Source organism: Diceros bicornis, chromosome 2 (genome assembly GCF_020826845.1).
Source record: "Diceros bicornis minor isolate mBicDic1 chromosome 2, mDicBic1.mat.cur, whole genome shotgun sequence".
Lineage (NCBI taxonomy): Eukaryota > Metazoa > Chordata > Mammalia > Perissodactyla > Rhinocerotidae > Diceros > Diceros bicornis.
The window spans coordinates 88,812,795-88,955,079 of NC_080741.1; the positions used below are offsets into that span (position 1 = coordinate 88,812,795).

The 142,285-nt window shown below is 53.3% G+C and overlaps 1 protein-coding gene across 3 annotated transcripts; it reads left to right on the plus strand.

The window, feature by feature from the left end:
- Positions 1 to 20,373: 20,373 nt before the first annotated feature.
- WNT7A (Wnt family member 7A) lies at positions 20,374 to 86,078 on the plus strand. 3 transcript variants are annotated; one of them, XM_058566193.1, is made up of 5 exons: positions 20,374 to 20,686; positions 25,615 to 25,841; positions 44,929 to 45,200; positions 83,613 to 85,594; positions 85,629 to 86,078. In XM_058566193.1, exons 1-4 carry the CDS (start codon positions 20,616 to 20,618, stop codon positions 84,090 to 84,092), a joined length of 1,050 nt encoding a protein of 349 aa, XP_058422176.1. In that variant the 5' UTR covers positions 20,374 to 20,615; the 3' UTR covers positions 84,093 to 85,594; positions 85,629 to 86,078. The 3 variants fall into 3 exon arrangements, with proteins under 3 accessions (XP_058422176.1, XP_058422158.1, XP_058422167.1); XM_058566175.1 differs by having other exon boundaries at positions 83,613 to 85,590; XM_058566184.1 differs by having other exon boundaries at positions 83,613 to 85,586.
- Positions 86,079 to 142,285: the final 56,207 nt, after the last annotated feature.

A 142,285-nucleotide genomic window follows, 5' to 3' on the forward strand; every position in this document is an offset into this window, starting at 1 on the left:
CTTCAGCCTAATCTACAATGATTTTATTTTCACAAGGATTAGGAATATACAGATTTCAGGTATTGATAACAATTAAATTTAAAAGGCAATCCCTACATTCCCCTCCTCTTGCTCCTGGAAAACCCTGTCTATCCCCCAAATGCCCTTCCCTCGCTCACCTCCATGGTTCCCTGGCCTCCAGGCCAGGAAGAGAACTATGAGACATAGTCAGTGAATCAGTCAACAGATATTCACCAGATATTCACTTGGGCCCTGGGCTGATACGAACCAGGCAATGGGAGGAAAATGTGTCATATTCCCTGGCCTTAAGCAGCTCCAGAGTCCAGCAGTTTCTCCTCAGAGTGACCACTCTGTACAGGGCACTGTGCTGCATTAACAAGCTCCCACGAGGAAGTGGACTTGCCCAGGACAGAAGCGAGTCCATTCTCTGGTTCTCAGTGTCTTCGTCTTTGTCCAAAGCTAGCAGAAGAGGCAGAACAGAAAAGATAATTGCATCAGAGCTAGGAGAGGGGTGTGTGCTCAGACGGGGGGAAAGACCACGAAGGTAGAAGTGATCAAATCGGGAAGACTTAAAGAAGACTAACTTAAGGTAGGACTTCCCGAATACGTAGCTCAATGAGATGCCACGAGTAAGGGAAGGGGCACTCAAGGCAGTGGGAGCCACGTGTGCAAGGTCATAGGGGGTGAAGTGATCTTTACTTTCGAGGCACTGATGGCTTCAGTTTGGTAGAAACACAGGGTTTGTGCAAAGGAGAGGCACTCAGGGCAGGCCCTCTGTATGAATTTAGACTCCATCCACAGGGCTGCCACAACCACTGTGTAGACTGCGTCCTTGGGTGTCTGGCCCAGAGGGCAAGTGGAGCTAAAATCCAGTCAAGCTCAACTCACCAAGCCCCGGCCCCGGCACACGTCTGGATCTACCAGGGAAAAGGGGGGCCTGTTTCTAATCTGCCCAAATGTGCTGGCTATTCTAACAGCAGCCTTGTTTATCCTGCCCCCACACCACAACTTTCAAAGCCTTTTCACATGCAGGATCTTACTGAATTCTCACAACTCCATGACCTAGGGATTATGAGCACAATTTCATAGATGAAGAAATGAGGCTGAGAGGTAGAGAAAGACAAAACTCGCCAAAAGACACGACTTGAGTTCCAGCGATTCCAGCCCTGTGCAAAACACAGGCTTGGCGAATACAACTGAGATTTATGATGTATGTTACACAACATGACCAAAAATAGAAATGTTAAAAGGCAAGGTAAAATCATAACTATTTTTATCATTCCAATATTTTCTCCCACTCTACTAGACTGTCTTTCGTGGAAATTCATCTAAAAAAGGATGGCATGTCCCCTCATGACCTGACAGCAGAGAGTCCTAAGATGCAGAGGAGCCCACAATCTCACACATTTGAAATGGAAGAAATTTCCCTGAGAAATCAGTGCAAGTAATATCTGATTTTTACCTAAAACTACCTGGGTGGAAAATAATTGGAACTTTGGGGAAAAATCCTTCTGATTGAATTCTGTTTCCTGGCTTATGAAAAACAGAGCCTGAAAAAGAGAAGGGAACGACCCCAACCTTGGCGAAGGCTCCCAACGCATCCAGGCAGCCGAGGTTGTAGAAAGAGGCTGTGAGTGAATTCAGACCCTGAACCTGCTTGTGAGTACAACTACGCGGCTCGCTCTTTGAGGACTACATGATGGTGCTGAAACACTGGGTAGATAAGCCTCATAATACTCTCATTTCTGTTTATACCTGCAAGATTAATTATATACACCAATTCATTGAGAGCTGTACCAAAAACGTACAGGCTGCTTATAAAACAAGTTCTAAGGGGCTTTCTAAAAGGTCCCATAACCACGGCAGTTTACAGGTAGCCAACACTCAGTGGATTTGAGAAAACCTTGAGTACAGTTCTGGCGCCATCTCGTGTCTAATATTGAGATCAGCACTTCTACACAAGCAAACACACCTGGAGCAGAGGGACGAAGGAGCTGACATACTCTGGGAGGGGTGAGTAGTTAAGTGTTCCTGAAAATGTGGGAGGGATGGGGAGATGCAACTGGAGAAGCAGGCTGGGCCAGTCCTGACGGGGACCTTTGTCTCACAGGCTCTGAGGGGTTGTCAGCACCTAGGTGACAGCATCAGATGTGTGTCTGCGAACAGTTCAGCCGCAGGCATACAGGCACGGACCTCAAGGGATCTGATGCCCATGGGGACAGCGCATCCCCGACTACGCTCACCGCTGGAATTCTCGGGCCAGATCCCAGGAATAGCCGCCTCCTCCTAGAATATAAGCAGGGATGGCTGGCTGTTTCTTCACTCTATATCCACACTGCCTAGAACAGTGCCTGGTTTTTATTAAAAGTTAAAACGGGCGGTATTTTTCCATACAAAAGACTTCATGATAATCCTGTCAAAATGCAGATCCGCTACCCATCCATCCCCGGGGCGTCTTTTTGTGAGTAAGGAATTAGCTCTGGGCTTCACCTGCCTGAGAAGCAGGCACCGTCTCCGCATCCCCCCGATGAAAACAAGGAGGCTCAGCAGGCCCTCCGCCCACCTCGGACTCTCCCCTGCTCGGCCCCAAAGGCCCCTGCCTGTTTCATGTGAGAACGCCCGACTGTGGGGCCAGAGCAGACTAAACTGTCAGCTGTGCCACACACTGACCCTGCTGGACCTCCAGGTTACAGGTCTACCACACGGGGAGCCCGGAAAATGCTCTGAACACGTGAGGGGCAATTACAGCTCCAGAAAAGCCCAGTCTTTCCAGTGACGTCCCCAGGACCCCTCCCAAATTACTGGCCTGGGGGACCCCCGTGGGAGAGGTAACATCCAATCTCACTGGGAAATACAAGTCTCCACAACCCCATGAGGTGAGGGCTTAAGAAAGACCGCGCACACCAGCGTCTTCTGCCTCCCTCCATTGTCCCTGCAGTACAGATGGGGAAACTGAGGTCCTCAGAGGAAAAGATTCTCTCTGAGGTTACTTCCCAGGCTTGGGAAACCGAAGCGCCCTGCTTTCCAGTTGGTGCGGCAAAGGCGGGGTCCAGCGGCGACGTACCACAAGATTTCCAGGGCAGCCTCACCTCCACACTCCCACCGCCTCCGCTGGGCCCACCTGCTCCGGCCCACTCGGCTCCGCTCGGCCCAGCTCGGCCCACCTGCTCGGCCTCTTTCAGCCAGAACAACAGATTGGCACGTTCGCCCCGCCTCGCCCCTTGGCCGTTTGCTGGGTCCGCAGGGCCCCTGTGGCCTGACTCGGGTTGTTTCCGGCACCGCTCGGCTCCACCGGGCCCGCCTCGCTCCTTTCTTCAGTCACCTACCAAGCTCCCCGACACCTGCCAACCCCTCACCCACCGGCCTGCTCTGGGGGAGTCCTTCCCACACGACCATACAGGGGCCTCCCGGGGTTTCCTTCATCGCGGAGGCCGCGCGGGCTGAGGGAGGAACCTCGGCTGTGGAGCATCTGGGGCACTTGGCGTCGCCACCAGGCCCCCACATGGCAACTGGATGACCTTGGGGCAGGCTTCTCACCCCTGAGTCTCAGTCTCTCCATCTGCAAGATGAAGTTGCTGATGATCCCGCTCCCTGGGCTATAGGAGGACGAGGGAGCCGGTGAGCACGTGTTGAGCGCCATCAGTGCGCTAAGCAGAGTGTGGACGCAGAGGAGAGCGCTGGCGCTGCATCCTCCAGGAACTCACAGAGGACCAAACAGGCCTGTTCGTACAAGACCTGGCCCTCTGCTTTTCTCTCGCGGTATGGCTTCGAGCAGGTCGCTTAGATGCCCTGAGCCGTTTCCTCGCCATGAAATGGGCATAGCTCCTTGGCAAGCAAGAACTGTCTGTGTTCGCCCTGCGCTCCAGCTCAAGACATCTCAGAGTGAGGCTGCGCGGGAGTCAGTCCCATTCCCCGTCCTTCAGAAAGCTGGGCTGGGGGGAGATGGCCTCTTACAATGACCCTCAGTGTCACTGAGATTCATCCACAAACCTTTACTAGCCTGGAACTCAACCAGCTCAGGGCAATACTTGGATACTTGAGTTGCAAGCTGCAGAAACTGAATTTACTAATTTAAATAAAAACAGTTGTTGGAAGGATACTGGGGAGATCGTGGATTAAGGAAAACCTGAAGACAAAGGTCAGTAAAGAGGAAGCTGGGATGTCCCAGGTGGTCTTGGTGCCAAAAACCTCTGAACAGATCCCCCTGTACCCCACTGCTGTAGGAAGGCACTCCAGCCCTCTCTACTGTCTCACTGGGCTGTCACTACTCAGACTCTTATGTGTCCAGAAAGAAGGTCTAATTAATGGGGGTAGGTATCAGGAAATTCTTCACATTTGAGTAGGATGTGATTGTATTGATGGATGAATAGAAATTTGCCAAACAGAAGGAAAGGACCTCCCTTCCAGGTAGGGGCAGCATGTACAGGGCATGTCCCTCACAGGGCAGAGATCTTGGGGTCATTTCAGATTTCTGCTTGCCACACTATGCCAGGTGCTTTTCTGGTCGTCTTATTCAATGCTCACAAAAACCCTACAAAAATAGGTGTTATTAACTTTTTGGAAAATGATTTTATTTTCTTTATAAAAATGCTAAATGCTTTTATAAAGAATTCAAGCTATATAGCAAAATGCTGCAAAACTGACAGCGGGGTGGCAGGAAATCACTGTAAATTCTAGTACCCCAAATATCCAGGCAACATCATTCCAGCTATCTTTCTAGTTGTATATATGGCAGGAGGCAAGAAGGGGAGAGGGAAGGGGAAAGGTTGGGTGGAAGGGAAGGAGAGAGGGTAGAAGGAAGGAAGGAAAGAAAGACAGAATTTTATAAAGTGGGATCACACTCTATATGCTAAATTTTAAAATAAAATATATGGGGCTTATTTATACTTGAATTTAACAAAAGAAAAAAGAATTTAAGTGAAATAGAAGCAGTTGCTAACTTTATCTGTTTGTTTTGTTACCACAAGAGATTATTTCCTACAAGACACCCCCCCAAGATTATGAAGAACATTAAGAGGTTGAAAGTCGTTTATTTTCTTAAATTACATGTTTCACTCTTAGCTCTTATTTTTCCCTATTATGAAGGATCAGAAAAAAGTCCTTCACACTCTTCCACGCCCACGCCCAACATTCTGCTGTTGGGCTATTGTTTTTATAATGCCAAGGTCTAGAATATGCACATTTACTCTGCCACCTCCCTTCCCTGGGATGTTTGGTCCTAGTTCTGGGTTTATTTGGAAGCACTGCTCACCTCTAGTCCTGTTACCTTGGCTTTTCCTTCTCTGAGTTCCTTGTTTAGATTTATCTCTTGGTTGGCATAGCCCCCTTTACAAATGTGAATGTTCAGGCTTGTTCAAAGACACTTTGCACATGGCAAATCAGTGCAGGATTCAAGATGCTGATCTATATTTGCCTGACTCCAAAGACAGTGCTCAGGAATTGTGAGCTTTTGGTCTTGGCGGGGGGGTTGGCCTTTGGGGAAGGAGCGGGTTACTCTCTCTTCCTGAACCCTCTGGGGAGGCCACAGGAGCCTGGACAGGACACAGGGCTAACTCTGCCTCAGGGGGATAGATTCAGGGCTGGTCAGGCTTCCTGTGATGCCTCTAACTCCACCCCCAGAGGTCTGAGTAGGGAATTAGTGACAGGCTGTTGGTCTTTTTGTCCCAGATTTATCTGGAGCCTGAGGACTGTGGACAGAAAGTAGGACAATGAGGAAGCCCAAAGTATCTGTTTTCCTTCTACTGGAAACAAAAATTCCCAACCAGGGGCCTAAACAATGAGAAACTTATTTTCCTTTCACCTGGAGAAAAGAAAGGAAAGCCCGGAAGTGGCAGTCTGGGCTGCAATGGCAGCTCACCCAGGCTGGCATGTCCCAGCATCCTTCTTGTCTTCCATTCCGCCATCTTTCTCAAAATGGTGGCCAGAGGATGAGGAAGAAGGGAAAACCTGAGGGACTGAAGGCCCAGTGACTTCCACCTGCGTCTGGTGGGCCAGAACTGAGTCACAGCCACTCCTGGCTGCAAATGATGCTGGCAAATGTAGTTTTTTAAGTCAGTTAAATGACAGGAGCTTCATCCTCATGATAAGTGATAGTTCTTCATCAATTTTTAATCTGCAATAATGATAACAGCTACACTTATTCATTTACAGATATTTGTTGGAAGTGCCAACTAGAAGTTGGGCACAGAGCTAGCTGTTGTGTGTACAGTGGTGAAGTGAATAGACAAGGGTCTGTCCTCACGTGGGTCCTTTGGGGGCTAGTATGTGCAAAGCACCTAACATCTATTACTCCTTTTAATTCTCATAACAGCACTGAGAGGTGGGTATTATATCCCCATCTGATGGACAAGTAAATGGAGGCTCTGAGAGGCTAATAACCTATGCAAGTCTCCATAATTATATAACAGAGCCAGAATTCAAACCCATGTTGGTCTACTCTAAAGCTCCGGCTCCTAATGATGTTTCCATGCCAGTGGTTTCTGTCCCTGGCTGCGCCCAATGCCTGGGACCCACTCCTTAGAGATTCTAATTTAGTTGGTTGGAAGTAGAGTCTGGGCATCAGTGTACGTGCATTATCTTATTTAATCCTCACAACAACTGGAGACGGAGGTATTTTTCTATTTAAAATCAGGAAAATTAAGATCCAGAGAGGTAGATTCACTTGCCCAAAGTCACACAGCAAGTCCACAGTGGAGCTGGGATGTCTGCCCACATCTCTTTACTTTCTCCAAAGAGCTGTCCTTGGCTCCAGGAAAAGGTGGCTTCCATAAAGTTGCGGGGTACACTGGCCAACCCCTCTGCCCCAGCCCAGAAACCTCCCTGAGAATGTGTATGCCTGAGGGATAGGGCACCACGTGGCAGCTGGGTGATAAACGGGCCAGGCCATGCCAGGATGTGCGACGGAAGCCCAGCCCTCTGAAGGCAGAGGTGTGGCTGGGCTGGGGTTGGGGCCGGACGTGGGGATGCACTTTTTCCCCAGCACAACAAGCTGTGGGCTTCCTCCTCCCCAGCTGAGCCCTGCCTGATATGTCAGGCCCAGAATGGGTCACTAGCCAGGGACTGGAGGGCTGGCAGGGGGGCAGGGGCCCAGGGCCAGTCCCCAGAGGAAGTCACATGGCAGGGGTCACAGGCCTGACCCAGGAACGGTGAAGGGAGGGAGATATTTCAGGCCTGAGAGGAAGGACCCAGCCCATGAGATGAATCACCCGGGACAGATTATCCTGAGGAAGACCTTGGGGGTGGAACTGTGATAAGCCCCCTCCTCCCAAGGTGACTAGGAGCCCGTGGTCAGCTTGCCAGTAATCAGCGAGGCCGAGTGTGGCTAGGGCACTCAGATGCGTCTAAGGACGCCTGCTAGCTCCAGGTGCTTTCCAGGAGTTGACCTCTTAGCGACCTTACAGCATGGTGATGAGCACTCCACTTTAAAGGTCAGGAAACGGAGCCTTGAGACAAATCACTTGCTCCAAGTCGCAGGACCAGAGATGGGATTTGAAGTAGGAGTCTGCCCTTCTGTTGCTGCCAGCTTGCCTCCCCAAAGCAGGAGCTAAGACTGCTGCTGCCCTCCCCTCCTCGTGCTCCCTGCGTGGACATGAAGTCTCCCAAATAAAACAACCAGGCTCTAGCCTCATCATGGCAAATCAGGCCTCAGGTCTTATGCTTGCTTCTAGGTGAGTCACTAAACTTGTCCAAACTTGTCAATGTACGAATGGGAAGGATGGAGTCCAGAGAGGGCAAACAGCTTACCCAGGATTCCAGAGGAAGTCTGGCAAAGGCCGACTCAACCTGAGTCCTGCCTCCCAGCCCACGGGTCTATGCACCGCACTATTATTTGGGGTTAAAAGTATTACTGTGGAACATTTTCTGGATCTCTAATTGTGGTCCTGGACTATCAGCATCACCTGGGGACTTGTTTGAAATGCACATTCTTGGGCCCCATTCCAGATGGACTGTATCAGAACCTGGGGGCTGAGCAGCCCTGTGTGTGTTAATAAGCCCCCCCAGAGATTCTGACGCTGCCAAACTCCAAGTACACACGTGCACTATGATTATCTAGTGTAAAATGGCCTTATAAAGATCTTAGCCCAAGTTCAGTAGAAAATCCCATTCACCTGATGGCCCATCCACAGGCTCACACACCATGAGAGTGCACAGGGCCTCAGAAATCAGCAGGACAGTGGTTCTCAAACTGGGGGAATGCGCAGCCCCTTTAAAGGGGAAGGTGGTTTGTGTGCCGCTTCTCACACACAAAATAGTGGTTTGATTAATGTTTATTATACCGTTGCTTCAATAGGTACTATCATAAAACTCAGTATAGGCCCTAATCCAATTCTAAAATCAGCAAGTTCCACATTACATATAGACAACTACAATCAACACTACAAAACCTAACTTTTAAATTAATGATATTGACAGTGTGGCAGAGAATGCTAGTTTGCTGAAGCCTAATGGCAGCTTGCAGGCTGATTGAGGCACCACCCACTACCACATGGAATCAGGCCCCAGGTATTACCTGTGTCAGGAGATGAATCAACTCTCCCACCCTTTCCTCCATCCCAGCTCCTCTAACCCTTCCTCCACACAGCGCAGGGGGTTTCAATGCGTTATCTACATGCCGTCAACCTCTGTTTCCCTCTCAGTAGCTCCAAGTCATGAAAGTGCTTTCAGCTGGCACGCTCATGACTGTAAACACAAAGGCAAACTCAAGCAAGGAAGTCAGTTGGAGGCTAGCTCTCTCCGTTAGAGAGCTGTCATCCTGATAGTCCAAAATATGTGGACGTTAGATTCATGTTGAAGGGAAACAAGATAATTTAAAAATTGTCACTCTTGGAGCCTTGAGCCTGTCTCTGGAAAACTAAGGGTCTGAAGAAGTCCCTTTTGGAGAGACACAGACTTAGAGCTGCCATGACTGGCCCCACTTGTGAGTAGGAGAAATCAAGGCTCAGAGAAGAGTGAGGACCTGCTCTTCCCTTCTCTGATCCCTCTAACATCCATCAGCTGGTTTCCCATGGGTTTGAAGAAGGACCGTTTCCCAGCCACAGTTGTCCCCAAATGCAAGAGGCTCCCCTGGAATAAAGTGAGCTGCCCTCCCTGAGAGAGGTTTGTGCACAGGTGGCATTACTCAGTGTGGCATTACTCAGTGGGGATGGCACCGAGGGGGTATGGGCACTGGGTGGGGATTGTGCCACGGCAGGGATCCTCAAAGGCCTCTGCTCCAATGAAACCAGACTTGGTCGGCACCTAGGGAGCTGCTTTTAAGTAGAGAAGTAACCCCAAGCTCTGCCAGGAAGTCCAGCTTGGGAGGTCTGGAGGGGGACCTGGGCATCTGGATTTGTAACCAAGTCATTCTGATGCACACAGAAGTTTGATAAACACTGGCCTAGGTGACCTTTAAGATTCCTTCTGGTCCTGAAGGGCTGGATTCCGATATACATCATTATCATTGTAGTCATCATCAAATAGTTATCATATGTTGAGTATGTGATATAATGCCAGACACTCTGGTAAATGCTTTACATATATGATTGCATATAACCCATGAAGTAGTATTATTATTTCCTCCCCATTTTACAGATGAGGAACCTGAGACTGAGAGAGGTTAATCATTTTCCTAAGATCAGACAGCAAATGGCTGAGCTGGGACTCAAGGCAGGATCTGCTGCCCCACCGCCCTCGGCATTTCATATCTGACTCTGCCCCTAGCTGGCCGTGTGTCTTGGTAGCCTCTCATACCTGCTTATGGATTCAGTCTCCCCATCTATGGAGTGGACAGTCTCTTTGCACCTTCATGCACCACTATCTCTGCCTAAATTTGCAAACAGGCCTGTTGGGTTTGCTGCCCAACCAGGCAGTGCACTGCTACCCATGTTCCAACTCTTCCCAGTTGGGATGCTTTGGCCTTGCCCATCCTGGCCACCTGTGTTAAGCACTGAGTCACTGACCTAGAGTAAGCAGACCTCATGCATAGCAGTGGAAAGCCTGGGATGTAGATGAAAGCCATGCAGATGAAATCAGTGTGGAGGTCCCCATTCTTTTTTTAAAAAAATATTTTTTTGAGGTCACATTGGTTTATAATGTTGTGTAATTTCAGGTGTACATTATTATATATCAGTTTCTGTATAGATGCATCGTGTTCACCACAAATAATCTAGTTTTTAATCCGTCACCATACATATGTGCCTATTTACCCCTTTCGCCCTCCCCATACCCCTTCTTCTCTGGTAACCACTAATCTGTTCTGCTTATCCATGTGTTTATCTTCCACATATGAGGGAAATCATACAGTGTTTGTCTTTCTCTGTCTGGCTTATTTTGCTTAGCATAATATCCTCAAGATCCATCCATGTTGTCGCAGATGGCATGATTTTGTCTCTTTTTATGACTGAATAGTATTCCATTGTATATATATACACCACATCTTCTTTATCCATTCATCCATTGATGGGCACTTGGGTTGCTTCCAAGTCCTGGCTATTGTGAATAATGCTGCGATGAACATAGGGGTGCATAAATCTCTTTGAATTGTTGATTTCATGTTCTTTGGGTAAATACCCAGTAGTGGGATAGTTGGATCATATGGTATTTCTATTTTTAATTTTTTGAGAAATCTCCATACTGTTTTCCATAGTGCCTGTGGCAGTTCAGCCCATGTGAAGGCACCCAGTGGTCAGTGGCCCCAACCACACTAGTGTGACTTGCCTGCTGAGCAGCTGTGGCCCAGTCCGTATGAATGCAGAGTGGCCAGCTGGCACTACTATGAGCAGATGGGGCAGGAACAGAAAAAAACATCCCCTGCCACCCCCCAACAGTGGCAGGAGGAATCTGTGACCAGAAGCAACAGGAACCACAGCAGAATTGGTGACCCAGCCTCCAGTGGCTAGCAACCCTGACACCAGCTCCACCAGCATCAGGGGCTGTATACAAGTCCCCAAGTCCCCAGGCCCCTGCCAGCAACAATGACACCCATGAACTGAGCACCCTTGGCAGTGGTACAACTAGCACCCCAGAACAAGGTGGGAACCACAGTGCAGGTGGTGCATGGGACAGCAGCATCTGAGCCCATGGAAAGCCGGAGGAGGAACACAAGACCCAAGTGACCAGAACCAAAGGACCAAAGCAGTACCCAAATAAGAAAAGGTGGTTACTACCACAAATGTGCTGGCAGAGGATCAGTTCATCAAACACCATGAAGAACTACAGTAACACAGCAGAACAGAAGGAGAATGACAGCTCTCCAGAAACCAAACCTGAAGTCACAGAAGACTACAATCTAACTGACATAGAATTCAAAATAGCTGTCATAAAGAAACTAAATGAGACCCAACCCTGATGGCCTAGTGGTTAAAGTTCAGTGTGCTCCGCTTTGACAGCCCAGGTTTGGTTCCTGGGCGCAGAACCACACCACTCATCTGTCAGTAGCCATGCTGTGGTGGCAGCTCACATAGAAGAACTAGAATGACTTACAACTAGAATATACAACTATGTATTGGGGCTTTGGGGAGAATAAAAAAGAGAGAGAGGAAGATTGGCAACAGATGTTAGCTCAGGGCAAATCTTTCTCAGCAAAAAAAAAAAAAGTTACAAGAAAACTCATAAAGACAGTTCAATGAGGTCAGGAGTAAAATTAATGAACAGAAGGAATACTTCACCAGAGTTTGAAGCTCTAAAAAAACAAAACAAAACAAACAAAAAAACAAATCCTGGGGATGAAGAGCACAATGAGATTAAAAAAAAATAATGTAGAAAGCATAAAAAATAGAGCAGACCTTATGGAGCAGAGAATTAGTGACCTTGAAGATAGAAATATAGAAATGATTCAGGTAGAGGAGGAGAGAGAACTAAGATTTTTTTAAAAATGAAGAAATTCGTTGAGAAATATCTGACTCAATTAGGAAAAGAAACATAAGGATTATAGGTATCCCAGAGGGAGAAGAGAGAGAGAAAGGAGCAGAGACCTTATTCAAAGAAACAATAGCTGAGAACTTCCCAAACCTGGGGAAGGAACTGGACATGCAAGTATATGAAGCTAATAGAACTCCTAATTACATCAATGCAAAAAGACCTTCTGCAATGCACATAATAGTAAAACTGTCAAAAGTCAATGACAAAGAAAAAATATTAAGAGCAGCAAGACAGAAGAAAATAACCTACAAAGGAACCCCCATCAGGCTTTCAGCAGATTTCTTAGCAGCAACCTTACAGGAGAAAATGGAATGAAGTATCAAAAACTATCAGCCAAGAATGCTCTATCCAGTAAAATTATCCTTCAGATAATGATGGAGAAATAAAAGCTTTCCATATAAACAAAAGCTGCGGGAGTTCATTGCCAGTAGACCTGCCTTACAAGAAATGATGAAGGGAACCCTTCTACCTGAAACAAAAAGGCAAAGGTTTACAAAGCTTGGAACAGGGAGATAAATAGACAGACAAAATCAGAAAATTGCAGCCCTCTATCAAAATAGGTTAGCAAATGCTTAATTACAACGTAAAAGATGAAAGAAAGCATCAAAAATAACTATAAACACTTGAATTTAGTCACAAACTCACAACACAAAAAAGAATACCTTGTGACAACAAAAACATATTAGGGGAAGAGGAAAGGGATGGAACCTGCTTAGGCTAATAGAGATAAGAGGCTATCAGAAAATGGACTAGCTCATCTATAAAATCTTTATATGAACCTCATGGTAAACACAATACAAAAAATCAGAGCAGTGTCACAAATATAAATAAAGAGAAAAATGGAGGCCCCCATTCTTGGCTGGGGTGGGGAGGTGTGGGGGTGGACACAAAGGGAATGAATAGTTAACTTTTATTAAGCACCCATTATGTGCCAGACACTCAGCTGGATGCTGGGCAAGTGACTGAACCTCTGAACATCTCAGCTTTCTCTTCTGGAAAATGAGGATGTTATGAGAGTACATGAGATTAATTCGAGTACTCATTTATCCAACCATCATCCATTGAGGGCTGACTATGTGCCAGCCATCATTCTATGAAATGCAGCAGTGAAGTAACAAATATCTCTACCTCATAGGGCTAACAGTGCAGCAGGGAAAAACATAAAAATAAGTCAACAAACAAATATATCATGTAAAGTCAGAGGGGGTGGCAGTAAGTGCCAGGAAGCTGAATAAAGCCAGAGGAAGAGACGGTCTAGAGAGTTCCGTGAAGGGGCAGTATGGATGCTCAGGGACCACTTGAATGAAGTAAAACTATCTGGGAGAGGAGTGTTTCCAGGGAGCAAAGAAACAAAAAGCATCCATCAGGGACCCCCATATGCTATATGGACATAGCAGGTGCTTAATAAATCCTGCATGCTCCCATAGTTCAGAGAGAGGGGCCATTTCCTTCTTTTACCAGATGCACCATCTCTGTGTCGCTATTGCTCCCCAGCGTGGGAATGTGGCCTACAGCTACTACCTCATCTCGTCCCACTTGCTCCCATCCTGGGAGAGAGGACCTGGAGATCGACAGCCCCAAGCAGGAGGAGGAGGAGGGGAGCTTCCATGGGAGAGGCTGCACAACTCCGATCGGCCTGACATGCACTGGGAAGCTCCCCAAGTGGAGACTGCGGTGCCAGTCACAGGGGGCTGAATGCTGGGCAGCCCCAAAATAATAGAGGCTCACCTCACTTGTGAAAACCCACATGGGACTGTGTCACTGCCTAGCTCAGACACAGGTGACACGGGCGGCTTCCCACATCTACAGGCTTTTGCGATTGACTCCTGAACAGCTTCTGCAACCTTCTTTCCAACTCCTCCTCTTCGTGACTCTTTGCTCTCCACAGGCTGGTTACCCTGGGGTCCTGTGAGCATCAGCTGAGTGTCTCAGCCACGGGCCCTCCTCTGGTAGTGCTCATGTCAGGTGAGGGGGGCAGACCAACACACAGGTAAAGGTGATGCAGCGTGATGGCTGCTGTGACAGGGGCCAGCATGAGGGCTATGGAGATAAATATCCCAGGTGCAGGACTTGGCCAGGGATGGCTTCTGGAGGAGAACTGAATCTTAAAGGGTGTTTTCATTATTCAGTTCTCAGCACATGACTCCTCTTCAGAGAGGCCTTCTCTGTCCACACTAGCCGAGATTCTCCACCAAGCCACTCTCTGTCACAGCTCCTTATTTAAGCTGAGCTGGGATGGTGAGCAGGACACTGCGCTGGCCCCTGACCTCGTGGAGCTCCCCTTCCAGGGCAGGGAGACAGACAAGGAAGAAACGATGTGCAAAGAGATAAAGGCGGGGTTCCCCACAGTGGCTAGTGCTGTAAAAGAGTAAAATGGGTGAAGGGAGAGAAGGCGGCTGGAAATGAGTCTCGTTGAGATTGAGTGGCCTGGGAAGGTGTCTCTGAGGAGGTGACATTTCAGTGACTTTCTCAAAGCCACACAGAGAAGTGATGAAGCTGAGAGAAGAACCTCATTCTGTTGGCTTCCACACAAGAGCTTTGGCCCCATGCCCCGTGTCCCCAGTGCTCCCTCCTGCTAAAAAAGCCCACATTTTTCAGGCAGCCTTCCCCAGATGCAAATCACTGGGCTCCTGGCTCGAGGGAATTTCCACTCCTCCTGGCTGTTTCCAGCAGCTCCAAATACTTGAGTAAAGGAAATCTTTTTCTCTGGTTGGTGTTGCTCAAGTTTCCTTATAGGCACAAATGAAGAAAATGAAAGAAGTGAATACAAATGAGAAGACTCTACAAACTCAACCATGGCACCATCAACGGAGACTGTCTTAAAGACGGACGTCCTATCCTGATCAGTGGTGGCACCATGTGGTGGCTGTGGCCTCCCTGTTAATCTAATGTTACAAATGCGTGCACGGCACTCAGTCTGTTCCAGGCAGCATTCTAAGCACTTGACATGTAGCATCTCAAACCTCACAACAACCCTGGGAGGTAGAAACTGTTACCATCCTGGGTTTACAGATGAGTAACTGAGACAAGGAGAGATTTAGGCCCCAGAGATAACACATGGCAGAGCCAGATTTAAACCCCTCTAGAGCTCTCATTTACAGCAGTGTCTGGTAACTAGCAGAGCTCAGGCATGTGAGTAATCATTGTTAACAAGGGCCCTGGGACCCAAGCAGCCTCTCCTTCTGTATCCAGCAGGGGGAACCAAAGCCCCGGCCCCCTGTGGCCCTGACCCAGGCATGCTTGCTGTGGCGGAAAGTGGAGCAGCACTGAAGAGAGATGCCCTTCTCTTCCCTGGATCCAGGCAGAGGGAGACAAGAGGGGAGAAAGACTCTGGGTTAGCATAGCTCTGCCAAAGAAGAACTTTCTGCAGTGGGTCCCAGTGAGTCATGAAACAGTTATTTGCACCTGGCTCCAGGTCTTGGGATGAATCAGATATGGTTTCCCCTTGGAGGACCTTCCAGTCAACTGAAAGATTAAATGACCTGGAAATTATTAGCCTCAGAGAAAGTCCAACAGTTTTTAAACTGTCCTGGATCATGCAGCTATTAAGTGGCAGAGCTGGGATTCAGACGCAAGCTTATTTGACCCCAAAGTCTATCGTCATTTTATCAAGCCATGGTCCTCAGTTGATGCAAGCCCCATGCTGAGTGCTGGGGATACAGAGATGCAGAAGACAGGGCCCTGTCCGCAAGGAGCTCACATTCTAATGGAGGAGGGAGGGACGTGAGCCCAGACATCATTTGAGATGGGAAGGGCTCTGCTAGGATCAGCTCAGAGGCCATGGAGCACAAAGGAAGACATGTATTAAAATGTGCTCTCTTCAAAGGAGGGGGTCATGTGTGTTCTGTTTATTGCTGTATCCGGTACCTGGCAGAGGGCCTGGCACACTTTAATCCTCAATAAATGTTTGATGAATGAATGAACAAGGAAGAGACCAAGTGCCTAGGACAGAGGCAAGGTTAATCAAGGAAGGCTTTCAATGATTTCGTATTTGGGTGAGACTTGAAGGATGAGGTAGGAGTGTGCCAGGTGGAAAAGAGGGGGAAAGGCATTCCAGGCACATGCAAAGGAATAACAGGGTGGAGAAACGGTCTCTCAACTTTTTAAAAAATTATGACACATAATATACACACATACACAATATACACACAATATATACACACAATTAGAACCTTATTATGTACTATGCCCTCTGTTATTTTCTGGTCTATTTCCACTTTGTAAATGTTAGTGATAACTTTCTAATTTGTTGTGATATGGGCACAGGGGATTTGGGAAAAGTGGAGGCTGGAAGGATAATTTGGAGCCAGACTGTAAAGATCTTCAGATGCTGGGGTGATGAGTTTGGACACTTTTCAGTCCTTGCCTCCCCTGCAAGGTCTGACCTTGCAAACTCTCTGCTCCTTCTCTAGCTCTTTGAGTAACTTCCTGCCTGCGCCAGCTAGTCTTCTTCAGTTGCCTCTAGCTATTCCTTTTCCCGAGCTGGTTCTTTAAAAGGTTCTATGTTCCTGGGGCTCTGTGCTGAGCTCTCCCTACTCGTCCTTCTCAGCCTCTTGTGGCATCCCAGCCTTGGTTTGAATGACTGCCCACCTCTAGCTGTGGAGACCCCAGTCACCCTCAAAAGCCCACACCCTCCCTCCTGAATGCCCGGCACACACATTCAGCTGCCCCTTCAGTGACCTACAGACATCAAACTTGGCACCTCCAAAACCAAGTTCATCCCCCTCAGACCCGCTCCTCCTGTCCCACCTCCATGTTGTCCTCCAGCCACACCATCTCACAAGACAGAACCCTGTCCTCTGGGGCCTCCGCATCCTGTCCATTCTGCCTTCAAATCAGCTCTCACATCCATTCACTTCTCTCCTTGCCGTCTGCCACCATCCTTGTCTGGGCTGGCCCTGGACTGGGCCTTTTCTCCCCTGGATGACTGTTGATACCTCCTGCTGTCAGCTCCTGCCCCCTTCTATTGGTTCCCCATAGCAGCCACCGTGAACCTTTGGAAACATAAATGGAATTGTGTGACACGACTGCTCCCATTTATGATAAAACCTGAACTTATTAATATGCCCTAAAAGTATCCCAGATTCCCTCTTGGGTCTCCTCTCTGCAACTCTCCCCCACCTCCATTCCCTCCAATGCTCCATTCTCCAGGCCCTTCGGACTCCCATGGGCCCTGCTTCCTCTTGCTTCAAAAACTCTACCTGGTTAACCCCAACTTATTCCTTCTGGAGCCCAGTTTAGGAACACCTCCTTCAGGAAGGCTTCCCTGTTCCACTCAGTCTGGATTTGGAGCCCCAGTGCCTGTGTTCTCACAGGCCTCTGCATCCACTATCTTGATGCCTAACAACTTCTTTTCTATTGCAGTGGCCCAAGTCTCTCTTTTCCACTAGATGGGTGGCATAATTGAGGCGATAAGAGCAGATGCTGAAGCCAAAACTCCATAGGTTCAAATCCTAGCTCTGCCATGTGCTGTGAGAGATTGGAACTTTATTTAGTCCCTCCATGACTCACTTTCCCCATACTATAAAATAAAGAGAGCTATGATAATAATAGTAATAATAACAACAACAACAAGAGCATCAATCTTATAGTGTTGTTAGGGAATGAAATGAGTTAATATGCTGAAGTTCTTAATGACAGTGTGTGGCACATAGTAAGCGCTACCCATGTGTTCCATAATGAGATCAGTCCTCAGACTATTTGTTCCAGGGGGCAGATACTGGATTAATTTGATGCGCTGCTGTGTCTCCAGCACCTGTCCCAACATCCTGGTTATGAGTGTCCGCCAACATTTGTGACATGGATGGATCTTTGTTCTAAGAGAATGACAATGCAGATAGAAGAGAAAGGACACATCTGAGTGATGCTTTGGAGGTAGACTGCTCAGGTCTTGGCACTGACTGCATCTGTGGGAGACAGAAGGAGGAGGACGACGAATACAGAGGGAAGAACGTGGCTGAGACAGACCTTGTGACTTTCTCCCAAACCCTTGGCTGCTCCAGTCCCCCCATCCTCCCAACCCCCTGCCTTCATCTTTCATTGACACCTCCTTCCACGCAAGGACTCCAGCCAGCATGGGCTCATTGTTCCTTCCTCTCTTCTCTCTTTCCCCCTCCCCCTCTCCACTGAGTCCTCCCAAGTCCTGTCAGTGCTGCTTGTGTCCCAGGTCCAGCATCCTCCCTCCTCTGTGCACCCCACTTCCACCCTACTGTTCTAGTTACAATTGCTGTGTAACAAGTGACCCCAAAACATAGCAGCATAAAACAATTTCATCATACTCACAAATTATGGGGCTTGGGAATTTGGGCAGGGCACACTGGGGATGACTACAGAAGCCACTGTCTGCAGTGCCTCAGCTGGGAAGACTCAACAGCAGGGATGACTTGATGGCCGGGGGCTGGGATCGTCTGGAGGCTCCTTCACCCACACGTCTGCCACCTGGGCCGGGTATCTCCAATGGTGAACTCAACCGGGACTGTGGACTGGAACACCTACACGTGCCCCTACATGTGCCTGGGCTGCCTCACAGCATGGCAGCCTCCAGACCTCTTCCATAGTGGCTCAGGGCTCCAGCAGGAGTGTTCCAGCCAACAAGGCAGAAGCTGCATTGCCTCTCATGACCTAGCCTTGCAAGCCTTGCTGCATCACTTCTGCCATACCTTATTGGTCGAAGCCCTCACAAGCCCATCCAGATTCAAGCAGGGAAGCACAGACAGCCCACCTCTCAATGGGAGGCTTGGCGAATAATTTTGTGACCATGTTTTAAAACCACCACCTGAGCTGAAACCAGCACTATCTAGTACCTGGACCCATGGTGTAGTCTCCTTTCTGGTCTGCCTGGCTCCACTTTGTCCAGCCCTATCTATCCACCCCAGTGGATTCTCCACAGGGCAGCCAAGGGGAGCTTGAACACACAAGAGAGGAGTCACTGTTTCTTCATATCCCTCCAATGTCTTCCCACCAAACTTTCCACTGAAATCTAAGCTCCTTGACGTGCCCACATAACTCTGTGGGATCTGCACACCCCATCTCCTCCCTCCCACATCACTGGCCCTCTTTCTCTTTCTTGAGCACAGCCCCAGGGCTCATGCCCACCTCTGAGCTTTTCACTGTGGTCCTCCTTCCTGAAGTGCTGGGCCTCCAGGTCCCGTGTCCTTCAGATCTCAGCTGGAATGCCACCTCCTCAGATCTAAAATAAACCCTCCAGCAACCAGTGTTGTCTCTGCCATCACTCTGTTTTATTATCTTCACTTGTCCCTGTGATGTCTGAAATTATGTGTTTGTTTCCTTCTGGTTTGTCTCCCTCACCAGCTCCAAGAGAGAAGGACCCTTGTCTTTCTTGTTCCTTGTCGTGTCCACAGTGCCCCCCATGCTGCCTGGCACAGACATTTGTGGAATGTGAATGAATTCATGACAGTGGCTTTCAGGGAACATGTGTATGATTTAGAAAAACAATTCTGAAGGCTAGGCAGGCCTGGTGTGGGTCGGGGAGGGGGGGGTGGGCGGTGGCTTACTAGAGTCAGACACGTCTTGTTTCCAATCTGGCTCTGCCACTCACTAGCTAGTGACTTTGGGAAAACACCTTCTCGTCCCTGGGCCTCAATTTCTTCAGATGAAACTTGAGTCCAACAGCCCCTAGCTCACTGGACTGGGGTGTATACCACAGAAAGTGTTCAGCTCCTCTGGTCAGCTAGGAAGCTGTCCCCTGGAGTGAGGCCGAGCTGCACCACCGACCTCTCCCGCCAGGTGTCGCCGCGAGAGCGCGCTGAGCGGCCAGCTGCGCACGGCGCTCTCGGGCGGTTGGGGCGCCCCACGTCTTGCTTCCGTGCGAGGCATCCAGGCCTCAGCCCGACTCCGACTGTCCGCTAGGAGCGGGATTCCAGAGGAAGCTGACCCACCTGGGCACCCACCTGCCATCCACCCTCTAATAGACGGGGGTGGGAGAGGAATATACTGAGCCAGTTATCCCCGCTCCGCCAGCAGCCCAGCGGAAGGGGGCGCCCTCCCCGAAGTCGGCCTTGGAAGCCCAGGGGAAGGCGAAAAACCGGGGTGCGACCTAACAACCCCCAGCTCCGAATGCTCGGCCAGGCGCGGCGGAACGGGGAGGCTGACCAGTGCTCATGGCTTCTCGGCCGAGCCCTGAGCGCCCTCAACCCGAGGGCAGTCTCTGGGCGCCCACTCGCCCTGCAACTTTTGAGTTAGCGACGGGAAGGGGTCGAGCGGACTCCCACCACCCCCACCCGGCTCCGCGCCCCGGAGCCGGGAGGGGGCGCCGAGGGAGCGCGAGGGGCAAGGCGCGGGCGCGCGCCTGGAGCAGGCGGCCCGGTCCCACGGGCGCGGGGGCGCAGGGCGGGCGCTCGGGGAAGGCGGGCGGGAGAGGGGGTGGGGGAGGGACAGGAGAAAGACGCGAGGGAGGGGCGGGGGCGGGCGGCTGCAGCGCCCCCGCACTCCCCGCGTCTTGCACACTTGCACCGGCCGCTCGCGCGCAGCCCGGCGTCGCCCCGTGCCGCGCTCGCTCCTCCCTCCCTCCTCCCGCTCCGTGGCTCCCGCGCTCCCGGCGAGGCTCAGGCGCCGACCGCGCGGACGGGCGCACGGGCAGACGGCCCCGGGGAAGCGTCGGCCCGCGCCTCCCGGGCGGGCTATGTTGATTGCCCCGCCGGGGCTGGCCCGCGGGATCAGCACAGCCCGGCCCGCGGCCCCCGCGGCCAGTGGGGACTATGAACCGGAAAGCGCGGCGCTGCCTGGGCCACCTCTTTCTCAGCCTGGGTATGGTCTACCTCCGGATCGGGTAAGGGCCGTACCCCCTACACGCGTGTCCCGGCAAAGTTGACGTGGCCCAGGGAGAGGTCCCACCGCCTGCGGAGCTGCCGCCGGTCACCAACTTACTTGGACCCTCAGAGAGGGCGGGTGGGCGCGGTGCGGGAGCAGTGGGCGCACAAAGGCTCCCCGCAGGCGGGTGCCCCAGGGGCGCGCACAGCTCGAGAGACATGGGCAGGGGAACCGGCCAACCTGAGGACGTCCGATTCTGGAAGCCCGCAGAACCAGAGACAGCCGGTAAGGACGCTCCGGCTTGGGGAACTCTGAAGAGGGCTAGCTGCTGGAAAGGGTCAGCCTCTCCCAGGGGCCCTTCAGACCCGGGCATGGGAATAGCAGGTCCAGCAGGAACATCGAGCCGGGAGCCAGGACCACAACCGCTCCCAGGGAACTCAGCCCCCAGAGCCCGAGAGGAACTCTGTACACAGAGGCGCGGACACAGCCGCTCCTAGAGATAGGGCAGTCCCCGGGTGGCAGGCCGAGCCGCTCCGTGCAGCAGGGAACAGGTACCCCGAGGGAGGGACATTCGCTGGCAAAAACACAAACCGCTGCTCAGAGCCCTGGCACCACCTAAATTCCAAGGACCCTCGGGCTCCCAGAGCCCTTTCCCAGGCCAAGAGCACCGCGCCTCCCACTCCCAGCAAACACACACAATAGGTAGGACGAGAGATGGCCTGAGACACCCAGGGAGACAAGCTCGCAGAGCCAGCGCCAGAAAGAGGCGGGACACCCCGCCCCCTAAGACTGGGCACCCGAGTCCGCCGGCGCGCCCGCGGAGCAGCCCTTCCCGCTTCACCCCGGCATTGCTATGGAGGTGGGGCCCGGGGCGGCGCTCTGGCTGGAAGGTGGGAGGAGGTGGCTCGGGGCGCATCTTGGAGCTGTATTTGCACGGCCAGTCACTCTTTGTAGTTAGGAGATAATGCGCGTGAAGCACGGAGGGGTGGGGAGTGGGGGGTTTTAGGGATTGACAGAGGTTCTGGCGCTAAAGGGCCACCTTGGCACGTTTCACACAACCTGCTGCCCCCTCCCTAGCAGGGAACCTCCCCACCGCTCCGCTCCGGGAGGGGCGGACTGCGGGGGTGCGGCGAGGGGCTGTGCGTGGCACGTCCTTTGTGTTTTGTCACTACCGCTCTCCCCTTTCCCCACCCGCGGCTCTGGAGCCGGGCTTTCGCAAGTTGACCGGCCCTGGCGGCGAGCAGGTGCGCAGGGAGGGGACGAGGCGGCCCGCCAGCCGCGACCGCGGGCCGAGCGGCGAGCGCGGACGCAGCGGCGGCTGCGGGGCTAGCGCGCTGCCTGCCTGCCGGTGTGTTTTAAGTGTTATTGATTCGCCCGCGTCTGGGTGGTTTTTTCCCCCCCCCCGCTTTAATCTTCATCTTGGCCCGCGCCCCGCCGCCTCGCGCGCATCCAGCATCCAGGAAGCCGGCCGGGCTGATTGGCGCTGGCCGCGTGCGGCTTTATCTCCTTTTTAATTAGAAGCGGGGCGGAGGGACCGGGGAGGGGAGAGAAAAAGGGAAAACAACAGAAAATAACCTCCCCTGGCCGCCCCGCCCGCCAGCCCGCCCGACCTCCTGCCGGCGCCGAGACCTCATTGGCCCCGCGGGGGCCCAGCTGCCCCGGGGCGAGGGAGCCACGGAGGGCGCCGGCCTTCCGCCCCGCCGCCGCCGCCCTTCGGGGCGGGGAGAGGTCTAGGCCGGAGGTGGAGTTGCAGGGTGATTTGGGGCCAGGCCCTGCTGCTCCCTGGGCCTCGGGTTATCCATCTGTAAAATGGGCGTGAGAGGTAAAGGCCCAATGTCCCTAAGAGGCCTTCCGGGTCCCCAGATGTGGCTGGTTCCTCCCTGCTCAGGACTGATGGCAGGGCGTCTCTGGTATTCCTATTTTATTTGGATAGTTCCAAGGGACTCCAGTACTAGCCCCTAGTAACAAGCAGATCCAGTAGTAATAATGACAACAACAGCTGCACATTTATGGAGTACTCACCGTGTGCCTGGCACCTACTAGGCACTTGCCATGTTCTAACACATCTCATTTTCACAGCAGCCCTATGCGGGGAGGACTAATAATCAATATCTTCATTTTATCCATGGAAAAGCTGAAGTACAGAGAGGGATGTAACTTGCCCAAGGTCACACAGCTAGTAGGTGAAGGAAGCTTAGATGGCACCCTAGGCCTGACCTCTTAGCTGCTAGACTATTGTTCCTATAAACTTTTGACCCTAATATATCATTACACTCTCTGCTGGTGTAGGAGTTTCCTGGTGGTCAGCTCGCTGTTCAGAGGTTCCTCCTGACTTGTGGCCAGAACATCTCCATTTGACTTAATCTTTCTCTGCCACCTCTTCCTCAAGCATTTCAAACGTTCTAGCTCTCTATCAGCCTCTCCTTTAATGGCTAAGATGAACGGCTGAGAGCTCTCCCCGGGCTCCTGTTTGAGATTGTCACCTGCTCACCTCCAGGGATCAGTCTCTGTGAGCCTTAGTTTTCAGATATGTGAAATGGATATGGTGATTCCCATCCAACAGGGCTGTTTAGAAAGGTCGCATGCGCTACTGTTTGTGCAGTACCCGCCAGGCTGCCTTGACACATAGTCGGGATGCTGCAGAAGCTCACGGAGGCATTCAGCGCCTATTTGGGGGCACTTGCTATGTAACAGGTGCTCACCCCGGGTGACACTTTTGAAGCTCCACAATCCGTTCATTTGGTAGCTGTTTAGTGAACTGGCAGACAGCCTCCCTGCCTTCAAAGAGCTCATGGTCTAATGAGAAAGGCACTAAACAAGTGAGCAAGCAAATTAAAAACAAATGCATACATTAAAATATTGTAGAGGACTGTGAGTCAGCAAGAACATTAAGTACACAAAACAGAGATTGTGATGGAAAGAGGAGGGGTGGGGTGGGAGACAGGTTCCCTTAGCTGGGGCGGTCAGGGAGGTGACCCTTGAGGTCACGTGAATAATGGCAAGAAGCCAAGCATGTGCAGCTCAGGGGGAGAGAGAGCTTCCAGGGAGAGGGACCAGCAAGGACCAAGGGCCCGAGTCAGGAAGAGGGCTGGTGTGAGGCAGCAGCAGAGGGAAAGAGGGCAGGAGTGGTCAGTTATGTGCTTGGAGAGGAGCAGGGTCCCCTCATCTCTGGTGCTGTTGGTACCGGGGAGTCTCACTTTAAGAAATCTCAATTCCAAAACAACTTCCCATAGCTGAGCCCAGGATGGAAAGCATGAGGCACTCAGCCCAGTGGCTGGCGTGGCCCTTAATAAATGGAAGCTCTTATTATTACAACCAGAGTGAAGCATCAGGAGTGAGGTCTTCTCTTTAAAGGTACTCTCGATGACATTTAAAGGCTTATATAAAAGAAAGCTCTAGACAAGGGGCCCATCTTTCTGTGAAGTGAGGGTTACCTGCATCATCAGGGTTACCAGTGGAGCCTGTTTGGGGTTGTCTTGATATTAGGAAATGGCCGCACCCTCAGGCCAGATACCCACGAGTCACACTGATGCCTCTCTTTCCCTTAAACCCTTCCTCATCCCTCCCCTCAGCTCCACGCTGTCTATCAGCCCATCAGCAAGTTTGGTCAGCTCCATCTGCAGCCACCTCCCCCCGCCACTGCCACCAAGGCCAAGCCACCACCACCTCTGGCCTGCCCACTCTCCCTGCTCCCGCTCTGGCACCCCATAGGCCTTTCCACCCTTGGGGCTGAAGCATGGGACCATGTCAGTATCCTTCTGATAGCCCTTCAGTGCTTCCTGATGCGCCTGAGAAAATTCTAGCCCTCAGCCAGCTCTTCTTCTGAGACTCTCCACTCCTCAAGCATTGGTTCTGTGTCAGCTTCTGTGGATTCCTTCTGTTCCTTGGTGATCCCAAACTTGTTCCCCTCCCAGGACTTTGCACTTTCTGTTCCCTCTGCCCAGAATACTGTTCCCCAGACCTTCCAACAGCTGGATCCTGCCATTCAGGTCTCCGCTGCACTGTTGCTTCCTCAGGGAGGCCCTCCTTGGCCACCTCAACTAAATTGGCCCCTCTCCCTTCCCTCCCAAACCAACCTACCCCTAGCTGCCATCACAGCATCTTCGTTTACTTTTTTCATAGTGCACTGTCTGAAATGTCACTGTCTGAAATGGCCTGTTGTATTCATGTGTGACACGTGCATTGTCTCCCTCAAGGGCAGGGCCTGACCCATCTCCCAGCAGGGTGCCTGGCACGTGCTAGGTGTCCAGGATGCATCTGTGCAGCGAATGAGTTAAGGAGATAGGAACTCTCGCCTGAAAAGTCAGAAGCATCCTCTAGGCCAATCATGTCCAGAGTGGGTTATATATACCCCATTGGCACACAGGAAGACAATGCTAGAACGTCTTTTTACAATTGCTTTTTAAAGATTTTTTTTTGGTAGTAAATCATTTACTTACATTCCAGAGAATATATATAACATGTATGAACAGTTGTTTTTTTTTTAATGGACGTCTGTGCACCCACCACCCTTTCAGAGGCAACTGCTCTGTGACACTGGGTGGTTTTCATTCCCTTGCTTGCCTTTGCAATTTTACCACACAGAGGTGATTCCTAGACAATATCTCATTTTGCATGATTTTAAACCTCATCTCAGTTGAATCCTACCATAAATACGAAGGCAACTTGCTTAGTTCTTTCACCATTGTTTGTGACATACATCATCATTTTTTTGTATCCCAAAAGGAGATCAAGCCTCACTAATGTTGAATATACACATTGCACAAGTACTGATGTGGAATTATAAATGAATAAACATGGGTTGGGGGTGCAGTATCAAAAAGTTGGGAGACCTCTGCTGGGAGCAACAGGCTGGGGTGGCCAGGGCCAGATACCCAGGGACGGCCTGTAGGCCGTGCTGCCACCTTGCTGGGCTAATGCTCCATCTCTCTGTGTCCCCTGCTCCAGTGGCTTCTCCTCGGTGGTAGCTCTGGGTGCCAGCATCATCTGTAACAAGATCCCAGGCCTGGCTCCCAGACAGCGGGCGATCTGCCAGAGCCGGCCCGACGCCATCATCGTCATAGGAGAAGGCTCCCAAATGGGCCTCGACGAGTGTCAGTTTCAGTTCCGCAACGGCCGCTGGAACTGCTCGGCGCTGGGGGAGCGCACCGTCTTCGGGAAGGAGCTCAAAGTGGGTATGTGCTCACCCAGACACCCCGTGCAGGGTCTTACAGGCCTGTAAGACACCCTTGGGAGCCCTCTGGGACCCCTTCACCTGCCCCATGCTAGAATGCCCCCGATATGGGATCCTGAAGGTGCCAGACTTGAATTCTTGTCTCCTGATGAGGATCAGCTCTCTGGTTTGAATCCGTACCCCCAGCCGTTTATGGCAAAATTGAAAACCAGTGCCCAAATGCCAACTGGCTGATACAGTGCTGATGTTGTTTTTTTAAATTGAAGCCAAAATTTCAAAATCAGCTGTTTCACCTAAAAATATGAATTTCTGGCTTCTTTTGAAAAATTGGCAGATCTACCAATATCTTTCACATGTGCCCACATAGTTATAATGGGGCAGAGCTAAGAACACAGCTTCCTTTAGGTGGAGCCTGGGCAGCCCATTCACTGCCACAGTCCCCACCACTCCCTATTATCCACCTTTATATGACTCCTCTGGCCCCTGTGGGCATTTGAATTTGCACCTCGTGTTTTATGGGAATTGTGTGTTGCTTGGACGTGCATGCACACACATACACACACAGACATGCACGAAGTGTTGGGCCGCACATTTGGTTTCCAGAGCTATCGTGAGAAAAGCCTGGTGGAAAGAGAGTTGGTCGCCGGGAAGCCCCGATTAGCGTGGGGAAGGCCATGTTGTTTGTCTTGCTTGTGTGCATCTGGACGGGGCTCAGGAACTCTGCAGGCTTGCTTCTGAGCTGTGAACTTCCGTGCAAGTCAGGTGGGCCTCAGGTCTCTGGGGCTGGAGTGGTTCCCGGCCTGCTGGGCTGCTCTAAGTTCATCCCCGAGTTCCCTCTCTCAGCCCCAACATCAGCAAATCCAATGGACACTGAAAAGATCCACCCAAAATCCAGTCACTTCTGCGTGTCCCTCCTTCCTCCCCTCAGGTCACGCAGCTGGCACGTCTGGGCCCCCAGGTTCTCCTCATTGCTCTGCTGGCCCCTGGCCATCCTACAGACCCTCTTGCAGGCAGGGTCGGCCTTTGTAAATGCACATCAGATTACGCAGTTTCCCCGCTTAAAACCCTTCGGAGGCTTCCCCTCCTATCAGAATGAAATCCCAACTCACTGGGCCACTGCTGCCCTCTGCCCCCATCTGCTCCCATCTTCCCTCTCGCCTTGCCCACCCAGCCTTGTTCTGTTTCCCAAACACGCCACACTGGGTCCTGTTCTAGGGCCTCGGCACCATGCCTTTCTTCTCCCTCATATCCGTACCCCCAGGTTCCTGTTCTGTGTGCGCATGGCTCCCTCCCAGCCTTTAGGTCCCTGGAGCCTTCCCTGATCCCCTGTCTAAAGTCCCCTCTCACCACAAAGCTCCATCCCATCAGCCAAGCACTTGGCACTGTCTGAATCTGTCCTCACCCACTGGGAATGCCAGCTCTGTGAGGGCCGGAGCTCCCCTGCCACATTCACCACTGAATGTTTTCTTCCCCTTTCTTCTTGGAAGGAAGAACAGCATCATCTCAGTCCTGCAGCAGATCTTGTTTTGTCACCATCTTCTGTAGTCACCTTCTTCCTCACACCTGAGGGGACTGCAGAACAGGATCCCGGGGTCGGGGCGAAGTGGCACGGTGCGTGGTGGCCTCCTCCCGCAGGGCCCTGTCCAACATCTTTGTGGTTAGAACTTGCACCACCTGCCCTTCTTCTCCCTCTCCTCAGCCTCAGGGCTCGCATTCCAGGTGGAGAACTGAGGCCCAGAGAGAGGATGGGACTGCCCCACCTCACACCGGAAGGTGGCATCAACACTGGGACTCCAATTCAGGTCACTGAAGTCCCCGTCTTGTGAGCCCTCCCTGTTGTCACCTGTGGTTTTCCTGCCTTCTGCTCACAACCCCCCGGCCCCCCATTTCTGGGACCCAGGCCTGGGCTCTGGCATTATTTTAAACATGTACCTTTGCTGACATATAAGATGTTGCAGATGAGGAAACAGAAGGCCTTGCCCAAGGTCAACAAAAGTGGGTGGCAGGGTCTCCAGGACTGGGTTGATCCCGGCACAGCTTGCAGTCTCGGAATAGCCAGCCCACTGGCTGCACTGTAATGGTGCCTGCTGGGGTGCGGCAGGAGGGCCACAGCACAAGGGAGTCCCAGGACGAAGGGCCCCTGCTGTCGAGCAGCCCCCCAGTAGGTCAGAGTTGTAGAACTGGGGCATCCACTGCAGGTGAGGTGGAGGAATACTGCCAGTAGACACCGCCGGTATCCCCCGGGGGAGGAGCAGAGGCTGGGGCGAGAGGAGGGCTTGGGTAGGCAGAGGTGGCCTCAGGAAATTCCAGCAAAGTGGGGAGCCAAGAAAATCCCGTGGGGTAGTGATGCTAGGGCAACAGGCACAGGGCCTGGAAGGGAGTGGGGGCCAGAGCCAGGAGATACGTGGGGTCAGCCTTGGCAGTTTCGGTTTCTAGGGTAGGAGCAATTGGAGAATTTTGTGCATGGGCATCACTGACAAAGTAAAATCACATCGTATGAAATTGCCACTATTCAATGATCTTTAGCCCTCACAAAGAGCAACATCATATGATTCAACCTAATAGGAATTCTGGAAGGTTCATTAAAGGGTGGATACACCCTTGTATTATCAATATAGTCATCCATTGATTCACTCACGCATTCACCAAATATTTATTGAGGGTTCACTGTGGCTGGAGGCTGCTGTTCCAGCCCGTGTGGTCAGGGAAGGCCTCTGGATTTGTGAGGGAGGTGAGCCACGGGCATGTCTCAGGGAAGAGCATGCCAGGCAAAGGGAATGGCATGTGCGAAGGCCCTGAGGCAGTAATGTATTTGGCGGTTTGAGGAACCGCGAGGAGGCCAGTATGGCTGGAGTACAGCAAGAGAGGAGGAAGAGGGAGGCTCAGAGGTCAGAGAAGGAGCCAGGAGCTGGACAGTGTGACATCTGTCAGGCCAGGTCAGGGGTTTGGATTTTCTTCTGTGGGAACAGAGAGCAGAGGAGTGACAGGATTCGACTTCAGATTTAGTAGCATTGCTCTGGCTGCTGGGAATAGAGTGAACCGCAGAGGGGCCAGGGTGGGAGTCAGGAGTCTGGTCTGGTCTGGTCTTCCAGGCAGGAGGTGACGGTGGCTGGGACCTGAGTGACAGCAGTGGAGATCTGCTTTGGAATTCAGCTGCCAGGATAGAGGGAGACGCACAGCCTGAAAGCCACTTAGGAAGGAGTTACCTTACCCTGGGGCTCTTAGGGTGGTGGCGGTGGGAGCAGAGGAAGACGAGGTCAAGATGAGACCCCCGTGAGTCTGAGAAGCCACTTCACCCCTGAGCCTCGATTTCCTCACATGTAAACAGATATCCTGCTCAAAGACACCAAAAAGCAAGCCTCAAATTTAGGCTTTCTGGACTCTTCATTAGTGCTCTCCTGGCCATGGGGTGGTCTCTTGCTGGGAATAACCAGCCAAGAAGGGCCACCTTGTAGGGGTGAGGGATCAGGAGCATAGTGTTTGACTTTTGGAACTCTGGCCATCAAGTCCACACTCTGGACAGTGGGACACATCACCTACCTTTGAAGAGACTTCCCAGAAGCTCCAACCACACTTCTGCTTACATCTCATTGGCTAGAACTTAGTCACATGGCCACAGCTAGCTGCAAAGGAAGCTGGGAAATGTAGTCTTTTATTCATAGTGGCCATGAGACCAGCTAAGGATCTGTGATTGAAGAGGAAGGGCAGTTGGGGTGGACAGGTAGCCCCTGGCATAGGTTCTCCATCCCATGCTGAGACCTGGAGGCTCATCTTTCACCCTCTCCTCAACCTCCACTCTGGTCCCCAGCTCTCCTTGTGCTTCGTGGCTCTGTCTCTCCTTCTGAGTGTGCCGGATTTTACTGCCTAGATCTGAGGAGAAGGCCATGGGCATGTACCAGGCAAGGCCCTCTGAGATGCTAGAAACTGAAACCCAATTTAAGCCAACTCCAGCAAAAAGGGGAATTTATGTATGCCTGAGTAACTGGAAAGTCAGGGATGGAGCTGACTTTCAGAATTTGGTCCTTTGGCCTGGACCAAAGGTGGTGTTGACTTCTGCCAACTCCAGAGCCACCTCTTGGGGCAGCAAGATGGCTGTTGCAGCTCCATTGCCACAACTTCCAGGTTCATGTCCAGCAGGAAAGAGCCTTAGCCCTTCTCTGGCAGCACCTGCAAAAGTCCTAAGGTTCACCCTGATTGGACCAGCTAACACAGCTTGACTTTGGTCCTGTGTCCTTCCCAAACCAACCACAGTGGCCAAGGGCAACAGTGGTTTTTTTGGCCAGGCCTGCGAGCCCCACCCAGACCATCTCCCAGGGGAGAGGGACTGCTCACGAGTCTATTAATCTGCTAGGGCTGACATAACAAAGTACCACATTCTGGGCGGCTTAGACAGACATTTATACTCTCCCAGTTCTGGAGGCTGGAAGTCCAAGATCAAGGTGGCAGCAGGGCTGGTTTCTGTTGAGGCCTCTCTCCTTGCCTTGTAGACGGCCACCTTCTCCCTGTGTCCTCACAGGGTCCTCCCTCTGTGTGTGTGTGTGTCCTCATCTCCTCTTCTTATAAGGACACTCAGATTGGTTTAGGACCCACCCACCCTAAAGGCCTCATTTTAACTTAATTACCACTTTAAAGACCCTATCTCCAAATACAGTCACACTCTGAGGTACTGGGGATTGGGACTTCAACATATGAATTTGGGAGGACGCAGTTCAACCCATAACAACAGCCATAACAACTGAGGAGCATGGTCTGTGCTTTCGGGAAAGGCACGTGGGACGTGGTGGGTGCTCAGAGGTGCGAATCCCAGGTGGGAGGAGTGGCCTGAACAGTGGACATGGCCTTGATCTGGGTCTTGAAGTGTGGAAGAATTTCACCAGCCAGTGAAGGGGATCCCAGGCAGAGGGACCAGCGGGGCAAAGACATGGTTGCTAAGGGGATGGAGCACAGGGGTCTGCAGCCTCGGGAGGCAGAGGGTGGGCAGCTTCAGGAGAGATGACAGGTTGGCTATCAAGGATCTTAAAAGCCAGGGATCACTTGGGCGTGGTGTGGAGTCCCACATCAGCTTCATCAAGTGCTACCCAGGCCCAGTGTGGCCCTTGGGACCTAAGAGAGCATCACCCCCCTCCAGGCTCTTCCTTTTCTTAAATAATACAATGAACCCCCTTGAATCCACCACCCAACACACCAGCTAGAACAAGGAAGGGTAGTTTACATGCACGCCTGTGAGCAACCCTCTCGCACCCCTGCCCCTCCCAAGCCAAGCTTTCTCTGTACGACTCTTGGGTTTCCCATTTTTTGCTTGTTTATGTCTAATTTATTGATATATTTCCCAGAAATAAATTCTTTGGTTTTAGTTGTATTTAATTTTATAAAGAAGAGGCATCATGCTATTTGCAATCTTTTGGAGTTTAGTTTTTATCATTCACTATTAATAAAACTCATCCAGGTTGTTCCTTGTAGCTATTGTTGATTCATTTCAGCTGTGGTAAATAGATCCCAATCTGTGCACCCACAGTTTTGGTTGTGGGGCCTCTGGGTTGTCTCTAAGCATTTGCTGTCACTCACAGTGCCACCATGGGCCTCCTTGTGCACCTGGCGTCCACGTGCATGTGTTTCTCGTGGGTGTATACGAAAAGGAATGGCTGGTAGCCGGGTCTGAATCAACCTGACTTCCATAGTGATTGTGCCGGGTGCCATTCCCAGCAGCCTGCAGTGTAGCTCCACGGCCTGTCAACACTGCGATTGTCCAGACTTCTTCATTTCTGCTTAGGGGATGGGTGTAAAATGCTTTTTCACCGTCATCTTGATTTGCATTTCCCTGAGAAGTGATGGGGTGAAGTCTCTTCCTGTATCTACCAGCCCAGCCTGTTTACTCATCTATGAGTTGCCTGTTCCTGCTTTTTGCTCATTTTTCTATTGGGTCTTGTATTCTCCCCTCAGGTCTGGCCATCGTGGTTGCATGGCGTCATGGTGCCGAGGCAAGAGGGCTGCTTCAGGCAGCACCCGGGGTGGGGGAGCGGTCATGTGGGCTTCACTCTCCTGTCACTCATCTTTTCATTGAGGATCTGTTGGTAGGGCCAGGATCCAAGACAGCCCTCCCTCATACATTGCCTCCGTTGGTCTCATCCAACCGATAAAGGAGACGTATCCACCCACTTCACTGCTGGAGCCCGGATCGGAGCGAGGTGGAGGCTGGCCAGTCATGTGGCTGTTTTGTGGCAGGGCTGAGATCAGTAGTGAGCTCCTTGGTGCTGGAGAGATTGTTCTGTTTGTGTGAGCCTGCGCATTTGAGATCCTCAAGGTTACTGTGTACTTGAGAACCTTGTCTTATTGTGGGGCCATGGGGCAGCCAGGTGAGCACTGGCGTCATTCGCATGGCCAGGTCTCCATGCCGCCCCACCACTACCTTGCTGATGACTCTGCGTGAGAACATCACCCTTCTGACCTCAGTCTGCTCATCTGCAGAATGGGGGAGTCACACGGCCTATCTAATGGTATGCTGGGTTAGGGCCATCAGAGGATATCCCTTCACCCTCTCCGGAGGCCCACATGCCTGCCTCATATGAAGACGAGCTTAAGGAATTGCGGATGCGTGCTCTAGATTTCATTCTTGATGCAGTAGAAGCTGTTGGTCCAATTACTAATCTAAACTCACTATTTTGACTCTACCTCCAAAATGTATCCCCCAGTCTGTCCACTTCCCACCACCTCCACCACCACCTCCTGGTTCAAACCACCATCTTCAGCGAGTTGTCCCCCAGGCAATTGCATCAGCCTCCTAGTGTACACCCGCCTCGTCAGTCCATGCAGCCATGCAGCATGGCATCTTCCCAGTGTCGCTCTGATTGTGGTGTCCCCTGGTGTAAAACCCGATAGTGGCTTCCCTTGCTCTGAGAATAAAATACCGACAGGTCTCTTGGTCCTTTACAGACTCTGTGACCTGCCTCCCGACACTCTCTCCACCCCAACCCCGCTGGACTCCGACCCTCGAGCATGCCCAAGTCCGTCCCACCTCAGGGCCTGTGCCCTGGCTGTTCCCTCTGCCTGATCCTCTTCTATCCTTCCATCCTTGGGTCACATGCCACCCACCACAGAAGCCTTCAGGACCCCCTGTGTGGTGTGGACCACTCATCCCTCTCAGCCCCTCACCTGGCTGTGTTTTTTCTTTGTGTCACTTTACTGCTCCAGGGTGTAGTCTCTGTTTGCTCTTTGGTGCAGTGCTGGGTAACGGTTCAGCCCTGAAGCCCCCTGCTCAGTTCTTTTCTCGGCTTCCCCATTGCCTAGCTGTGGACCTGGACCAAATGGCAATGACAGTAGTACCTATCTCGTGGGTTGCGGGAGGACGAGGGTACTTATTCCCGTGAGCTCTCAGAACCGTGTCTGGCACACAGCACGTGCTCCATAAATCATAGTTGTCTTGTTGCTGTTATCATCTGTCTCTTGGGCCAAAAGGACTCAGTGGTTGTGGGGTCGCCCCCAGATAACTTGTGCAGACCCCTGCCCCAATTCCTTCTACAGCAGGAGGCAGAGCAGAAGGGCAACAGGGAGAAGCTGCAGAGCGGTGACGGGTAACCTGCCCGCCCCAGCGTTATGCAGGTCTCCACTCAAATGCCACCTCCTCCAGGAGGCCTTCCTTGACCATCCGGCCTGAGACAGCCTCCCCACAGGTCACCCTGTGCTGTTGTCTTTACAGCACTTACTACTTTCAGAAGTGACTTGGCTTACTTTTGCAAGGCTGTGTCTGACATTGATATTCTCCCGAACCATTGAGAAGTGCATGGAGCCCAGACCTGTCACTCATCTTCTCCCAGGACCCCCAGTGCCTGGCCCAGGGCCTGGCATTCAGTAGGTGCTCAGGAAACATGAAGACATGCTTGAGGCTGGGTCAGGCCAGCTCCTCTCCACCCTGCACGTCAGCGGTTGCTCTGAGCCCTGGAGGGTCTCCTTTGTCTTCTGACCCTGGGTCCAGTGGCACCCCACACACAGGGAGTGCTCTGTTCTCTCTTCTGTGAGTGAATGCTTTTCGTTTCTGACCCAAAATACGGAACTGAACATTCATTCCTGCTCAGGTTCATTTTGATCCATCTTAGCCCAGCATTTTGTTAGCTCTCCCTTCCATGTTCGCACTGGCTTCAGATGCGATAAAAACGTTGACTAGGTCAAGGGCTATGGAAGACCCTCCCCACCCCCCATGGCATGACTCAAAAGGCCCCTTTCCCAGGATCTGTTCAGCAGAACATTGGTCTCCACTCCCTCCCCACCCCCTCCAGCTGCTCTGGGGAAAAAAGAAGGGTTCCTCAGATGATAAATTTGGGAACTCAGCATGCTGTGCTCCCTGCTCAAGAGAGAGTCAGAGTGCCCACCAGCATATTAAAGGCTCTGAAAAGTCCTGCAGACAAGAGAGCAGCTTAAGCAGGCTTCCCCTGGAGGGTCTACACTTCTCTGACCTTGGACCCACTGACTGTCTGGCGGAGCTGCTCCTCAGAGACACCCACACCAGGAAACACCACTCTGGACACCCTTACAGGTTGACCATGGTTTTTGGTAGCGTGGCTTTTGGATTAACCAGGAATCCACCAAAAGTATATTCACCCACCCCCAAGTCCGACGTCTTTCTCCAAGGGCACAGCAGAGGCCCATCCTAGCACTGAAATGGACATGGATGGGGAAATGTGTTTTAGTCAACATTACCCTTGAAAGTCAGCCGGGATGGGGAAAGGCGGGGTGGAAAACAGCCCAGAATCGCTCTCCTAATAAAGCCACGTGGCTCTCCCAAGTCCACAAATTCAAAACACCTGATTTTCTATACAAGTGCAGTAAAATATTCACATGAGTGTATAATATATATATACAATAATGAACCATATAGAATGAAGAGTACATATCCAAAATATGAGTATACATACAATATTTTTTTGAGTTTTTTTTTTATGTTTTAGATTCCACATTTATGTGAGATCATATGGTATTTGTCTTTCTCGATCTGGGTTATCTCATTTAGCATAAAGCACTCAAGGTCCATCCATGTTGTTGCAAATGGCAAGATTTCCTTCTTTTTGTGGCTGAATAATATTCCTGTGTGTGTGTGTGTGTGTGTGCGCGCGTGTATGTATGCGTATGTCACATTTTCTTTATCCATTCATCCGTCGCTGGACACTTAGGTTGTTTCCATGTCTTAGCTATTATAAATAGTGCTGCAATGAACATGGGGGTGCAGAAATCTTTTCAGGATAGTGATTTCATTTTCTTCAGATAAATACCCAGAAGTGAAATTACCGGATCATATGGTAGTTCTATTTTTAATTTTTTGAGGAACCTCCATTCTCTTTTCCATAGTGGCTGTACCAATTTACAGTCCCACACATATAGTATTTTAATTTATTTTTCCCTGGGTGCATTTGGTTGAATTCACATAAGTTAAATGCTCATGGGATCGCACACCAGCCCCCATGTGTCTACTCGGTTATTCATTTATTCCTCCCGCAGATATTTACTAGAATCTTCTTTGTGGTAAATGGCTGATGAATCGACCACAGGCTCTGGCCTCGGGGCGCTCACTGTCTGGCAGGGAGAGGCAGCAAAGTGGGGGCTGAAGTGTGCTCCGGGCTCTGGTAGAAGAGGGGAGGGCACTGGGCGGATGCGCGGGTGCACTGCGTGGTGACGTGCAGGAAGGCTGCCTGCAGGGCTCACCTGAAGTGGGCTGGTCCACACCCCGGGAGAGGAGGGGTGTGGCAGGGGAGGAGCAGCCAAGAAGGGCTTGCAGGTGTGACCCAGCCAGGAGCCAGGGGATCCAGAGTGATCCGGGCCCCTGGACTCTAGGCTGTAGGGCAGAGAGGGCAGAAGGAGGCTGGAGAGAGAGCTGGGAGCGAGTCAGTTCCACAGGGTTTTGTGTACCAGACTAGAGGTTTGCCTGGGAGGGGAGCTGTCAGAAGAATTTCTCTCCCCTGTCTCAGGGGAGGGACAGGATGTGGGAAGATAATCAAATTCTTAGCACGTATAGAAGTTTGCTATGTCTCCGGCATTATTGTCAACAGAGAAATGGTGATTTCCCGACGCGTGCTCCTGGGGACGGCTGCATTCTTTTCCAAATACTCACGACCTCCTGTTTGGTACTCCCCTGCCGGAATTTTTCCAGGGATGGGCACAGATGACCTAGGATTCAGCCCTGGGGTCCACCCTCCTCTGTCTACAAACTGAGTCACTTTGGTGCATTTCTGGCCTTCTGCTCCTGGAGCCTTTGTCACCCCTTCTCCTCTTGAGCAGGCCCTCCAGCAGCTCATCTCCCTCCTGGGGGTGACCGGCTGGGCCCAGGCTCCCTCGCCTGGGAATGGCCGCCTCGCACAAATGGCCCTGTCTTTTTACCCATCTCGGCTGGGAGAGTGGAGCACATGCTTGGTGAGCTAATGACGGCTGGGAGGGATGGATTTGAAGACCTTTCTAGTGAGACAGACAGAAGCAAGGGGCGGGCCAGCTCCACTTTCTCTCTGCCGTTTCTTAACAATACGCCATCTTGCCAGAGCAAAAGACCTATTCTTGCTTAGAACGCAGCTAACAAAGGACTTTTTGTCTCGTTTGCATTTTTTTTGCAAGCCTCAGTTCATCCTGGGTTTTAGCTCTCCTGACACTATTCTTTGAGATGAGTCTTTTGTTATAATGTTCTCTTTCCAGCTTTCATATGGTAGACAGACACACACAAACCCTCACACACTCACTCTCACACGCTTTTACACACACAGTCACTCATTCATTCAACTGTTGAGGCTCCACAGATAAATAATCCAGGTCCCCACAACCTCGTGGGGAGAGACGGATAATTCAGTTCAACACAAACTAAGGATGAGTAAGGTGCTAGGCCATAAGCAGAGGGAGGGGATGTCAGCAAGGCCTCTCAGAGAGGGGACAGCATCGCTGCGTCTTGATGGATACAGTTAACCAATGATGCACGGAGTGAGAGCTCCTGCTTGTTGATCCCTTACCAGGTGTGCACCGAGCCTGTCATTGCCTTGGTTTATTTAATACTCCTAGTGACCTTCGGAGGCGGGTACCTCATTATTGCCATTTTACAAATTTTAACTCACCCAAGGTCCTGCCACTGGGAAGCGGAGCCAGGATGTGAACCCAGGTTTATCGGCCTCCAGGGCCCTGCTCTGAAACCACTTGGCTGCATTGCCTCTCACCAGGTGGATGGGAAAGGAAGGGCATTTCCAAGCTGAGGGAACAGCATGTGCAAGGGTGTGGAGGCAGGAAGGGGCAGATGTTGACTCTTGACGAGTGGTCAGCAGTGTGCTCTGGCCTTGCTCGGTGGGAAAAGAGACCCTTGGATGGAACCGAGGCAGGAGAGAAGGGCGAAGGCTGGGGGCCTGCACATGTGCTTCCCCCAAATTCCATCTCTATGGGTCTGTTACCTTAGCCAGGCTCAGCCTAGACACATGCTCCCTGCACCCCCAATTCTCCCAGTTGTTCATCAGGAGGCTCCCTAGTTCCTCCGGATGGAGACAGCCAGATGTGGCATTCTGAGCCCAGAAGGGCTTTGAACTGCGATGCCATGGGGCTGGCAAAGGCAACCTTTTTCCATCTGTATATTTTCCAAATCATCATATATTTCAGCTTGTGTCACTGCAGATTGCTCACTCTCTGACCCATTGGCTTTAAATAGCAAAAGAAAAAAAATACAATGCACTTTGTGGTTTCCAGTAAGATACCGTAAATACACCCAGATAATATTCCGGTGCAAACCATTTACAGCGGCTGCACAGGGCGGTGGAATGGAATCTTTCGGGCAGGCTCCGACATCAGTTTATTTCCTCTGTACCCGCCGGGATCGTTATGGAGCTGGAATGCGTGGAGGGCGTCAGCCGGGCTCCCCATTTTCATCTCGGTGATAATACCGTTCTTTACTAAGCACCTTCCAGGGACCTGGGCCTCTATCCACACAGAGGTTTCGTTTAATCTTCATGGTAGCTCTGCAGTGTCCTCCTTATGGTTCCCATTTCACAGATGGGGAAGCTGAGACTCAGGGAGCCAGAGTCCTTGCTCAGGGTCACCCAGCTGAATAAGGAGGAAGGACGAGGGACTGGCACCTGGGCTGCTGGATGGAAAATTTACCTGGAGATGCAGGTAGATTGAGAGTTAAGGAGCATGTGGTAGAGGTGAGGGTGAGGCCTCCACTCTGGGAGCCAGGAGACAGTAGTTCTAACTCCCCTGGTGTCACTGAGTCACTGGTGACCTTGAGTAAGTCTCCCAGCCTCCATGAACATATCATTTCAGGAGGAACCCACAGGCTTTATGTCTGTGGCTGTGGAAGACTTTTCTCTGATTCTGGGGACAGGAGGGGCCTCTGCCCGGGGCAGGGTGGTGGGGGCCAGCAGGACCTGCCGCTGCCCTCTACAGTCCCACCTCCTTCCAGGCCCCCGGCTCACCCGCTCCCACGCTGGCGACAGCACGTCAGGGCTATTGCACGGGCTGCCTCTTAGCCTGGAGCCCTCTCTCCCCACAGAGAGCCTCAAGGCTGGCTCCTCCTTGCTCAGAAGTCACCACCCCAGATGCCCTCCGCTCCCCTTACTGCCCTGTTCTACCTTCTTCCGAGTCCTCAGCCACTGGGTGACGTGATCTTGCTCTCCGCTAAGGCAAGGCCATGTCTGAATCCCTCCTCTCAGCTTCCCCAGCCCCTAGCATGGTGCCTGGCACATAGTAGGTGCTCAAGAAATACCTTTTGAGTGAAGGAACAGGGCACATGTCTCAGTCAAGGAGGCCGAGGGAAGGGCGGGGTTTGATGGAGGTTCTTCCTCAGCTCGTGGGCAGGAGGGAGAGGTGGACAGTCAGGGCAGAGAGGGGGTGGGTCTGTTCCTGGTGGGTGCACAGCCAGTGATGGCCAAGCCCACTGTCTGCTGCTCATTGGCCCCACGTGGAAGATCCGGGAAAGAGCCTGGGCGGGGCGGGCAGTAGGACTACAGTGGGCATCATGACCTTGAGGCAAAAGAGTGTGTCAGACTCTGGAACTAGGCTGACCAGATTTGAATCCTTGGCAGGTTACATCACTTCCCTGGGCCTCAGTTTCCACACCTGTGAAATGGAGAGACTAATGGTTCACACCTCACAGGGTTGTTGCCAAGATTGAGTGAGTTGATCTATACTGAGTGCTTAGGAAAGAGAATGGCAAATAGTAAGCATTTTGTGACTTTGCTCTTCTTATTATAAACTATGTGCCATTGGGCATATCCTCTCACTCCACTTCTGCAGCATTAAAACAGACATCTTAGAACCACCCTTGCAGATATGTCGTGAGAGACAAATGAGGTGGCTTTTGGGAAATCCTCCAACTGGAGGGGCTCCCCCGGGCTGAGAGAGGGGCCTCTCTGGGAGCACTGAGCATGGGCAGGGTCCAGGGGAGTCCTCAGGCTGGGGTAGTTGGAGTCAGCGTGTGACCTCCAGGTTTGCACCCTGCCTGTGCCTGGGCAAGTCACCTCTCTGAGCCTCAGGTCCTCATGGATAAAGGGAGGAGTTTTATTCCCCTGGGCTGGGTGAAGGAGGTGTGGATGGAGGGCGTTGAACATGGCCTTTCACCCTGAGAGTCTGAGATTTTAAGATTCCAGGATCCTTTTCAACCTTCTTTCTGCCATCAAATCCTGTTCTCAGCTTAGCAAGCTTAGCTCATTCGATTTGAATGGATCTTATAAATTATCGATGTTTTAACTGATAACAAACGAAAGGCATCTCTTGACAGAAAAAAGGGCATTTTAATAAGGGTGGATGGCTTAAGCCAAAGGAACGTCCCTTAACCGTGGGCTTCCAGACGCAGGGAGGTGGGGAGTGGGGGGTGGGGCTGAGGAAGGACACTGCCCAGCTTGGGCCTGGAATCCCAGTTCTGGCCAGTTTCTAGGTGCATGGCGTCAGTGAATTATTTTACTTCTCAGAGCCTCAGTTTCCTCCTCTGTAAAATTGTGGAGAATGGTGTCTCCCCAGCGGGACTGTTGGGAAATTCCACACTGAGAGCCAAGTGTGGGTCTGGCACACAGTGGGTGCCCAACGAATGTTACTTTCTTTCTATCCTTCTCTCCCCACCACCCCCCCAAAAACCCCAAGCCTCTGGCCACCTCTGTGCTAATACCCTGGGAGAAGTTGTGCAGAAGGGCTGGAGTCCGTCACTGCCCCACTCCCACCTCGTGGGGGCCTCCCTGCAACCGGTGGGATTGTCTTCCTGAGGGCTAAGTGAGGACGCTTTTCCACAGCACCTAGCATGGAGTCTGGCAAACAGTAAGCACTAAATAAAGGTAACGTGGTTGCCCGGCCACTGCTTGGAGCTTTCTTCCATCCATTCCTTTATTCATCCAACAGATACCTACTACATGTACCTATGGAGTGCCTACCACATATCAGGCCTGGGGACACGGAGGGAACATGACAAACGGGTGCCTTCAAGGAAATTCTAGTGTAGAGGGGCGGGAGGTGGGTGTGGTCCAGGAACAGACAAGAGACAAGTAAGTCTGAAATGGCAGGAGAGCTACGGAGAAAACTAAGATGGGGAGGCTCTGCTCCTCCTGGCGGGGCCTATATAACAAATTATAATCGTTCTAGTACTCACTGCCGTTTATGTAAGCACCAACTCCGTGCCAGGTGATTCTGCTTCCTCTGACAGAGTGGGTGGCATTAACAGATATGGAAATGGAGGCAGAGAGGTTAAGTGACTTGCCCCAGGTCATGCAGCTCCTGGCAGGGTGGAAATTGGAACTCAGGTCTGCTCATTCATTCATCCCTCACACATCATGGTGGGGGTTGTAAACAGTGGGAGCAAGACAGACATGGTCCCTGTCCCCTTGTGAACCTGAAATTTGGCTGGGCAGACAGGTGCTGGATTGGCCCCACACGCTTGCCTCTGCGTGAGGCTGTCTTGTCCCTCAGGGCATCATGGAGCACGATGAGGTGACATAGGACTTGGTGGAAATAATAACAAGAGCAGCGACAACGGCTAATGTTTACTAACGCTTACCACATGCCCGGAGCTGTGCTCAGCACCTCCCCCTGGTTCTGTGATTTCGTCCACTCAGAAGCCCATGATGCACAGGTGCTGTTATCATGCCCATTTCACAGAGGAAACAACAGAGGCTTAGGTTAACAGGCCTGACATTAGTTACACAGCCAGCCTGATGCCCAGCGCAGTGTCAGTGTTGCGGGGAACAGAGGGGGTGAGACTGGGCAGTCCCAGTCTAATGTTGGTGGGCAAGGCAGAGGTCAAGGTCAACGGCAGGAGCGACAATGACCCTTTAGTATCCAGAAGCGTTGGACTTCTGCAGCCAGTACCTGGGTCCCTGGGTGCTCTGAAGCTAACAATAATGGTCCCTTGCTATTTCTCAGGGGCAGTGGGTGCAGAGGGTCAGCTTGGCGGGAAGGGGAAGGCCACGGCCTATGATAGACTTCACTCTGGTCTGGGGGTCCACCTTGAACTTAGGAGAGTTCAAATGTGGACCAGGGTGCAGCTGTGCTTCCCCCACCTCAGAGTATGTGATGGGGAATCCTGTGTGGGCACAGAAGCCATCGTCATTGCTGTCGTGTTTAGTTACTTGTCGGTCCTCCATCATCTGCATCGTCATGCACTGCTCAGGGGGCTCAGAGAGACCTGGGGACTGTCACCCGTGCTGGGTGGTAGCTCGGCTGCACACAAAATTACCACAAAGGGTGTTGGGCTGGCAGCCCCGCCATCCTGCGCTGGCCCCACCCTCAAGGAGGAGCCTGACACAGGGGTAAGCCTCTGATGACCGGCCAGGCTCCCCAGCCCCTCCTCAATTTGCGTACTCCATTCTTGGTCTGATAAAGGGGACACAGTTTCCTGTCAGATGCTGGAGCCCGCTGCACCTTGGAGTCATTTAATCCCTGGGGACAGTTCCCACTGGTCAGTATGGGGTGTCTGGAGGCCGAATCTGCAGCTCAGCTCTGCTGCCCACCAGTTGGGTGGCCTGGGCAAGCCAGTTCTTTCTCTTGGCCTCAGTTTCTTCAACTGTAAATGAAGATAAATGAAGACTTCTACTCCTTACCTCACAGCCCTCTTACAAGGAACTGTTACGATTGTCATCAATAGAAATTGTAATAAATCTAGTATTTGGGGCCACTTTCTCGTGTAAGGCTCTCTGCTAAATGCTTTACCTTTGTTAATTTTTTCTAGTCCTTTCAACCACCCTAAATAAAGAGGGTGGTTGTCATCCCGATTTTATAATGGAGGAACTGGAGCACAGAGAAGTTAGGTGACTCAGTCAAGGTCACACAGCTAGAAAGTGGTGGAACAGGGTTCCCTATCACCCATCCTGTTCTCTTTAGACTCTCTGTCTGACTATTCTCTTCTCTGATGTCCTGAAGAGTCCAAGCTCACTGTTTGGCTGGCTGCCTCCTCCAGGATGTTATTTTCTTGTGCATTTGATGTGAGCTGGGGCTTGGGGGCTCCATCTCTGCACCCCTAGGTGTTTTGGGGAATCACTGGCCTGGGCCCAGTTTTCTCCCTTGGCTTGGGAGCCCTTGGAACATGCAGGGGGATAAAATTTGAGCCTTAAATCTGTGCAAAGACGGGAATGAGGCTCCTAGTTCCCGGGAGATCCCCGCTTCCCCACCCCTCACTCTCCCGCCCCCTGTTCACGCTGAGTCAGACCAGCTTACTTGTTGGCTAGCTTTGCTGGGGGCAGGGGCCGATATTCCAGCCTGCCCTCTCCCTGGGAGACTGTCTATCTAGTGCTATCTCTTTTCCAGTGTCCCACCTCAGCAGGGCTCGGGGCCTGGGCTCCTGCCCTCAAGGCCTTAATTCGAAAGCTCCCTCCTTTGCAGATCCCAGCAACAGGAGATGGCCGCATTCCTTCCGTTCCTACTTGCCCCTGCCCTGCTGGCGGTCAGCTCTGTCTTCAGGACGTGGCCCCAACGGGTTCCCTTCCTTCCTGTGAGCCCAGACAAGCATTAGTAAATATTAGGCAAAATTAGTAAATCTTAGTGAAAATTAGTCAGCATTTCTTAATTTCACAGAACAGAGCTGTTGTCGGGTATCCAGCCTGCCAAATTGCCAGCCTGTGTGCTTGTCTACCCTGTGGCTGCCCCCATCAGTGCTGCTCTGTGCAAGCCCTCTGTCAGGCACCTGCTACGTACGTGGGTTCTAATACCAATACAGTAACGTGTGCAGAGCCAGGACCCCAGGAGGTGCTCGGATAATGCTGTTTGCAAGTCCCCAAGGTTGAGGTATACTGAGGGGAGGGAGCAGAGCCTCCACTGCGGAGTGCCCAGAGCAGGGCTGTTTGTGGAGTGAGACCCGGGGCTAAGCATTGTGCACACACCCTCTGCTTTCAGTGCTTGGCAGCTCCTGCCAGGTGGGCACTGGCGTGCTCCACATTTCACCGATGAGGAGACTCAGGCTCAGAGAGGAGAAGGAACTTGCCCAAGTCACAGTCAGTAAGTGGCAGAACTGGGATTTGAGCCCCCGTGTTAACAGGGACACCGTGGATGGGCTGGCACGGAATGTCAGAGCAAAGGGGCCCTGGCACAGTGAAGCCGTCCGGTCCAGCAGGTGGCCAGGCCGACGTGTCTGCAGGGCAGGAGAGCAGTGATTGCGACAAGGGGTTGGGGGCATAGGTTGTTTGTGTCTTAGCAGCCTGGGTGAGGGAGGCCATGAGGTGGGTGGGCTGGGAGGAAAAGGTCTGTCTGAGTGGGGTCTGAGTGAGCTGGGACTTGAAGCCACTTGCAGGTTACCTCGTCCACTTCCTCCCTCTGCTTCAGCCATCCCCATCCCAACATCCTGGAACACCTCTTCCCGCCTCATCCTGCTTGGTCCGATGCGCCTCTTCTGCCTACTCTGGGTTCAGGGGCCTCTTCCTCCAGGGTGCCCTCCCTGAACCCCACCCCACCATGGCTCTGTGAGTGAACTTGCTGAGCACTCCCGCGGGGCTCACACCATACAGGGCGTCCCACAGAGTGCGCTGGGTTCATCTTCATCCTGGACAGTGGACTCTGCTCCCGAACCCGTTTTGCAGATGGGGAGACTGAGGCCCAGAGAGGCTAAGAGACTGGGTGGCAGCACTCCTGCACCCTGGCTACTCGGGACCCTTCCACCCCCACTTAAAACCCAGCACCATCCTGCAGGGCCCTTGGAAATCCTAATACATAGCTCCCAGCCTCCTGCCAAGGCCGTCTCCAAACAGCTAGGAAGAACCTGTGGGTCCCCAGACCCCCCGCTGAGCCTTCCTGTGGCTGCACCTGCTGCCCTTTCCCCTGACCGTGGGTGGTGCCCTCCCCGCTTCCCCAGCCCTTGCCTTCTGCATCAGACTGAGGCCTGGGGACACAGATGTGAAGGGGCCGGGTCCCAGGCTTCTCTGGAGATGCTCACAGTCTCGGAGGGGGCCACAGAGAAGAGGAGGGAGTGGACCTATAAATGGCAGGTGACACACAGCAGTAATAACATAATAACAGGGGCCACGAGAACGAGAGCTGCTGTGTCAGGCAGGTGCCATAAGCCAGGTGGAGCTGAGAGCTTTTCACAGACAAACTCTCACCGTTTTCTGTCATCGCCACGAGAAAGGTGCTATTGCAAAGTCCCCATTTTCCAGCCAAGGAGACTGAGACACAGGGAGGGGTCGTCGCTGGATGAAAGCCACAGAGCCAGAGATTGACATTCTTGGCATTTATCCCAGCTCTGGCTCCAGAGCCTGTGCACACTCTAGGTGTCCAAGAAATGCTGCTTCACTTTGTGTCGCCAGATACTGTGAGCGTCGTGCACGTGCACAGTCCACACCACCCTGTCGAGGGGGGTCGGGAGTGGGTGTAATTGACAAAGGTCCGCTCATCTGGCCTTCCAGAGCCTGGACAACCAGCATACATGCCTTTCTCCTCCACCGCCCAATCAACTCCCCAAGGACACTCAGTGATTGGGGATTGAATGGGTGTGTGCATGATGTGGGGTGCTCAGGCATGTCATCACAAGACAGAGCTGTCCTGGAGGGAAGGAATGGGAGCTCAGTAGATCTTTGTGGAGCCGTTACAGTGAGCTAGACTGCCTGCTTACCCAGGCTCGCCTGCTCCCAGGCTGCCCTGGGCCTGACCCAGTCTTTCCGCTCTTCTCCTCACAGGGAGCCGGGAGGCTGCCTTCACGTACGCCATCATTGCTGCTGGAGTGGCCCACGCCATCACAGCTGCCTGTACCCAGGGCAACCTGAGCGACTGTGGCTGTGACAAAGAGAAGCAAGGCCAGTACCACCGGGACGAGGGCTGGAAGTGGGGTGGCTGCTCTGCCGACATCCGCTACGGCATCGGCTTCGCCAAGGTCTTTGTGGACGCCCGGGAGATCAAGCAGAATGCCCGGACTCTCATGAACTTGCACAATAACGAGGCAGGCCGAAAGGTAGGCAGCCAGGGCGGGGAACTGGGCGGCTCTTGCAAACATGCTGCAAAGCAGCTTATTCATGACGGCTGGTGTTGGGTCCTCTGTGATGAGCCACAGGGCGCTGCCCTTAGCCTCATTCTGCGTGACTGTGTTGTTGATTTGCTGCTGCTCGGGATTTGTGTATGGCCTGACGCTTGTCGGTTGCTGAAGAGGTTGAACAATTGAATCTCTCTTAAAACAGTTTGGGTGTAACTCAGCAAGATGGAAAGAGGGACGGATGTGAACTCTTTTCCTTGGGTCCACGAAATCAGCTGCACAAAACTGTGTGTGGAGGGGTTGGGGTAAGTTCAGTAGGAGTCATTCCTATGGAGCAGCTGCCAGGGCCACTAACATGTCCTTGGTCACCTTAACCAGGATCTGGAGCTCAAAATAAAGGAGGTGACCGTTCCCTCTTCCCTGCCTCCTCAGATCCTCCTGAATTCTGGGCTCAGCTTAGAGAGAGTCAGGGATGTCCCAGGATGTTTCTAGTGGAGGTGGCTGGGTTAGAAAGTGGGCTGGAGCCCCATCCTGTGAGGAGCTGGCTGTCCCAGAGCAAGGGATCAGATGGCTCTGCAGGCCCAGAGTACAGAGTGATGGTTCATGGGCTGGGGGTGGGTCACAAGGAGGCAGGTCCTGCCAGGGTGAGGGCCAGCCATAGCCACTGAGAAAAGAATTGAGTTACCAAGAAAGGAGTGAGCTCCCCATCCCAGGAAGTATTTGAGCAGAGGCAGCTTGACCAGGCATCTTGGAGCACCCAAGTCAGGGCCACCTGGCTTGGGCAGTGTCCTGGGCTGAGGCCTGAGGTTGGGAGTGGGCTCTGGAAGTGCCTGCAAAGGTCGAGGTGCTCAGAGCCCACCCTGGAGCCCCCAGGCCCAGGAGGTGTTGGGAGAAGAAAGATGTCTGATGTCGGGTCAGAGCTCCATAGAGGTGTCTGTGGGCCAGGATGGGCATGGAGGGAGCACTCGATACCGCCTGTGTGGGGAACGGACCACTGCAGTGACAAGACGTGTGGGCACCACCAGCAGCCACAAACACGGGCGCCCAGTGGGGCCGGGCAGGAGCAAGAATGACAAGAACGGGGGAAACCGTGCACAGGGCTATGGTGGCCAAGGAACACAGACCCCATCGATGGCCCCCAACTCGGCTCCAGCCCATTGTGGCTATATGTGAATGCTGCTCAAGGGCAGCCACATACTCTGATTTTAGACTCAGGTTTTTATGTGCGATCACTGTTTTCAAGTGTTGACATTTAAAACTGGTAGTCGTCAGTAACTCTTAAAAATTTAGAAAAAGTAAAAGAGAAGATTACCATAGGGGCTCAAACACACATCTCCTGGCTAAGTGTGGGCCTCAAGTGACAGATGATGGAGTGGCATGGCTCTTGTTCTGCTAGAGCATGTCTGTGGGCCAGCAGCCTTCTAGCTCTCGCTGCATCTGCTCACTTAATCTTCACGGCATCCCTACGAACAGTAGCATCATTATCCCCATTTTACAGGTGAAGAAACTGAGGCACAGAGCGCTTGAGTAATGTGCTGAGGGTCCCACAGCTAGTAAGATGAAAAGCCAGAATTCGAACCCAGTGTGTCTGGCTCTTGAGTTGGCATTCTTTGCATACCACAGGCTGCTGCGGCGTGGTGGTCAGAGCGCCTGCTGGCAGTGGGCTGCTGGGATTCAGATCCCAGCTCTGTCACTCGTTCCTTCCCTGGAAGGAAGCAGAGCTGGCAGGAGTGTCCTCAGGGCTGAGGTGAGCAGGGAAGCAGACAAGGCAGGAGAGCCCTTACCCCAGGGCCTGGCACACACACAGTCCTCAGCACAGGGTGAGTGTGATTACACGTTGTGCAAACATGTGTCACGTGGGAGGGAGTCTGTCTGGTAAGTGGTGTAGGGGGTAACCTGCACACTTTGAAGAGGAGCAAGGCCTCTCGGCGTGTGGACGAATGAGAGGTGCCAACTGGCCCTTCTTCCGGCCTTCAGAGGCCTCCCCACCTCCTCGTTTGCAGCCTCTGGCCGCATCCTGTGTGTCAGAGCCTCGCAGGCTGTCACAGTGAGTCACAGGCAGAGCCGCTCACCTGGCCTGTCTCAGGATGAGGTCCTAGGGTACATTGCAAGGCCTTGCCTGTCCAGTCCTGTGGCTGGAGCTCCTGCCCAGGCCCAGCACATCCTCCAGGGTTCTCAGCTATCATTCCTGCCTGTTTCTGTGGTCAGGTCACTCTTTAGGGCTGAGGTCACAGGTCACAGGCTCCCTGCTGCCCTTGAAGTTCCTACTTCCTGGAGGTAGACAGAAGGAAGACAAGTGGCTTCCCTCTCCCAGGCTCAGTTTCCTCATCTGTGGCTACCTGGTTGGGCCACTGTGAGAATTAAAGGAGTGAGTGCCTGGCCTGGGGTAACAAAGGTTCAGTGTGTATCGAGTGGGAGAGGGTTTTATAAGCCACACAGCCCCAGCGGGTGTGAGGGCCACGGTTGCTGTTTAAGGCAGCTCTTGGGCGATGCAGACGATGGGAGCTGTCAGCAGTCATAAGACCAACCTCAGGGAGCGTCCTGGAAGAGGTGGGCCCTAAAACATGAGTGAGGTTTGGCTAGGCAGAGAAGAGAGGTGAAGGCAACCCAGGTCTGGTGTGGGGAGGAGTGACCAAAGGCCCAGAGGTGGCTGCTGGGGCCGGTTCAGGGGCCCAGACTGGCTGGTCTGGGGGTCCCTGAAGGGGTAGCAGAAGCTGGAGAGCCTGGAAGGTCACCTGCCAGGCCGGGGAGTGAGAGCCTTGCACTGTCCCGCAGATCTTCCCGTGGTTGCCTTCTCCTCACTGTTCAGGTTTCAGCTCAGATTGCCCTCCTCAGAGAAGCTTCCCTTCTAGTTCCTTCCTAGCCTTTTCCTGGATGTTGCTTTGTTCTGGGCTTTCTCCCCTCCCTAAACCAAAAACTTGACAAAGACAGAGACCCCGGGTGTCTCATTCACAGCTGCACCCGGGGCCTGGCATACAGAGGCGCCCTCTATATGTACCAAGTGAATGGTCAAGTACGTTTTGGTCACTGGGGAGCCGCTATTGGTTCTAAAGCAAGGGAGGGGCAGAAGTCTCAGAAACTGACTCCAGGGAGGCGGAGTGGTGTCTTCGGTGGGGTAAGGGCCCAGGTCTGGGCAGAGTGCAGGCTGGGCCTGACCTGATGTTTCTGAGCAGGAACGGTCTCCCAGCTGAGGGAAACCCAGCTGAGGGGATGCTCCTGCAGCCTGCCCAATGCCACTCTGGCTCCAGAGGACCCTTGCGAGTGGCTTCCTGGGACAGCAGTCCAACCAGGCACTGTGTATTTTTCAGGGCCAAGAGGTGGAATTCAGGTCTCCCCAGTGTGCACAGGGAAAGGCCTGACTAACCACCAGTCTGTGTCCTTTGTGGTATCGGGGTGCAAACAGGCCCAAAGAGGGTCCCAACTGGCCCTCAGGTACCCACAGCAGTGACCACATCGCTCAGCTACAGCACAGTGGGAAGGTGGTCTCCCAGCCTAGCCCCGTACTCCTTGCCACAGGGCATCCCAAGGGCCCAGACACATATCCAAGTAGTCAGGAGCAAGGACCACCACCTCGCCTGGGGTGAGTAAGGCTCCGTGTGTCTCAGCTCTGGGTCCCATCCCTTCTGAATGCCTCAGTTTCCCCATCTGTCAAATGAGACTGTGACCCTTACCTTGTTCCGGATGCTCAGGACCAGGTGAGGGCACACATGGGAGACCCCCCGATCCTGCAGTGTGCCGTTTATTTAAAGGCCTGGGGCCCCATCCTAGAACCCCCAAAACAGGCCTCCATGAGCCCCACGCACGCACGGCGAAGTTGGGGAACCGGCAGGAGTAAAGGGGCCAGCCTGCAGCCGCTCCTGGCTGAGCTCTTGGAAAGGATCACAAATGTGTTTATCACTGGCTCCCTCCTCCTGCTGTGGGGAGACAAGACTCAACCTGACCACAGGCTCTGGGGCTTGTTGGCAGCTGGTGCAAGAAGAGGAGGCGGCGGGGGGAGTCAGGGAGGGGATGCACGTCCCGAGGGGCAGAGGTGGTGGCAGGCCCGAAGACGGGAGACCCAGGGCAGCCCACCAACTCCCCTGGCAGAGGAGGGAGAAGAAACGCTGTGGGGCACGTCCTGCTCGCACTCGTCTCCAGTTTGGGTCTGAGCAGGGCAGAGCCAGACAGAGCCAGGTGCTTGCCCGCGGATGTGGCCACGGGGCTAAGGAGGTGGGGGCAGCGCTGCAGGCCCAGGTGGGGGCTTTCCCTGCCCTCATTGTCTCCTGCAATTGTGTGGTCTGCAGGGTCGAATCAGGTAAGGTTAGAAGAGAGAAATGGGGGGGTGCCAACAGCTCTTTTGGGATTTTAGAATCATAGTCTCTCTCTATTGGAGTTTTGGGGCCGTCGTATTTTTGGATTGAAATCACAGACTGTTCCGGTTGGGATTGTAGAACGTTAGGTCACATCCTCACATGTGGGGTTTGGAATCCTGGGATCTTCGGTTCGGACGGAGAGAGGCAACAGAAGTGTTGGGGTGAAATCCTTGGATGGCAGAACCCTTGTGGCTTTGATCATTTCTTTCCAGGCTTCTGTCAGTAGGGAGATGAACTAACCACAATTCTTGCCCTCAAGATGCTCAGTTTAGTGAGAGGGGCAGATGAGAGGAGAAAAAACAATGATTCAAGGCTGCACACCACTGGGAAATTGCAACACAGAAGGTGCAGAAAGGGGCTCAGATAAGGGAGGGGTTTCCTCTCGGAGCAGACTGGAGACCTCTAGGGGGAAGAAGGGACTGCTCAGCAGGGCTTTGAAGGATAAGTAGGAGTTCTCCAGGTGGACAAGGCAGGTGGGGAGGAGGAGGGAAGTTCAAGAAGTTAACGGCATGTACAAAAGCATGAAGTCCTAAAAAAATATGGTCGGGGGCTGCATGTGTCTGGGGAAAGGGAGAAATGGGTGGTGAGGCTCGGAGGGGGCTGGGGCCACATGCAGGGCCTTGAATGCCAGGCCAAGGAGTGAGACATCCTCCTTATACTGGGGTTCCTGAAGAGGCTTTGGTTGGGGACTACCGTGGGCAGGTTTCTGGCCCTCTCTGGGACAGAGTAGACAGCAGAGTGAAGGGGACAGGGCAGCAGCTGGTGCCCAAACCCAGCAGGGGCATCAGGGTGGGCGGGAGGGACAGCTGTTTAGGAAGCAGAATAGGCAGGACCCGCCTTGGGTTGCGTTTGGGTTAGATGGGTGGGCACCACCCCTCACTGGGGTCAGGAACTGGGACAGGGGGAGATCGGTCTGGGCGAGATCATCATCCCCAGGGTGCCTTTGGGCGTGGAAGTGGGAGACCCTGTGGGCAGCAGGTGGGGGTGCCCAGGTGGTGCCTGGATGTGAATTCTGGAGAGAGGTCTTGGCTGGAGCCACTTCCTGGCAGTCATCAGCGGGAGGTGGTAACAGAAGCCCTGGCGATTGGTAGGATTGCCCAGCGAGAAGATTCAAGTGGGAAAGCCAAAGAGCTAGGCACAGCCCTGGGGCAGTGGGCCCTGGGGCAGCAGGGCTATGGGAAGCAGAAGAGCAGTCCTGGAGGGGGGAGGAGAGCCAGGAGTTGGCCCTGCCAGATGCATTCTGGAGCACATGTGGAACGCCCCCTGCGGGGTGCAGAGCAGCCCAGACTGTGCTTTGAGCCTCTGCTCTGTCCTAGCTCTGGAACCGCACCCAAGGGCCCACTTTCTCCGCGCCTCCACGATGATATTGCCCCTGGCCCAGCGTGCTGTCGAGGCCTTGCTGTGTGCTGAGAGTGAGGTGCTCAGGGAGCTCTGGGGGCCTCCGGGGAGGGAGGGGCCCTCAGCAGCCCCTTCCTGGGAGTGAGTGGTGCCTGAGCGCAGGAGAGGCAGCCCTGGGGATGGGGGCCCGGCTGGGACGGGGCTGGCCCCTGCTGGAATGTGCCGCTTGCTCCGAGGGAGGTGAGCTCAGGGGGATGGAATTCCACCAGAGTGAGAAGTCACCTCCCAGTCCCTGCCCAGCCTCTCGCTCACGGAGGGTGCTGGTCGTGTCCCTTCCTGCCCTGCCCCGTCTGGTCCGGGTGCTCCTGGGAGCTGGATTCTCCCCTGCCCTGGCTGCAGGCAGGCCTGTGAGTCAGGGGACACCAGGATCCGGCTCCTGGCACCTGGGGCGGGGCCCAGATAAGGCTTGCTCAGCTATGCTCCTCTCCGCTCTCCCGAGGGCCACTTGCATATTTCACCAGATAGAGTGGTCAGCGGTGGCATGTCAAGGGCCCGAGGAGCCAGGCCCTGCCTGGCCTGAAGCCGGCTGACCAGGCCAGGCTGTGAGGAGGCCTCCTCGGGCTGCCGTTCCCTCCATTCCTGCCCCAGATCCAGGCGCAGATGTGGGTTCTCACCTTCCCAGATGGAAAGGCCTCTAGCCAGAATTTGAGGGACTTGGACCAGGGATGGCCTGGGCGAATCTCATCCCTCCAGGGCCTTGGTGTCTTCCACCGTGGGACGTTATGGTCTCAGAAGGGTCTTCCAGGTCTGACGTGTGGGGAAGCAGAGGGCACAGGGTTCTTAGGACCACTGGACACCAACGTTGTCTGCAACCACACACTCTTGGAGTCGCCAAGCTTGTTCCTGCCTCAGGGCCTTTACACATGCTGTTCCCTCTGTCTGGAATGCTCTTCCCTCAAATCTTTGCATAACTAGCTCCTTCTGTTCCTTCAGGTCTCTGCTCAGATGTCCCCTTCTCAGGGGCGCCCTCCCTGACGCGCCTCCCCTGTATCCACCTCAGCTCTCTCTGTATACCGCCCCGCTTTGTTTTCTGGGTGACACTTGCCACCATATGAAGTTGTTCTACTTACACAGCTCTTTGTGCCGTTGTCGCTGTCTCCTCGCACCACAACGTCAGTACCCAAAGGATCGGGGTGACACAGGTTCACAGCTGCATTCTGGGTGCCGAGAGCAGTGCCTGGCAGACTAAGTGCTCAAGAAACACTGGTGGAGTGAGTGAACAGGACAAGTATCTGCTCTTACCTTGGGAGTGTCCCAGGAGTAGGGTTGCCAGGTAAAATACAAGACTCCCAGTTACATCTGAATCTGAGATGAACAACAAATATTTTTTAGTATGAGTATGTTTCAAAGATTGTGTGGGACGTACATATACTAAAAAATTATTCATTGTTTATCTCAAATTCAAATTTTATTCAGTTTCTTGTATTTTTTAATAAAATTTCTTATGTTGAGATATTGTAGATTCACATGCAGTTGTCAGAGCACAGAAAGACCCTATGTACCCTTGGCCCAGTTTCCCCCAACAGCTTGCAGAACTATGGTGCAGCATCACAGCTGGGGTATTGATACAGGCAGGAGACACAGAACATCCCCCCAAGGATCCCTGTGCTTCCCTTTGGAGCCGGATCTACTCCCTTCCCACCCTCCCTCCCTCGCCCCCTCCTAATCGTTTGCAGCCACTAATCAGTTCTGCATCCCTATAATTTTGTCATTTCAAGAATGTTTTATAAATGGAATCATACAGTATGTAACTTACTAGGATTGGCTTTTTTCACTCAACATAATTCCCCCGAGATGCACTCACGTTGTTGTGTGTATCAATAGTTCGTTCCTGTGGTTACTGAGCAATACTGTATGGTGCGGATGGACCACAGTCTGTTTGACCATTTGACTGTTGAAGGACATCTGGATGTCTCCAGTTTTCGGCACTTACACATAAAGCTGCTGTGAACACGTGTGTCCAGATTTTGGTGTGAACATAAGGTTCCATTTCTCTGGGATAAATGCCCAAGAGTAGTGGCTTGTGTGGTCGTGGCATGTTTAGCTTTGTAAGAAAGTGCTAAACTGTCTTCCAGGGCAGCTGTGCCATTTTACACACCCACCAGCAATGTACGAGGGGTCCAGTTTCTCCGCATCCTCACCAGCATTTGGTGTTTTCGGTTTTTTATTTTTGCCATTCTGATAGGTGTGTGTTATAGCTCACTGTGGTTTCCAGTAGCATTTTCCTCAGGACTAATGATGGTGAACATCTTTTGATCTGCCTATTTGCCATCTGTGTCTCCTCGTCGGTGGAATGTCTGTTCATGTGTTATGTCCATTTTCTCATTAGATTGTTTATATTTTTACTGTTGAGTATTGAGATTTCTTTATATGTTCGAGATGCTAGTCTTTTGGCAGACATGTTGTTTGCCAATATTTTTTTCCCAGTCTTTGGCTTGTCTTTTTATCCTCTTTTGCAGAGCAAAAGTTTTTAACACTGATAAGGTCCAATTTATCAATTTTTCCTTTTGAATAGTGCTCTTGGTGTTGCCTAAGAACTCTTTGTTCAGCCCTAAGTCTCAAAGATATTCCCCTATACTTTTTGCTGAAAGTTCTGTAGTTTTACATTTTATGTTTAAGTTCGTGATTCGTTTTTAAATTAATTAATTAATTTTAAATCAACAAAGGTTTCTTTTTTTTTTTTTTTTGGTGAGGAAGATTAGCCCTGAGCTAACATCCATTGCCAATCCTCCTCTTTTTGCTGAGGGAGACTGGCCTGGGCTAACATCCTACCCCTCTTCCTTTAACTTTATATGTGGGACGCTTGCCACAGCATGGCTTGATAAGCGGTGTGTAGGTCCACACCCGGTATCCGAACCTGCGATCCCCGTGCTGCTGAAGCGGAGCACAAGAGTACTGTGCCACCAGCCAGCTCCTCACTAAAAGAATTTTTAGTGAAGCGGAACGTGCGCACTTCACCACCACGCCGCGGGATTGGCCCCAAAGTTTTCTTTTTTGAATTTATTTTTAAAAATTTATTTATTTTTAATTGTAGTAAAATATACATAACATAAAACTTACGATTCTAACCATTTTAAGTGTACAGCTCAGTGACATTAAGTACACTCACATTGTTGTGCAGCCATCACCACCCTCCATCTGCAGAACTTTGCCATCTTCCCAAACTGAAACTCTGTCCCCATTAAACACAACTCCCCGTTCCCTTCCCCCCGCCCCTGGCAAACCCCGTTCTACTTTTTGTCTCTCAGAATCTGACTCCTCTCGGGACCTCACGTGAGCGGGATTGTACAGTATTTGTCCTTTTGTGACCGGCTTATTTCACTCAGCCTAGTGTCCTCAAGGTTTCACGATCCATTTTGTGTTAACTTTTGTATAAGGTGCACATTTTAGGTCAAGGTTCATTTTTTTGTCTATTTATGTGCCCTGTAGGGGAGAGTGGCCTTCGGACAGTGCTGAGGAGGACTGTAGAATCATTTTAGAACTGGAGACTCTCTCTTCCTTGGGCCCGTTTAATAGATGAGAGACGGCGACCAGCCGTGAGAGCCCCCGCCAAGGCCACAGGCACCGAGTGGAGGAGCAGGATGCACAGCCAGAGCCTGGCTCCCAGCTCGGCCTCCTCCTGCTCCCTGTGGCTGGCCCAGGCGGGTGGTGCTGTGCTGGATGAGGTGCTGACGTGGGGCCGGGGCCAGCCCACTGGGATGACCAGGCTGGGGTGTGCGGGACCAAAGGAAGGAGCCAGGACGGGTCCGGAGCGGAAGCCACTGAGGAGTGGTCAGCGAGGAGCTGGCCCAGGCCCTGGTGGAGGATGCCCACCAAGCCTGAGGTTTTTCCACTTTTCTCCGATGACACAGCAAGGGCAGGGCCCAGCCAGGTCCGGTCAGTGATGCCACGGTGATAGCAGTGGACAGTGCCCGGGAAGGGAGGGGACAAGCTGGGAGGCCACGGGGTGGGGAGCAGGCGTGGGACAGGAGCAGTGCTTCCCGCAGAGAAGGGAAACGTCCATGGGCCCCCGCTCCGTGGAGCCTCGTCCACGGCATCCCACTGTGCTCTGGGTGGGCTGCTAAGACCACCTCCCCACCCTAACTCAAGATGGACACGGGCAGCCTGGGGCAGGTCCAGAGAGGGTGGCTGGACGTCCTGGCCCTGGAGGAGCTCAGGCGGCTCAGCGTGGAGTAGGGCAGCCTCAGGGAGCCGTCGCTGTCCCCTGTCACTGAAGTGCTAGGAGTGGTGGTTGGTGGGAGGGTAGCAGGCAGGACGATGACCCAGGAAATAGAGGAATGTGGGGAAGATGCAGGTTTCAGCTCCAGTGAGAAAGAACTTGCTACTGGAAAGTGAGACAAGCTGGAGGGCAGGTCCGCATTTGCTGGGAGAATAAAGACACGATTCTAATGTTAGCACTAGAAATGCATGTACTGATTTAATCCCCACAACAGTCCTACGAGGTTAGCATTCTCTGTTAGCATTCAACAGTCCTATGAGGTTGGCATTTCCATTTACTAATGGAAAAACCAAGAAACAGAGAAGTTAAAAAACTTGCTGAAGGGCACACAGCTGGCAGGTGCCACCCTGGGATCAACCCAAGTAGTCTGGCTCCAGACTCAATTCTTAACCACTGAACTGTCCCGCCAGCCCCCGGGGTTCTTGGACTCGGATGTGTTTATCTCCACCCCCGGTTCCGACATCCTGTCATCCTAAGATGTTATCCTAAGGTTCTCAGATCCCCTGTTTTGGGGATCTTGGAGATTCTGCAGTCCTTAGCCCCCCAAAGGCTGCGATTATCTGGTAGTTTGGGGATTGGGGATTACTCAGGCACTGTGAGTCCTCTCCCACTCTGGTCGTTGTGGACAGTCCTTGGGCCACCATCCTCTGCCTGGGAGAGGACACTTGGAGACCAGGAGGGACCTTGGCTGTGGGAGGGGGATTCGGCACATTGCCCCTGCCAGCAGGTGAGGGGGCCTGGGTTGCCATGGGGGTTCAGGGTGCGACTGGACAAGGTGGTGCCCGGACTGAGGCATGCCCGGGAGTGCTCACCCTGGTGCAGAGACCTGGGGCACCTCCTGCTGTAACAGTTTCTGGGCTTGCTCAGCCTGGTGAAGGCAGCCTGGAGAGCCACATCCTCTCGCTCTGCCAAATCCTCCTTGTCCTTCCAGGCGGTTGCAAGAGTCACCTCTTTGTCTCCCAGAGCCCAGCCTGGAGCTGGCATACAGTAGCTGCTCTCAATGATGTGGTGCGCTTATAGCTGCCCTGTCCAATGTGGCCACCACAGGCCACGTGTGGCTATTTACATTTAAGTTAATTACAAATAAATAAGATTAAACCTTCCATTCCTCAGTCCACGCTCCCAGTGCGAGGTAGCCACATGTGGCTGGTGGCTGCCGTATTAGACAGTTCCATCGTCTCAGGAAGTTTTGTTGGACAGCGCCCGCTGGCTTAGAGTGGTGGTGGGCACAGATGTTGGTGGGCACAGATGTCAGCAGCGGTGGGAGCCAATGCTTCCACGTCCCTCGCCCCCAGCCAGCCCAAGGAGGGTCTCAAGTGGCCATCTGATTTCTCTTGGAAGGAATTCCCAGTGTGGCTGCTGGCCCTTCAGCTGGGGGCTCATTGGAAACCTACCTGAGGTGGAGGGGGCAGTAGGCGAGGCCCTGAGAGGCCCAAGTGAGGTGAAGCCGAGGGGGCTCCGTTACACCACGGTGAGACCAAGTCAAAAGGCGCCCACCGAGGACAATTGCCGCCTTTGTCCTCCAGAGGGGACTGGGACTCCTGGGTGTTATCAAATCTGCCGGGATGAGGGAAGGGGAGCCAAGTGCTGGTGGGGAAGGCGGGGCGGGGGGTGGAGGGTGAGATGGGGGAGGCATGGTCCTGGAGGCAGGTGGATGGGGCGGGGCCCAGCCACGTGAAAGAACTGGCCAGAGCTGCAGCCTTCACTTTCCCTAATCCTGAACACTTGCGTGTCCTTTCAGGAGAAATCCAGGTGCTATTACGTTCTGAAAAAGGGCTCCTTGCCTGACAAAGGGGCTTCTTTAAATCATCGCCTTGCGGTGTGCATTTGAGATGCGAACAATGCAGACTGCTCACAATGGTGGGTGCTCCCCCTGTCCTGTCTGGGGCTCTGTCTCCATGAGTTAATCGGTTTCACTGGCCCTGCGACCTTGGGTGTCCTTGTTAGCTCCGTGTCACAGATGGGCAGCTGGGGTCCAGGCAGTGACCTGAGCCGCGTCCCAGGCTCCGGGCAGTCCTAACTGCAGTAGAATGAGTGCTCCCCTGAGCTCGGGGTCTCCCCAGGACACTGCAGCGAGGGGGGCGTGGGGGTGTGAGGCTAGCACTCAGCCGCTCTGTGTGCCCCTCTCCAGGCTGGATCTACCATGTGCCAGGCCCATTCCAAGTGCTCTCCATAAGCCATCTCACTAGGAAGGGCCTATTGTTGTTATTTCCATTTTACAGAGGAGGAAAACTGAGGCACAGAGAGTTAAATGGTGGACTGAGGTTGCCCAGGTAGAAAGCATCGAGCCAGGACTCCCTCCGAGTCAGCCCGTCTCTGAGCCCGTGTTCTGCCCGTCCTCTGTGAGGCCTCTTCTTAGCCCTCAATAGTGCGTGTGTGTGTGTGTTTTGGGCTTGGAAGGATTGGTAGTATTTTGAAATAATGGTTCTAACAACAACATTTGTAAAACACATTATAATTTGCAAAACCTTTTTTTAACACTTTCATGGCCCAGACTCACAACTCTCCTCCAAGTGAGTGGTGCAGTTGTGTGCATTTTGCAGGCGAGGCGCCTGAGGCTCTGGCCGGTGCCGCTCAGTCTGCTGGGAGGGCGGCTCTGCGCGGGGTTGTTCTTCCCTGGGCTTTGAGAGTCCTAGGCCGGGAGGCAGGTCGAGGGGCTCCCAGCACACTGTGCTCTTGACTCGGGAAAGGATGCTGGGCTTTTGTTCTGTGCTAAGAAACGGGAATGACGTGGCTGTGGAAAGAGCTGCAATAGAAACCCCAACTTTGCAACTTGTTTGCTGTGTGACTGTGGGCAGTCTCCCCGTCTGAGCCTCAGTTTCCTCGCTGGGACAAAGGCCGTGCTCATTTGTACTTCTCAGAGCCGCCGTGCAGACTGAGAGATGATGCCCACAAAGTGCCGAGTCTGACACTGTCTTGCTTGGGGAGTGCTCAGACCAGAGTGGCTGCTCTTATGAATGTTGTTAGCGGTAGTAGTCATTTTAAAGCCACAATTAGGTTTTAATCCCTATATTTATTCCTAAGGATCTTTCTCGCTCTAAAACTCCATGTTCTCCATGTGCTGGCACATGTAGCATGCTGGAAGGACTTGAGGAGAAGGAGTCCAAGAGGTCACTGAGATTTGTCACTTTACTAACAGAGAGGGTCACAAGGGGACGAAGCCATTGCAATTCCACATTGGTCCTGCCCTCTCCAAGACAAGTGAGGTCCCTCTGGGTCTCTCAGTCATGTCTGAGCAGCCACCTGCAGAGAGAGCCTTACCCTTGTCCTTTGCGGCCCCATGCCGCAGGAACCCAAGTACATGCCACATTCGGGCACCTGCAAAGTGGTCCATCAAGTCCAGTCTCCAACCCAGATCTCTCACCCAACTCAGGCCTCGCGATCCAGCTGCCTCCCACTCGCACGACTGGCTCATGAAGACCCACCTGTGCCCAGCCTCAGCGCTGGCCTTGCTCCCACACACTGGCCTTCACCCCCAGCTCAGCCCAGAGCAGCTCCTTCCTTCAGTTGCCTAGGCCGAAAGCCTTGCCTTTGCCCTTGACTCCTTCTTGCACACCTTACACCCAGCGTGTTGGTTCTACCTACAACATCTATCCAGAATCTTCCCCTTTCTAACAACCTGTACCCCTGACCCCTTGGTCCAAGCCACTGTCATCTCCTACCTGAGGAAGTACATCAGCCTCCTAACTTGTCTCCCTGCTTCCACCTTGGCCCAGTACAGTCTTTTCAAATGTAAATTAAATCAGCGCCCCTCCTCTACGCATAACCTCACAATGGCTCCCAACTCACTCAGAGTAGAAACCCAAAAAGTCTTCACAATGGTGACAAGCCCTGCATGACCTGGGCCCCTGTAACCCTCTGACCTCACCTTGTTCTACTTCCCCTGGCTCACTCTGTTCCACCTACACTGTTCCTCAAACACACTGGGTATGTCCCTACCTCAGGGCCTTTGCACTTGCTGTTCCCTCTCCCTGCCCCACTTGCCCTCCAGATATTTATCCCCTCACCTCCTCAAGTCTTTGGTCAAATATTACCCCCTCAAGGAGGCCTTTCCTGGCCACCCTACTTGAAATTGCCCACCAGTCTGCCTCGCCCCTCCTGTCGCCTTCCCTGTTTTCTCTTTCTACGTAGCCTGTATGACCACCTGACATAATGTGGATAGTTTGCCAAATTATCCCACTATGGCTGGGAAAAGTTAGAGTGTTTGCTGTAGGAGGCCTCCTGTGGGAACAGTGCAGGCTCAGACAGAAGCTGCCTTCTCACCTTTTAAACTTAAGAGTCTGTGCTTTCGATATTTGTTCCTATGGGCCAGCTTTAAGTGGTGATTTTATTTTTAAACACCGGTGTAGCCCCTGTCTTACTCCAGACACTGTTCTAAGTGCTTCCTACATATTAACTCAGAAAATTCTCATCAGAACCCAGTGAGGTCAGTGCCATTATTATCTCTCTTTTGCGAATGAGGACACTGAGGCACAGAGATGTTGATTGACTCACCCAAGGTCACACAGCTGACAGAGAGCCAGGCTCTGAGTCCAGGAAGGCTGGCTGCAGAGTCTATACTCCTGCTCTACTTCCTCTCTTTTGTGCATTCATTCACTCATTCATTCATTAGATGTTTGTAGCGGGTCTTCTTTGTATCAGGTGCATGATTTTAGAGACCAACAGGTGACTAGAAAAGGGTTCCCACCCTCAGGGAGCTCAGTCTAGTAGGAAATGCAGAACAAGTCACTGAGGGGAAAGGAAAAATATATTCCCTCAGCAGACATTCCCTGACACCTACTAAGCTCAGCCCTATTTTAGGCACTGGAAATCAGAGATAATAAGACACAATGTCTGCTTTTGAAGCGCTTACATTCTAATAACAGAGGGAAAGGGGAATTACTGCATGTAAGCGTGATAGCATGAACTGGATTTTGTGAGAGAGAGAGTAGGAAAGTGTAGGACCCTGGAATAGGAGGTCTAGCCATTTGGAGATTGGTTTGGATGGGTGGATGGCTGAGTGGTTGGATGGATGGATGAATATGTGGATGGATGGATGGATAGCTAGACAGACAGACAGACAGACAGACAGAGATAGTAAGTATTTGGAAGATGGTTGGATGAGTGGTTATGTGGATGGATGGATGGAGGGACAGATGGGTGCGTGTGTGACTAGATGGACAGACATTAGAAGATGGTTGGATGGATGTTTGGGCAGCTGGTTGGTTAGAAAGATGGATGGATGGATCATTATTTGGAAAGACGGTTGGTTGAATGGATGTGTGAAAAGCTGAGTCGTTGCAGGCAAGTTGGACATTTTCCCAGTGAGATCACCTGACCAGCTGAAAGAAAGGGATGGAAATCCATGCGTTCATTCATTCAACGAATGTTTATTAAGCACCTACTTATGTGTCTGGTAGTGTTTTAGGCTCTGGGATTAGATGGTATTTGCCGTTATGAAGCTGACATTCCAGAGGGAAAGCAGAGGACAAACGAAACATCGAATACGTGTGGAATCTACTGTCGGAGACTAATAAATGCTATGATGAAAAAGTAAAGCAGGGTGAGAGGGCAGAGGTGACAGGAGGGAGGCATTTGATTTTAGGTAGTCAGGAGAGGCCTCTCTGAGAAGGTGAGATCTGAACAGGAAGTGAGGAATTGAGCCATCTGGGGAGTAGCATTTGAGACAGAGGGAACAGCAAATACACAAGCCTGAGGCAGAGGCCAGTGTGTCTCTCGCTAGTGAGGAGGAGATGAGGTCACAGATGGGTATGTTTGGGCAACGGGGGTTAGGGGAGACGGCAGATCACCTCCTGGGCCCTGTGAGGAGTGTGGGTTTCGTTGCGTCTGGGAAAGCCAATGGCGGCCTTTGACACCGGGCTGATCCGCACTTGGAAAGGCCGCCCCTCCACGCTCCACTCTCTCTCGGGCTCGCAGCCCTGCTCTCCCCTGGTGGCTCCTAGTTGGGAGGCCGTCAGCATTTTAATCAGCTCCGCTCTCCATGGTTTACAAGTCAACCGTGAAACAGGCCCTGGGCAACATGTGGCCCCTCTGAGTGATTTACTTGCTCACCATTTCTATATTTAGTGCCATTTAATGCCTGTGGGCCACATTTTCAGAGAGAAAAAGAGGGAGGAATTGAGAGGGAGTTGGTTAAGTTGGTTTTTTTTTTAACACATAGATCTATTTTTCAGTTGTTTTCTGAGATTATTTCCCAGGCTTTAAAAAGTTACAGGATGCCAACTAATGGTGTGTTCCTGACACTGTTTATTTGTAAACCCGAGTCTAGTCCCTTGCTAAGCTGCCCTTTTCTCTTGACAGTGTGTGTTTGCTTCCGGGCAAGAGAGCTGGGTTTAAGGGACATCTCAGACCAAGTGTGTGCATCAGGGGCGAAGGCCTCGCTGACTGCCTGTTCCACAGGGTGCAGACTGGCTCCAGGCCGTGCACTCCCACCCCTCCTAGCAGGGATCCCAGGCCTCCAGCAGGGCGTCTGCAGGGCGGCTCAGAGTTTAACCTGCACTCCATCACTGGGCAGTGTGTGGAAACGTGGCTTCTGATTCCCCTGGTCTGGGGGAGCCTGAGAGTCTGCATTTCCAACAAGCTCCCAGGTGAGGCCGTGCTGCAGGTCCTGGGGCTACGCTTTGTGCAGCAAGGGTTTTGACCAACGCTGTCCAATGGAAATTAATGTGAGCCACGCTGTCCAATTTTACATTTTCTAGTAGTCATATCAAAAAGGTAAAAAGTGGTGACATTAAATATAATAGTATATTTTATTTAATCTAATATGTCCAAAATATTGTCATATGTAATCAATATGAAAATACTGAGATATTTCACATTCTATTTTTTCCGTAACAAGTCTTTAAAATCTGGCATTTGCGTTACACTTACAGCACATTTCAATTCAGACCAGCCAGTTCAAGCGCTCGTGTGGCTGGTGGCTCCTGTGTTGGACGGTGCAGATCTCAATCTGGCTTGAATACCTCTGGTGATAGGGAGCTCGCTCCCTTATGAAAAGTCCGCTCGTCCCTGCAGGCCCTGAGTTGGAAACTGCCCCCTAGGACAACTGGGAAGAGCCAGCCTCACTCTCTGGGTCCCCGGCCAGGGGGCATCCTCTGCAGGGAATAGTCCTGCAAAGGACTTGAAGCCCCCTCCTCCAGCTCCCTCCTCTGAGGCAGGCACCTCCCGCACTCTGCTTCAGTTAGCCTCACAGCAACCCTGATATGGTTTTGTTGTCATTATTCTGAACCCCCAGTTTTCTTTGAAGAACCAGGCTCAGAGAGGTTAAGTGATATTCCCACGGTCACCCAGCCAGGAGGTGGCAGAGCTGGGACTCAAGTCGGGACTTTGAAACCTCTTCTCCCTCTGCTGTGACAGGGTTTCAGAGGACCTTCCGGGCCCACCTACAGTCCTCCAGACACACGGGGCTGGCCCACGTGGTGCTGACAGAGCCTCAGAGATAGCAGGAGGTGGGCATCAGAAGCCACACAGCTCTTGGTGGCAGGGCCGGGACAAATCCCGAGTCCCTCTGAGCCCTGGGTCTCAGCTCCTGTGGCAGCTCCTTGTGGCTTCAGAGCAGTAAGGAATCAGTTATTCCTCAACCACCACCCCCCCAACCAGGGGGAGAGGCGCCACCCCACCTCAGTGGCTGGAAACTGCCCTGGGATAAAGATAACCCAGGGTGTTTTTCCCAGTCGCCTGGCTGGAAAAAACCTGACTCCACCGGGGGCAGGAAAAAGGATATCTCAGGGGAGGTGTCCCTGTGCCCATGTGCTCCAGGCTGCCGGGCAGTGTGGAATCTCGGTCCAGGCCAGCCCACCCTCCTGGACACCAGCTTCCACGCCCCAGACAGGAGTGCTTTTCTTCTGGGATAGGGGGTCCAAAGGGCTTTATTGGTACCTGGTCACCCCGGTAGGCCTTGCTGGGCTTGGAGCAGTTCACCTAGGGGTGGACGGGGCACAGAGGGTGTTCAGCCAGCATGACCTGACTCCTGGGTCTTTCCTCCATGCTCTGGAGCATCTGTCCCTTACGTCCCCTGTCCCAAAGCCCCTCCCTGGGGACTTCAGCCTTGATCTTCTGTGGACTAAGTCAAGGACTCTTCTACAAGACCCCGCCGGGAAGGAAATGGCCATCTAGGCTCCTGAGCCAGAGTGAATTCATTCATTCATTCATTCACTCACTCGTTCATTCCTTCATTCATTCGGCAAATGCTAGCTGAGCGTCTCCCACAAGGCAGTCCCCTTCTAGATGCCTCCTGAACAAGAAGGACAAGGGCAATATGTTTCTGGAGCTGACATTTAGGTGGAGAGGAGAGAGGCAAGCAAGTCATCCTCCAGTGTCCCTAGTGCTCGGGAGGACGTAAAACAGGGTGCTATGAGGGGGGTGACGTAGGGAGAGTGAGCGGGGCCACCTCGGAGAGGCTGGCCAGCGAGGGTTGCTTTGAGCAGCAGACTGCAGCTGAGGAGCTGCAGGAAGGGTGTCACAGGCAGAGGGAACAGCAGCTGTGGAGCCCCTGAGGCGGGCATGGGCTTGGTGTGGTTCAGAAGGACCTGACGTGAAGTGTGCACAGAGGCGATTTGGCAGGGCTGCGGGGCAGAGGGTGCCCTGGGGCCCCAGGGGACAGGCCGAGGTGGTGGTTCTCGTTGGAGGCTGCTGCCTTCCTGCCTGACCCTCACTGTTGCCCTGCCGCGTGCCGGGCTCTGGCCAGGAGTAGCAAGCCTGGCCCTCGGCACGCTCCGCCTCGTGGCAGGTCAGGTCCCACTTGCCTTCCCTTCCTTCCTGGGGCCCCTGCCCCCTGGGTTTCCCAGCCCCCAGAGGCCTTGGCCCAGATGCTCCTGTGACCCCACCCATGACGCCCTTCCGCTTCTCCAGTGGGGAGCTCCTTCTCATCCTTCAAGACCCATGGGTCACCTCCTCCGGGAAGCTGTCAGCGAGAACTGCTCGCTTGCCCAGTGTCAGTATGGGCCCCTATTTCAGCCCAGTCTCCCTGTATGAAGACTCTTACTGGGCCAGTTGTCTCCCAGACTACACTGGGTATTTCTTGAGGATGAGGAAGGACCTTGTCTGGCCCCCCTCACCTCTCCAGCACGCAGCACAGGCCCCGAGTGGATGGAGGACCTTACCAGGGCTCTCTACCCCTGGCCACGTGTTAGAATTCGCCTGAGGACTTTGAAAAAATACCAGATGCCCAGCCACACCCTAGACCAGTGAAATCAGAACCTCTGGGGGTGGGGCCCAGGCATCGGCAACTTCTAAGGCCACTGATTCTCCAGGTGATCCTGCAGTACAGCCTGGGAGGAGAACCTCAGACACGGACTGTGAGCATCTGATTCAGTGAGGCCCTGGTCAGCCCCACATCCTGCAGACCCTGGAAGACCCCTGTCATTGCAGGAGCAGCTGTGCTCAGTGGTTCCAAGCTCCCAGGGTTGCTGGACCAATGGGGGGTCTGATCTGGTTGATTTTTTTATAACAGTGTTGAGATATCATTCACATACCATATAATTCACCCATTTAAAGTGTACAATTCAGTGATTTTTAGTGTATTCACAGAGTTGTGCAACTGCAATCAATTTTATAACTGTTTCCTCATCCCCAAAAAGAAATCCCATACCTATTAGCAGTCACTTCCCACTCCCCTTCCCCCCACCCCCAGGCAGCCACTAATATGCTTTCTATCACCATGGATTTATCTCTTCTAGACATTTCATATAAATGGAATCATACAGTGTGTGACCTTTTGTGTCTGGCTTATTTCACTTAGCACAGTGTTGTCAGGGTTCATCCATGTTGTCACATGTATCAGCACTTCATTCCTTTTCGTGGCTGAGTAATATTCCATTGTATGAATATGCCACATTTTGCTTATCCCTTCCTCCATCATTGGACACTTGGGTTGTTTCCACCTTTTGGCTGTTGTGGATAGTGCTGCTGTGAACATTCTTGGACAGGTTTTGCGTGGATGTACATTTCTGGGCTGACCATTGCACTGTCCTAGTGGTTAGGCACGTGTCTTTGAAGTCCACCACCGTCCAGATTGTCCCTGAGAGAGCCCAGGTCTCTGGGTCAAGAGAGGAAGGTCTGGACAGACGTAGGTGCTGGCCTGCTGGGCAGCCAGGGCCAGCCATGCCCTGGGTCCTCTGGCTCTGCATCCCCACGGGGCTGGCCAGGGCCATGCAGGTCACAGGTGCTGTGGACGCTTGCTCGGCCCTCTTGGGCTGGGCAGTTTGTAGCTGATTCACCACTAGAGTGGGTTCACAGGGGCTTCCCCTGGAAAATGGCCAAGCCGGCCCCTGGCTTCTGTATGCTTCCTTGCTCTTCATCTTCCGTTCTGCCTGGCTGAGCCTCCATCTTACCTCTTCAGGCACCTGCTCAGACCTCTAGTGTGTCCTCTGTGTGGCCGCCTGGGAGCTTCTCAAATAGCACGTGCCCCTCTTTGCCCTCAGGAGGCCGGGTGTCCTGACTGCTGCCTGCTCCCTTCTGCACAGGGCCTTTGTGTGTGCTGCTCCCTGCCCTTTCGTCCCTTCTGTCACTGAGGCCTCCTTAACATCCCACTTCAGCTCAAGGGGCCACTGCCTCACCTCCTCACTCCAGTCAGCTTCCTTTGTTACTGAGCTCAGTCATTCATTCAACAAGTATCTACTGAGCACCAGACGTGTTGCAGGCACCCATCCAGATAGACCTACTGCCCTTGGGCAGTTTGCATTCTAGTGAGAGACACTAAAATGCGTGCTATGTCAGATACTGATACCCATGAGGGAGCAAAATGAACCAAGGCGGGGGTCTGAGAAAGTGTCCTTGGAAAGGTGAGATTTGAGCACAGGCCCCAAGGAATTGAGGGAGGGAACCAAATAGAGAGTGAGGAAAAGCATTCCAGGCAGAGGGACAGTGAGTGCAAAGGCCCTGAGGCAGGAGCATGCCTCTTGTGTTGGAGAAACCCATTATGATTGGAGTAGAGTGACAAAGGTATGGAGAGAAATGGTATAATGAACCTATGTACCCAACACCCACCTTCAGTGACCCCAACATTTGGCCAACAACCATCGACCCCAGCTCCCCAAAACTGGAACAGTTTAGGGCAAATCCCAGACATCATGTTATTTTACCCATGAATTCTTCTGTGTGTATTTCTAATCAATAAGGATTTTTTAAAAACATAACAATGGTGCTGTTATGACTCAGAGCAAAATGAACAGTTCCTCAATGCCATAGAATACCCTGTCTGATCAGATTTCTCTATGGTCTTAAACACATTCTCCAGTTGGCTTGTGGGAGGGGAACTGCTGGGCTGTGACCACAAGAGGGGCAGCTTTGCAGTGCCTTCAGAGCCACCGTTGATGGAGGTCGGCATGGCCTCACGCCCCCTGACACTTGTATGCACGGCCGCCTTCTCCTCCAGAGCGTAAGCTTCAAGGGAATGGGGGCTTGCCTCTTTCTGTCCACCTGGCCACCAACCTCAGGGCCCGGCCCAGGGCAGGGGTTCAATTAACATGTGGTGGAAAGGTGAGCTAATGAGTAATTGAATGAAGGAAGGAATACCAAAGCGAATTCACGGATGCTCCAGAAGTTGAGAGGAACTTGAGGGTTTGATGGCTCCATTCCCGCCTGCCGGCCTCTCTGCCCCTCATGCCATAGTTGGGGTCACCTGAGCCAGAGTGTGTGTGGGAGAGACGGGCCAGGGTCAGGAGGCCGCACTGTGAGCAGCCACTGCCCAGCTTAGGGCCCGGCTGTTCCCCCTAAAAACTGGGGCTTCTGCTTTGAATGCTCACGACAGCCCTTTGCAGGGGTAGTGTTAGCCCCAGCTGACAGGCGAGGAAAGCTGAGGCCTGGCCCAGGGCCTCTGTCTAGAGCACGCAGTGGAGTCTGTCTGCCGACTCCCCCGTCTGGGCTCCCTCACGTTTGAGGGTGTGTGTATGACTGTGTGCGAGCTTGTGTGTGGGGAGGTGTGTGTGTGTGTACATGTGCGAGCAGGGGAGGGTGTGTGGGTGGACTGTGCACGTGAAGGACTGTGTGAGCATGTGTCATGCAGGAGTGGATGGGGTGTGAGGGTGTGTGGGGAGGGTACACATGTGTGAGCATCTGGGGCTGTGGGGGGATGTCTGTGTGGGTTGTGGTACAAACCGTGTGGGTCGTGTGTGTGACTGTGGGTGAGGGAGCAGGTGAATGTGAGCACATGTGTGACAGAGTGTGGGGTGATGAGTGTGAGGGTGTGTGAGCAAGTGTGGGGGTCGCCGGGGGTCATGCATATGGGAAGGGCATGTGTATAGAGCACATGGGGGGGTGTGGCTGTGTGTAGAGGCATATGGTGTATTGGGAGGAAGTGGGAACCTAGAAGGAGACAAGGGTGGGGGTGAGGGGATGTTTGTCCATGAGACACAGGTTCCTGCAAGACCCCAAGTTGGGCAGAGGCCAGTTTGTGGAGGCCTCAGGAGCCAGACAGTGAACTCTGGGCTTTAACCCCAGGACAATAGGGAGCCATAGATGGTGTTGGAGCAGTCGTAACCACACCAACTCTGAATCTCAGAAGGTCCCAGTCTAGACCAGGAAACTTCTCTCTCCGGTTTGGGTTGACACGCCTTTTCCTGAGGCCCTGGCTGGACTCTGCGCCTCCCTTGCAGTCAGGGCTGACCTGGTTGCATTCCAGTGGCCCTGTTCCGTGGAACGCAGCTTTCCCCTGCCATCCCCACCCGAGGCAGACAGGAATATTTGCCTGAAGTCAGTGCATCCAATATGACTTGAAGAATGTGACCAAGAAGAAAATACTCGAAATGTTTCCAAAAAAAAAAAGCTATCTTTCCACCTCTTTCATCTGAGTTGCCCAGAGGAACACAGCTGCAGCTGAAAGAAATGTAGCCTTATGCTCATGATGGATGGACACGTGGTAGGAGGGGCCATAGAGGGGGAGGAGGAGCAGGAGCAGGAAAAGGAGGAGGAAGTGGAGGAGGAGGAGAGGGAGGAGGAGGAGCAGGAGGAGGAGGAGAGGGAGGAGGAGGAGAAGGCAGGAGGAGTGCGGACAGCGAGGAGGAGGAGCAGGAGCGGGGGAGGCGGTGTTGGCTCTGGGTTCGCAGGGAAGCCCTCCTGCTAAGGTGGGGCTCACGCTTGTAGTCTCCTGGGGCGGGGTCCCCGGCTGCCTGCCTACTGAATTGCACGGGGTCTTAGATCAGGGTCCTTGGAAAGAGCCCCTGAGGTGGAGATTTGCCTGCAGGGCGTTCCGGGAAGAGCTCTGCGGAGATACACTGTAGGGATGGAGGGCGGCAGCACCGGCTGTGGAGGAAGGTGGGCTGTGCTGCAGCAGCAACAGAGACTTCAGCTGGTCCCGCGAGAAGTTCTGGAGCTGGAGTGGCCCTTTAGAGTTGTCCCCAGGTGAGGCAGGGAGACCGGGCCTTTGTACCCCACGTCAACCATGGTTGGCCACGGGCTGCCCTGAGGGGAGACCATGACCTTGGGTGAGGCGGCTTCCATCCTGGGAGAGCAGTTCAGGAGGAGCTCGGCTTTTAGCCGGGCAGTGAGTGCTAGGTCTTGGAGGAGGATCTGGTGGGCACCAGTGTCCACTACACAAACCAGCCCTGTGGACCATGGCGTGCGGGAGCAAGGCCATCCTACCCACCCGCCTTCCTCTGTGCAGCTGCATCCCGAGGCTGTAGAGCCCGACCGCCTGGGGTCGAATACCAGTTCCAGCACTTGCCGACTGTGACCCTTGGTGCCTCGCTTCCTCATCTGTGAAATGGGGATGATGATAATAGATCTGCCTCATAGGATTGCTTTGCAGGGTCAGTGAGTTGCTTTCTGTTGCGCACTCAAAACAGCAGCTGATGCGGTCAGAGGCTTGTGGTGGGGTTGGGCCTGTCCCTGCCCTCACGGGGCTCGCAGTGCTGGTGGGGGGCACGAGTGTGCAGATAGGAAGCTATGACACAGAGCAGCTTGGGCCTGGAGCCAGCGTGGAGCTCTATTCTGAGAAACTATCCCTACTCTTGCCCAAGACCAACACAGAAATTTCACACCGTAGTGTAAACAGTTTAACAACCACGACAGCAGCTGTGTTTCCCAAGAGCCTCCTTCACCTCAGTGCTCTGCCTTTGGTCATTCAGTCCTGACACTGCCACCACCGGGCGTGTTCTATTGAACGAGGAGACAAGACCGAGACTCAAGGAGGTGGTGTGACTTACCCAGTGTCTCAGCCGGGGTCTGGTGGATGGCATAGTCAGGGCAACAGAAGGAAGTGTAGTGAAAGGCTTCCTTACAGGAATGCGGGTGGCATTAAGGGAATCCTCTGAGGGATGTTGCAGACCTGGGACCACAACAGTGGGGCACTCTTACTACCTGGAGGCCCAAAGGCACAGTGGAGGGAGCGGCACAGTGGAGGGAGCGGTGTTACCTGAGGAGGTGTAGCTGGAGGAGAGGAGCCACTTGGCAGGAGCCGTGGTTACAGGTAGTAGCAGCCACCACGTCGCCCCACAGATGGGGCATTAGGGAATAAATGCCCCAGCCTCTCTCTCCTCCTGCCCTCCAGTCTCCTGTGGGACCTCCCACTGGCTGGCCCTGACCGGAGCTGGAGGGCAGGGGGCCCATGGTGGTAGTGTACACAGGCGAGCCTCTGGGGTAGAGAAGGGGGCGCAGAGACTGCCCAGCACACCCAGGATCTCACGGGAGGTGGGCAGGGGCGCCAGCCTGGACTTTGGCAGGGCCCTCACCTTGTCGGGCTGTGGGCGGGACTCCATAGGGTGATGGCCAGGGCGTGGCCAGCTCGGGGAGTGACCCGTGGTACATGCACAGTAAGGGACACCTTTATCACGCACAGATGAGAGACAAATGTTCAGCTCGGCTGGTGCAGCTGGTTTGGGTCATGTGGTACCTGGAGATGAGAAACATGGGCAGCTGGGGCATGGAGACCTGGGAGAGGAAACCAGCAGGACTTGGGGACCATCTTCCTGCCTCAGGTCCCCTCAAGTCTGACCCAGGCAGGGCCTTCTGTGGAACCAAACCCCAGCCCTAGGAAGAGGAGGCGTCCGTGCCTTGGAGATCTGCCACCTGCTTTCTGTGCCTCTCCTTCACTGATGCCCACCTTTCCCAGGTGATCCGGCTGACTCCAGGGTTTCTGGAGAAGGTTGGGGAGCCAGGTCTCCTGTTGGGGAGATGGTAACTGGGATCTGAGAATGGGAGTAAGCATTGATGGTAACACAGATGGAGAGGACGCTGCACGGACTGGGAGCAGAAAGTATGAGGGGAGAAGAAAGGTGGTGATCTTGGGGGCTTCTTAAAGATGCCGTGGGCTCCAGGTCAGGTGGCAGCAGCACGGACAGGCTTCAGGAAATAAAGGGGGCGGTGTCTACAGTGGGAGGGGTTTCTGAGATGAGTCGGCCTGGGTGTGGGAGAAGGTGGGAGGTAGGCAGGATGAAGGACCGGAGCTTCCTCGGAGGGGTCCACTCGGCACTCACAATGACCCCTGGGGAATCTGGTCACTTCCTTGTGTCTCGGTGGCTACTGCACCGCCCAGACATGGACTCCTACCCCAGGGACACGTGGGAGAATGTGGCAGACTCCACCAACCAGCTCTTCTCCTCACCCCTGCCCTCCTTGTCCCTCCGTGTCCTGTCTTCTCCTGGGGCTCCCCCCCAGCCCCTTCATTGTACAGATGGGGGAAACTGAGGCCCAGAGAAGGAAAGGGACTTGCCTGCAGCCCCATAGCAGTGTAGAGGCAGAACCAGGACCTCCGACCGATTGTTCCTTCCACCCCACAGCCCTGCCCTCCTGCCCTTTCAGCACCGTGCTGGCATTCGTTGAACAAAACCAAGAAAACTCACGCAGGTTGGGGGCCTGTTATGGGACGCACGGTGGCACCAGGCGCTGATAGCCCTTCCCTCATTTAATCCCCATTGTTCCCTCTGAGGACACACTTGCTCCTACTTTACAACATGGAATGAATCACTCAGGACGCATTTGGTTGCAAGTAATAGAATACCTTACTAGAAGTGGCTTCAATGCTAGGCGTTTGCTTTTTCTTGCAAAATAAAAGTCTGGATGTAATTTCTTTCAAAGGTCCAGCAGTCTCTTCAAGGGCCCAGGCTCTTTCCATCCTTCCAGTCTGCCGTTGTCACCAGGCCTCTGGTTCTCTTGCCTTTTGGTCATAAGATGACTGTGTAAGCTCAGGAATCACGCTTTCACACCACAGCCTCCAGAGACAGTAAACGAGCAATCCCTCTCTCAGGTCTCTCTTTTCCAGGACAGTAAACGAGCAGTCCCTCTCTCAGGTCTCTCTTTTCCAGGACGGTAAACGAGCAATCCCTCTCTCAGGTCTCTCTTTTCCAGGACGGTAAACGAGCAATCCCTCTCTCAGGTCTCTCTTTTCCAGGACGGTAAACGAGCAATCCCTCTCTCAGGTCTCTCTTTTCCAGGACAGTAAACGAGCAATCCCTCTCTCAGGTCTCTCTTTTTATCAAGCAGTGTCTTATGTTCTCAGCCTCCGTGCTCAGAGGCAGGCAGGCTGAGACTAGAGAGCGCAACGGGGCGTGCGCCCTGCTCCCTTTGGCCGTTTCTGCCATCAGCGGCGTGTGGCGGCCAGAGGTAGGATTTGCACCAGAGTTCCTAGGCCACCTGGCCTGTCGCTGGCGCTCTCTCCCTGGCTTCTGGCTGCTTTTCGTCATAATGCGCTGCCCTGTGGAGACTGATTCTGATTGTCACTTCTCATCGACTGGGGCACAGATGGTCCAGAACTGACCCCTCCCTGCAGAGGAGCCAGGCTGGCCAACAGTGAAGGGGATCAGAGGGAAGGAAGCAGCACACAGCCAGCTAACCTCAGTCTCCGGCCCCTGAGGTCCTGGCCTCCCCAAGACCCTCTCAACTGAACCAGTCTCCAGCTTCCCAGGTCTGCTCCATCCTGTCTGTGACTTAAAACCCACAAACTAAGGCTACTGGCTTTACAAAAGGCATCTCCACTGCACAGATGAAAGGAGTTCTGTACCAGTTGGGATATTTTAAGCTGTAAGGAACAGAGACCTAACTTAAGCTGGCTTAAAAACCAAGGGAATTCATGAGTTCATGGAACAGTGGTCCTGGGGTAATGAATTCAGACCCAGCTTGATCCAGGGGGCAAACGATATTCCCCTCACCCTCTCACACACCCCTCACCCTCTCTCTATTTCTCAGTTCTGCTTTCCTAGTTAGCTCCATTTTCAGACGCACGTGGTTCTGAGATGCCTGTCTGTAGCTCTGGCCCTGCATTCCCTCCTGTTCACATCTGGCTGGAAATAACCAACAATTCTTGTCTTTTGTTCACACCAAATCCTCAGGACTCACTCTGATTGGCCCTGATTGGCCCTAGTCACCTGCAATGACCCCGCAGTGGTCCCTTAGCAATGACCAGTGGGAACTGGGATTGATGACCAGTGGGAGCTGGGAGTGATGATTAGTGGGAGCTGAGATAGATGACCAGTGGGAGCTGGGAGCGATGACCAGTGGGAGCTGGGAGCGATGACCAGTGGGACAACTTTAGTGTCAGTGGCTGGGAAAGGCCTCACTGAGGAGCCAGTGTTTGCAGGGCTCTGAAGGCCATGCCAGGCTTGCTGTAAAACAAGGCATAAAGAGAGGGGCATCAGAGCAGGAGAGATCCGTGCTGGAGGAGTCCTGCCGGGGTTGGGTAGGGTAGGGGCAGGACGCTCTGAGGACGAGGTGGCGTTTGCGAAGGGCTTTGAAGGGTTGGGCTGGGCTGGGCCATGCGGGGATGAATGGACGCACATTCCTGGAGGAGGGCGTGGCAGGAGTGACGGATCACCATGAGGCAGGAAGTCCTCCTGGACTGTGCCAGGGGCATCGGGTTCTTCCTGGTGGCTGCAATGTTGGAGGGGAGGTGAAAGGGAGCAGTGGAATCCAATGCTGGGAAACAGCTTTTGGTTTTTAAAAATGAGAAGCCTCTCAGGATGCTGTGGAGGGTGACAGAGGCTTCCGGTCACAGGAGTGCCATGTGGCAGGGACCCTGTAGGAACCAGTGGTCAGTGTCTGTCTTTCTCCCCTGGGAACCGCTCCCTCTTCCAGGGAGTTCACCCCTGGATCCTCTGGGCAGCCCAAGAGTCTGGGACAGCCCAGGAGGCCAACTTCCATAGTATCTACTTGTTGTTATGAATCAAGGAACTTTCTGGAGTCAAGTTTCTCCTGAGGCCCTCCCAGGCCTGAGAACCCCACCCTGGTAATTCTGGGCTCTGGGCAGCACCTGGTACATTGTTAGCACTTCCTGGGGGACCTGTCAGAAAGAAATTGATTTTTCTCCCTCCAGCGATGCGGAAAATCCTTCCTGCTGCTCCAGACAGGTTTGGGGCCAGGTCAGGGAAGCAGCCCTGCCCCGCCTGGTGCAGGAATCCCGGTTGCAGACCCCCTTGACTGCTCTCACACACTCCACCCTGAGTGGTCAGCCCTGCTGCCTCCCAGGTCTGTCTCCCTCTCACTGGGCCCCAGCCACGCCTGCCTCATCCCACTAAGTCCTTCCTGTTATCTGGCTCCCAGCTCAGCCCTTCCCTTCCTGGGAGAGGCTTCCTGGAGCTGCACAGAAGAGCGGCTCCTTCTGGGTCAAGATTTCTGTGCCCTCTCTTCTGCTCCTTCACAGCACTCGCCAATTGATAATTGGATTCGGGGGGTTATTAATTCCATGGCTGCTTGTGGCTGGGGTCTGAGTCTCCAAGAAGGCAGGGACAGCATCTACTTGTGTCCTGGTCCTCCCAGGGCCTCCGCAGCAGGGGCGATTCCGAATAGCACACAGTAGGTGCTCAATGCAAAGTGAGTGAGCAAGTGAATGAATGCACCTAGGAAGAGACACACACTAGGTCCTTCTTTAGCCTTGAAACTGGTCAGCACCTTGTTCATGCCAGGCAAGTCTCTGCCAGAGGCTGAGGAGGTGCATGTCCTGGCCCTGGCCTCCCAGTTGTGTCGCAGGTGGGGTTCTCCAGAAGCAGAGGCTGAGATGCAGTTCTAGGTCCAAGGTGTTTATTAGGAATCAGCAAAGGGGGAAGGGAGGAGACGGGGTAGACGTGGAGCTGGACTGCTGGCCAAGCAACACGCGGTGGGAACTCTGGAGCAGGTACCGCCCATCAGAGTGGCTGGACCTTGAGCCCCTGCTCCTCTCTGTCCCCAGCTGCAGGCCACCGGGGAAGGCTGCAGTTTTCTGCAGCCGGAACAGACCTCGAAGGATCTGACAGCTGGAGGCGTGTGCTGATCCCATTCTCGATCCCATGGTGTGTGCTGGAACTGGCTCCTATGGGCTCCCAAGCCCAGTGTTAAATATTCCGAGATTTGTGAGCTGATCGTTAGACTGTTGGTAGCTTAAAATCAGCCGTGGAGGGAGCATTTATCCCACACTACAAAACAGGGCGCTTTTCTTTTTTTGAGAGCCAATTTATGTGCACCCCTCTCCCTGTAGCTACAAAGCAAGACTCCCCTTGAAGGGGGATCTGGGTGGTATATCTCTGTGTCTACCACGAAGAGCTGTTGGCCTGATGGAGATGCTGACGGGTAGACAGTGAGCATGGGGCCAAGGTGACAAGTACTTAACCGCCCAGGACAGTCATGGAAATCCTGACTGTCTTGGCAATCAGGGAAGGCTTTGTGGAGGAGGTAACTTTTTTTTTTGACATGGTAGAATATTCAAAAGGAGATTCCGTGAAAAATAAGGCTCCTGTCCACCCGCTCATCTGTCCACTCCAGGTGCCCTCCCTGGAGGCAGCCACTGTTACTAACTTCTCCTATATTCTTCCAGAGATATTATTCTGTGCTCTCACAAAGACACATGCACAGGTCCTTTCTTTCTCACACAAATGAGCCCATGCTCTCCACACTTTTCTGCACCTTGCTTTGTTCTCTTGGCCATGTATCTTGCAGATCAGCCCTCATTAGTAAGTACAGAGCTGCCTCATTCTCTCTAACAGCCGCAGGACATTCCAGTTTGTAGATGTACCGTAATTTATATAATTTATATAGCCAGTCCCCATTGGTGGATCTTTAGATTCTTTCAGCCTTTTGATAGTTCAGATAATGCCTCTGTGAAGCTCTTTGTCATTTTGCACATGCATGAGCCTCCCCGGAGGGTGCACATTCAGTAGTAGAATTGTTGGGTTGAACATCTGTAATGGCAGTAAAGATTGGCCTTCCAGATAAGGTGCAGAGCCAAGAGGTGGATGAGGAGGAAAGAGCATGGGACTGAGAGTCAAGAGGATGGGACTCATTCTGGGCTCTGCCATGCAGGAGCAGTGTGTAGCTGCTGGGGCAGTGGCCACTACAACAGGCACCCTCAGACTGGAAAATTAAGGGGAGTTTGAAAAGAGACTGCCGTACAACAACTGATGAATGGATGGCTAGAGTGTTGCATAGCCATGCAATGAAATATTACTCAGCCATGAAAAGGAATGAAGTACTGGTACATGAATGAACCTTGAAAACATTACGCTGAGTGAAGGAAACCACACACACACAAAAGGCCACATATTGTATGATTCCATTTATATGAAATGTCTGGAACAGGCAAATCCGTAAAGACAGAAAGTATATTAGTGGTTGTCTGGGACTGAGAGGAAGGGAAGAATGGGGACTGACTACTAATGGGTGTGGAGCTTCTTTTTAGGGAGATGAAAATGTCCTAAAGTTAGATGGTGGTGATGGTTACACAACTCTGAATATACTAAAAACCATTGAATTGTACACTTTAAGTGGGTGAATTGTATGGTGTGTGAGTTATATTGCAATAAAGCTGTTAAAAAAAGAGACATTGCTAATAAAACAGAGGATAGTTCTCAGGGGGATGGTGCAGCCCCCTGAGCTGGCAACAGTGGGAGCTGTTCCTCCTTAGGGCTGGGGGTTGCGGAGATCGGGCTCCTAGAATCCCAGGGGATCATCCAGGGAAACAGCCATGCTGTGGGCCCAGCGGGGAGGAGCACAAGGAATAACTATCAGGACTTTCCTCCTGGCCCCCGATCTCCCTCCAGCGCCTTCCACTGGCCAGACCTACCTGGAAGGGACACTGTTCAAGCTATCTAGTGACTGGCACACATTGGGCCCAACAGTCACCAGTAGGAGTGTTCACAGTCCATTTAGTCTCGTGGGGCAGGGGGCAAGAGGCGGCGGTGTGGGCTGTGGTCTGGAGAGACCTGGAGGAGATCCAGTGCACTCGGTGACCTTGGTGAAGTCCCTGCCTTTCTCTGAGCTCCACTTCCCTCACCTGTGAAATGGGGCGAACTGCCCATCTCTCAGGGGGTGTCGGGAAAATCAGATGCCATCAGGGCTCTGAAAGCACTTTGTATGGGTTAAAAAACAGGACGGGTACAAGGCCAAGATTGCAGAGAGAGTCAGAAGCAGCCTTGGAAATCATCTAGTTCAAACCCTTGAGTTCAAAATGGGGAAACCGAGGGCCAGCAAGGGCACCCAGCCAATCACAGCAGAGACAGCCAGATCTCAACTCCAGGGACGTCCTAAATACAGCTTCAATTCTGAGATCTTTTTTTAACAGACTTTATTTTTCAGAGAAGTTTTTGGTTCACAGCAAAATTGAGCAGAAGGTACAAAGTTTTTCCATCTCCCCCCACCCCCACCCCGACGGCTCCCCGCACTAGAGCCCTCTGTACATCTGCTACAAGCGAGGGAGGGCTTTTTTTTTTTTTTTTTCTTGTGAGAAAGATCAGCACTGAGCTAACATCTGATGCCAATCAGATGTTTTTGCTGAGGAAGATTGGCCCTGGGCTAACATCCATGCCCATCTTCCTCTACTTTATATGGGACGCCGCCACAGCATGGCTTAACAAGCGGCGCGTGGGGTGCGCGCCTGGGATCCAAACTGGCAAACCCTGGGCCGCCCAGCGGAGCGCGCGCACTTAACCGCTTACACCACCGGGCCGGCCCCAGAGGGAGGGCTTTTTAAATCATCAATCCTGCCCCTGGCCTCCACTGGCCTGCCTGTCCGCTCACAATAAAACCCCATTTCCCAGCCCAAGGAGGCAGGACATGTCACCTGCCACATGTCATGAGGCATCCTGGATGGAATCCTGGAACAGAAAAAGGACATTAGGTAAAAACTAAAGAAATCTGTATAAAGTATGGCCTTCAGTTAATAATAATATATCGATGATAGTTCATTAAATGTAACATTTACCTTCCTAATGTAAGATGTTAGTAATAGGGGAAACTGGATGCAGGATATATGGGGACTCTCTGTACTATCTTCACAATTTCTCTGTAAACATAAAAGTTTTCTAAAATATAAAGGTCATTTTTAAAAAACTGCATAAGAAAAAAGTCCTGCCTCCTTAGCAAGGCCCGTGGAGACCTATGGATAGGACCCCCCACCTGTGCCATCTCGGCACCATGTGGTCACCACGCTCCAGCCACGAGATCTTGGCCCTGCGGTCCCTCAAGTGGAAATGAAATGAGAGATTGAGTCTGTGCCACCATGTGCTGGCCTCCTCTTGGGTTCCACTATCTATTCAAATGTCACCTCATCGGAGAGGTCATCCCCTACCGTCAGTGTCACAGAGACTCTCCCTACCTCCTCCCTCACTCTCCAGCCCCTAATCCTGTTCCCTTCTATTCTTCTCACTTATTTTAGTATTTGAACCAGTCACCTGTTGTAGAATGTGCCCAGTCCCCAATCCTCTCCCAGTGCGGGGCCAGCACAGACTAAGTGCTCAGCTGTCACCTCAATTCCTGCAAAGGCCATTCCCCAGCCCTGCACTGACCAACCAGCGGCGACAGGGGAGGTGGAGGCAAGAAGGGAACACAGCTCCCTCCTCGTGTTGTCTGAGTCCCCTGGGGGAAGAGAGGCGGAAGATTTCTATGTCCCCCAGAGACACCATGAGACACCAGATTCTAGGCCTCACAGATTCATTTTCTTGTTTATTTCCCGTCTGCATTGAGGCCTCCCTGCATCGCAGGATGGTAAAATGCCAGACCCTGAGCAGTCTTATGTGGCTGGTCTTTAAGCCAGGACCCAGCAGTGTAGCCAGGGACGTAAAATACTGACATTTGTCCGTACCGGCTGCTCCCCGCCCCCCGATTGCTGCTCCCCCTCACGGTTCCTCCCTTGGGTCCTGCTGACTTCCCCTCCATCCGGCAATGCAGGGTCGATGCCCGGCCAGGCAGGGCCTCCAGGACCCTGAACATTCAGGAGGGTTGCTCGGGCCTGGGGCGCACCGGCTGTAGAAGAGCTGGAATGCACCTGTTGGTGAATTTACCTGAGCACCTGCTGTGTGCCAGGCCCCCGGAAGGTGCCCGGAGTCATGTCATCTTAGAGCCTGCAAACCCTCCGACCACCTGACACTGAAGGGCAATCCAGAGTCTTCAAGTGTAAGGGGAGCCCGGGAAGTCGCCCTGGGCAGCTCAGGAGCTGGTAGCCAGCCTGGCATCAGGGTGGGGGCAGGGGGTACAAAGAATGTGGCTTTGTCCCACACACATTTCCTCTCTGTTGTCCCCTGCCTCGGGGAGAGGGCTCAGTGCCCATCCGGATGCCCGTCTGGGTGGCCAGTCCTGGCCAGGGCAGCTGTGATTATGCCCAGCTTAGTGCAGACACATGCGATCACTGAGGCTTTCAAAATGCAGAGTTTGCAGTGTTAACGGGCTGGACGTCATCTGATCGGGGGCCCACACAAACAGCTCCAGGGCCTCAGGCCATCTCAGTGGCACAGAGGGAGAGGGAGGAGTGGGCAGGGGGCTGCATGCAGCCGGAGTGGCAGCTGCCCCCACGCCACGCAGGAGCCTGGAGGTCAGCGTGGGGCTCATGACTCAGGGTCCACTACAGTGAAAACATCTGGTGGCACAGCCTTGCAAAAGCAGCCCACTGCTTTCTCGCTGAAACCTTCCAGGGACTGTTTTTAAAGACCAGCTTTATTGAGGTATAATTTGCATACCATACAATGCACTACTTAAAGTGTACAATTCAACACTTTCTAATATATTCACAGATGTGGGCAACCATCACCACGTCAATTTTAGAATATTTTCATTATGTCGAAAAGAAACTGTGCCCTTCAGCAGTCACTCCTCGTTTCCCCCGAACTGCTCCAGCCCACTAATCCACCTTCTGTCTCTGGACTTGCCTGTTCTGAACACGGCATATAAATGCAATCGTACAATACGTGGTCTTTTCTGACTGGCTTCCTTCACTCAGCACAGTGTTTTCAAGGTCCATCCATGTTGTAGCAGGTGTAGGCACTTCATTCCTTTTTATTGCTGAATAATATTCCACTGTATGGATAGGCCTCGTTTTATTTAGCCGTTCATCTGTTGATGGACATTTGGGTTGTTTCCACTTTTTGGCTATTATGAAGAATGCTGCTATGAATATTGGTTTACAGGTTTTTGTATGGACGTTTGTTTTCATTTCTCCTGGGTATATACCTAGGAGTGGAATTGCTGGGTGTCTCAGTCTGTTTGGGCTGCTGTAACAAAATACTACAGACTGGGTGGCTTATAAATAACAGACGTTTCTCTCTCACAATCCTGGAGGCTGGAAGTCCGAGATCAAGGCACCAGCATGGTCACCCTCTGGTGAGGTCCCTCTTCCTAGATCAAAGCTGGCGCCTTCTTGCTGTGTCCTCACAGGGTGGAAGGGGCTAGAGATCTCTCTGGAGCCTCTTTTATAGGGCACTAATCCCATCCATGAGGGCTCTATCCTCACGACTTAAGCAACTCCCAAAGGCCCCACCTACTATCACCTTTAGGGGTTAGGATTTCAACATATGAATTTGGGGGTACGCTGACATTCAGACCATAGCACTGGGTCATATGGTAACTCTGTGTTTAATGTTTTGAGGAACTGCCAGGCTCTTTTCCACAGGGCTGCGTCATTTCACGTTCCCAGCGGCAGTGTGTGAAGGTTCCCATTTCTCCCCATCCTCGTCAGCACTTGTCATGTCTGTATTTCTGTTAGCCATCCTGGAGGGTGTGAAGTGGTACCTCATTGTGGCTTTGATTTGCACTTGCCTGATGCCTAGTGTTGTTGAGCATCTTTTCTTGTGCTTATTGGCTTTTGTACCATTGCATTTTTATAAATTGTGAGATATAGCTAATGTGCAAAACAGCTCACGAACATCTCTGTTGATTTAAAAGAATAGTTTAAAGCCCCCCGAGGAACAGAACATTGCCAGCACCCCGGAAGTCCCCCTGGTGACCCTCACCCCCCACCACAGGGACAACCACTGTCCTGATATTTGTGATCCTCTTTCTTACTTTTTATTACGCTTTCCCCTCTGCACGGGCCCCTAAACCATACGATCCGGTTTTGCCCACCTTTGAACTTGATACAGATGAAATCATTCTGTGGACACCTTTCATGATTGCTTCCTTCCCTCCCCACTGTATTCCGAGGTTGACCCCTGTTGGTGTGGTTTGCTGTAGCTGTTCATGGTCAGTGCCCTGCAGTGTCCCACTGAGCGCACATGCCTTGGTCTACCCAGTCCACCGTGGACGACATCTGGATGGCGCCCTGTTTGGAGCTGTCAGGAACGCTACTGCCGTGAACATCATTGAACCTGTTTCCTGTGCTCGCAGCCTGTGGTTCTCTCGGGCACGTGCCTTGGGAGTGAAGTCCCCGAGTCACAGGCTGCGCATCTTGGGCTTATTAGACGCTGTGCTGGGTCTGCACTCCCGCCAGCAGTAGAAGAGTTCCAGGTGCTCCGCCTCCTCGCCAACGCTCAGCAGTGTCAGAGTCCACTCCAAATGTCCCCCGGGCGTCTCTGTGTTGAAGTCTCTGGCTGCACTGAAATCGCAGTCAGCCAGGCCCTCGAGCCTCAGAGGTGCCTGCCTAACCCTGCCCCCGACACGCATTGCACCTCTGAGCCTCGCTCCTTCCCTACGCTTCTCAGTCCAAGATGGAAAGGCGGGCTGGACATTTGGGAACTATGTCCTCACTGATGACCAAAAGGGACATCTCTGTCATTTGGGGGGCTGCCCATCCAGTACCAGCTGCACGTATGTGGAGGTCGTATGAGGGCGCCGGCACACAGTAGGTGCTCTGTCGCACTAGGTGTCCTGGAACCAGGGCGTTCAACCAACCCGAATCTCCATCCCGGAATGTTCTGAATGCTTGCAGCATTGCTGGCTGGTTTGGTTGCAGACGCTGTGGTTGAAACTCCGTGTCCCTCCCTTCCTGTTCAGTCTGTTGACCCAAGCACTAGTCACCTCCTCCTGGAAGCAGAGCTCTGAGGGCTGGGAGGACCCTGAACACAGACCCATCCTTGGAGACAGGGACCTTATCTTGTCACCTCTGTGTCTCCAGCACCTCCACATGCCCAGGCCCAGAGGCAGAACGAATGACTGTTTTTTGAATGTCTGATTCAGTTGCAGGATCCTGACTTTCGTCAGAAAAGATGGAATTGCCTTCACTATATGTTTCTGTTAAGGCAGCTGAGGCTCAGAGAGGGAGTGTGACAACCCCAAGGTCACAGCAAGTAAGCAGCCACCAAGCACTTAATTCGCATCCCTTGGCCAGAAGACCCTCCCCTCCCAATGCCTCATAGACCAGCTCTAAGAGTTAGCTGAGCCTCAGTTTCTTCCCCTGTGGAATGGAGTTGCGCTAACCTCATGGAGTTAAACAAGATGCCACATATAAACCATGGGCCCAACACATGTGCAGGTGATGAATAAATATCCAGTCATTTACTTGTTCACTCACTAATTCTGTCACCACATAACAGGCAAAGGCAATTTGATGATCCAGATGAAGGACCATGAAGATGCTCACACACCACGACCCAGAAACTACGCTCACTAGTACATCCCCATCCCAGTGCCTGGTACATAGTAGGAGCTTAATAAATGTCTGTTAGGATGAATCAGGCTGAAGATGATGAAGGAAGAGAAGCTTTAGTTCCAAAGATATTTCCTTCCACATTACTTATAGTTAAAAAAACAAAAAGAAGGGTGCTGGCCCTGTGGCCTAGCGGTTAAGTGCGTGTGCTCCTCTGCTGGCGGTCTGGGCCCGGACCCCGGGCGCACACTGAGGCACTGCTTGTCAGGCCATGCTGTGGCGCATCCCATATAAAGTGGAGGAAGATGGGCACGGATGTTAGCCCAGGGCCAGTCTTCCTCAGCAAAAAAGAGGAGGATTTGCATGAATGTTAGCTCAGGGCTGATCTTCCTCACAAAAAAAAAAAAAAAGAAGAAGGAAGGAAGGGAAAAAATAGATTTTAAAAAAACAAAACAAAACAGAAAACAACCTAAATATCCTGTACTATGGGACGTTTGGTAAGTGCTGCCTTCTTTTACTGCTGAGATATTCCAAAGAGGGGTCAGCAAAGTACAGCTCGTGGCCCGTCTCTGGCCCACTGCCCATATATGTCAATAAAGGTTAAATGAGAAACAGTCCTTAGTTTTGCCCGTCTTTGAACTTCATGTAAACGGAACCACACAGTATGTTCTCTTTTATGTCTCTGCATCCCAGAGATCTGTTCTTCTTATGTGTATTAGTAGTTCATTCTCTTTCAGTGCTGTCTAGCATTTTGTTGTATGCTTATAATTAAGTAGTATTTCTATCCTTGTTGTACATTTGGGGAAACTGCAGCACAGAGGGCTAAAGTAAGTTGCCCAAGAGCACACAGCAGGTTCACGGTAGGTCTGGGATTTAAACCCAGAATCTGTGCTTTTTATTCCCTATATAATGCTGCCTCTCATGCTATGATGATGAAAGCCCAAGGGGTATTGGGAGCTCAGAAGGGGTACATCCTCTAGCCTGGAGAGTCAGAGAAAGCTGCCAGAGAAGGTTAAATCAGAGCCAGGGTTCCCAGACTCAGATGTCCAGGGGCCTACCAGGTGTCATAAAGTGGTCAGAGCAGATGACCTCTGAGAAACCATAGCTTGAGGTCAGGGAAGCAAAAGGGAGTGGTGAGGACTATGGCAAATTGAGGGATGCTAGCCCGTGAAGGAGGCAGCTGCTGGTGCAGCTCTGGGTATTGTTGCCGTGTGACACTGCTGGAAGAGACTGCAGTGAGCCAGGACACCTCAGGACTGCCGTGCTGGCAGTTGTGGCCAGCCTCTGTGCCAGGCGGTCAGCGCCCAGATGCACCAGTTATTAAATAATTTGAATATCACCCAATGTTGTCAGATGACCTTTCTGTTTGCCAAAAAACCCCTGGAAGTCTGTCTTTTAGAGTGAACTCTCCTGGTTTTTAAATGTTGGTTCAAAAGTGATTTAAACCTGTGCAGGCCAAAGAGAACCTGTGTGTGGTCTGGACCGGCGCGAGCCGATCCAGGTGCCATCCAAGGACCACATAGGAGTTGGGAGGCAAGAAGGGCAAGCGAGGGCCGGGTGGAAGGCTCAGCGCAAAGGCTGGAAGTGAGAGGGGTGTGACTGCAGCTCTGAGTTCCCTGCGCCAAATAGAAAACGAAAGCCAAACTCGGCTGGGGGGCAGAGGGTGGGCCGGGAGGGGGGCTGCACTGGGCGGTGGGGTGCAGTGACGGCGCTGTGCTCTTCCCCGCCCGCCCCCGCAGATCCTGGAGGAGAACATGAAGCTGGAGTGCAAGTGCCACGGCGTGTCGGGCTCGTGCACCACCAAGACGTGCTGGACCACGCTGCCACAGTTTCGGGAGCTGGGCTACGTGCTCAAGGACAAGTACAACGAGGCCGTCCACGTGGAGCCCGTGCGCGCCAGCCGCAACAAGCGGCCCACCTTCCTGAAGATCAAGAAGCCGCTGTCCTACCGCAAGCCCATGGACACAGACCTGGTGTACATCGAGAAGTCGCCCAACTACTGCGAGGAGGACCCGGTGACGGGCAGCGTGGGCACGCAGGGCCGCGCCTGCAACAAGACGGCGCCCCAGGCCAGCGGCTGCGACCTCATGTGCTGCGGCCGCGGCTACAACACCCACCAGTATGCGCGTGTGTGGCAGTGCAACTGCAAGTTCCACTGGTGCTGCTACGTCAAGTGCAACACGTGCAGCGAACGCACGGAGGTGTACACGTGCAAGTGAGCCCGAGACCGCGCGGCCCGCCGTCTCCAGCTGCAGGTGAGCCTGCGGGGGGGACCGGCAGTTCCCAAGCTGCAACCCCCCTGGCAGGTCACGTCCTAGACCTTCACGGGAACCGCGGGAACGCTGAGCTTGTCTTTTCTGCTGAGGGGGCACCTCTCCTGGGTTTCCTGCAGGCACCTGTGGGAGAGATCTCTCTGGAGCCCTCGACTGTTCTATTCCATGCCCAGCGCTGCTCCTCCCTACCCCAGACCCCGCCTGGGGCCCTCCTTGGCTGGAGCAGAGCCTTTCGCAGCGGGAACCCTGGACCCAAGGGCCTCATCATAGCAATATTTAACAATTTATTCTGATAAAAAAATAATATTAATTTATTTAATTAAAAAGAATCCTTCCACCTCGTCAGGATCCGTTTTCTGCAATCAAAGTGGACCGCTTGCCTCCCTTGCAGGATAACGTTGTCGCTAGGACAAGGAGCCAAGTAGAATTGTAGCTGATTATTCTTGATGCAGATAGCTCTACTAGTTGATTTCGCACTAGATTTTAAGTACAAGAGCAGACGTCCTTTATACGTATATAGATATATATGTACACACACATTTATATTTTTTTGCTGTTTGCTGCTATTTATCCAGAGATTTAAGCTGGTCCAGATTTGGAGACGTTTTCCAGAATACGTTTCCTGCCTTTAGTCCTCCTCAGCTCAAACTTCACCATTAGAAAAAGCCAGTTTGGAATAGAGAGAGAGAAGAAAGATAATAATAAAACTCCCAACAGTTTTCATCTTTTGGAAAGTGAGCCACTGGATAAGAGAGAATATTTTGTAAGAGACTATTTTTATATGAGTATTTTATTTATATCGAGTCTGCCTGTATCATTCCATGGCCTGTGCTTCTTCTTGATTCCGGTACTCACCTTTGGGTAAGGAGGGGCGAGGCCTGGGTGTGGGGTCAAGCCCCACGGGGACCCTCACATAGCTGCGTTCTCAAGTTCTGTTGGCCAAGTGGACAAAAGTGGCCCCTGGATGCACGGGCTGCAGTGTCATCCGTCTTTCCTGGGAAAAGGAATCAGATCCCCAGCCCCAGCCCGGTAAGCCCAGGCCTTCCGAGCAGGGTCACTGAGTGGTGACTTCCTGATAAGCTCTGTGTTGGGCAGGCCCATGCCCTCGGCATTGCGTGGCCATCACAGGGACCCGGTCTTCGCCACTCAGGGAGCCCGCTTCTCATCAGGGTGCCCCTGCCATTGCCGTATGTCATGGGGAGGTGAGGCACAGCCCTCAGTTATGGGACAGAAAAGCTAGTGTGAGGTGTCCCATGAGCAGCAGGGCCCAGCGGGCCTTCCAGGTTGTCACGGCCCCGGGGAAGACCAGCAGAGGTGTGGATGAGGGTCCCCCTACGTCCAGTGCCTCACAGCCTGGAGAGCTCTCCCCTGGGATGCTATGGGTGTTCTAATATGTGTCCGTTTGCATTTCTGTGTGTGTGTGTGTGTGTGTGTGTGTGTGTGTGTGTGTATGTGTGTGTGTGTGTGTGTGTGTGACTTTAGGCATTCTTGGCATAGTCATGTCACTTTGGGCCTTCAAGCACCTCTGGGGTGCTGGTGTGTGTACGTCTTATGTGCTCCTGTGTGTACCTGGCTATCTGTGTGTCTCTCTACGTGTCTCAGAGATTCGGAGTGATGTGTGCATGTGGGTGTGTGCCTGTGCACCTGCTGGTCCCCAAGTGTCTCTGCCTGCGGGTGAGGGCTTGTGGTGTGAGACAGACTACAGGGACCTTTGGCGATTGTGTTGAGCCACCAAGAGATGGCACCTCTGTACTCTGCGCCCACAGACACTGGTGAAACTCAGAAACCTCTGAGACCACAGGCCCATGGCCCGACACACTGGGAGCCCTTCACTGTGTAGGCCGTGTTGGACTTCCCAATGTCGGCACTGGGCCTGGATCACAGTATGGACAAATAAAATGGCTGGATGGTTGGTTGATTTCTTCCCTTGGACCATTTTTTGATTCTTTACTTGGGTGTTGGGATGAGTAAGCATGTGAAGGAATGAGTGGATGGATGGATGGATGGATAAATAGGTGGGTGGATGGATGGATGGATAAATAGGTGGGTGGATAGATGGATAAGTAGGTGAATGGATGGATGGATGCATGGGTGGGCGGGTGAATGGATAGATGGATGAATGGTGGGTGAATTGGTGAATGGATAAGTGGATGGATACATGGTTGGGTGGGTAGGTGGATGGGTGAATGGATGGATGAGTGAGTGGGTGGATGGGTAAGGGAGGAGAAAACATACAGCAGTTTCTTGAAGCCCCCATGTCACAGTTTATCTCTGCCTTGGAAAGCCTACAGTGTCTACCATAAGCAGAGTCTTCCCAAGCCTGCAGTCCCTCTGCTCCTGGCCTCATGGCACCTGAGAATGGGGGAGATTCTGACCAGCCTCCCCAGATGACCATTTAATGTTAATCACGTAACTGTGGCATCAGAAGCCACCCCAGTGTCCTCACTTACTATCCAGATGAGGAGTGGGCTGGCATGAGGGCAGCTGGGCCTGTGAGAAGAACGGCCAGGTCGGCTGCCAGTGTCACCTGGCCCCTTAGCACAATTAGTGCCCAACCATGGCGCCAGCCCTCTCTCTGAGGTGCCCAGCTCAGCTGTGCTCTGAGCCTCAGTTTCTCCATCTATAAAAGTGAGATAATAATACCTACCTCACAGGGCTGTTGTGAGGGTCCTCCCAGTAACGACTGTATGGCACTTTGAGTTGCAGAGCAATGGATGAATGCTAAATATTGTTATTATTATTATTATCATTAATTACTGTTACTATTCTCTCCATAATGATAAGATTCTTCAAACACGGCTTATGGTAATAAATATTTGGCTCTGTGTTGGGCAAAAGTATGTTCCCCTCTTTGGTTTATTCCTAAAGTGGCTTTTCAACAAAACTGACGTTAAAAAGGCCAAAATCTTAAGAGGCTGAGTCAAAAAAATCAGAAAGCCCGGAACTATAGTGTTGAAAGCTCGGATGCCTGGGGCCCGGGCTGTCACACAACCGCAGGAAGTGAGCCGCTCGAGACAGCCTGTCGTAGCCACGTGGTAATTAACGTGGGCCTCCTCAGGACCAGACCCTTGGATTTTTCAAGAAGGGCTGAACATCCGGGTTTTTAAAGTAAAATCTCCCACTTTTGGGTATGTGGACAAACACATGAGGGTAGAGCAAAACATGACTGCAAGCTGAACTTGGCCTTTGTGCCACCAGCATGCAGACTCTGACTTGGACCAAACATCTTGTTTTAAACACAGAGAAACTGAGGCCCAGAGAGGGGCAGGGCTTTACTCAAGGCCACACAGCAGCAAGTCCAGCAGAGGGAAGACCAAGGCCAGGACTTGTGCCTCCTGGGGAAGGCCTTTCACCAACATAGTTCACCCCTGAGGCAGGAAAATAATGTGGAGCTGGGTTGGGAAGGATAAAGTTCCTATTTGTTCTTCAGATGTACATATGTTTGCACACGTGTGTGTGCACACACACTCACACACCCTCTGAACTTACGTTTAAAACTGGCTCAGAGCTCCACAGGGCAGGATCTGGGCTTTCCCAAAGGCCCTGCAGGGATGGGCCAGAGCCCTGAACCACTCTGCAGGGGTGCCCTGGCAGCTGGCCAAGGGAACCCCAAATCCCCCCATTCTCCCCATGCCACAGCCCTCCAATCAGGGGACTCCCTCAGCAAGACCTGGGTCAGGAGGGTCCTGGGGGGAGGTTTTCCTCCACCTGAGGGGCAGCCATCGCCTGCAGTCTTCCAGGCAAGTCCATGACATGTTTCCTGAGTTCCCGGGAGACCTCTCGTTCCCACTCACAGACAAGGACAGGCTCAGGGAAGAGCAGTGATCCCTTGAAGACCCCACGACTGGGGGGTGAGGGTACAAGCGCTGTAGTCCAGGCTAGTCCACGCCAGCCCACAGCACTCGCCTCCTGGGCCTTCCGCCGCCTCAGACGGAGGCTTAAGGAAGACAGAGAGGAAGGATCAGGCTGTGCACCACACAGGGTGCCCAGGTCACACACAGGCTGTTGTCAGCTCCTCCCTCCACCTGACTGGGTGCAGCCAGTAGGTCACCAAGCTCTGGCATTTCCCCTGGGGCATCCCACAGTCCACCCACCCTCCCCACTGACCCTGGCCACCATCATCTCTCACCTGGAAGGATGCCACAGCCTCTCCCAGGTCTCCTTGACTTCACTCCTGTTCCGTCAAGCTCTGGCCAGACCAATCCACTCCCTATCTACCACCAGCTGTGGCTCCCTATTGTCCTGCAGATAAAGACCAAGTTCTTCAGCCCCTTACGACCTGGCACGTGCCATGCTGGCCCCTTCCGCACAGCAGTAGCAATGATGTCATTTGTGAAGTAATTGCTCTATGCCAGGCCAGGTTCTAGCAATGTTCATGCTCTCTCTGTCATCCCCACACCCCCTGTACATCTTGTACCCTTGCTGTTTCCCCTGCCTGGAGCACCCGCCTTCCTTCCCTCCACCTGACAAACTCCTGGTCCTCTGAGGAGCCTTTCTGTGCTGCTGCAGGAGCAATGGGATCTGGAGCCACCCACATGCAAGGGCAGCCCTGCCCTTATTCCCATCCTGAGCTGCTGGAATCGGAACCACGCACTCCCTCACAGTGCTTCAGAGCCGCCTTCCAGCTTAAGGCAGGGACACGAAGGGACTCACCCCCACAACTTACTGCCAGGCACGTCCCGGGCTCCCTGACCAGAGCTCGTGGCCTGCTTGGGGAAGTGTATCAGTTAGCTGTTGCTGAGTAATAAACCGCTCCCAAACCCATGACTTCAAACAGTTTTATTACCGCTGCTGAGTCCACGGATGGGTTGGGTGGTTCTTCTGATCTCAGCTGGGTTCCCTCATGCACCGATGGTCAGCTGTGGTTCAGGTAGGTGGCCCTGCTGATCTTGGCAGAACCCCTCATGTATTTTGGGGTCAGCTGGCTATAGGCTGATCTAGAATGGCTTCAGCCAGGACAAGTGGGTCCTCTTCCACATGATCTCATCCTCCTGCAGGCCACCCCAGTGTGTTCACATCAGAGGGGAAAGATTCCAAACACTGGAGCAGAAGCTGCCCGGCTCCTTGGGCCCAGGCCCAGCACTGGCACTGCGTTCTTCCGCTACCTTCTACTGGCCAAAGCAAGCCGGGGGCCAGCCCAGATTCCAGGCATTGGGAAGGAGACTCTATCTCTTAATGGGAGGACTGCACAGTCACAGAGCAATGGGCATGGGACAGGGAGGGGACTCGACCACGGGACCAGTGTGAAGACTCACACCTGCTGTCCTGAGCAGGAGAGAGCCTTAGCACTGCCAGCAGCAGGGACACAGCCGCTCTGTTTGTTGCACCTTCCCCGCCATCCCCCCACCCCAGAGCCTCAGTTTCTCCACCTCTCCGTCAGCTGCCTGGTCCCGAAGTCAACATTGGGTCTTGTCTTCCTCTAACCCCCATCCATCAGCAAATCCCATTGAGTCTACCTCAAAATATATCCAGATATGACCACTCTGTCTGCACACCCACCGGCCGTTCACGTGCCTGCGTCTGGCTGAATTCTTGCCACACTCAGGTCCCCTTCTTCTGGGTCATGCTGCTAGGCCACATGTCCCATCTCCCCGCAGTTGGGAGTGGCTGTATGGCTGGGCTCTGGACTTGGGGCAGGGCTGATGTGCTCCACTTTGGGCCTGTCAACACCTCCGATGCTCTTTCCCTTCCCCCGGCGGGACAGCCACCCGAGGGGGTTGGGCAATGGAGCTGCAGAAGGAAGGGCCCTAGGTCTCCGAATGGCCCCCTGGAAGAGAGCCCCCTGCTGATCAGGAACACCCACAGGAAAGAAGTATATGTCTGTGGTGGGAAACCACTGAGATTCGAGAGTTCATCTGTTACAGCACAGAGCCCTTCCCTCAATAGGCTCCAGCCACAGTGGGCTTCCTTTGCTCTTCCAACGTGCCATGTTCTGTTCTGCCTCTGGGCCTTTGCACGTGCTGTTCCCTTTGACCTTTGCATGGCTGGCTTTTTCTGGTTAATAAGATTCAACTCAAACACCAACACTTCAAAGATATGCCCCCAATCACCCTGGCTTCCAGCACCCTTCATCCACTATTTTTATTTTTTTGTGGCATTTACCACTATTGGAAATGAAATTTCTCATTTCTCAGAGGCTGTATAGTATAGTGGTTAAGATCATGGACTCTGGAGCCAGATGCCCTGTGTTCAAACCTACCTCTGCTATTTACTGCTGTGTGGTTTAGGGCAAGGAACTTAACCTCTCTGTGCCTGCATTTCCCCACTTGTAAAATGGAGGCAGTAATATCACCGTGACTAATGAGCTAACACATATAGATTTAAAGCACAATGCCTGGCACACTGTGCAGGCCATGGGAGTGTGGGGTTGGGTATTAATATGTTCATTAAGTTTCGTGAGCGCAGGACTTCGTCTGTCTTGGTTGCCACTGGGTCTCCAGTGCCCAACACACAGTTGGGGTTAATAAATACTTCTTGAATAAGAATGAATGAAGATTGGAGCCTGTTCCCAGACTCGCCAGCCCCCTGTCTGGGCCCAGGCTGGGGGGCGGCGGGCTCGGTCGGGCGTCTGGAGCCAAGGAGCCGGGGGACAAGAGCTGGCCTGTCTTGAGAACTGCCTGCCTGCTCAGGGTCTGGGTGGGGGCAAGGAGACAGATCAAGCCCCCTTGACGTGGCCACAGGCACATCTGCTCCATTGACAAGGTGGCCACTGGTTGCCACAACAACACTCCTGGCCCCAGAAGAATGTGTCGGAGACAACGAGAGAACTCTGCAGCCACCCCCCAGCTGAGCCCCCAAGATGGCAAGCCGCCTCTGACCCCGAGAAAGTGTCACACCACGTGCTCGTTACGCGTACACACAGACCCACAGTCGCACGTGGACACTGAGCGAGAGACCCAGAGGGTCCTGCGCACACCCAAAGGGCCTCACACGCCGAGGGAGCAGCCGGACACTCACAAAGGGGAAGTGCGGACACACCCCTACCCCGTCCCAGAGCCTCAGATGACCCCGTGAGAGCCCCTGAGAGACATACACAGGCCACCGCAAGGGGTCCAGGGTCACACTCACAAGATGCACACCCTCCCCGATGCTGGCCTCAGACTAGCAGCCTGTGTCACCTGGGAGGCCAGGGCTTGACCTTCGCCATCCACCTGTGCTCCCCAGCACCTATCTGGCAGCAGGCCCCAGTGTGTGTGTGTGTGTGTGTGTGTGTGTGTGTGTGTGTGTGTGTGTGTGTGTGTGTGTGTCTGTGCGCGCGCGCATTGGGGGCGGGGGCAGGCTGGGAGTCAGCGGCATGCATGGAGGGACACCCAGCGCCGTCTCCCTCAGGAGGCCACACCCAGACAGGAGATACCGGAGGATGAAGGGTGACCACCTCTGAGAGCCGCGAGAGCACCTGCTGAGGCTCGGGTCCTGCCTTGCACAGGGCAGGGTGCGCCCCCAAAGCCCTGCTCTCCGCCCCAAGGCTGGGCTCCGTCACAGCTCGGCCCCTCTTACTGTGGCAGGTTGGGCAAGGCCCTTCCACCCCTGAGCCTTGGCGCCCTCGCTGCAGAGAGCCCGGATGACCCCAGGCGGGCTCCCCGGCGCAGTCAGAGCAGCCAGTGGCTGTGGGCTCCCACCACCGACTCGGCGGCACCCTGCGCTACCTCGGAACTGCAGCCTGCATTCCGCCCCCACCGCCATCGCCGGCCAGGTGGGCGCCAGGGGCCGCAGGGCCTCTGCCTGAAATACGCCTCAGACGGGGATCTCAAAGCGTGGTCCGAGGAGCCCTCTCGGGGGATCAGGAGAGGAAAAAGTCAAAACTATTTTCACGCTAACACTGACATATTTGCCTTCTTGACACTCGCGCTCCCACGGGTGTACAGTGGAGTTTTCCAGAGGCTATTGTAGCAGACTGAACCAGCGGCGGGTGGGAGAATCCAGCTGACGTCTGTTAAGCCACGCTTTAAAGAGATTTGCAAAAATGTAAAGCAATGCCACTCTTTTCACTAAATCTTATTTTATTTTATGGAATTTTAAACACAGAGCTATTTTTCATTAAAAAAGTGTCGTTTATGTAAACATCGGGGGTTCATTATCATTTTAAAAAAATTAATACATAAATATTTACATTCTTTTCTCGGCTTTAATTTCTATTATTGTAAATATTGGTGGATATAACACACACACGCAACAGCTCTTGGGGTCTGCAATAATTTTTTAGATGTTAAGAGGTCCTGAGACCCCAACGTTTGAGACCTGCTCCCTGAGACACATGGCTAGCAATTGATGATAGCTCCTCTGCTCATCCCAATTGAGTAAATAATAAAACCGGGAGCATATATTGAGTCCTTCCTGTGCACCAGGCCCTGTCCTGAGGACTTGAGAAGGGTTATCTCACGGACGCCTCACACCCTTCTTATGAAATAGGTACTGTTAAGACATCGGAGGAAACCCAGGCTGTTTCCAGTAACCTGACGAGGTGGTGGGGTGGTAAGTGGCCAAGGCAGGACTGAAACCCAAGCTGTCTGACTTGAAAGCACCCCCGCCCAAAACCCCCCACCGTCTCTGCCCCTCCCTGTGCCTAGGTTTGCCAGATAAAATACAAGGCGCCCAATTAAACCTGAATTTTAGATAAGCAACAATAACAAGAATTTAGTACAAGTATGTACCAAACACCGCATGGGACGTACTCAGACTAAGAGTAATTCATTGTTTATCAGAAATTCAAATTTCACTGGCGTCCTATATTTTTATTTGCTAAATCTGACGACCCTAACTGTGCCAGGCCTGCTTTGGGTGCTGAGCGCCCCTCCTCCTGGACGTCTGCCCCAGGCATCGTGGCCCACCATCTTCTGGCTGTTCATCCTGGGGTGCATTAAGATGCGATCTGCATTATGGTCCCTCTCCCTAGGGCAGAGATGAGGGGAAGGAGTGGGGGGAGCTGAGCTGTTGTGATAATCATGGGCACTTTTCTTTCTGGTAACATTTCCCCTCAAATTCAGGGCCCAGAGGAGTCTCCCCAACACCCACCAGCTCACCTTCCCCTCCCCCACCCATACCCCATGGCCAGTCAGGCCTAGCTTGAGAGGTTGTCCCCAAAGCTGCTGCAATCTGCTCGCCGCAACCCCACCCCTACCCCCCAAAGGCAGCCTGTGTTCCTTCTGTCTCCCACTCCACTGCACCCCACCCACCCCGACCCCAGGTGACCAGGGAGGACTGCTCTCTGCAGCCTCGCTCTGACCCTCTCCAGCCTCCAGCAGGGCACAGCTGGGGAGTTGCCCAGTATCTTGAACATCCGCAGGTCCTGGGGCTCCCCCACAATAGTGACAGCCACTTCACAGACGAGGAAACTGAGGCTCGGCTCCTAGGGCTTGTCGTTCAGCACTCAACTAGGTGCCAGGCCACTGCATCCTGAAGCGCCAGGCCTTCCTCTCCACAGGAACAACTGCTGCCTGGAGCAGCCTCCAGCCCACCTGCTGGCCCCCACCTGCCGGCCAGCATGCCTGGATGGTGGCAAAGAGGTGACTTATGGCAGACATTCTGATGTGGCCCTTGCCGCTGGAAGGCAGCCAGGGCCGCGACGGTGCTGAATCAGTGAACATGCCGGTGGACTTTTTCACTTAATACGTAATTACTTCCTTGAGCAAGATCCTTCCTCCGCCAGCCTGGCCCCCTTCTCTGCTGTTTCATTTTTTTCCTTTGACCTCTGAAAGGATGATCAATGAATGTGGTTATGCACCAAGTATGGGCAAAGAAGTCACAGGGTGGCAGGAACCCTGCAAAGTGCGCTCAGGAGAGAACGTAGACTGGAGTGCAGACAGGGCCGTGGAGTCGTCAAGAGTGTGGGGCTTGGGTTCAAACACTGAGCCGTGTGATCCCAGACCAGCTGCGTCAGCTCTCTGGGCCTCAGCCTCCTCGTCAGTTACTGAGTGTTGCTGTGTGCCAGGCCCTGTTCAAAGCCCTTCACACACATTCACTCCCGTAGTGCTCACAATATGAGACTGGCACTGTTGTCAGCCTTGGTGTATGTTTGCTAGGGTGCTGTGACACAGTACCACAAACTGAGGGGCTTGAACAACAGAACTTGTTTCCTCACAGCTCTGGAGGCTGAAAGTCCAAAATCGAGGTGTGGGCAGGGCTGGTTCCTTCTGAGGGCGGTGAGGTAGAGTCTGTGCCCGGCCTCTCTCCCTGGCTGGTAGGTGGCCGTCTTCTCCCTGTGTCTCTCCACATGGTCTTCCCTCTATTCGTGTCTCTGTGTCCAAACTTCCCCTCCTTATAAGGACACCAGTCATATGGGATTAGGGCCCACCGTAATGACCTCATTTTAACTTGATCACCTCTGTAAAGACCCCATCTCCAAAGAAGGGCGTGTTCTAAGGTACTGCGGCTAGGACCCCAACATGTGAATTTGGGGGCACACAATTCAACGCGTTGTTCATAGGTGAGGAAACTGAGGCAAAAACTTTAAGTGACTTGTCCAAGATCACACACACTTTACCAGCTGGAAGCAGGATTCAAACCCAGGTCCCAGAGCCCCGTCACCCTCAACCCTCAGCAGTATTGCCTGTTCAAATTGAGCCAGTCGCTCCTGCCTGATAGGGCCGTGCTGTGGACTAAACCGCACACACCGGCTCAGTGTTCAGCACAGGGCCCGACACAGAGCAAGCTGACAAACTATCAGCTCTCACTGCAGTGGACTGCCAGGCCTGGGTTCAAGTCCTGTCCTGACCTCTCACGCTGTATGACCTTGGGGGGGGCCCTCACCTCTCTGGGCCTCAGTTTTCTCCTCTAGAAAGGTGGGGTGAATAACAATCCTTCCCCAGACGTCTGCAGCGAGGCTCCGCTGGGCGCCCAGACACCCTCCGAGCACATGCTGCTGGGCACCTAGACAGTGCTACCACGCCGTCTCCTCCTCCTTCTCCCCCAGCGCTGGGCCCCTCCAGGTCCCAGGCTCCCTGGACCTCCGTGTGCCTCCCTCAGGGCATGGTGGAGGGTCTGGCCCCGGGCACATAGCAGCCTGTGTTGGTAGAAAGGAAGAAGAGGGAGGAGAGAAGAATCGAGTTTAATTCAGGTGAGGAGGGCACATAATCCCTGGGGACACCCACTTCTGGCTGAGATGGAGTCACAGGGATCAATTTACCCTCCTGCGTGAAACCAACAAAACAGACAAGATACGTGAAACAGTAATTATCAAGATGCTAGACTTTAGGCCACAAGGTCAATGATCCCTGTGATACAGGAAACAAGTGAAGTGAGCTCTGTGACTGCCCAGCTGGCTGCCTTGGGAGTGTCCAGGCAGGGGAGCTGCCCAGGGCAGAGAATCCCTGGGAGTCCACAGAGACCAAGGCAGCTGTAGTTGACGGGGCAGAGGTCCAGAGGAAAGAGCCGCCCAGAGGGAACCCTGCAGATCCGCAGAGGGGCCACCTTGAGTACCCAGCAGAGTGATCAGGGCACGCGCGAGGACACTGCTTGAGGCCAGGGGAAGAACCATCTGAAAGGATTAGAGAGAAGGTTGCCTGGTGTCACACAGGACTGGGAATAGCAACTGCTCCCACCAGTCAGACTGAAAAGTCTCCCAATTCACAGGGCGGTGGGCAGAGCCCTCAGGAAGGCCTGGCCTCAGTAGTGAGGAATGATTAGCCCTAGCCCTCACACTGCGCCACCCACCAGATCATAAAAGCAAGACCCGAAAGAACCAAACTGTCTCCAAGGGACTTGGTTCCATCTCTGAATAAAGTTCAAGAAGAGTCATAGGAACACAAAAATACCCAGCACCCAACCAGGTAAAATGCACCATGTCTGGCATCCAACTGAAGATCGCCATGCATGCAGAGAGGCAGGAAACACATCCACGGGGAAGAGAAACAATCAGCCGATCAAAACCAGCCCAGAACGGACACAGGCGCTAGAATTAGCAGAGAAGGACATTAAGATAGTTCTTGTGAGTGGATGCCACAGGTGCAAAAAGTTAAGTTGAAATGTGAAAGATGTAAAAAAAGACCTTCTAAAGATGAAAACTACGAGGGCTGAGATGAAGAAATGTACTGGACAGGGTAACAGCAGATTAGACACTGCAGAAGAGAAGATTAGTAAGTTGAAGACATAGCAATAGAAGCTATCCAACATGAAACACACAGAAAAAAATTGTTTTGTAAAAAGCTGAAAAGTGCATTCATGTGCTGTGAGACAGATTCAAGCAGCCTAACATACAAGTAATTGGAGTCTGGGAAGGAGGCAGAACACAAATTTGGAGAAATAATGGTAGAAAACTTTCCAAATGTCATGAAAAATTATAAACCCACAGACCCAAGAACTCAACAAACCCCAAGTACAGGAAACACAAAGAAAACGACACCAAGGCACATCACATCAAATTGCTCCAAACCAGTGATAAAGAGAAAATCTTAAAAGAAGCCAGAGAAAAATACATGTTACTGTTTTCGACACACAAAAGCTGAAAGAATTCATTACTAGCGAACTAACACTACAAGAAATTCTAAAAGACGCACTTTGGGAAGAAGGAAAATGATACCAGATAGAAACTTGGATTTACACAGATGAACAAAGAGTGTTGCAAAGAGTGACTCTGTGGGGAAATGGAAAAGATGATTTCTTTGTATTATTTAAATATCATTCAAAATAATTGACTGCTTAAACAAAAGCAATGAACCATCTATTGGGGAGTTGTCATTTATATGAGGAGAACGTGGCCGGGAAAGGTTAAGTCACCTGCCTAACGGGTGAAAGCAGCTGTGAATCCAGGTCTGGTGAACTCTGCTTGAAGATTAAGAGCTTGGTTTTATTTTTGGTGGAAATAAAAATATAATATGGTCATGCATTGCTTAATGGATGACAGGGCTACGTTCTGAGAAATGCATCACTAGGCAATATCATGGTCGTGTGAACATCATAGAGTGTGCTTACACAAACCTGATGGTACAGCCTGCTACACACCTAGGCTATGTGGTACTAATCTTATGGGACCACCATTGTATGTGCGGTCTGCCGTTGACTGAAACGTCATTATGTGGCACATGACTGTAGTTACAAATACTTGGAGATATATTTATGTATATATATACACACACATGTTTACATACATAAATATATGAATATATGCCTATATAATGAACATATTTATAGGGAATTTGCCTGTAAAGATATTCATGGTGGTTTTCACCAGGTGGCCACTTTGGAGTTTTGTGTTCTTTTTGCTTCTTTGTGTTTTGTAATTTTACTTTATTCTGATTTGGTGAAAAAACTTTCAATTACTTTGAGAAGAATAAAGCCCCTTGTTACCTTGGGGTGTGGGGACTGTCTTCAGAATCCATTTCCTTCCTTACCCATTTATTAAGTCGGACCTCTCAGAGCTCCCCGGGACTCTGGTGAGCAGCCGAGGTTGCCAGGGACCACCAACACAGCACTTAGGTAACGTCGGTTAACGGCCCCCTCCCCCAGGACTTTGCAAGGTACACAGTATTTATTCCCAGGTTACAAGTGACAAAATAAAGCTCAGAGAGGGACTGACTTCTGACTTGTCCCAGGCCACGCTGCCGGGCAAGGGCAGACCCAGGTGTGAACCCCTGGGTCCCACTGTTCAGCAGCACACTGTCCCACCAGCCACCTCACTCCTTGTGTGGCCAAGTCTAGACTCACCATTTTCTGCCAAAATTCTTCTGCATCGCACATTCCTAATCTCAGAGAATGGCCCCTTCTTCAGCCTCCCAGGTGCCCATGGTGGAACCCCGAAAGTGCCCCTTGGTTCCCCCTTCTCCTCCCAGCTCCGGATCCAGTCTGTCACTGCTCCTGCTGATCCCACCTCCTGAATCTCGCCTCTCCAGCCCCCTGTCACGGCCTCCTCAGGCCTCAGGATTGGGCCTGCCCCCCAGCTCTCCGGGCCACGGTGGGCTCTGGGCTCTCTGGGCTTCCTGACCACTGTGCTTCTCTCTCACACTGGACAGCAGCTGCCTGGTACGCCTACCTCCCCAACCAGACTGGGCCAACTCCAGGACAAGGACCGTGTCTGACCCTGTACCAGGGCCCCAGCATCCCACACAGAGCAGGGCCCACTGTTGGCACTAAATAAATGCTTAGTGGATGGATGAATGAATCATTAATTCATTAGTGACCAGGCCTTTCTTTTCTTCCCCTTTGGGCTCTGAAGTCTTTAGAGTTAGGGATTATTTCATTCTTCTCCGTGTGCCAAACTCTCAGCACCTGCCCACTCAGAGTAGGCCCTAATAAATGTTTGTTGATTGAATAACAGAACTGGCCTTTGCTCACGCTGTTCCCTCTGTCTGCGGGAAGGGAATGCCCTTCCCGCAGACATCCTCATGGCTCACCCTTTCACCTCCCTCAAGTCTCTGCTCAAATGTTACCTTCTCCAAGAGGCTGGACCACCCTACTTAAGACTGAAAGTGGCTTCCTCCTGCCGGGACTCCAGCCTCCCTTCCCTCGCTTGTTTTCACCTTCTCGCTTATGATTTCATTCACTTATTTACTATGTTGACTCTTTCTTGTCTGTATTCCCGCCACCACCAGAAAAAACACTTTTTAAACTCAGAGCCTTTTGACTCCCTTGTTTTGCATAATTTCCCCAGTGCCTAAGACAGTGTCTGGCACACAGTAGCTGTTCAAAAAACACTTGTTGAAAAAGAGAACAGCTTTTGTTCCGTGAGTGACTACTCTGTGGTCTGGAACTGACTCCTTGATCCCTCTGAGCCCCATATTTAAAGGAATACCAGCAAGAATAATAGCATGCCCCTATTTGAAATAATAGTAGCAACCATAATAATAGTAACAGAGAAGGTTGGGCGGCGTGGCAGTCATCGGCTCTGCGTGCAGAGGTCCTGCTCCCCGTCCTCCAGGCGCGCGGTAGGGCCGTGCTCCTCGCAGCCTTGGGGCAGCCATGTGACTTGCATGGGCCAGTTTGAATGGAAGGGGAAGGCGAAGGGAAAGTCTCACTTCCAGGCAGACAATTTAAGAGCCAGTAGCAACTGCCGCTCCCTTCTGCCCTCCGCCACAGCGATGGGCAGTGTTCCGATGGTGACTGCTCCGTCAGCCTGACTCCACGGCACAGAGCAAAGCTGCAGCTGGCCCGTTTTGGACATGTTGCAGGAGCGAGAAATAAACTTTTGTTGTACTAAGCCGCTGGGATTTGAGGCTTTGTTACTGCAGCATAACTTAGCCTCTCCTGACTGAGGCTCCTGACGAATCGGATTCTGCGGTCCTCGGGTCCCCCTGAGGTCTCAGTCCCCTGTGCATGGGGGGAGGGGGACCTGGAAGAATAACAGTGACAGTGGCTTACCAGTGTTGTGCGCCTAATGCCCCCCATTGCCCCATTGCATGGTCACAACAACCCAGTGACTGGGCTGCTCTTGCGTCCATGGAGGCATAGAGAGGTGAGACACTTGCCCGGGGAGCCGTGTGGCGGCGGGACCAGGACGTGAACCCAGGCAGCCTGGCTGCAGTGCCTGGACTCCTCACGGTGAGCCGCACCAGAGTGGTTCTTGCTCTGCCTCCGACAGTCTTCAGGTTCCTGCCGCCCCATGCTGGCTGCCCACGTGCTGCAGGGAAAAGGCTCGCAGCTCAGTGCCTGGCCTCTCTGTTATATCTGGGCCCAGGCTGAGCGCGGGGGATGCGAGGCTCCAAGGATCTTTGCTATGGCATTTACGTGGGAGAGAGTCTGCTGGTCAGAGAAGGGCTGGGGTCGAGCAGGCACCAGAACACAGCCTCTGGCTGCTGTAAACCCTCCACGTGCCCCCAATCTACACATGTCAGTGTGTAGATTAATCCACACTGCTTTGGGGCTCTCCCTCTCCGCCACACTGGGCTCTTGCATAGAGAGTGTCCAGAGCTCCCGGCCCCCGACCGAGAAGCATTGCTTGAGTCCGAGGGTCTCCTCGCCTGGACCAGCTGGTTAACAACGGGGGAGACGGAGGCCCTGAGAGGGATGGGAACTTAGCAAAGGCCACACAGCTGGGATGAGAGCTCAGTCTGCCTGGACTGAACTTCTGTAAAACCAGTTTCCGCGATTAGACACACCTCCTCTGAGAAGCCTTCTTTACTTAAATTTGGGGTGGTAATGAGAGGTTTCCTCCACGTACCTGGGGAGTGGGGATAAGGGAAAGAAACATTTGTTGTGCCGGGAGCTTGATGTAAGAAACTTCACTTATGCCTCTGAGGTGGGTCTCATTGTGCCCATTTCACAGGTGGGAAGCCTGAGGATGCCAAGCAATGGGGTGACTTGTCTGAAGTCACGGGGCAGCTGAGCGGCAGAGCCAGGACTCAGAGCCGGGTTCCTGACAACAGCCAGGGTGCATCTTGCAAGACCATGTACCGCCTGGCTTCACGGCTACCGTCGCTGTGGGAGCTGGCCCCTTGGTGGGGAGCAGGTGAAACCGCTGAGGACACAGCTCCTTGGGACCTCAGCTGACTCTGGGGGAGGCAGAGCCACACAGTCTGCAGCTCCTGACTCTCTGGGACTCGGGCCGGGGATTCTCCTGCTGAACCTCAGTCTCCTCTGCAGTACGAGGGGGTTAAGAAGGGACTCCTTCCGCAATGAAATAATGAGGTCGACCGCACTGCTCTGTGCCTGGCAAGCAGTGGGTGCTCGGTACGTGTCCATCTACTCCCTGCGTGATGGGTATCCGGGGCCTGCGGCGCCCACTGCCCAAATAACACCGGAGGGCGCATCCTCACAGCCGCACATTTCACATTTCTGAGGGACCTGGGTGAGAATGTCTCGGGACAAGTGTCCAGGAGCAGAATTGCTGTGTCCCAGACAGGCAGGTGTCACTTCATTTGCATGAGCCCTGGGGGCAGCTCTCCTGATTGGCTCCCCCGTGGCCACGTCCACGCCGGGCACCAGGGGTCCTCGATGCCCACGCCCACGCCAGCCCTTGGCAGTCCCCAGCTTTCCGATTCCTGCCGGTCCATTCGACATCAAGTGATGCCTTGTGCTTCTCTGGTTGCTGATGACTGCCCATCTCTCCATGTGCTCCGTGGCCTTTTCTGTCTCCTTTTCTGTAAAGGGCGTGTTCACACCTCTGACCCCGTTTCCCGCTGCAGCCTCTACCTCTACCTGAGAAACCTTTCCTGAGCATCCTCCCTGGTCAGCCTCCCCACTCCCCAAGCGCATCTCCTCAGGAAGCCTGCACCGGGCGCCCTGGACCCCGGGAGCACCCTGCCAGAGACAGACCACTCTGCCTTCTCACCCCCCTGTACTTTCTACCTCATTCATTCGTCCATTGGTTTCCCATCACAACTGGAAGAAAGTGCAAACTCCTCCCCAGGGCCGGAAGGTACACAGGCTCTGGCCCTGCTGGCATCCACCTCTCCGGAAGTGCTTGCTTGCTTAAGCCAGGACTTCCAGCTGGCTGGACCTGCCATGCTCGTCCCTACCCTGGTGGGCTCCCTTCCTCCAGGCAGGTCCCTGTTCAGAAACCCCCTCATCACAGAGGCCTCCCCTGACTGCCCTGCCTAAATCAGCAGCACTGCACTGCTGCCTCCCCCACCCTGGACCCAGCTCCGTTTTTCGTCCTCGCACTTCCCAGTACTGGCCCTTGGGTGCTGCGTGTTTTCGTTGGTGGCGTTTAGAGGCGAGGAAGCCGAGGACGGCCAAGTCTGTGGCAAGCCCAGAGCAGCCCCATGCGCCCTCCCCAGCCCCACTCTGCGGGACTTCCCCGGGGCAGCTTTAACTCAGGGCTACCTGGGTATTCAGGTGAGTCCTCCTAATTTCCTTCTGGAGCCCTGCTGCCCGCTTCTAAGTCATGGTGGCTTAAAGAGCGCCAGAAAAGATGTTGGCATTGGAGGCTGAGAGGCCCAGAGCGTTTGTGCTCACTGCCTCAGAGCAAAGCCACGCGCTGCAGGCCCCAGTCCTGCTGTGTCTAGGAGATGGCTCTGTAGGACAGGACCCGGGGGACCAGGGGCAAAAGTGGGTGCATCACAACCAGACCTACGTGGGAAAGTAGCCTTGCCCGCCTCTCCTCCCCCATAGCAGCCTTGAGAGAGGAGCCACAGATGGCAGGAGCCCCAGGACCGGCCTGCCCCGTGAGGGCCACCTGCCACACGCCCCTCCCGACTGCTGAAATGCACGCAGCTGACCTCGATGGTGTTAAGCCACTGAGATGCCTGGGTTTCACTACTAGAGCAACTGGAATTACCAGCTAGAACAGTAGGACTGGGCTGTGTCCGTCTCACGAGCTGGAGGCAAGTGGCTGGCCTGAAGTCTCAGTGAATGAGCCTATAGATGGGGTGACGCGCGCCAGCCCGTCCCTCTGGTGCTCTCTCCAGGCAGATGCTCTCAGCGTAAGGAAGGACGTCCTCTTTCTTTATACCTTTTAATAACAAAAGTAATACATGCTCCCTAGTTTAAAAATATGCAGAAGTGTCTAAAGTAAAAAGTGAAAATACACGCGTCCCCTCCAAAACCCTCCCGCTCAGAGGGAACCGCTGGGAGCAGACTTTCTATGTGAATATACACACTGTCACAGATCCCACTGTGGGCCTGTGTGCAAGCTGGTTTCCAAACTTCACAACGTGCACAAGTAGACCTGTCTCATTCTTCGTAGCCGTAGAGTGTTTCATAGCATGGAGGCACCTGCATCCATTCCCTCAACAGCCTCCTGTTGCTGGGCATCCAAGAGGCTTCCGTTTGTTTTTCCAGCATCACAAACAATGCCGGAACAAAGATCCTTGAACATCCATGTTTCTGCACGGTGTAAGTCTTGCTGAAGGTTTATCTCAGAAGTGGGGTTTCTGAGTTAAACAGTGGGGCTTTTACATTATGATGGATCCTCCAGGGGAGGGGGTTGATTGTCCAACATGAGGGCCCTGGATAAACCCTGGAGAGCCCCGAGGTAGTGAGCTCTCCTTTGCTGGAGGAATTCAAGGGGCTCTAAACAACCACCCACCAGGTGCTGCAGAGAGTTTCTGCATCAAGTTCTGGGTTGCCCTGGACGATCTTTCGTTTGTTCCCCCTAGCTGATTTTATTTTTGTGCAAACCTTTTGGGGGCTGATCTCGGCCTGAGATCTGCATGAGGTTCCTTCACAGGCACCGTCTGAAGTTCCTTCTGCTGGAGGAACTAGAGCCGCCTCTAGCCACATGCTCAGCTTGAGCATGAGCCCCCCATCCTCCCTGGGGGTTGCCCCGTGAAATCCACACAAGAAACGCACAGCCTTGTAGAATCCGGGCCACTGCTGTCGCCAGATGTTCAGAGCAGGGGTGCTAATTTATGCAGGCAAGTAGGAAGGGGAAGGTGGGAGGGAAGCTGCTAGGAGGTGGGCAGGCTGGGGGAGGCAGGAGAGACCCAAAGGGGGAGGGCGTGCGTGGAAATGTGTCCGTAGGCGGGATTGAGCAGGAGGGGGCACAGTAGAATATTTAGGGTCTCCTGGCAGGTACATGTAATGAGCCTGAGAGTAAGGATCTCTGATTTTATACAAGATCCTGTAATACTGTTGAGAATTTCTACCGTCAGCTTCCTGGATTCTACGACTCTGTTTTAAAATGCTCTGATCTCATGACTTTGAGCCTCTGACTCTGTGTTAAAGCTTCTGAGGGGCCGCACAGCGCAGGTGGCTTTAGAGCCAGCTACTGGAGATCAAATGCAACTTGTACGAGTGTTGGGAATTGGGCCACTGCCTGCCAGCTCCAGGCCTCGGCTTCCTGGCTGGTAAACGGGGGTGGGATGGTATTGGCTCACAGTGTCTCAGGGAAGTTCAAGGAGCTGACGTACACGGACTGCTGAGAAGGGAGCCGGGCACACAGTGGGTGCACAGAGAATGCTGGTTTTGCTTGTCTTCAATTAGTTTCAATGGCCAGAGTTCCAAGAGTCAGTTCTGGTAGCTGAGGCCGAGGATTGAGCTGTTGTTCTAAGCTGCTTCTCCGAGTCTGGAAGCATCCGGGGCTCCAGGGCCTGGGTCCACCGGGCGGCCAGCCCTCCACAGCAGGCAGCTTCGGGGAAGCAAAGCAGACACGCGGAGGGAAGGAAGCTCCCGGGCTGCAGGAAAGCAAACAGGGGCTGCTTCCTCCAGCCGCATGCTGCGGACGCCAACCTTTCCCAGGGTCCTTCCCTGGGACTCCTCCTCAGGCTCCCAGCCCATGTTTGGACAGCTTGAGGGGTGCAGGGGCAGAGAAAGTGGAGACACAGAGGGCCAGCGCCAGGCCTGGCCAGGCCAGCCGTGGCCCCATCCTGCCCGTCGCCCCGGCAGGGCACTGCCGTGCAGCCTTCCTGGCTGCAGGCCCAGCCCCGGCCCACAAGCCTGGCTGTTGGGGGACAGCCCTATGGGGGCCCCAGGATGGTGCACTGGGCTGGGAATACAATAACATCAGTAATAATAATAGTTAGCCTTGACTAAATGCTTACCAGGGGGCAGGCACTATTCTGAGCGCTGTATGCAGAGTATTTCACTTAATCCTCATAACATCCCCTGTTATTACCGTAATTTTACAGATAAAGAAACTGAGGCAGGATGGAGTAATTTTACAGCCCAGACAGTCCGGATCTGGGCACTACACCCTCTATAAACCACATATTGCCTTTCAAGAGGTAATGACAGTGATGCCAACAGGGAGCATTTTCTGAACGATCTGCTTGCACGATCTCTCTCAAGTCCCCCAATGACCCTATTAGGTGGGTATCATTATGAGCCCCATTTTTCAGCTAAGGTAAACTAAGGCACAGAGAAATGGACCCACTTGCCCTAGTTTGTCCAGTTAGAAAAGGGAGTAGCTGGGATTCAAACCTATTTCGGTCCAGGGCCAAAACCCGTGATGTTAACTGCTAGGCTGGTGTATTATATGTCTCCTCTCGCTGCTGTAACAAATTACCACAGACTCAGTGGCTTAAAACAACACAGATTATTCTCTTATAGTCTGGAGGTCAGCAGTCTGAAATCAGTTTCCCTGGGCTAAAGTCAAGGTGTCAGCAGAGCTGGTTCCTCCCGGAGCCTCTGAGAGGAGAAATCATTTCCTTCCCTTTTCAGCTCCTAATGGCCACCTGCATTCCTTGGCTCACAGCCCATTCCTCCATCTTCAGAGCACATCACTCCAGTCTCTGCCTCCATCGTCACATCGCCCTCCTGCCTTCCTCGTATAGGATCATTTTACATCAGGCCCACCTGCGTAATCCAGGATACTCTCCCCATCTCAAGATCCTTAATTTATTCACATATCACAGTCCTTTTTGCCATATAAGGCAACATATTCCCCAGTTCCAGGGACTAGGACATGGACATATTTGGGGGAGCCATGACCCTGTCTACCACAGCGAGGTGAGGCTGTGTCTTGCTGAAGCAGAAATAACCATCTCCTCAGCCTGGTTGGATGGAAGCGCCTCTTAGGCCCACTCAGGACCCTGGCGGTGGGAATCATGGGTGATTAGCTCAGAACTTGAAGACCTCGGAACCCCTCCTCAGCCACCTGCACATTTCCTCGTGGAGAAACTGAAGCATCCCTTGTTCCGGTGGGGGCGACTCCTGCTCCACCAGGCCCCAGCACGTGGCCTGCACGTCTCTCTGAGGTCTTAGCACACCAGGCTCGTGTGGCCTTGATGAGCATCCAGGCCTTCACTCCGCTGCCCGCCGCGAGCCTGCTGAGGCCAGAGCTCCGATGCCCTCTCTCTGCGCCAGCACACGGTATGTGCCTAATACATATGCACAGAAAGAGCAGGCTGCAGAAGCTTCTGTGACGGCAGGTTTCTGGACGGCACAGGTGGGCCTGGCGCACTGGAGGTGCACGAGTGTGTGTTGAATTAGTTCACCCGCCAGGCCTCAGAGCAGTGCCCTCCAAGAGGATGTTCTGCAGTGGTGGAGATGTTCTACAGGGGCACTGCCCGGGGTGCCAGCCACCGGCCACACGTGGCTGCTGAGCACCTGAAGCATGGCTAGTGGGACAGAGAAGCTGCGTTTCTTCTATTTTTCTTAAATGTAAACAGCCACATGCAGCTGGTGGCCATGGAGTTGGACAGAGCAGCTCTGCAGTCTGCCCAGGATCTGGACTCTCCTACAGACTCAGGCCTGGTTTGGGGGGCAGGCCTTCACTTAGGCTGAATTCTCTCTCAAGGACCCCAAGTCCTGGCCTGAAATTGGGCCTCTTCAGCCTGCCCTCCCCATCCCCTCTGACACGTGTCGTTGCAAAGGCCCCAACCCCAGTGTTTGGAGCTGGGCCTGGTCCTTGTTCCCGTCCTCGTGGAAAAACCCTCACACCTGCGAGTACCAGTTCTGACAGGTCTGCCACCACTCTCGCCAGCGTTAACCGAGGGCCTACTACGCGCTGAGTGTGAACAACTAGCCGTTGCAACAACCTGGAGTTGGTACCATTATCTCCATCTTGCAGATGAGGAAGAGAAGGTTTGGCGAGGGCCAGAAGCTTCCCCAGTTCACCCAGGAAAGCAGGGCAGCACGAGACCACACACCAGGCCCCCCATCTGCTGCTGCAGAGAAGTTTCTAGAGCAGAGGATCCTAGGGTCTTGGGGCAGGAAAGAGACACAATCAGGGCTACCTAAGGCAATAGCAGCACCCCCTAGCCCTGCCCACCCCCCTCATCTACTCTCTGGGCCTGGAGCTGGTGTCCCACCAGCAGCGGGTCGGCAGCGTGGGGGCGGCCCACGGGCAGATGGCTACGTTGGCAGAGGCAGAGCAGCCCCTCCCCGTGCCAGGCCCAGTCTCACCCAGGGCCGAGGAACAAAGGGCTTTCACGGGGTGTAATCCAGGCCAAGGGGAGAGCAGTCAGGTGTTTGAGAGGCAGGTTCACATGGAGGGAAGGAGCAAGGCCGTGCAGGCCTGGCTGGCACAGGGGCCTGGGTTCCGGCCGCACTCCCAGGGCGGCAGCCGGGCGCTGGCAGCGAGTGAAGGCCCCATTTGTGTGATATGTCAGCAGGGAGGGCAGGCCTTCGAAGGGGCGAGATCGTGTGGCCCGATAGCACACCAGGGCCTCTCCCTGGGGGGACCGGGCCCCCTGTGAGGACTGTCGGCCATTGTTAAATGCGCCTCGTATGAAGGAAAACGGGACACAGGCAGTCAGCCGATACCTGTGCGATCTGGCCGCCGGGCCGGGCTCCCCCGGCTGCGGCTCTGGTTACACGGCCGACAGGCGAGGGGGGCGCGGGCCCTGGGAAGGTCCGTGGAGCTGTGGCCCGGCTGAAGGCCCCGGCGTGTCCATGGCAGGCGGGGTGGAATAACCCAGCCCAGGGAGAAAGGGTGAGAAGCCCGGGGCCGCAGAGGTGGTGGTGCTGGGTGCGAAGAGGGCGCGCCCCCCGTGGGCCTTCCCCAGCCCTCCCGGGGCCACAAAACCCCCACACCGGAGAAGGGAGGGGACAGGAACACACTCGCCACGACCGCTTGACCACATCCCTCCAACCGGCAACGTGGAAGAGAAGTTGGAAGAAGTGGGAAAATTAAACTGCGTGTGGGGCGCGGAGGAGACTCCAGTGTGTAGTGTTTGCCGATTCCCGTGGTGGAAATGCCGGCAGGGCCCTGCTGCGGCACCGCTGGTGTTTACCTTCCAACCAGCACACGGGGGATCTTGTGGCCACTAGGCAATGCACTCACAGACCTTGCTGTTAACGTGCTTAGTAATGTTCAAGTGTTTAGTCCTCAAGTGATAGGTGTCATAACTACCACCCCCATTTTACAGGGGAGGCACAGAGAGGCTGAGTAATTTGCCCAAGGTCACACAGCTGTGATATGGCAGGACTGGGATTTGAACCCAGACTGTCTGGCTCCACAGGCCATGCTATTAACCACTACCCCACCCTGCTCCCCCATAGCATGGTTACCTAACAGCCCTTTACTGAGCACTCGTGGTGAGCCAGCCACACTGCTAGGTGAATTCTCTCGCTAACCTCTTCAACCACCCTATGTGGTGGCTACTGTTATCACTCCCATTTCACAGAAACCAAGACTCAGCTCCAGGAGGTGCTGCGCCTGCTGAATCAGGCAGGGTCCCAGCAGGAAGCCGACTGCACAGTCAAAAGGGTGATTAATAAAGGGCTAGTTACAGAGGCCTGGGCGGGGTCAGGGCAATCAGCCAGGAGGGTGGGCTGGGCAATCCCAGGGGCTGGCAGCAGCAGGGAGCCATCCCCCTGAGGCCTGAGGCACAGAAGAACCTTCCCTGGAAGCCCGACAGCTGCCGGCCGCCCTGCAGGAGGGGCCGGGACCGTGCTCAGCCTCTGACCCCCGTTCAGGCCAACAGAAGCCAGCACGGGGCCATGGGTGCCGCCCCAGGTCGGCCCCCGGGGCACAAGCAGGGCCGAGAGCAGGTCTGGAAGGGCTGATGGAGAAAAGCCCGCCCCACTGTCTCCGCAGAGCTGGGGAATCCTGGAGCCTGGGCCCCCATGGAGCATGCACCTACCCGTGCACACGCTTCCCATCAGTCCGCGGACCAGGCACAGAGCTCAGGCCTGGCATTGGCCACAAAGATGACACAAGTCCCAAGGATATGGTGCCTCCGGCCGGCAAGTGCTTCTTCACCCCCTTGCTAAGCGCTTCTTCACGCCGTGGGGGCTGGACGCCCCGTGCCAGGTGCTTTGCTAGACGCAGAGCCTTCTATCCTCCATCTTCCGGCCCGCTCACCCAGATGTCTGGCCGCAGCTGCGGCATCCGAGGCCAGAGTCTGGACACACATGACATCTTTAAATGGTTTTACAAATTGAAGATGTCCTTGACAACATTACATACAAATGTGTATGTGTATGCACACACACACTATATACATATGCGTGTATATGCGTGTGTATGTATGTGTGTATATATGTGACTGTATGTGTGTGTGTATGTATAGGACTCACACTATTCGTATGTATGTTTGTGTGTGTATGCATGCGTATATATATCTGTATATATGTGGTTGTGTATACAGACACACACACACACTCACATGCACATACATATATCCATCTTTGTTTCCAGGCTGTGGATATCCTGTATCACTTCATTTAGTCAGTCATTGGGGTCACCTGAGTGTCAGGCCTGGGATGAAGAGATGGTGGAAAGAACTGGACACAGAGCCATGGTCTCGGAGAAGAAGCCCTGGAGACGGGTAAAGGACGCTGTCACCAAGCGATGCTGATCCACAGGCGGTGGGTAAGACCGACCGAGTGAGGAAGCCAAGACCCGTGGGAACTGACCACCGCGAGGGGAGGCAGGACGTGCTGTGAAGCAGACGTAAAGGGGTGGCTGCTGGCAGAGGAGAGTGGGATGGGGAAGGCCAGGCTGGGCTGCACCAGGAGCCAGAGCCAGGTGGCCGGCTGAGCTCCAGGCCATGGATGGGCCGTGGGCAGATTCATGAGGGTCCAGGCAGGACACAGATGTCCCCTCAGCGGGGGCCATTGAAGAATGCCAGCTGGAGGCACTACTTAACAGGGCGGGGCTCGAGGAGCCCACAGGGGCAGAGCAGCCCCAGGGGCTAGCCACGGTGGAGCACCATCACCACTCTGGGCCCGAAGGGGTGGGGCAGGGACTGGGCGCCAGACAAGAGCTGGAGCGTGGGAGGGGGCCTCGCACAGGGGCTGCCACGGTAGGTGGAGGAACGCAGCCAGCTCATGGTGACCCTGGAAAGAGGGAGGGGGCACAAGTGCCCCCACACCCCACCTCTTCCTTTCCATTGGCCAAGCCCAGTCAGGAGCAGGAGGGCAAGGGAGCCTGGGTGATGGGGTCCACAGAGGTCAGCCTTGGGGCGCCCAGCAGGGCGGAGAAGGACAGGGAGCATGTGGGAGGGGGCAGTAAGTGAAAAACAGCCAGCCCAGCAGGCAGGGTGTGTAAGAGCAAGCTCTTTGGAACTGTTTAGTGGGTCTGGGTGGCAGCTCCAGCCTGGGGTGGGCTGTGGCCCTGCTGTTTCCTCCCTATCCTAGGGACCAGTGGCCTCAGAAACTTTGGACCAAGTGTGCTCACAGACCAGGTGTCATACAAGCAGCAATGAGCTGTGCACCGGGTCACATCTGTGTAACCTGTGGGCAGAACAGCAGGTGGAACCTGGAGGTTAAATCCAACTGGACAAGGTAATGATGCCAGAGTGTCAGGGCTGCGCTGGGGAGGGGGTAACGGCTTGGTGAGGACCCCCTCAGCGCTCACCACCACCCGACACCCTGGACACCTGGACGGCGACTGGCCATGGTGACCAACCCGAATGCCTACCACAAGGAGCTGCACTGCTGCCCCCACCCAGCTTTGAAACCCCCTGGTCTCTGCCTTAAGCCACTGCGTCTGAGTGAAGGCGTGCGGTATTGGTCTTTCTCTCTCTGACTTATTTCACTTAGCATAATACCCTCAAGGTCCCTCCATGTTGTCACAAATGGCATTATTTTGTCTTTTTTTATGGCTGAGTAGAATTTCATTCTATATATATACGTGGAAGATAAACAAACAAATGAACACATAGGTAAGGAGAACAGATTGGTGGTTGCCAGAGGGGAAGGGGGTGGGGGGAGGGTGAAAGAGGTGAAGGGACACATGTATGGTGATGGATAACAACGTTTGGTGGTGACCACGAGGCAGCCTACACAGAAACTGAAATATAATGATGTACACCTGACATTTACACAATGTTATAAACCAGTGTGACCTCAATAAAATAATTATAATTAAAAAAAACACCTCCATGTCTGTCAGCTTTATTTTCTAGAGTTTCCAACAGAGACTAGGGGACCTGGCACAGCCACCCCAGCAGCGTGCCCTTGGCACGCCGCCCCTCTCTCAAGACTCTTTTTCTCCCCTGTCAAACAGGAATACTGGCAGCCCGTCCGCCCGGGCTGTGTCGGGACGCGGCCATCCCTGCACCCTGCCGTGTCTGTTCCACACTCACCAACTGAGAGTCACGCCGTCTCCAATAGAAATATAACGCGAGACACGTAGCTTATTGAGATTTTCTAAAAAGTAAAAAGAAACTCGTGTAATTAACTTTAATAATGTATGTTATTTAAGCCAATATATCCCAAATATTATTTCAACACGTGGCACCAGCCCCATTTCAAGGGCTCAGTAGCCACACGTGGCCGGGGCTACCGCGTTGGACAGTGCAGGTTAATGAACGCTTGCGAACGTGAATGAATGAACCAGAGTTGGCTTTAGGCCGGGGAAGTCAGAGGAAGTATTGTCATTGGCTATCCAAAGGTGAGCTGGATGTGGACATGTGGGGATGGGTAGGGTCGCCCAGGCTCATGTTCCTCCTGTTCTACAGACGGGGAAACCGAGGCCCAGAGCAGTTGTGAGCAAGAAGCCTTGGCATGCGTTACAAGGAGAAGGCACAGTTTTTAGAAGCTGAGTAGGGAACAGGTGTGAACCCTAATGCCAAGTACAGGGTGGGTGAGAGGGAGGGAGGGAAGGCGGAGGGAGGGATGGAGGGAGGGAGGGAGGAGAAGGGGAGGGAACAGTGTTAAGGAGACAGAGAGGGCAAAGGGAAAGGGGAGGATGCAGTGGAGAAAGGAGGTGAAGAACCCTGAAGGGAAATCACCTACGGCTTTAAAAGATTCGGCTGCTGCTTAAGATGCTCGGCCTGCTGTCACCCTGGTAACGGGAGAAAAATCACAGGGCAATTTGTAATCAGTGGTGGTTCCTGCTGCTCCCTGGGGACATTGTTCCTTGTCGGAGGCCTGAGCAGGAGGGGCCCTGTGGATCCAGGAGTCCAGCCCCCACCTGAGGCGGGAGACCATTTGCATCACCCTCCACGCGGGCTGTCCATTTGTGGCTCATATAACTCCCCGAATGGGGAGCTCTCTCCTCACTGGTCAGCCTGCCCCATCCCTATGGAGCCTGCCTTTCTGTGCTCTGGCCACTGGAACCCAGCTTGGCCCTCCTGGCCCACAGCCCCACCTACTCCCCCTGCCTGGGGGAACCTGCAGAGACTCCAGATAGAGCGCATCATTTCCCCAGCACCACTTACCGAATTGTGTCTGTAGACTCCTCCCCATCCTTCTCACCCAGCACCAGGTACAGGATCCAGGAGGAATCTGAGCAGGATAAAGCACAAATGTCACCTCCCTCATTCTAGGTATAGACCTTGATTAATGGGACCCAAGTTTCAAGTTGGTCCAGTCATGGGCCCATCCCGCCGGCTCTCTCCATGTCTGTCTCCAGGTGACCTTATCTGTTGCTAGGAGACATTCATCCCAGTGGGTTCAGGCATCCCACTGCCTGTGTGTCCTGTGCATTTGAAGGTCTCACAGGCAAGCTGACTAGGGCAATGTGGAACTCCTGATTGTCCCCCAGATCTTGCTCAGACCATAAACTTCAGCATTGTTCCTCACTTGTCTTTTTCCTTCACCTCCCACGTCTGAGCCTTGAGCCTGCCATTTCCCCCTCCTAAATAGATCTTGAATCCATCTGCTTCTCCCCTCCTCCTCCACTGCCGCCCTGGGCCCGCCACCATCATCTCTTGTCCACGTGGCTGCAGGAGGCTCCTAGCGAGTCTCCGGCTTCTCCCGCCCCCTACAAATATTCTCCACCTAGCAAGCAGAGATGTCATCACCCCGCTCACAACAGCCCAATGCCACCACCCCACTGGGAACGAAGTCTGACTTCGTGACACCTTGGCCTCGCTGAGTCTCCAGTGTCAACTCCGGCCCCGCCCCCCATCCCCAGACCCCACCCCCCCAACACACACACATAGGCCCTTCCCGTTTCTGGGCCCCCAAAGGCTTCTTCCCGCTTCAGGACCCGACACCTGCTGCTCCGTGTACCCGGGACGCCTTTCTCCCCACTCTGCTGTCCAGTCTCAGAGGGGCCCCCCTGAGCCCCAAATCCAAGTCGGTCTCTACTGCGCCCCCAGCTCAGTGGTTTTCCACCACCGCAGAGTGCTCACTTCCTCCATCATCGATGCAGGTTTTCATCGGCATTTGTCCCTGTGCCCCACCTGGTTGATGAGGTCCCTGCCGGGCTGGGAGGGGCAGGGACTGGGACTGCTTTGCTTGGTCTACTCCAACACCTGGTGCTCAGTACACAGCAAGCACTCAATAAATGCTCCGAGCGTGAGTGTGTGGCTCCTCCATTCTCACTGTGCGCCGCAGGCAGGGGCAAGCCCACAAGAGTCAGGACTAGGGGGCACTCACAGTCACCTGGGCTGCTCGCTGATTTGGTGACCCTTGGCGGGCCACCCCGCCTCTCTGGGGATCAGTTTCCCCTCTGAACCCGTCACAACCTGGTGATGAAGAGGAACAAAGTGATCCCCGGGGCCCTGGCTCGTGGCTACTCGGGCAGGCAGGGCCTCTCTGGGACCCCCGATCATTCTGCAGCCTGGCTGGGCGGCCCCTCCCCGCTTCAGGCACAGCAGAGCCCAGACAGCTTCTGCACACGGCCCCTCTGTGGTGCTGGGGTGCGGCAGGGGCGTAATGGCAGGTGAACCGGATGGGTGTCTCCTGAGCCAGGGAGGAGTCCCGATTGCTTTCCTTTGCTAAACCTCCCCTGAACCACTTTGCAGATGTGGAAACAAAGGCCCACTCACCTGAAGACACACGCAGGAGGGAGGGCTGAGCTGTACTTTCACCTGCTTCCTGTGGAAGTTTAGCTAGGAGAGTCCTCGCAGCTCCAATTTCTTCCAAGATCCATTCACTTACAAGTGAAAATGCCACCTCCCGGGTGGAAGCCCAGGGAGAGGCAGCTGGAAGGAGCCTGTGATCAGGAACTGGTGCTGCCCACCCGCTGGCTCTGTGCGACGAGCAACTTCAGGTAAATCTCTTCCTTCTCCACCTGGTTTCCTCAAGGGCAGGTCCAGGGTCTGTGTATCAAGGACAGGGAGGTTGGCGTTTACAAGCCGTAAAGGGCAGTTCCCAGGTCGGGGTGGAAGGGCACAGGGAGTGGGTATGGACATAGCTCCTTTCCCTCCCCCAACAGCACCCTCCCCAGACCCCATTGATCGAGGAGGCTCCCGTCCTCAGAACCGCAGGCTCTCCTGCTCTGCCAACCCCCGGCTCCTTTCCATTTGCGACTGGGCACTTTCCAGGCCAGAGATGGGACAGGCGGTAATGGACCACAGAGTGAGTTATGGAGCCACGAGAGGCGACCTCAGAGGCAATGGGGACGGGGGGGGCAGAGGACATGGGGCCCCGTGGGGCTAAGCTGTGACGTGCCTCCGGTCCTCCCTCTCCCCTGCCTGGCTCCTCCCCCAGGCCCATCGTCCTCTGAGCCCCCCTCCAGCCCTCCCAGTTTGGCTTGGCAGCTCCATTTTCCAGAACTGGAGACTGAGGCCTGGAGGAGAGGAAGGGCTCGTCCAAGGTCACATAATAAGTGAACTCTCGAGTTCGAGCCCCTTCTTCTGGTCCAGAGGTGCCTGGGGACCCTCCCAGTAGCCTGAGCCACAAGCCCTCCCCACACCTACTCCAGTGCTGTGGGGTCCAGCCCTGAGGTGCCCAAGTCTGCTTTCCCTGGCCTTGGACTGGGTCTGCCTGCTTTAGGATGCTGGTCCCGTTGCTTCCCACCTTTACGTGCTGTGTGACTTTGGCCGAGTTGCGTCTCACTGAGTCTTGGTTTCCCCATCCATAAAATGGGGAGAATGAGGTTTGCAGCTGCTCACAGGGCAGTGGGGAACAATGTGAGAACGACTATTAGGCCCTGGCCCTTCAGGACATACTTGCCTGACCTTGACACTGGAGCCTCCCATATCCTGGAGCGCAGGTACAGATCAGGGATCTGACAAGCCCTGGGCTGGCCCAGAGAAGGAGGGACATGTGTCCCACCGCTCCCCGGAGCTCCTGGGGCCCAGACCCTGGAGCTGCCCCTGACCAGCGAAGCTGTGTGAGTTCTGCTATGCCTGAAGAGGGGAAAGGCTGCCCCAGCCACAATCTGGGGAAAAGGCCCCTGGGGGGCTGCAGAATGATCTGGGGTCCCAGAGAGGCCCTGCCAGGGTGCCTGCACCCAAGTAGCCACGAGCCAGGGCCCCGGGGATCACTTTGTCCCTCTTCATCACCAGGTTGTGAAGGGAGCTTCAGAGGGGGAAACTGATCCCCAGAGAGGCGGGGTGGCCTGCCTGGGATCACCGAGTCGGCGAACAGCCCAGGTGAGCGCGCCCGCTGGTCCCCTCTAGAGCTGTGCTGCCCAGCGTGACAGCCAGCAGCCGTGCGGCCCCCGAGCACTCAGATGTGGCACATCGGGGCTGAGGTACGCTGTGTGTCCAATACCCACCGGACTGCAAAGGCTTGGTATGAAAAAGGAACATAAGATGTCTCATTAACAGTATTTTAAAGATAGATAACATGTTGAAATGATAATAGTTTGTGTGGACTTACATGAATTACACTATTAAAATTTATTCACCTGTTTCTTTTTACGTTTTTTTCGAGTGGCCACTGGAAAGCCTGAGCTCACACGCGAAGCTGGGCTCGAGTTCTGTGGGATGCGCTGCTTCATGCCAGCGTCCGCAGTCGGGTGCCCACCAAAGCCCGCCGCGCCCGCGATGCCTGTCACTGCCCTCGTGGGGCCTCCTCTGTCAGCTAGAGGTCGCAGAAGCCCCATCCCAAGGTTACTGTGAGAATTAGAGACGAAGCATGCCAAATGCTTATGGCAGACGCAGAAATGTTTGCTGTGTGTGGTGATTGTCACTGTTGTCGCTGCTGTTATTACCCGCTGAGGCCCAGAGAGGGAAGCACCTGTCCTGGGGTTACGCAGCAGGGCAGTGGGACCAGCAGCCTCCTCGAGGTAGGGGTCTGGGAGCCCCTCCACCCGCGCCCCCGACGTCCAGGCCTTGGTAGCAGGAGGTGGAGGGAGGGAGGCAGCTGGGGGACCCTTTGAATCGCTCAGGTCCAAGCGCCTGACACAATGGAATTACTGACCAGGCCAAGGCGGGCGGCCTCTGTCTGCTTAGCATACCAGGCGGAGGCCCCCGCCCCTTCCCAGAGAGGGTTCCTGGAGCAACCATAATGTCCCGAGTGTCAGACAATGCCATGATGGAGGGCCCTGTCACATTTTTGTCCCCGTTACTGGGGTCCCCATTCACGGCCACTGTCACCGAGCTCAGAACAAGCCAGGCTTGGCAACCTCCTTTGCATTAAAATGGGATGAGAAATAAGCCTTCGCCACTGTTCAGCTGGGCAGAAGACGGATTAGGCCGACGGACGGGGCTGCTGGCCCCTGATGGGGCTACCCGGCAAAGGCAGGTGGCGGCCGCCAGCCCCCCCGGCCTGGCCAGGGCCTCACACCACAGAGCTCCTCTCCCTGGGCCTCAGTTTCCCTGGATCTAAAACTTGGAGGGGGAGGAGGTGCCTGACTAAATGAAGGCCTTCGGACACAGTTCTACAGCTGAGAAACTCCACTTCCACAGTGAAAAATCCACATAAAACTGGACAAAGCAGAGGTACCTGGTGGTCGGTGGTGATGGGGGACAGGGGATGGCAGAGGTGTGCCCATCTGTCCCTCTTCTCACTCGTGAGGGTGTTTCCCATCAAAACCTTGGAGCTCCTGAACCCAAAACGTGGCTGGAAGCCACAGGGATGAGGCTGTCCTTTAGAGTTAGCAAGCAGCTGCTGAAAGACAAAATGCCGAAGGCCTGACAGCAACGGAGGGGCCCGGCAGCAGGGGCTGGCCCGGTTGGGCAGGGGACCTGACCACCCTGGAATACGTCACCACCGGCAGATACATGCGTGTGCAAAGGTGCTCGTGCAGCGCGGCCTGGGTAGCAAACATCAGAAGCAGCCTATAAACAGTCTATAAACAGGGGCCATAAATAAATCATGAGGCGTCCACACCTTGGAACACACGAGCTGCTAAAATGCATGGGGAGCTCTGCGAAACTTGCAATAGAAGGATGTTCAACAAAGATCAGACAGTGAACAAAGAGCGGCAGACGAGTGTGTCTAGAGGGGCCCGTCCGCGGAGGCAGACGCGCTGCCTGTGGATGCACAGAAAACGTCTGCAGCGAGGGACAAGGAGCTGCGCACACGGGCTACCTCCAGAAGATTCAAGGGGTTGAGGAAGAAAATCTTACTTTTACCCTATGAACTTTTTCATTATGTATTTTTTCCACATACACATGTATTTCCTTTTTTAAAAAGTTAATGAAAAAGCATCTCCCCTGGCGTGGGAGTCCTCAGAGGGCCCTCCTTGCTGCCTCCTCCATCAGGACCAGTTCAACCGACAGTCAGTGAGTTCCTCTCTGCGCCCTGCCCGGGTGGCAATGACGCCACGACCAAGACACCCCGAACACTCCCACGCAGAGACAGAGCTCAGCCAATGGCCACAGAGCAGCCAGCACCCGACAGATGTGGCCCCAGAGGAGGGAGGGGAGCTGCCAAGACTGGACAGAGGAGGAGAAACCAGCTGGGTCTCGAAGAATGAAAGAGTTCTCCAGACAGATCAACAAGGGAGAGCTGTCAAGGAGAGGGAGAGGAGAAAGAGTGCGGCGTGCCTGTGTGCACGTGTGTGTGTGCACGTTCGTGTGCAAGACCTTGGGCTATCCTGTCCTCCACTCTATCCACAGCGCCCGGTGCAGGGTAGGCACTCATGGCCGACACTCCTGGAGTGTCCGCTGTGTGCCAGGCACTGTTCCGAGCCTCTCACGTTCATGAACTCATTCCACATACTCCCGGAGGCAGGCGGCGCTCTGCACGACCGTCCCCACGTTCGGGTGGAGAAGCGAGGACTTCCAGAGGTGAAGCAGCAACTGCAGGGTTGGGAAGCTCACAGGTGCCCGGGCCGGGCGGGAACCCAGGCGTCGGCACCACAGCCTGCACGCTCACCGCTACACAACGCTGCCTTTTGCAGCTGAGAACGTGCAGGCCAAATCCTGCGAGCTGGGCATTTTGTATATGTGCATCACCTCTCTCGCACCTGGAAAGGCTTGGAGAGAGCCCTCTCCTTGCCCAAGGCCACTCAGCTGGCGAGGGACAGAGTGTAGATTTCAACCACTGGGCGTCCGGCATCAAAGCCCACGTTCCTCTTACCATGGGCACTGCTTCTGGAAAAGTGCAGGCGACTCAGTGCCAAGGGGGCCCAGGTGGGAAAGGTGCAAGTGAAAGAAACAGGCTCCAAGGAGACAAGAGGGAGCAGTGCAGAGTGTGCTCACAAGGGAGCACGTGCCCTGTCTCACTCACAGATTTGTTCTTCAGAGCACTGTGTGGCCCAAATAAAACACTTCAGGGGCCACCAGTTCCCAACCTCCAATTAGGTCCACCCCGCTACAGGTACAGAGGCCAACCCAGCCACGCCCTTGTCTCTGGGCTGCCCGCCTGCCTCAAGCGGACCAGGAGGCTGCCCTTCCTCTTCCACCCCCGACCCTTCCAGATCCAGTCTGGGATTGACCAAGTCCCGCTCACTGCGGCTGAAACTGGGGCTACGAGGAGGCCGCTCTTCACGGGCGGGGGCAGGGGGGGTAAATCTCCCGGCAGTGGGTTTGCAGCCCGGCGTCACGCTCGTCACTCACTGTGGCATCACAGCCCGAACGCAGGACGTCCCCAGCACCCTGCCCTTGTCTGAGCCCCAGAGACACTGGCTGGGGAGCTCCGCGGTCGAGTAAATGGCATTTGCCACAGCTGTGAGCGCGTCTGAGTTGATTACCCTGTAATTTGTATGCAGTTGCAGGTCATTACTGAAATTACAATTAAACACTGGCACCTTGTAATTAGACGTTTTTATGAATTAGGTCCTGAGGTATTAATGTCAAATTTCTAAGTTCTGCCCCTCCCCCAGCTCCGATGCCCTTCCCCCGCCAGCGGGGACCCAAGGCCCACATCGGCTCTTCGGAAGCCCTGGGCTGGCTTCAGCCAGAGGCTTTGCAAACCACTTCCCGGACGGGACTCCCCAGCGTGGGCATCTGTTGTCACCCACAAGAATGTCAGCTTCCCACAGATCTGCTCCAAGCGCACAGCATGCCTTTATTCCAAACGTGCTTGCCGAGAACCTTCCGTGTGCAAGGCACTCGCCGATGCTGCAGCAGGGACGGCATGGGACAAACATCCCGCCCTGGTGGAGCTGACAGGCACGTGACAAGAACCACAAACGTGAGTCGTGTGTTAGAGCACAATAAAGGCTAAAGAGAAACAGTGACGCTGGGAAAGGGGCTGCCACACGTTGCCCGGAAGAGGGTGTGATGTCTCAGACTTGACGGTCAGAGAAGGTCTTCCTGAGAAATTAAAGGCCTTTGAAATGAGGCAGTGAGCCGAGGAGATGTGTGGGGGCAGAGCTTTCGGGGGAGAGACCAGCCAGTGCAAACTGGGGCAGGAGGGGCCCGGCACAGCCAGGGAGCAGCCAGGCCCACTGTGTGGCGTGAGTGCAGTGACCACGGCGTGAGCAAGGGGTTGCAGGATCCAGATCACAGGGGCTCGTAGGCCAGGGGGAGACTCTGGCAGGCCCTTGAAAAATCTTGGTTGAAGGAATGGATGGACGACCTGGAGGGAAGCCGGGGGGCAGTTTAACTCCACTTGGGTATCCGACAGCGCTTTTTAAACATTTTGTTTCTTTTTCTTTCCTTGTAAACTCTCACTCGCTGAGCGCTAGCCCTGTGCTGGGAGGTCAGCCGAGCGCTGTGTGGACATTGCCCCACCCCCTGGGGAAGATAGCATTGTCCCCCTGTCGCAGCGAGATGAGCAAGCCCACAGAGGACCAGCCTGGCCCGGCACCAGTGGTGGAGCCAAAGCCTGTGCCTCGTGGTCTCCAGAGGCGGAACAGTTTGGGGGTGAAGAGCCTGGACCACCAGCCTGCTCGGGTTCAAATCTCAGCTCAGCCACACGCTGGCCGTGCAGCTTAGGCAAGTTACTAAACCACCCCATGCCTCAGTTTCCCCACCTATGAAAATGGGGCAACACAGCACTTCCCTCAGAGGGTTGTTGTCAGGGAGACTCAGCCCAGTGCCTGGCACCCAGGAAACAGTCAGAAAGTGTGAGTTAGCCTTCTCATTAGCTCTGCCCCTCTCTGGCCGTGCGACCTTGGGTGAGTCCCTCTAGGTCTCTGAGCCTCAGTCTTCTGATGTGGTAGTTTTGGGGCATTCCTGAGACACCGGTGGGGAAAGCAGGTGTTGGTGTTGATTACTGCTGTGGTGAGGGTATCAGGGCCAGGCCCCCCAGAGATGCCCTTGAGCATGAAGAGGCTGAAAAGAGGCAAAAGTAAAATTCTCAAGACTTGGAAGTCATAGTTATGTCAAATGAAAAGTATCTCAAGGCCTACTTGAGAACTAATTGGAATCAACAATGGGATAGTACCTCTAAAGAAGGAAGTGCCTAGTTCAGGTCATATTAACTAAGATCTATACCCAGCCTAAGGGAGGTGATTATTCAATTCTGTTCTGTACTATGCAGAGTACTCCTGGAAGGAACTGAGTCCTATCCTGGAGGAGAAGCAGGGACATCCTAGAGTATGTTTAGAAAATGGGAGGATATGGGCTGGAGACCCCAGCCTGGGAGGAGCCAGAACTATAAGGGAAGTCACAGGGAAGTAGACTCCAGCTCCCTGCAAGAAAGAGCATCCTCATTGTTGGAGTATGTAGGGGTTGAGTGGGCTGCCTAAGGTGTGCGTGTCAGGGGGAGCACAAGCAGAGGTAGCGGGCAGCCTGCATGGGGTGCCAGGGAGCCAATTCCAGCCCAGGGTTGGAGTTCGAGCCCTTAATCTGTGAGTACTCACCTCTCTGTGAGATCCAGGGTTGTGGAGGCAGCACAGCATTGGTCAGGCTTGTAGATTTCAGAGCCCGACTTCACAGGTTTGAATCCTGGCCTGTCTGGGCCTCAGTTTCCCCCTCTCTGGTACTTCCCACCTCGCGGGGTTGTTGTGAAGAGTCAGTGACTTGGTGCAGTAAGGGGTTGAGAGGAGCGCCTGGCACTGCCGTTTGGGGATGGGCCGGGGCTGCAGGCTCTGTGCCGGAGAGTCTTGGAGGGAGGGTCAGACGAGTCTCACCCCACCCCGAGATGTCGTGCCACACGGGCAGGAAGCTGTCTCCTGGGAACTGGCTCCCCACACCCCCGGGCTGCCGAGGGATTCCCCTGTGAGTCGCCACTGCCCCGGGAGACGGTGAATGGGCCTTTGTGTCTCCACCGCGGCCTGTTGCTGCAGGCCCGGGCCCTGCACTGCTCGCGGCCTGTGCTCGTGCCCCGGCTCCTTTCCCACCCCAGGGTGCGTGCCTTCTTCATCCCCAAGAGACAGAGCACCTCCGCTGGGCCCTGCCAGGCTGCCCCCACTGCTCCAGCCCCGCAATGGCCCAGCTGCCTGGACGGCAGACAGGCAGGGCCCAGGGGCAGGGTCGGGTAGAAGAGGCCCAGGCGAGTCCCCGAGACGCGGCCCGCCTCCCCAAATCCCCGGAGCAGCTGGCTCAAGCCTGGCACAGGGGGGTCCGCTGGGCTGCTGTCCAGCGCCCACCAGAAAATGCTCGGTCTCTGCTCCCCACTCAACTCCTTCCCGGTCGGGCTGGTCCCTGCCTCTGGGCTGAGTGGGAGCGCAGCTCGGGACCCCCATGCAGAGGTTTCTGAGGGGCCTCCTGGGTGCTGACGGCAGAATGGCAGTGCAGGCATCGGACTCAGGGATTCCCTGGGGCGCCTCTGGGCACACCTGTGTCCTGAGGTTATAGAAACCACAGCAGCGCGGATAGACAACCCCCGTGGCACAGTCCCCTCAGGAATGCAGCCCGAGGGGGGGAACCAAGCTTAGACGAGGGCCAAGGGGACACGGGACGGGGAGGGCAAGAAGGAAGTCACCAAGGCAGCTGAGGCCACACGACTAATTACGGAAATGCAGACTGTAGAATTTATGTGATTTTTCTTGCTTTCATATGAATATACTACTATATCTTAACTCGTTATTTTTCTCTTGCCCCCTCTCCCATTTCCAAGCTGTTGAGACACAAGGTACTAATGGTGGTGACCCCAAATCTCAGCACTGAAGTCACAGGCAGAGGGGCACGAGGCTCGGCTGGGAGCGACCAAGTGACATCCGAGAGGCCGCTCGTCGGGGGAGGCAGAGCACGCCTCCAGTCGGCTGAAGGGTCGTGCGTCACGTTAGGCGTAGATGCCGTGCTGCCGTGGTCTTTGTTCAGAAGGTGACAGGGTTAAGCCACATCTGTAGGATGCCGACTGCACAGACACGGCTGTGCTGGATTGTCTGTGGCTCAGCTCAACACACCACGAAGTCCGGGAGCAGTGGGTCCCGGGGTCCTTGCCCCATGCGGTTCGGTGAAGAGCTTCCAGAGAATGGTCTTCCTGTGAGATTGCAAGGCAGAGTGCACGCGGCCCAGGAGCGGCAGGGTCAGGGGCGGTGGCCTGGTTGCCACAGCAGTGTCCACAGACATTTGCGCGAGCCCATTTCATGGCTTACTTTTGGGAGCCAGACCCCACAGCCTCTCAGAGCTCTCAGGTTTCCCTCTGTGGACATTTACGCATCAACTGAGGTGTGATAAATACCTCTGCAGGACACTGACGGCACGGGGGTATGTCAGCATGGGTGGGGACCTCATCTGTGGGTGGGCACTCGATAAAGTGGCAGAGTCCAGGGCCTCACCCCAAAGCTCCTACATAGGCCAAGATTTCCTGGTGCTAAGAACAAGCCATGACCCTCCAGGTGGTTGGGAAGCTGAGGGAGCTAGGTCACACACTGAGATGGAGGCCTCGGGCCTTGTCTCCTAACAGTTCTCAGCACACTGAATCGAAGAGAGATTAAACAGGCCAAGAGTTCTGACAGTTCTGATGACTCTTTGAAAATAATAATAATAAAATAAACCAAATTGACACTGCACAGTTCCAAAGAGCCTACACCAGCTAAAGGAACCTTTGTCAGCAGTGCTACACACAGCTCTGGAGGTCGTGGAGATGGTCTTAGGTGGCACAAGGAAAAACTGTTTTCCATTTTAATAGCCATAGCACATCAAACCCATCACAATTTGGGGGATATTGTTTCTTATGGTTAGACTAACTCAGGCAGTAAGTTTAAAAAGGGGATCAACTTAGATGAAAATACAACTGATAGCAGAGGTGGATGGTAAAAAGACACCTCGTACATCCTGACAAGAGGCCCGAGGAGCACTGCTGCCACGTTCTTGTCCAAAGGCACAACCTCATGAGAGAACACCAGACAGACCCAAACTGAAGGTCAGTCGACAAAATAACTGACCGGCATTCTTTCAAAACATAGCATAGAACAAGACTAAAGAGCCTTTCCAAATCAGACACGAGGGAGACGCGACAACTAAGGCACCACGGATCGGATTCTGGACCAGAAAAGGGACATTGGTGTGAAAATTGGCAAAATTCACATAAAGTCTTCAGATTGGTTATTGGCAATTTTTAAATCTGTGTTAATTTCCTGGTTTTAGTAATTGCATTTACGTCGTTCACAATGTTAACATCAGGAGAAGCTGGGTGAACGCTATGTGGGAAATCTTTGTACTGTCTTTGTGAGTCCAAAGTTACTCCAGAATAAGTTAAAAAAAAAAAAAAAGAAGATAAATGGTGTCTGACTGAATAAAAAAGAAAAAAAATAGCAGGTTCAATGAGGGGAGGGCAGAGGTTTTATGGGAACAGTAGTGTCTGACATTTGAAAAGCCCTGCTGTAAAGTACTGGAACATTCTAGAGTTTGAATGGTTCTGTAAAAATCAAAACACTTGGAAGTTGTAATGATTCTTAACATTCTCCCTTCCCCCTAAAATCAGAATATTCCAGAGTCCTAAAGATTTTAAATGGCCCAAAGAATCTGACTATTATAAAGTTCTCAAACTGCCAAAGATTCTACAATGCTAAATAAAATAAGACAGTGGTTTTCAAACTTCAGGATATATATGAGTCGTTGGGTCACTTCTATTAGGAAGTTAAAAATTATCACTGTCAAAAGTGAAGATTCATGAACTTTGCCTCTCCGCTTTGGGTCGGGTAGGTCTGTGACATGGCCCGGGAATCTGCATCATGAACTCCCCCTCTGTTGTTCTGCCGTCAGCAGCCCAGGAGGCCCCTCAAACCCCCATACCTCCTCCGAGGCACACTCAGATACACGCGCGCACGCGCGCGCGCACACACACACACACACACACACACACACCCCTGCCCTGACAAACCTACTTCTTCAGATACACACATGTGCCTAACCAACTGCTCAGGTACATCCCCAATCTAAATTCAGTCACGCACCCAGGCCTGCCCAGCACTGTGTCACACCCACCGTGTCACACACACACACATTCCCCCAGAAGCAGTGCAGGGTCTCCATTGCCTCCAACAGGGTTCCCACCTTTCCCAGGTGAGCTGCAGGCCCCAGAGCAGCTGGACGTCCTGTCTCGACGGCCAGGCAAGCCCTAGGGCCAGGTTGCCCTGACCAGGTGACAGCGAGGGGCAGTAGCCTCCTGGTACCCCCGCAGCTCCCTGCTGCCCCCTTCCCAGGCCCTACTGGTCCCTCTCTCATTTTATATGAAACCAAATAAAAGATTGAGATAAAAAATAATTCCCAGAAGGCGAATCATTTGGTAATTGTGTGCAGGTGTTAAATCGCTCCTGGCTCCCCGCTGCCCCCCACTCCTCCTCCCTGCCCCCCCATGCAGCTGGGGTGATCATTCCACGCCAGCCGCCCCCTAACCCTGCAGGGGGCCAGGCCTGCCAGCCCACCTGCCTGGCAGCGCTCGCTCAGAGCCCAGCTCCCCGGAGAGCAGGAAGCACACTCAGCAAGCCAGCACTGGGAACAGGCCTCGCCGTCACCCTGCGGGGCAAGCTCTGTGAGGCACACCCACTTCCCAGAGGAGGAAACTGAGGCTGGGAGAAGGGGCCTCACGTGACAAAGCCACAGATGAGTCAGGGAGACTCGCACCCTCGGTCCTCAGGGCAGGGGTTCATCCTCTCCCTGCAGCTCCCAGCACGAGGGGCAGACAGGCTGGGGGGCTCCCGGGCAGAGGCCAGCTGACGAGGGGCTGTGAGGAGCAGCAAAGAATTTGAGGTGGTCCTGCCTGCAGAGGAGCAGCCCCTGGGGCCCTGTCGCTGTGCCCAGTTTCTGCAGGGCTACTCCAGGGCACTCGGGGCAGGAGCATTTATGTCCCTGAGGTTCAAACCCAGACCTGGGGGAGGGGGCGGCGGTCGCGGGGGCAAGCTCAGCTTGGCCTGAGGAGAACGTCCATCCCGGTCTTGAGTCGCCCTGGAAGGAGCGGGAAGCTCATACCGGGAAGTGTGCAAGCTGCGACTGGACGGACATCCTGGGGCACCAGTGGGGAATCGCTGGCTGCCTGACTCGCCAGGGGATGCCGGGGTTCTCTGGTCCCCTTCTGGGCAGACCTGGAGCAGCAGCCACCACAGCGCCCATGGTCACAGAGCCCCAGGGCAGGCCGGAGCCCACTCGAGTGCAGCCGGGCCCCTGACGACCCCTCTGGCCCAGCTCCCACTACCACCAGCGCCCCGTCGCTCCAGCCTCACGGCCTCCTTGTCCACCCCACACCCCACCACACCTCTGCACAGCTGCCCTCAGGCCCACTCAGCCTTCCCCCAGCAGGGGAAATGTCCCTTCCTCCGGGAACCTTCTCTGGCCACACAGGCAGAGGCCACACTCACTTCTGGAATCCCACAGCCCCTCTCTGACCAAGCCCTGCTCTTTACCCCACTGCACTGGAGTTCCCTGAGATCCCTCTCAAGGACATGGACCATGCCGTGTCCACCTGTGAGTCCCCAGGCCCCTCTGGCCCCTGCCCACCCCCCACCCTGGAAGGCACTGGGACCTCCCAACCAAACCGGGCCCCGCTCCTCCATTTCCACCCCCTTCCGGAGGGCCCACACGTTAACGGCGGCGGTCTCTCTCCGGGCCACGGCTCATTCAGTCTTGTTGTCTAGCTCAGGCGTGAGTCTGCCTAGATTGCAGCTGCCCCAGCCTCTCCCGGCCACTGGAGCTCACAGGACAACCTCCAGGAGCCCATCAGAACCTCAGGCAGAGCGCGACCCTCAGAGGACGACGGTAAACGCAGAGTGACCAAGTGAGCCAGAGGCAGCGCTGCTCCCGAATCCAAATCTCGCTCTTCCCGTAGTGCTCTGCGCCCCGCACCGAGGACCCCAGCACTCCTCCTCTGACCCCTACCCCACCCAAGTTCAGAAGCTCAGGAGCAAAGCCTAGAGCAACCCCGACACAGAGCAGGCCCCTCCTCACCCGACAACTGCTGCCATGTGTGCGAGGGGCAGCGGGGACACAGGCGCAAACCACGCCCTCCCGCTGGGGAGGCCCAGGCGATAGACAGACAGACAGACAACCGAACCCGGGACCGGCAGACGGGGAGTGCTATCGAGAGAGAGAGACCAGGGCGAAGGTGCCTCCCACGTTATTCTCGACTTTCTCGTGGCTGGTTTGAAAAACGTAACAAGAAATAGATAAAATTAATATTAATATATTTAATTTAATCCAAAAAATTCAAAATATTATCATGGCAACATGTAATCAATACAAAAAAATATTATGAGATATTTTACATTTTTTTGTAATGCTAGGTCTTGGAAATCCGGTGCATTTGACCCTCACAGCATGTCTCGATGCTGACTTGCTGCATTTCAAGTGCTCAGGAGCAACACGTGACTGGGGGCTGCTCTATTAGACAGAGCAGGTCTTGAGGGCGCAGGGCACGCAGAAGTGGTCGGGGAAGGCCTCTTGGAGGAGGTGATTTCTGAGCAGAGACCTGGAGGTGAGGGAGTGAGCCAAGCAGCTAAATAGGGGAGGAGCATCCCAGGCAGTGGGACCAGAGAGTGCAAAGGCCCTGGGGCAGGCCGGCAGGAGTCTGCAGCCTGAGCGGAGTGAGCAAGAGGAAGGGTGGCAGGAGACAAGGCCAGAGAGGCACTGACTTGGCTGGTGCTGTGGCGCTGTAAGGACTTCAGCTTTTCCTCTGAGTGGGTGGGAGCCGTATGGGGGCTGGGCGGACAGCAGGGCCCTGCCTGGCTTGGGTTCTAACAGGAGCACTCTGCATCAGTGTGTGAGCTCCAGCCCCAGGCCGCCTGTGTGAATCCTGGCTCTGCTGGTCCCCGGGGGCGCGAACTTGGGGACTGTGGCAGCGCCTAGCGCTGTCAGAGGCCCTACAGTGGCTGGCTCGCAGTGGACAGCCCGTAAAAGCCAGTGGTACCCGAGGCTCTGCGCGTGCAAGTCTCCAGGCTAGACCCACACCTCCCCAGACGCCAAGGGCCTGGGTTCTCTGCTTCTTGGAGAAAGGCTCCCCCCAACCCCCCTGCCTCCGCGTCCTCTGTCACCCGCTGTCTCTGCATTCCTGGAATGCTGCAGGTGATAAATGGCTCCAGAGCGAGGCTGCCCTCGGGCGGGCGTTCTGACATGGTAGCCTCCACTTCCTCTGCCCAGTGGTGGCAGGTGGCTGGGCGGAGCCTCCTGACCCCGCCAGGAAGCCCCTCCACCCCATCTTGGCCCCGGGGCTCTCCCCTCCCCCGTATCCCGAGGGGACAGCGCAGCCTCTGATGCTCAAATCTCCGACGCGGGCAAGCCCTTCTCTCTGGTCTGTGCCGTCTCCCCACCCCTGCACACCGCACTTCTCCCTCGTTCATGCCACGAGCCACCAACGTGAGCGCCTGCTCGGGGCCAGGCCAGGTTGCCAGTTATCCTATGGGCCTGGCGACACAGGAGTGGACAAGACAGACAGAGGCACTTGCCCCTGTGGAGCTGGCCTGCTGGGTTGCCAGGGTTACTTAGCGACCTCCCAGACCTCATTTTATGGGGTGCCCAGAACCCCTGACCCCTCCGCGCAGATTCCAGTGAAGCCCCTTGTTCTTGCCCATCTCTGCAACCCAGGATGGCAACTCTCGGGGGTCCGCTGCTTCTGAGGGCGTGACCCATGGGGAAGCCCTGGGAGAGATTTAGGCTACGTGCAGGAGGACCTTCCCATCCCCTGGGGAATAGACCCTGAAACAAGAGAGGAAAATGCGGGGCTTCCCATCGCCTGCAGCAGTCTGAATGAACGTTTTGAAACTACGCATGACTAGAAACGGGAGGAAAGGCCTGTGGGCCAGACCCGGTGTTCACTAACAGCAGCTCTCTCCTGGGCAGGGCGCAGCATTCGAAGACCCTTTCTTTGCCTTCTGCTTTTCTATTTTCCAGACTTTCTACATTGTAGATATCTACAGACACTCAAGGGTTTAAACAAAAATGTGATAAAACAATCACAGTATTAAAACCCGGCACCTCTTAGAAGCCCCTGGAGTGACTGTGTTTGGCTGGCAGGACCAGGTACTCACCAGCCCTCAGGGGACGGGGCGACCGTTCTCTGTAACCCTGGGAGCCAAGGCCGCAAGGGGGCTGGGCTTGTGGGAAGGGAGACTGGGGCTGGGCAGAGAGGGCAGTGTGAGGGGAAGCGAGGAGTTTAGAAAGACCACGCCAGACAAGGAGGGGCCAGCAGGTGATGTGGGTGGTGGAGGGCGAGGACGACATGAGGGTCAGGGGACCCAGGGCCCTGCATCGGCCTGTACACACTAGGGATCCAGTGACGGTATGTGAGCAAGAGGGGGCCGACATGTAGGAAGAACCACGGATCATCTCCCAGATCCTCTTCCCTTCTCCTTTATGACACGGATCCTATACTTTCTGAGGCAGATCCTCAGTGTTCTCTGAAAGACAGCATGATTCAGTGGCTAAAAGAAGTGGCTTTAGAGCCTGAGCGCCTGGGTTCAGATCCTTGGTCCGCCACTTTCTAGCCATGCATTGTGTCCTCAGGCCCCGACCCGACCTCTCTGTGCTTCAGTTCCTCACCCCAAAATTGAGAATGGCCATAAAACACCAGCCTCCTCAGGGCCGGCCTGGTGGCGCAGCAGTTAAGTGCGCACGTTCTGCTTCAGCGGCCCTGGGTTCGCAGGTTCAGATCCCGGGCATGGACCTACGCACCGCTTGTCAGGCCATGCCGTGGCGGTGTCCCATATAAAGTGGAGGAAGATGGGCACGGATGTTAGCCCAGGCCAGTCTTCCTCAGCAAAAAGAGGAGGATTGGCAACAGCTGTTAGCTCAGGGCTGGTCTTCCTCACAAAACAACACCAGCCTCCTGGGATGGTGTGGCGCAGAGGGCACTGTGAGCTAGAACACGGAAAGCATTGACAGTGAGAGGCCGGCACAGTGCAAGTGCTGAGTAAAGGCCAGTCGTTGCTCTCGTCCCATCCCCGTCAGCACACTGGCGTTTCAATCTCTCTTCCCACTTCGAGAGTTCCTCAAGGGCAAAGACTGGCTCAGACTCTGTCGGCAGGTAGATGCCACCAACCGCTGTCGTGTCACCCTCAGGAGACGGCGTCTCCAAGCTTACTCCCCTCCTGATCCCCTCGTACAAGGTGGACCCACGCTGCTGTGAACCAACACCTGGGAGCCCCCAGACCCGGCTATTTTTCTATCTCATTTAATCTCCCCGGCAGCCCTGTTAGGGGGGCTGTTCTTATCCTCGTTTTACAGAAGAGGAAACTGAGGCTCAGCGAGGTGAGGGACATGCTCCAGACCAAGCCCAGTGACCGCCTTTCCATCAGGGGCCCCACATTGCCCTCTGCAGGCCTGGCTCCTAGGAGGCACTTGTCACTCATCGTCTGAGGCAGCAGGGGCCCAGTCGGAGAGGGGCCCTCCGCGGGGAGGAGAATGAAAGAGAAGCCCTCTGGTTTCCCGGAGCTCCAGGCGGCGGAGCTGGTCAGGAGCTGGGCCCCAGGCGTGAAGCGGACGTGGGAGGGCGCCTCTGCCTTTCCTGCGGAGCCTGAGGCCCTGTCCCGCCACTCCTCAGTGGGGGGTCCCACCATCACTCACCTGGAGCCGTAAATGAGCCGGTTCTGAGGCCCACCTGTTGCCTGGCAGGTATGCCAGGACCTGAGAGGGGCAGGTGTCCCCAAGAAGGAAGCATCGCCCACCTCGAGCTGGACCATGCCAAACTTTTGAAGCCCCATAAAAGCTCACAGATCTTCCCTCTGCCAAACCTCACCTGTCTGCCTGTCAGCCACCCCTCCCCCAGCCCGGCTGGGGTGAGAAGCGGGGAAGCCCAGCTGGCGTCCATTAACCAGAGACTGGACCTCTCTGAGCCTCAGTTTCCACTTCAGGAAAGGACAGGGGGCACGTTCCAGGGCATCTCAAGGAGATGACTTCAGTCTGGAGCGTGACACCTAGGGCCCACTATGTTGCCTGCCCCTGGCCTGGCCTGGCACGGCGAGGCCCTTCCGACTGTGGAGAGGAAGCTGGCATCCTGGCAGCTGTCAGCTGTTCCTGCGGTTCTGAGCTGGAGTCTGCCCTGTAGCGGGCAGGCTGGCTGGGTGGTCCCTGGGGAGTACCTGGGAAACCAGGCCCAGACAACAGGCCCAGCCTTTACCTGGGGCCGTGCAGACTCTGTCTGCTCTGTCCCAAGATAGTCGGGAGGGGCTGGGAGCTCTGTTTATTGAGCACCTGTTGTATGGCAGTTCCGAGGGAAGTGTTACTATCCTCTTTTTGCTGAAATACGGAGGCTCAGAGAGGCTAGGCCCCAGCCAGGGGTCCCCAGGCTCAGAATCCTAACCCACATCTGAAGCCTAACCCATATCCCAGCAGCAACTGGAAACCAGTTTTCAGCAGCTGAGGCCCCGCCCAGAGAGGACCCAAAGGCACCTTCCCAAACGCACCAAAGTGCCTGGGTTTCAGAAGTTGGATTTTCTAGAAAAACAGGTATGGAATGGAATGGGGACGAACCGTGCCCTAGCAAAGAGGAGAGGTAAGCCTCAAGGTAATAATCGTCCTGATAAGGGACTAGTGCGTGTATTTTCTTTTTGTTTTTTTTTAATCTTCAAAGTGATTTGCGGAGCCCAGGCTAATTCATTTTCCCCAGAGCAGCGAGGACTGTCACCTGCCCCACTCTCCAGCGTCCCACCGCATGCACACCTGAAGGAAAGGGGGCTGATCCGGGAGTCTGGAGATGGCGGAGAGGATAAGTCAGCTGGCAGAGGCCTGGGGGAGGAACGAGGGGGGCCCGGCCCCTGGGCGGCTGCCCGCCCGAGATGCAGGGAGAGGAGCGGAGCTCAGAGGCGGCGGCAGGGCTGGGAGCAGGCAGGCCTCCACCTGCCCCCGCGCGGCAGGGCCGCCTGGTCTCCCCTTGCAGAGTTCACCTCCAGATCATCGGAACAACCACTGTGCCAGCGCCACCTTGGCGCTGCGCCCTGCACAGAGGAGAGGCCAACCTGGCCTCTGCCCTCAGGCTGGCAGCTGAGAACCTTCCTTCATTCATTCACTCACTCACCTCACTCACTCAGCCAACCAACGAAAATTGTTGGCCCCTGGTCTGAGCCCTCCAGTTCTGGCAGTAGGGACAAGGACCACAGGTATAAAGGAAACCAAGCCCCTGGGCTTGTGGAAGGCCTGGTCTATAGCAGAAGAGACCATCAGCCAACGGCAGTGAGTGGCGGGCAGGAGGAAGCACCAAAGAGACACTGGAGCAGAGGCTTGGAGAAGTTTCACAGAAGAGGCAACATTTGATCTCAAACTGGACATTGAGGGATGAGCAGGAGTTTGCCAGAAAGAGATGAGCAGATAGGGCATTCAGGCAGACAGAACAGCAAGTCTAAAAGCATGGAGCTAGCTAGGGTCTGGGGTGTCTGGGGAGCAGAGAGTAATTCCAAATGACAAGAGCAGAGTGGTCACTGAAGATGGGGATGGTGGTCCACAGAGGGACACTGGACTCTCAGGGCCTCAAGCAGTGCCTCCCGACTTCACCCCACCGGTCCATGCTCTCCAGAGAGATGGTGGCATGGGTTGGCTACTGTGGGAAATAGAAGGCACTGCTGGAAGGCAGAGGCTACCAGCCTGGGGGCTCCAGACACTCAGCCTGCTCTAGCTGCCTGAGGCCTGAAGGAGGTTGTAACTCAGCACACCTACAACCATAACGTCCACTAATAAGGAGTCTTGATCTAAGGCACTAGTGTCGACCAGAGAAGAAGTTCTGAGGTGAGGACTGTGCTTCTTCAGGGGTGCAATTATGTCACTGAGGATGCAAGTTTGTCTAATTTCCCACTCTGCCACTCTTTGCATGCCATGCTGTCTCTGCTCATGGTCACAAGATGGCTGCCACAGCTCCAACAGCACATCCTCTCATGACAGCAGCTTAAGCAAAATTGAGGGGAGCTACGGCATAAAAGGTGTTCTCTATGCACATCCCTTCTAGGAAATCATTCCCAGAAGCCCCTGGCAGTCTTTCCCTTAAATACTATTGGCCAAACAGAGTCATATGCCCATCCCTGGACCAATCCCTGGCAAGGGGAATGGGACTGCCAAGATCAGCCAACTCCAATCAGAATTCACCCTCAGAATTAGGCACAAAACTGTTGCAGGAACAAAATCTGGATTTTTTAAGCCAGGAAGGACAAAATGGTATTGGATCAACCCTTAAATTTTAAAATATATATTTAAGAAAAATCCGTCCTTACTCTCTGTCCCCCGACCCTGCTGTATTTTTCCTATCTGCTTAACTCCTACTGTCATCTTCCATTTTTGTGTTTTCTTCGTTGTCTGTCTCCCCACCAGAGTGTCAGTCGCGTGAGATCAGGAACTTCTCTGTCTGGGTTTTACTAATTGCGCAGACCTGGCACACAGTAGGTGTTCAGTAAGCGTGTGTTGGATGAAGAAATGAATAAACCAGACAGTAGGAGCAGGGAGTAACGGGGTGGAGGCGGGAACAACCAGCCGTCCAGGTCGCCAAGGACCTGCCTGCCCTGCCGGAGACAGGAGCCGTGGAGGGCTTAAGCAGGGCTGGGCCAGGTTAACGGTGAATCTGGGGAAGGTTTCCTCTTGGCAGAAGGTGTCAGGGTGGATTGGAGGGTCATGGCTGGAGGCCGGGCTACCAGGGAGGCGTTGGTGCTGCGGAGCAGACAGGACCTGACCCAGGCTAGTGACAGAGTGATTTCTGATGGCCTTCCATGCCCCAGCCTAGCCTCTCAGATGCTGACCCCACACTGCTTCTCCCAGGATGTTCTTCTCCTCAGAGCTCCATGTCCAAACCCTCCCCACCCTCAGGGCCCTGCTCAGGTACCCCCTCTTCCAGGAAGCCCTCTCTGCTGCCTTCAGACAGTACAGGCCTTGTGCTGAGCCTTGGATCTGAGCCCCAGTCTGTGACTCCTTTCACACCCTCACAAGGCTGTCAGTGCACACAGCAGGTGCTCAAGCAATGTTTGAGTGAAGGAATCAGAGTCTGATAGAGGTTCAGGCTTCTGGATGGCACAAGGTATAGAAGGGGAAGGGAGCTCAGATGCAATGCAGGGCTAACCCCCAGAAGCTTCTGGAAGCACGCACGGATAGATGGGCCTGAACCCCAGTTTCCTTGAATGAGAGAAAGGGTGAGGTCTTTGAGGACTGACCAAGGACTACAGGGGAGAGAAGGAGGGAGCTCCTGCCACTGAGTCCCTGCCATGGATCAACACACCGTCTTACCTGACATCAGAAAGCCCCATCTCACAGGGGAGCTATCCAGGCACAGGGAGCGCTTTACCCACGGCCGTGCAGCGTCGACCATGGTCCCTACAGCTCGTAGACTTTTTTCTAAGCTAGGGTTCCTCACAGGGAGTTTTATCACCCAGGGGCACCGTGGACTTTTACAGGGTGTTCATGCTCATCTCAGCAGTCAGGGGTGAAGCCCTTCCCATTTAGCAGACAGGATCCTGGAAGCTGGGCATCTCAGGGCACAGGACCGTTCCACCCGGGAAGAACGGCCAGCATCCCTCTTAGTGATTACCAGAGTCTAGACTCTCACTCTGTTTTGCATTTAAACACAAAGTGGTTCTATTACTTTTTGCAAGGTGTTGAATACACATGAACTTGCCAGAGATGGAACCAAACCACCGTGTGAATCCAGGGAAAGCTACGCTTCCTGTCTCCCAGCACCTTCCCGAGAGTGTTCACCTTTCAGAGCGTCACCTGCAGCCCGTCGCCACAGACCACGCCTGCATCGGTCTGCACCTGCCGCTCTGGTACACACAGCACGTTCTGTGCGTGTGCGTAAATGTGTGCTTTAGGCCTTATTTCAAAGTGTTACGTTACTCAGTTAGTGTCTTCTTTCTCTTAAATCTAAACACGTCCATTATAAACAGGCACAATCTCTTGACAACTGCATCCTCTCTCCTGGCGTAGTCCTGCCCAAGCATTCATGTGATGAAATACGTATTATTTTGTTACAAATTATTTTCCTTTTATTTCTCTTTAATATTACAACTAGGGCATTATATTAATTTGTTTAAATTATGGGTTGCAAGCAGGTAATATTTTCTATGAATTTGACTTCAGGCAAGGAAAGGAACCATTGTCATACACTTGTCTGAAAGGGGGGCAGTGGGTCTGAGCTCCAAGCCACGGGGCCTTGGCCAGAGCAAATCTCACTATACACGCATCGGGCAGAGCCCAGAGACCGAGTCCTCGGGTGTGTTCCCTGGGCAAACACTGTCAGGGCCTCCTCCGGATCGGGCCTCTGCTAGTGCAGGAGGGGAGATGCAGACAGGTGATTGGTCCTCAGGGCCACAGTCTGCGGAACAGGCAGGGCGGGGGTGCTGGGGGAGGTGGAGTGAGCTCCTCGCCCAAATCACAACTCTGCCAACATCGCTCACATGTCAAAGGCTCCCCGGGAGTAAGGAGGAGAGTGGGCTGGGGGGTGAGGGTGACATATAAATGGATAGAGAAGGAAGGGACAAGGTGGGCTGAGGGAGGGGTTGGAGGGGCTGATTTCCAGAAGAGATTGGCCAAGAAATAGCACAGAAAGACAAAGGAGAAGGGCGACACGTGTGGGTCAGAAGGAAATTGCCTGAACTGAGCTGAGATGATATAAATAAAAAGAGACACAAGAGGAGAAGTGATCATAATTCCCTCCTGGGATACTGAAGAAAGATGTGGGACAGACACTGAGTCAGACATGACTTGGCCACAGGGTGGCAGTGTTGGCACAAGACAGCGTGGTTGCAGCTCAGACTGTGCGAAGGAAGTGGAGGGAAGCAGGTAACCGGGTTTCCAGGAGGAGGGTGCAGGGCCCGGCACTTATCTGTGCAAGCTAGTCAAAGCCCAAGGATCTCGTGGTCTCACACTGACTGCACTGTATTTTACATTTGTGGAAAAGTTCTTTTAAAAATGCAGTTAGAAATATATGTAAATTTGTATGTCACACAGGCTTAGAATAACTATTATTTAGGGCCCTTTCAGGTGCCTAACCCAAGCTGGCTTAAGCATAAAAGGAATTTTTTTCTCACTAATTAAAAAAGGCAAAGAGTAGATCTGCCTTCAGGTGAAGCTTAATTAATGCAGGGGTCAAATTATGTCACCGGTACTGATTTCTCTCACTTCCTCTCTGGGGTCTACTCCCTCTGCACTGGCTCTTTTCTCAGGCAGGCTCTCAGTTGGGATGAAGAGAGGGAGGCAGAGATGTCAATGCTCCACTTTTCCAGCTGTATGTCCCTGGGGGCGAGACAGCTCAAAGACCTAGAATTCAGTTGTTGTTTCTGATTGGCCAGACCTCAGTCATGTGATCATCCTAGAGCCAATCACTGTGGCTGGGCAAGTGCTGCACAGATTGACATGGGCCAGGTGGTGGAGCTGCGGCAGAGCCCACCAGGACCCTGGGGGCTAACCCTGAGAGGAGTGACTTCCCAAAGGAAGATGGGCGCTTACCAGAGGAGGGTAATGGTGCTGTAGAGATGTTTGTCCACCATACAGACACAAATTCATTTAATTCACAGACGTCTGCTTCACGCTATGGAGAAAGGTTAGAGGTGATGATGATGGTGATGACAACTCAAATCTAACATTTCCTGAGAACTGACATGTGCCAGGTGCTCTTCTAGGCACTTGCACATTCCTTATCTCTTTTAATCCTCTCAACCACAGAGGAGGGTAAGTACTATTACTACCATCTCCATTTTACAGATAGAGGAAACCGAGGCACAGATATTGTAAGTAACTTTCCTGCTATCCCACGACCATATAAGTGGTTCAAAGTCAACCCTCCCTCCACCAGATCATGTGGCCACTCTAAGGAGATGGCACCTTTACTGAAGGTTATCGTATCATCAGGGGGATAAATCCAGACACAAATAACTGATAGACGATGGCAAAAGAAGAGACAAACTGCCAACAGAGTAGCAAGTGGCTTGGGGCATGGAGGAGTGTTCCAAGGAGGAAGGAGAGGCTTCCTAAAGGAGGTGATGCGTGAGCCTTGGTTTCCTCATCCATGAAACGTTCCGGTTGGGCTAAGGTTATTCGACAAAGCTTCCAAAGGCCGGCCGTCTCATAGCCTGTGATTTTTCTACCACCAAAGGTGGAGTAGGTTTCCTGCTTCTCCCTATAAACCTCAAGTGTCAGGGGCTCCGTGCTGCCTGAGGCAACCCATCCTGCAGGAGGCAGCTAGGGCGGCGTCCTGCTTGAGCCAGGACCCTCCGGTTTGCGTCTTGGCTCCTCCATGAATTAGTTGTTGGGGGTTGAACAAGATCTCTCAGCACCCTCTAAGATCTGCTATTCTATCATCCATGACCAGCTGTTTCCAGACATGAAGCTGTGATACTTTCAGGGTCTACTTCTGGCCAAGTGGGCACTTTGCCCCTAAACTCGCTGGCCCCAGCCTTCTGTGATTTGAGTTCTTACAGCTGCTTGTTAGTGTTTTCCTGAACCCTCCTGCACCGTCACTGTCCCCAGCTGCAGTATGTCTTACTCAATTCACCTAATTATTCAAAAAATATTTCCCTGGGTCATGCCCTGGGGGCACAGAGAGGAATGAGGCGCACTGCTGCCCTCGGGGGGCTCACGCTCCTGAGTTTCTCACTGTACCGTCTCTGAGAAGGAGAGCAGCTCACCCTCCTGGTCACCAGGCGGCAGCTGTCACTGCCTGTGCTTGTGTGAGCTCGGTCATGGCCGCTCATTTGTCATCACTCTGCTGAGGTCTGAGCATTGTTGGAATGACACCTGTTACATTAAATTGCCACTTAAAATGTCTTCAAGGAGGTTACACTATGACTTGGCATTGAAGTGAAAAGTTATTGTGTATGCAAAGAGACCTGGGAACAGCGTATAAAGGTGACGTTAGTAAAGCAAATATTTAGCAGAAGAAATAACCATATTTTCTTGCAAAGCAACTACTGATCCCAAAAGAGAAGATCCACACGAATAGATGAAGCTGTCACTTCCTGTTACTGATACATGCAGGATGGAGGCCAGCACAGGCCCAGGGAGAAGACTCCAGCGGCCTTGCAGAATGGGTGTCAGAGGTGAGGGAGAAAGCCCCAGAGAGACCAGTGGAGCAGTCTTTTTAGAAGTGCTGCAGTCGATGGTCTTGAACACCTGGAGAAATAAATTGCTTAAGTTCGTCCTAAAACTTGTTCACATTCAGGGTCTGACTGTTTTGAATAATTTTTTATGCACAAGAGTAATAAATGATAAACTCTATACCTAAAGAGTTCCTTCAATATCAATAAAATAAAAATTCCAAATGATAAGAAAGCATTACATCCAAGTCTAACTGGTAGGATTTTTCTTTCTCGAGTGTATGTAAAATAAAGGTGCATCTTACAATTGGTGATGTTTTCAACTCAGTGGAATAGCCCAGACTTTGAAGTGGGTTTTCCAGCTGGACAAACGTGGCCGGACAGTTCAGACATCAGCATCACGAAATGGAACGGGCAGTGACGGTCCGCCTCAGAGAACTTCACACAGTTCAGTGTGGCGGAGAAGGGGCCAGGAGCGATGCAACCAGCGTGGGGAGGGAGCGGCAGGGCTGGCGCTGCACTGAGCCCCCATCACTGGAGCTATCCCAGCGGTGGCTGGTTGACCCTGCTGAAGATGAGGAGGAAGACGCAGGGGACACAGAGTCACACAGTGAGTGCCCTCATGTGGAGGTTAAGAGGGCAGGCTTTGGATTCAGTTGTCCAAGGTCACTTCTGGCTCAGCCCCACTTGCTGTGGCTGAGACCTCAGGCCAGGACACAACCTCTCTGAGCCTCAGTCTCCTGGTCTATAAAGTGGGAATCATAATGGACCTAGCTCATAGGGCTGTTGTGAGGATTAAACGGTTTGCTGCATTTGAAATACCAGTGATCCCTGACACGGAGTAAACTTGCAATAAATGTGAGCTGGTTTTATCTCAGAAGCCTCTCTGTGAGAACGAGTAATTCATCCTTCCAGTAAATATTCTCAGCCTCAACCACATGCCCAGCCCCGTGCAGGGCTACAAAGACAGAGAGGAATTCCAGCCCTGACCTTAGGCTCACATACATAACATCCTCACCAAGGTAATAAGGGCCCCTTGGAGAGATCCTAAGCAACATGTATACACTAAAATATGTAATTTAAACATATTGAAAAGGGAGGATTGAAATGTAAAAGGCACCAAGACCTGGACATTCTGTGGGAACCAGGGCAGGCCCTCCCTCCGTCTCCTCTCGGGAGTGAGTGCTGTTTCCCGCGCTCTGTTCCAGGGTGGGGAGGCACAGATGAGAGCAGTTGAGAGCTGCGGTCCTGGGATCTGCCCCTGCCCTACCACCTACCAGCTGGGTGACTTTGACCCTGTTCTTCTATCTTCCCAAGCTTCAGTTTCCTCATCATACAAACGGGGGTGATAGGAGTGGAGAGCGTGGGGAGGATTCAATCGGCCTGGGGTGCAAAGTGCGGGGCCCAGAGGAAGCGCCCAGGAGACGGTCATTCTGGAATGGAGCGTGGGTGGTGTGTCCTGGAGTTAGCAAGGCAGCAGCCTCGCTTGCTTCCCCCTCCGGGCCCTGACCCCAGATTCAGGTGCTCCAGGTCTTGGCCTGAGGAGTGGAGGATGACGTCTCCTCCCGCACAATCACCCATGGCTGTGGTCTGTGGCCCCTGCAATCTCTGCCCCTGAAGACAAGTATCTTCAACAGCTTCAAGGAAGAGTCTTTTCCTGCTTAAGTGCAAACAGAAAATCAATCCCCTATTGCATGGTGCCATGATGCTTCCTAACACCATTTCCTGTCCCCTTGCAGCTTTAACTGGAGACACTCGGGACGCTAACGCTTCACCTCTTCCTGTCCAGCCCTCTGGGGGCTCCATCTCCAGCCACGGTGAAAAGAAACCTTTGCACCTAGTGACTTATATCCAAGTCCATGGTCAATAAGAGAACCAAGAGAGATGACGCTTTCAATAGCATGGACGACGTCATTGCGTGGCTTACTGTGTTTAAAGTTCAGTGTGATAGCATCAGCAAACAAACAACATTTTACTTAAATTAATATCAGCTCTGGCTCTTTCCCTTTTTTCAGTCCTCAAATGTCCAGAATTAGACTAATTTTAATCCAGGATTAATAGGAATTCAAAGAACCTATAGAAAAATTACTAAACACAATGGGAAAGTTTAGCAAGGTGACTGATTATAAGATTAATATATGAAAGGTAAGTGTATTTTATATACTAACAGAAAATCTCAAAGCATTATTTCTTTAAGATACATTAGTAATATCAAGAAAAAAATACAAACTACCTCAGAATAAATCCAAGAATAGATGTGTAAGACTTGTACACAGAAAATTAAGATGGAACTGAAAAGTATTAAAGGTTACCTAAATAAATGGAAAGATAATGGATAAGAAAATTTAAATGTTGCAAAGATGTCAATTCAACACCAAATTGTCTATAGTTTCAATGCAATTCCAATCAAAATCTTGGCAAGTTTCTTTGGGGGCCTTGACAAGCTGATTATAAATTTTATATGGTCCACAAACAAAAAAAACTATTAGAAATAATAAATGAGTTCAGCAAGATTAAGGAAAACAAGATCAATATACCAAAATAAGTTGTGCTTCTGTACACTAGCAATAAGCAAGCCAAAGAGGAAATAGAACAATTCCACTTACAGTAGTATCAAAAAGAATAAAATACTTAGGAATAAACTTAACAAAAGAAGTACAGGGCTTATATACTGAAAACTACAAAGCATTGTTGAAACAAAGAAGCTCTAAATAAATGGAAAATTATCCCATGTTCATAGATAGGAAGACTTAATGGAAAGATGACAGTACTCCCCAAAATGATCTACAGTTTCAGTGAACCCCAATCAAAATTTCAACTGCTGTTTTTACAGATATTGACAAGCTGATCCTAAAATATATGTGGAAATGCAAGGGACCCAGAATAGCTAAACCAATCTTTAAAGAAACAAAATCGGAGGATTCACACTTCCTGATTTCAAAGCTTATTACAAAGCTATGGTAATTGAGACAGTGTGGTACTGGCATAGGATAGACATATGGATCAACAGAAAAGAATTGTAAGTCCAGAAATAAACCCATGTATCTATGACCAATTGATTTTGACAAGGGTGCCAAGACATCCAGTGGAGAAATAATAGTCTTTTCAACAAACAATACTAGACAACTGGATAGCAACAGCAAATCAATGAATTCAGATCTCTACCTCACACCATATACAAAAATTAACTCAAAATGGATCAAAGACATAAATATGAGAATTGAAACCATAAAACTCTTAGAAGAAAACATAGGTGTAAATCTTCATGACTTTAGATTAGGCAGCAGTTTCTTAATGACACCTAAAGCACAAGAAACCAAAGAAAAAATAGATAAATTGGACTTCATCAGATTTAAATACTTTCGTGCTTCAAAGGATACCATCAAGAAAGTGAAAAGACAACCCACAGAATGGGATAAAATATTTGCAAATCATATATCTGATAAGGGACTAGTATTCAGAATATATAAAGAACTCTTGCAATAAAAAGACAAATAATCCAATTAAAAATGTGCAAAGGATTTGAATAGACACTTCTCCCAAGAAGATACACAATGGTCAATAAGCACATGAAAAGATGCTCAACATCATTAGTCATAAGGTAAAGTAAATCAAAACCACAATAAGATTCCACTTCACACCCATTGGGACAGCTTTAATAAAAAAGACAGACAATAAGGAGTGTTAGTGAGGACGTAAAGAAATTGAAAACCTCATCCATTGCTGGTGGGAATGTAAAACAGTGCAGTTGCTGTGGAAAATAGTTTGGAGGGTCCTCACAAAGTTAAACATAGAGTTAGCATATGACCAGCAATTCTACTCCTAGGTATATACCCAAGAGAATTGAAAACATATGTTCACTCAAAAGCTTGTACATGAATCTTCATAACAGCACTATTCACAGTAGCCAAAAGGTAGAATAAACCAAAATTTCCATCAACTGATGAATAGATAAACAAAATATAATATATCTGTACAACAGAATTTTACTCAGCCATAAAAAGGAATGAAGTACTGATACATGCTACAGCATGGATGAACCTTGACAACATTATTTTAAATGAAAGAAGCCAGACACAAAGGCCACGTATTGCATGATTCCATGTATGTGAAATGTCCAGAATAGGTAAAGCCCTAGAGACTGGAAGTAGACTAGTGGTTCCAGGGGGAAGGGGCAATGGGAAGTGACTGCTAAAGGGTATGGGGTTTATTTTGGAGGCGACGACATTCTGGAGGTAGATAGTGGTGATGGGTGCACAACCCTGTGAATATACTAAAAAACTGTGAATCGTACACTTTAAAATGATGCATTTTATTGTTTGTGACTTATATCAATTTTAAAAAAGACTAAATAACACAAAATTATATGGAACCCAAGAAGATCCAGGACACGCCTGAAGAGGGTCAAGGGCTTGCCTTATCAGATGCCAGAATGTGTTATAAAACTCCAGTAATCAAGACAGGGATGCCTGGGCGTTCATGAAACTCTGGCCCTGGCGTTACCACACTGGTGTGCACGTTTTCATTTCGTGATGGGCCTCCATCAAAATACCATTGAGGATGTTCCACAAATGTCTGTGTGCATCACATTCCCGTGACCCACAAAGTAACAAATCATCCTGACAGTGGTGCACCTAGCACTGAAGAAGAAGCAGACAGAAGCTGCAAATAGCTGTTTCTCAAAGTGTGGTCCATGGGCCTCCGGCTCTGGAAGCACCAGAATGTTGGGGAAAGCGGCAGATTCCCGGGCCCCACTCCACGCCTCCCGCACCAGCAGCACAACAGGCTCACCACGTGGTTCTCCCGCTGGGTGAGGTTTGAGGACCACGTGTGAAGGTTGTGACGACGGATATTGCACCAGTCAAGTTTACCCTACTTAGTCCAGAGTTCAAACTCCTCTGAAGATCATTCGAGAAGAGAGGAGGGTGCCTGGATTTCTTTAAGATGCAAAGATTTGGGATATGTATTTCTCTATCATGTAAAAGGACTAAAGGATTTATAACACTTCTAAAATATTGGAAAAGACAAACGGATTCACAGATGTCAACATCCATTAGACAAGAAAGACATTTGGTTAAAAGGATGGACAGAACTTCGTGGAATCATG

What these genes read in the sequence shown, in the direction of transcription:
- WNT7A (XM_058566193.1), top strand. Translation starts at nt 20,616, where the DNA reads ATGAACCGGAAAGCGCGGCGCTGCCTGGGCCACCTCTTTCTCAGCCTG. An exon ending in CGGGAAGGAGCTCAAAGTGG is followed by an intron (nt 25,842 to 44,928) that starts GTATGTGCTCAC and finishes TTCTCCTCACAG; the next exon opens with GGAGCCGGGAGGCTGCCTTC. An exon ending in ATAACGAGGCAGGCCGAAAG is followed by an intron (nt 45,201 to 83,612) that starts GTAGGCAGCCAG and finishes CCGCCCCCGCAG; the next exon opens with ATCCTGGAGGAGAACATGAA.